The 122,500-nt window shown below is 41.5% G+C and overlaps 3 protein-coding genes and 2 long non-coding RNA genes across 20 annotated transcripts; 3 read left to right on the top strand and 2 right to left on the bottom strand.

The window, feature by feature from the left end:
- Positions 1-15,400: 15,400 nt before the first annotated feature.
- On the bottom strand, positions 15,401-36,353 carry ttc14 (tetratricopeptide repeat domain 14). Of its 3 annotated transcripts, XM_077607968.1 has the most exons (13): positions 36,157-36,353; positions 36,023-36,050; positions 31,065-31,192; positions 25,590-25,789; positions 25,321-25,405; positions 24,767-24,896; positions 24,503-24,658; positions 24,307-24,378; positions 24,106-24,225; positions 18,396-18,518; positions 17,903-18,020; positions 17,290-17,399; positions 15,401-17,183 (listed from the first exon to the last, which is right to left on the bottom strand). In XM_077607968.1, exons 4-13 carry the CDS (start codon positions 25,773-25,775, stop codon positions 16,316-16,318), a joined length of 1,968 nt encoding a protein of 655 aa, XP_077464094.1. In that variant the 5' UTR covers positions 25,776-25,789; positions 31,065-31,192; positions 36,023-36,050; positions 36,157-36,353; the 3' UTR covers positions 15,401-16,315. The 3 variants fall into 3 exon arrangements, with proteins under 3 accessions (XP_077464094.1, XP_077464095.1, XP_077464093.1); XM_077607969.1 differs by having other exon boundaries at positions 36,023-36,353; XM_077607967.1 differs by lacking the exons at positions 36,023-36,050; positions 36,157-36,353 and adding an exon at positions 31,705-32,190.
- Positions 32,779-49,357, top strand: LOC144079288 (uncharacterized). 10 transcript variants are annotated; one of them, XM_077607954.1, is made up of 6 exons: positions 35,435-35,481; positions 35,563-35,652; positions 39,245-39,501; positions 44,173-48,630; positions 48,778-48,863; positions 48,976-49,357. In XM_077607954.1, the coding sequence occupies exons 3-6, from the start codon at positions 39,366-39,368 to the stop codon at positions 49,045-49,047; spliced, it is 4,752 nt and encodes a 1,583-aa protein (XP_077464080.1). In that variant the 5' UTR covers positions 35,435-35,481; positions 35,563-35,652; positions 39,245-39,365; the 3' UTR covers positions 49,048-49,357. The 10 variants fall into 10 exon arrangements, with proteins under 10 accessions (XP_077464081.1, XP_077464089.1, XP_077464088.1 ...); XM_077607955.1 differs by lacking the exons at positions 35,435-35,481; positions 35,563-35,652 and adding an exon at positions 32,779-33,114; XM_077607962.1 differs by having other exon boundaries at positions 35,293-35,652; positions 39,245-39,419.
- Positions 49,358-53,848: 4,491 nt separating this feature from the next.
- Positions 53,849-90,513, bottom strand: hps3 (HPS3 biogenesis of lysosomal organelles complex 2 subunit 1). 3 transcript variants are annotated; one of them, XM_077607964.1, is made up of 33 exons: positions 90,396-90,513; positions 89,842-90,004; positions 89,453-89,524; positions 84,187-84,280; positions 83,120-83,193; positions 82,672-82,884; positions 82,446-82,503; positions 82,035-82,117; positions 78,859-78,982; positions 78,480-78,630; positions 78,311-78,393; positions 78,038-78,209; positions 76,934-77,015; positions 73,154-73,311; positions 72,928-73,029; positions 69,154-69,262; positions 68,820-69,064; positions 68,067-68,244; positions 66,508-66,741; positions 64,413-64,610; positions 63,411-63,605; positions 63,151-63,255; positions 62,819-63,025; positions 61,362-61,449; positions 59,165-61,178; positions 58,151-58,318; positions 57,730-57,783; positions 55,879-56,007; positions 55,386-55,560; positions 55,050-55,169; positions 54,853-54,881; positions 54,679-54,778; positions 53,849-54,255 (listed from the first exon to the last, which is right to left on the bottom strand). In XM_077607964.1, the coding sequence occupies exons 2-25, from the start codon at positions 89,890-89,892 to the stop codon at positions 61,051-61,053; spliced, it is 3,204 nt and encodes a 1,067-aa protein (XP_077464090.1). In that variant the 5' UTR covers positions 89,893-90,004; positions 90,396-90,513; the 3' UTR covers positions 53,849-54,255; positions 54,679-54,778; positions 54,853-54,881; positions 55,050-55,169; positions 55,386-55,560; positions 55,879-56,007; positions 57,730-57,783; positions 58,151-58,318; positions 59,165-61,050. The 3 variants fall into 3 exon arrangements, with proteins under 3 accessions (XP_077464090.1, XP_077464091.1, XP_077464092.1); XM_077607965.1 differs by having other exon boundaries at positions 90,306-90,501; XM_077607966.1 differs by lacking the exon at positions 72,928-73,029.
- On the top strand, positions 65,369-66,422 carry LOC144079293 (uncharacterized). The gene is made up of 3 exons (XR_013301495.1): positions 65,369-65,736; positions 65,879-66,050; positions 66,205-66,422. It is a non-coding gene; the product is annotated as an uncharacterized LOC144079293 (long non-coding RNA).
- Positions 89,743-91,844, top strand: LOC144079292 (uncharacterized). Of its 3 annotated transcripts, none has more exons than XR_013301494.1 (3): positions 89,743-90,023; positions 90,998-91,140; positions 91,260-91,844. It is a non-coding gene; the product is annotated as an uncharacterized LOC144079292 (long non-coding RNA). The 3 variants fall into 3 exon arrangements; XR_013301492.1 differs by having other exon boundaries at positions 90,998-91,193; XR_013301493.1 differs by having other exon boundaries at positions 90,998-91,198.
- The last annotated feature ends 30,656 nt before the right edge of the window (positions 91,845-122,500 follow it).

Below are 122,500 nucleotides of genomic sequence, written 5' to 3'. Positions count from 1 at the left end.
TTTTTGCCTTGAGATACGAGCATACCAGATGGTTGCCGATGCAGACGTTCAGTTGGCCGAGTATGCGAGACGCTGATGATGAGAACAGCATCGCTCTGTCTTTCTTAACTTATCACCCTTGTGTAAATATATCTACAAGCACCAAGCCGTATAGGTTGCATTTTTTTTTTTATCAGAGATAGCGTTACCGAGTCAATAATCTGCAATAAAGCCAGCGGAATCTCCATGGACTTGAATGAAAAGCAAGCATCTGAAAAAGACCAGCGAAACCAAAACTGAGGCATGGAGAATTAGGAAGTTCCGCCTCGAAAGCCGTGGTGGAGTACATTAATTTTTATTTACCATATTTTCTCGCATATACGCCGTATTTGTTGCTAAAAAAAATGATGACTGAATTGAGGAATATATGCCCCCAAATTAGACTTGACATGCACGAAACCTCAAGGTGACAGGACAAAACGCCATAACGCAAGTCAAATTTAAAAAAAACGTATCTTGCATAAAACGTGAAAAAACTCATTTACTTGTGCCTGCCATTGCTCGCTCAGGGCCTCGCCATCTTACCTCGGGATGACAAACTAGATCGCTACGGACACACCTCCTGGTTGCACTGCTCACGTGACTTCCTTTTTGAATTTGTCTACGTGCAACCTTTAGGAATGTTTAATCCAGTAATTGATTACTCCCTATTAAAACCATGAATATGGAGGTGAAAATTGTGAATATATATATATATATATATATATATATATATATATATATATATATATATATATATATATATATATATATATATATATATATATATATTTTTTTTTTTTTACAGGTACGGCTAATATGTGAGAAATACGGTAGTTCAGTCATATGGGAAAATCGATTTGAGATACGAGTAAATTGACATCCGAGCTCGGTCCTGGAACGCATTAAGCTCGTATCTCAAGGTATTACTGTAACAATGAATAAATGAGTAATAAATAAATAAGTAGTCAACATGAATAAATGGTCACATAAATAAGTGGGTACAAAAGTGACCAAAGTGGTTAGCAGCCCATGGAGTTTTAGTGCAAGTACAAAATAAGACATTGGTCTTGATTAGGTCCTCCTGGGTGCAGAACTCGAGTTGAGTATGGTGATGGCTCTTGGGAAGAAACTGTCCTTAAGTCTGTTTGTTTTGGCTGTTATGGTCCAATTGGTGTGAGAGTTACTGGACAGTAGTAATCCAAATTGGTTGTGCGACAGATTAAAAATGTCTGTGAAGACTGGTGCTAGTTGGTCAACACATGCCTTAAGTACTTTCCCTGGTATTCCATCCAGTCCTGTGGCCTTCCTGGGATTGACAGCACGGAGCACACGTCTCAGGTCCACTACCTCCATGGCGAGTGGGGTGAAGCTTTTTCCAGAAGTTGGTGTGGGATTTATTGGATGTTGAGGCGGTGTGACTGAAAGCACACAGCTATGAACTAAGTCTAGTCCACCATCTTACATCTCAGGACAGGAAAGTAGAGCACCATCAACAGTGTCTATAGTGAAGATGGGGCATTGCTGACCTCAACTTGGGATATCGTGAGTTGGCTGGCTGTTAACCTCATCAACTTCACTGGCAGGCCTTCCAATGCGGATGCAGAGTCCAAAGACTCTGTGGTGGGTTGCTTTTGTTTTGTGGATGTGGAGAAGGCGTTTGACCATGCACCTTGGGGTGTTCTGTGGGCAGTGCTCCTTGAGTATGGGGTACTGGAAGAGAAGTATGACTGATGTCAGAGTTGGGATCGCATCGTGTTTCCAGTGAGGTTTGAACTTGCTGTGTCACTAATTGTGTTCATAATTTTTACAGATCTGGGCGCAGCTGAGGCGTTGAAGGTGTCCAGTGATGTGGTTCTGTTGGTTTCATCAAGCCATGATCATTAACTCTCACTGAAGCAGTGCACAGTGGTTAAAATGAAAATCAGCCTGACAAATCTGAAACTATGGTTTCTTCCAGAAAAAGTTGGAGTGCCCTCTCCGTGTCATGGATTAAGCCCTTCCCTAAGTAAAGATGTTTAATTATCTTGATGTCTTGTTCACAAGTAAGGGAAGAACGGAGTTGGAGATGAACTGGCAGAAAAGTGCAGTGTCTGCATCAGTGTGTGGTGGTGAAGAAGGAGCTGAACAGAAATGCATTGACAATGGGGAGAGTGTCTGCCTTAAAAAGTTGGACAAATTTGTTAGGGCATGGCTAACATACGTGACCCATTCTGCACGATGGAGATGGTCTGGATTGGCGATTATAGCAGCCTCTTCCAGTTCTCGTCAATGTGACTTGCTACCATTAATGGTAATCCAGGAGTAGACTAATAACCTTCCCAAACACAGGCACCCATGCGTGTCTAAGTGTAGCATCTATTTTGGTGGTTGAGTTTTTTTTCCCCATACCTCTTATCCTTACAAGGGTCGTGTGGGGTGCTGGAGCCTATCAAGTCAACTATAGGCACAAGGTGCGAGACACCCTGAATTGTTTGCCAACAAATCCCAAGGCACATGGAGATGGACAACCCCTTATGCACACACTCATACCTAGGAGCAATTTAGAATGTTAACCGAGCCTACCATGCATGATTTTGGGATATGAGAGGAAACCGGAATACCAGCAGAAAACCCACACAGGCTCGGGGAGAACAAGCTCCACACAGGAATGTGGGAACCCACCGGGCATCGAACCCTTGATCTCCGAACTGTGAGGCAGATGTCTTAACCACCCTCGCACCGGGACACCCAGGGTTCAGTTGTTTGTTCTTATGATTTGACCATGTAAACATGCTCCGGGCTGTTAATTTTAGCAAGGTGCTTTAAAAACAGCGCCCCCTATGAGCAATACCATTTCATTTTATACTGAGGAAGCATTGCAGCAATTAAAGTACATTTCAAGAGTCACTAGTATTGATTTGCCTGATTTCAATGCAGGCAGCATATTATTAATTTCCACGCAGGGCTGTGTGATTGTGAGTGGGAATGGTTGTCTGTGTTTGGCCTACGACTTTCTGGTGAGCAGTTTAGTCCGCCTGGCACCCAAATTCATTTGGGATAGGCTCCAGCAACCATGTCAAAGATAAGCGTTGTTGAAAAAGGATGCATGAGAAGTCACTCAGTGAGAAATTCTTAACTCAATTTCTTAGGAGAGTTAAGTTTATCCTAAAATACTTTAAAAGTGAGAAACTTTTCAGTAATCTGGCAGTTTGGAGTGCAGAGAAAAGTGAGTGAGTAACTGAATGACAAGCCAAGGAGCGTACAACTTTAAATTCCTCATTATGGTCTAACACATAGACTGCATGTGTGATCCTATTCCATTACTTACCCTCCTGTATTGTCATGCTCGCAGAATTCAATGTAGTACTATTCATTGTAGAAAATGAAAAATGTCATTTCCCACTACTCTCTGTACCGCTGTGCTAACACTAATTTAAAATGTCTCATCTCCCTGTCCATGTTCAACAGTCTGATTGCCTTGCGCTGAAGAAAGAAGGCGGAAGTCCTCTTTATGAAAAGGTGTCCAGGTGGGAGCTGAGAAAGGGGGTGGCGAAGGATGAATCATGATGGCGAGAATGTGCAGCTTCATCAGAGTCGGTCAAGCAGGACAGCTGCAGTTACTGACCTTCCAAACTAGCAATGAGACACAGCTTCAAGGACAAAATGTTTTCTCTTTTTGTCCTCCAGCAATCACAATAGCTTGTCTCCTTTTGGCCTTCCGTCTTTTCTACCCTGACCACTTTTACACTCACAGCTTATTACTGCAGTGCAGGGTCAGGATTTTAACCTAGCTTGAAAATAAAGTCTTTGAGGAGTGCACTGACTGATAAAAATGCAGATTGGAATAAAGTACAGGGTAATTCTTAAATTAGCATGTCAGGGCAAATCTGAAGAGTAAAAATAAATGGCCTTGGATTATTGAAATACGCGTCAAATTCATTTTCCCCCCCCTTCATTAGGTGTCCATTGCCACGGAAAGGGCTGGAGGAATGCATCACACCACAAAATATTTTCTTGCATTTTTCTAGACCATTCAGTCGATAAACCTGCTATAAATGACTGCATTTTCAGTCATGGGTTCCACATTTAAACAGCAGAAGCAATTTGTAATGACAGAGGTCCAACCTAAAACAGGTGGATTATAAGAGTCTTTCTGAATTATTCTCCAAAACACAAGACCTTTTGACTTATCAGGTTAAATGACACTGGAATAGGCCACCAAATTAAACTGAAAAATGCAGGTTTTAATATGTTTGTTTTAATGTTATTTCTTAAAGTACAGTGGTACCTCGAGATACGAGCTTAATTCATTCCGGGACTGAGCTCATATGTCGATTTACTCGTAACACAAATGAACGTTTCCCATTGAAATGAACTAAAAACAAACTAATTCGTTCCAACCCTCTGAAAAAACATCAAAAACAGAATATTAGATTGGAAAAACATTTTTATTTGTTCTAATTTGCCATCTATTAACAAAGTAACAAATAACTAGTGGTTTAATAGTACTAAAATTAGACGGATTTCGCGGAGGGGATAGAGGGGGGGATTTTTGCACGGCAGCGCGCTCGTGGCATAACATAAACAAATTTAAATGAACTTGGATTACGATGCAGACACTCAAAAATAAATTTAATCTAACCTTACACTAAACTTAATTCTAATTTTGTTTTAAATTTTGATGCCTTTCTTCTCCCGGGTTGGCTCTATTTGCCCCACCTCCAACCTGACTTTCAGATGCAACCTATTGAGGGTTGTTAGGTTTTGTCTTTCCTTCAAAATATTCCGAAATGATGCACACAAATGTCCTCACAATAGGGTAACGCACGGCCACTTGCCAACGAGAAGTAGTATATATAACTCTCGTATTAGCGATCGCCTCGCCATTCACAATGACTAACGGGGAAAAAAAACACTGAAAAAATGCAACGCTCCGCCCAGTGCTCATAGAGACATTACACGAGGGAGTTGCGGGGAGAGAGACAGTGGCCATGATGTTCTTATAAGCAGCCTCTCGCATCCGCTGTCTGCTCGTATATCAAAATTTGTCTCGTATCTCAAGATAAATATTTGCTCAAAATTATGCTCGTATCTCTAAGTGCTCGTATGTCGGGGCACTCGTATGTCGAGGTACCACTATCTCAAAAATAAAAACGTTACTATTTTAGATGTAGCAATTGCATTATAGTTTTATGAGAGGCGAAACAATCTTTCAGAGTTTACGATTTCTCCTTTTAGGTTTACTAGAATATGGAATTTATCGGTACAATGATTGTGCTAAATTTCCACCTGAATATTATTGAAGCTCAGGCTGGATTCATTTTAACATGTGCAATGTTCACTGGCATTACATTCAGAGTATTAATTACACATCATTGATATGTTTAATTTTTGTTTAATTCATTGTGTCACACATTGGAGTCATGACCACATTCTCTTTTTCGTCAATATAATTAACGCAATATTATGAAAATGTAAATCCTTTTTTACATTTTGAATTCTGCATAAGAAAAGGACAAAATAGCTAAATTCATCACAATATTTGTCAGAAAAAGCCTTTTTATTTTATTTTTTGCCAAAATCATGTAGCCTTGTAACTGGTTTGCCGTCAAAAGGGCCTTGATGGAGTGAGACCTTCCCATGAAGACAACCATCCCTGTATCACTCTACCAATCAGCCCTGTTTTGTAGAGTGGCCAGATGGAAGCCACTCAAGAGTTCATTCATTTTCTGTAAAGTTTTTCCTCACAAGGGTCGCAAGGGTGGTTGACTGGCAGGGGGCACCCTGAACTGGTGGCGGACAATCATTCACGCTCACACTCATACCTAGGGGCAACTCAGTGTTCAAACAACCCATCCTGCCAGAGTACCCGGAGAGAACCCATGGAAGCCCAGAGAGAACCTGAAACTCCAATCAGCGAGGACCGACCTGGGATCGAACCCTCCACCCCAGAACTGTGAGGCTGGCGCGCTAACCACTCGTCCACCCGAGGTTATGAATCAGCCAAAATTGCATTTGCAGACAATTTGGAGTAAAAGACTGTACATACGCTGCACTTTAAAATATTCAACATTAATGAAACATTCATTTGTTTTCTGTGCTGCTTGTCCTTGCAAGGGTCACAGGGGGTGCTGGATCCCATCCCAACTGAGTTTAGCGAAAGGCAGACTACACCCCAGACTGGTCGCCTGTCAGGCAAAGGGAAAACAAAGAGATTGACAATCATCCACACTCATAATGACACCACTACCGAGCGGGAAATGATCCCATGCTTTCACCGATGTCAGGCGTGTGAACCACTACACCAGGGTTAGGGAACTTTTTTGACCGGGAGAGCCATAAACAATTCATTTCATTTCTGAACCGCTTCATTCTCGTTAGGGTGGCGGGGGGTGCTGGAGCCTATCCCAGCTGACTGCAGGTCAGAGGCGGCGGACACACTGAATCGGTGGCCAGCCGATTCAGGGCACAAGGAGACAAACAACCATTCACGCTTACACTCATATCGAGTACAAGGAACAATTCATGGACTTTTGTATGACCAAGTTAAAAGTCTCATCTCATTTTCTGAACCACTTTATCCTATTAATGACCAAGTTAAAAGTTTTATCCTGACTACGGTCGCGGGGGGTGCTGGAGCCTATTCCAGCTGAGGTGGTGGACACCCTGAATCGGTGGCCAATATTTGAATTTATATTAAATGATTTGTTCAAATATAATCAGAAGATATATCTATGTGTATATAATAAACTTTATTCACATTGTCATTTTGAACTTTCGTGTGTGTTACGCTCGAGGGCGTTTGACCCTGAAACATGCAAACCAAACAGTCTTTCTGTTTATGGAGAGTGTTCCAGGGGCGGGCGTAGGTACAAAGTGAGCAGCGTAGACGAGTCGTTTGACGTAGCGTAGAGGTCAATAGCCAAGAAGTCTGTAGAGAGGTCCAAAGCAAAGTTGCAAGCCGCAGGGTTGTAATCATGGTCGTTGTAATGTCTGTGGTCGTGGTAGTGCCCGTGGGTGTGGTCGTGGTAGTGTCTGTGGTAGTGTCCGTGGTCGTGGTAGTGTCCGTGGTTGCGTCCGTGGTCGTGGCAGTGTCTGTGTCCGTCCGTGGTCAAGGTAGTGTCCGTCCGTGGTCAAGGTAGTGTCCGTCCGTGGTCAAGGTAGTGTCCGTGGTCCTGGTAGTGATCGTGATTGCGGCCACGGCCGTGGTCGCGGCCGTCGTCGTTGTAGTGTCTGTGGTCATGGTAGTGTCCGTAATCGTGGTAGTGTCCGTAGTCATGGTAGTGTCCGTAGTCATGGTAGTGTCCGTAATCGTGGTCGTGTCCGTAATTGTGGTCGTGTCCGTAATTGTGGTCGTGTCCGTAATCGTGGTCGTGTCCATAATCGTGGTCATGTCCGTAATCGTGGTCATGTCCGTAATCGTGGTAGTGTCCGTGGTCGTGTTCGTAATCGTGGTAATGTCCGTGGTCGTGGTAGCGCTAGTGTCCATGGACGTGGTAGTGTCCGTGGTCGTGGTAGTGTCCGTGGTCGTGGTAGTGTTAGTGTCCGTGGTCTTTGTCGTGGTAGTGTCCGTGGTTGTGGTCATGGTAGTGACCTTGGTCGTTGGTAAGTAAACAGTATAAGACGATCCAGCGGTGTGGTCAAGATCTGGGTGGCTTAAATAGTTCCTTGACGACAGGTAAGGCACAACTGGCACCGCTTGTCCCATCCGGCACTGGACCTGTGATTGGCTGGCAGGCGCAACGACGCACCTGTCTTGCTCTGGGCCTGACAGTGTGTAGTTTCGAGAGAGAAAAATGTATTTTGGGGGGTGAGCTTGTAAATTACCATAAAATGCAGGAAAAGAATGCACTCTGTTGATGCACTGCACACAAAGAGTAAAAATGAAAATAGAAAAATGAAGTTTTATCAAAGAAAGACAAAACTAAACCACACTCAACGGCTGCACATTTTGATCACATGCAATTATGACCGGCCGCCTCGTGATGTACGGGTTCAATTGCCTCACTTCGGTGAGGGCAGGCGCGGGCTCAATTCCTGCTGGTGGTTTTATGATTGGGAGACTGGCGACCAGTCTAGAGGGGGTAGTCTGCTTTTCGCCCAAAGACAGTTGGGTTAGGCTCCAGCAACCCCCGCAACCCTTTTGAGGATAGGCAGTATGGAAGATGAATGAATGAATGATGGCCCTACAAAAAAAAATCTACCAAAAACAATACCTCCATGGAGTTCTCGTAGTGTTGCACTGCCCTCCAGTGGACAACAAAAGAGATACATCTTAAATGAGGAATGATACTTTGTCTCCCTGGCTCTATTATTTGTCAACATAAAAATGACTGCTTAACTATTGTGTATCCAACATCAGTATATATTGATTTTTTTGATTGATTATTAATGTATTTATTATTTATTGATTATTTATTTGCTTGTTGTTGTTATTTTGGATTGGATTGGATAACTTTATTCATCCCGTATTCGGGAAATTTCGTTGTTACAGTAGTAAGAGCGTGAGGATGCAGGAATAGGAAAGGCATTTTAGAGATAAATAGGTAGGTAATAAGTAGGTCAAGAAATAAATACATGAATAAATATATAAATAAATAGGCATGTTGCTTAGCACATATATACATACATACACATAAATGTACATGCATGCATACGGTAGGTCTTAACAATTTTTTTTTAAAGAGCCTGACAGCTGATGGGAGGAAGGATCTGCGGAAGCGCTCCTTCCTGCAATGAGGGTACCGGAGTCTATTGCTAAAGGAGCTTCGGAGGGACTCCACAGACTCATGCAGGGGGTGGGAGGTGCTGTCCATGATGGACATCATCCTGGTCACCATTCTCCGCTCTCCCACTTCCTCCACAGAGTCCAAAGGACAGCCCAGAACAGAGCTGGCCCTCCTGACCAGCTTATTCAGCCTGTTCCTGTCCCTCTCCGTGCTCCCGCATCCCCAACAAAGCACTGCATAAAACACTGTAGATGCCACCAGTGTCGTAGAAAGTCCTCAGCTGTGTCCTGCACACTCCAAAGGACCGTAGACTCCTCAGTAGGTAGAGGCAGCTCTGGCCCCTTTTGTACAGGGCATCAATGTTTGTGGACCAATCTAGTTTGTTGTGGAGATGAACACCCAGGTACTTAAAATTATCCACGATTTCAATGTCTGTACCCTGGATGTTCACCTGAGTGGACTGTTGAGGATTCCTCCGAAAATCCATGACCATTTCCTTTGTCTTACTGGTGTTGATGTAGAGGTGGTTTTGCCTACACCAGTCAACAAAGGCTGTGATGACTCCCCTGTACTCCAGGTCGTTCCCGTCCGTCACTCGTCCAACAATAGCGGTGTCGTCGGAAAACTTCTGGAGGTGGCAGGTGTCTGTATTATGTTTGAAGTCCGATGTGTAGAGGGAGAAGAGGAGTGGAGAGAGCACTGTGCCTTGTGGGGCCCCCGTGCTGCAAGCTACCACATCATATTTGTGCACTTCATGGCGAAGCTTCAAATCTCATACTTGTACAATGACAATAAAAGCATTCATTTCAATTCAAAAATATTTTGGAACGGATTTGAATCAGTCACAGGGTCAAACATTTAAATCGAAAAAAAACACCAAATGTTTCAAGCAAGGCTGCTTTTCCTCACAAGTTTATCAATGCCATTGTAGAGGTTGATTCCTCCATCTCAACATTCAATGTTTAGGTCATCTGTGATGCTAATCTGAATGTACATCTTACAGAGCTCTGTTGAAAAGGTAAATAGCATTTCTTGATTGCTTCTAAGTTTGACATCAAGTGAAATGAACGAGATATTTCAGCCTTGACATCAAAAGTTGAATCTGAACGATATCAGATCAGCTTTTATTTCTTGACCGTATAGTAGTTGAATTTTACACACAATTCAGAGGGAAACATTTACTGTTTAGTAGCAAAACTATTAAAACAGATATGTTCGAAGCAAGTGGAAATGGAGCCCATCCCAGCTGACTTAGGCCATAGGCGGGGGACACTCTCAATCGGTGGGCAGCCAATCATAGGGCACAAAGAGACGGACAACCAGTCACACTCGCACTCATGCCTAGAGGCAATTTAGAGTGTCCAATCAGCATACCCTGCATATTTTTGGAATGTGGGAGGAAACCAGAGTACCCAGAGAAAACCCACACAGGAGAGCATTCAAACACCATACAGGTGGACGACCTGGATTCGAACCCAGGACCCCAGAGCGGTGAAACCAACACTCCGTCCGGGGCGGAAGCCTACTTCATTCATATTTAAGAAAAAATAAACAAATACATAAAAACAACCCCAGAAAACTAATTATTTAGAAAAACTTAAAATAAAAAATAAAAATAAAAACAACAACCCGAAAATAAGTCAATTTTAAAAACGGTGAGGGTTTTATTAAAAGAATCATAGAACATAGCAGATTGTTAAACTTTTATAAATTCTGTTTAGCAAGCAAAATGCATTGAAGTATACTCATTGCGTCTTAATATCACTACAGGGGCTTAAATTAAACTCACACACAATAACACAGAGGAACACAAGGTTTTGTTTTGTTTTGGGTGGGACAGTTATTTTTTCTGCATCTACAATTTTTCAACAATCATTTTATTATACTTTTAAGACACCAGATTGGTGAAAAAGTTTGCGCACAGGCTTTGACTCGCTCATTAATTTGATGGAAATCAAATTCATGGGGCTGAATAAATCATCTGTCCACCTTCTGCAGGTATAGATCCTCTTTTGGGAGGTTTTTCACATGGAGTAGGAGTGTGTTACACATAAATAGATTTTCATGTATGTTAAAGAATCTAGATTGCCAAAGCGCCCATTTTTGTAGTTTTATTTATTTATTTTTTCAAACACTCGTTTAACATCCTAAAACATGACAAAAGGAACAATTCATGGACTTTTGTAATGACCACGTTAAAAGTTTTATCCTGACTAGGGTCGGGGGGTGCTGGAGTCTATCCCAGCTGACTTCGGGCCAGGGCTCCATTCTTCCCTCACTTGTGAACAAAGCCCCGATATACAGTAATGCCTTGAGATACGAGCTTAATGCATTCCGGGACCGAGTTCGTATGTCGATTTACTCATATCTCAAATTAACTTTTCCCATAGAAATGAACTAAATACAAATGACTAATTCGTTCCTACCCTCTGAAAAAACACAAAAAAACAGGATAATACAACAGAAAAACATATTTTTATTGGTTCTAATTCACCACCTACACACAAAGTATCAAATACTTATCTAGTGGTTATGATCTTCAATACTAAAATGTGAGATTACTCAGTACAGACGGCACAGACTTTAAATTTAACTTATATGAACTTAGATTACTATACACACACTTAAAAATAAGTTTTAATCTTACGTTACACTAAATGTAAACCTTCTTGTGCAATAACCGAGGCAAAGATATTAATGTATTCCACCGCGGCTTTCGAGGCAGAACTTCCTGCTTCTCCATGCCTGAGAACTGAGTGTTCATTTCATCCAGTTAGTTTTTTTAAATGATCGAACCAGCCACGACTTGCTTTAAAGCAGTGGTTCCCAAACTATCTTACCTGACGCCCCCCTTCTTGCTTCCAGTAGACCCGCACGAACATCCCCCCCCCCCTCCCACTTCCTCTTTTGCTCATGTTAACTTATTTTATTTTATTGCATTTATTTCTTAGCATTGTTCAGGAAAACAGATCTCTGTTAATAGAAAACGGGTTGGACCGTTGGAGTGACTGCTATAATCATATTTTGCATGTATTTAATGGCAGATATTTGTTCTTTGATTTTATTATTCTTATAATCTATTTAAACATTTTTTTTAGCAGATGACTTCACGCCCCCCTTGAATTCTCTTTACGCCTCCCTAGGGGGGCGCGCCCCCCAGTTTGGGAACCACTGCTTTAAAGGGTTTTGCTGGTGTGTTTTTAAGATACTTGCCACTGGCTTTTTCACAGATTATCAACTCGGTCATGCTAACTCCAGTAAAAAAAAATGCAACCACTACACCCTACACGTAGATATCGTTACGTGAGGGAGATATGGCGAGAAAGACAGTTATCATAAGAATTCGGTCACCAGGCTGTCTCGTATGCTTGTATCTCAAATTTGTCTCATATCTGAAGGCAAATATTTGGTCGGAATTTTCCTCGTATCTCAAATTTCTGATACGTTGGGGAACTCGCATGTCGAGGTATTACTGTACTTAAAGTTCTCCATTTAGGGGAAGGATGTCTTTACCAAACCAGTGAGGGTACACCAGCTTTTACCAACTGAAGACAATGGACTCAGGTTTGGAAGTACCGATTCTCATCCTAACCATTACAAACTCGGTTGCAAACCCTTCCAGTGACAGTTGAAAATCGAGGTCTGATGAAGCCACTCTGGTCATACAGGGAATGGAACCCATGTATCACCTTTTTTTGTTCTCAACTTTCAAAAATGTGTTCAGGTCAGGACATTGTCAGGTTTAGAGATCAACTAATTTTCGGCACCAATATTTGAAAATTTGACGTATATCAATCCAGTAATCCCTCGAATATCGCGGTTAATGTAGACCAGACATGGCCGCGATAAACGAAAAACCCTGAAGTATGATCACCCCTATTATAACCACCTTTTTTTCTTCATTGCCGAGTCCTAGTAGCAAGCGGAAGACAGGGGAGTGGCTTCTGCTTACGAGTTTCAGCGTGTATTTTAATTTTTATGAACTAAAAAAAACATTTTTAATAACAAATGTTTTTTGCTTTTCTTCCCCAGAAAAAAAATCTGCGATGTAGTGAAGCTGTGATATTCGAGGGCCTTTTTTTCTTTTTAAATCCGACAGGCTATTATGAAGAAATTAATTTCAACCTGGGTTATGTCGGCTCAGATGCTCTCCTCTCTCCTTCCTGCTGTATTATGCTCTATTCACAGCTATTCACAGCCTCACCTAACATAAACGACTTGTCACAGCACTTCGTTAAGTCGCGCCTTTGATGTTTTTACAGAGACACCTGCCGAAACTGGGCTTCAATTTGCCGCACTGTTATTATTGAGATGCATCTCAGTGCCAAGTCTTAATAATGTTATTATCACATTATTACATTTATAACATTTTTTTTTTACTCTTTTATAATTTATTTATTACACTGCAAATAGAAGTGATCTGCCCCTCTAACTACTAATATAATCAATATCGGTCCAAAAAGACCGATATCAGTAAATCTCTCGTCAGGGTAACCTACATTAAAATTCATACACTATAGTTCAAAATAATTTTAGGTAAGAACAGGCTATCCCAAAACACTTCTGCAAAGTTGTGAGAGTGAACAAAATGTAAACATGGTCAAAAGACCATCCAAGGGCAAAATCATGCAAATGTATGAGAAGTTTGGTGATAGCCCGTGTTCCAACAGTGATACATGAAAGGTCATATACATTGCAATTATTATTATTATTATTTTTGGGGGTGTAGGGGTGCCTGTTACAGAGAACCTTGACCTCAATCTGGAAGAACACCTTTGATATGAATTACAGATTACAGTCGGGCCTTCTCACCCAATGTTAGTATATAGCCTCAAAATGTTTTTAATACACACACACACCCTTAAAGCTAGAAAGAAAGCCTTCCCAGAATTGCAAAAGATGCTGTAGCAAACAAAAAACGGACCAATGTCAAACTAAAATAGGGAATTTCATACATTCACATTACAATCAATAACGTGACACCTTTTTCAGGAGTCCGGGACTTGTAAAACAATCCCATTAAATTCCCACTGCACCAGGATTATTAAAATGTGTCCAGCAGAGATGTAGTTTGGTTGAACTAGCCTCAAGTTAGAGGAATGAGAGGTGGCACCTCTTCATTTCTCACCTGATTTTGAAACCATAATCTTGTGGGATGTTTATGTCTGCTGACGCGGAAGGTGCTGCCACACTTTAAAGTGCATTTTTGAACATCAAAGTCTCGCTTCCATGCTCTTTTAGGATCAATATCCTGCTTAAAATTGATTATTTAACTCATTCTAAGCCTGAAAGAAATTTAAATCTTCAAAATCACGTGGAGTTTTTGAACCTGTACAAGTTACTAGAAATATCCTCAAAGGAGTTCCGCCATGGCACAGGTTTTCAACAAGGTTGCACCATCATGGTGGAAAATACTGAATACTAAGTTCAAAACTTTAGCTGGCTCCCAACTAAAACTGAATTGACTCATTTCATAACATATCTACTCACAAGATTTCAAGGAAATACTAAAAACAAACAAACCAAAAAACACTTGCTAACAAAACCTGTTTTCTTCTGCAAAATATTTTTTTACAGATTATTGTGGGTATAGGAAAAGTCAAGTTTGAAGATATTTTCACATTCAGTGTGAAGACTATGACAAATTTTAATCATATATTTTATTACAGCTGAATCATTACAATAAAACACAAGGCTTTTATTTTTATATATTACTACTGTATGATTAAACACTTGTTTTCAGGTTGATGACCACGCGAACAGAATGTTCCCTTATATTAATGCTTGCAAAATGAATAAAGGCTTTCAGTGTGAGATATTCTTTTGGAGGTTGATTACAGACGGCTTCACCCAAGGCCAATTTATACGAAGTTGAGTGGAAAATCACAGAGAGGATGGCACCCTTCAAGACAGTCGTGGCCCAGTCAACATCATACCTTTAATCAGCTAATGCATTATTCATATTTGTGTTATTAAAACTGGGCACTCGGGTTTTGGTGTTGTCTCTCCATGGGCACAGAGACACACAGCTGTCTTATGTTAGGGGCCCCGAGACCCAGAGCTCTGTATAGGGCAATATATCAGGAATAAATGATTTGTGGATTAACCCATTGAATCCTGATTTGTCTCCTCCGAGGCTGAATATGCTCCATTGTTAGACGGATGAGTCATAGTTTTAGCCGTAGGAGTCAGATGCTAAAACTCACCATCTAACAAGTGCCATACAAAAGTGCAAAAACATTTGCCCTACACAAAAATTTGAACATCAACTCAATTTATCAGTCAATTTATTTCAATAATGTTTCAGAAAGTGAAACTTGTAAATTAGTTTACCACACACACACTCATATTTTAAGCCCATATTTCCAGTTGCATACAAGGCAGCAAAGCTTAAAGGGATAATTGAAAAGACAAAATGCAGTATTTCACTCCAAGAATATTGCGATCAACTACACAATTTTATAAACACGTGTTGGCCTTCTGAAAAGAGTATTAAAATGAGGAAAAGGGATGCTTTGGAAATCTCACCCATTGCAGCCCTATGTAGAATGAATCTTGATAAATTATGTGGATGTTTTAGGTTAACAGTGGAGACAAACTTAAACTAATATTCCAACCTATTTCTAACATTGAACTCTATCCTGAAGAGAGAAAAAACAACACTGTATTCCCACATTTTTCATTGAAGACTTTATTTAAATTCTGACGCAGCGGTCTCATGAGGGAAAACAAGCAAGCTGCACAGACAACATAACCACTAAATGAATGACAGAACTGTGGACGATTGCTGACCTGTATCATCTCAACGCACAATGCGGTGACGCTCATCCATCCCTTTTCTGTAACGCTTATCCTCACTAGGGTCATGTGTGAACTGGAGCCTATCCTAGACAACTTTGGGCGAGAGATGGGATAACACTCTGGTTGCCAACCAATCGCAGGGTGTGTGTGTAGACATAACCAACCATTCACATTTAAAGAAAAAAAACAGAATGACAACCACATGCAATTAACTTTCTTACACACAGTTTTTTTAAAACATAAATGCAAAAACCCAAGCTCACTACATTGTTTATGCCACCATGGGGAATTTGCGGAACTTGAAGACACTTCATGCTGAAAGGATTTGTATGTATACAGATTTTAGTTTCTGTGACAGACACATCTTTCCATATTCTTGGCCTGGGATATGTTCGGTTTCTTGTAAATCACTGGTGTTTGCCGGAAATATTCTTTGTCTAAATTCAGCCAGGTTCCAATCTTTTCTACAAATCTTACAATTAAACACTCCCCAATGGATTTTATTTTTTACAAATTATTGACGAATTTGAAGTATTGCCAATTGTAATTGATTTGGACATGAAAAAGATTTAAGGATTTTTCGGTTTTCCTCCAGTAATTTTAAAAGAGGCGTGTGATTTTAATTTTTTTTATTTTATTTTAAACAAGAAACAGTATATTCAATAATGTCTATGCATTACACATGAAACATTAACTGAAAAGAGCACAGTATTTTCTTTGCGTTTCAGTTTACTCAGACAATCCTACTTCTTTAAATTGAGTTTACATTTTGAAACGGAAGCTGGCTACTTTTTGGGTGCTATCCCTTTCTCTTTCTGAAATTTGGCAATCTGGTTAAAGATGTTCAACAGGTCTGCAGGAAGGTCTTTTTTAGACATTCCCTCGGGCACCGAGATCTCTTCGCATTGCTCATCTTGGACTTCAGCTGCATTTGAATTGTTCCACGCTGGTCCCTCTTCTTCCGCACTAAATTCCTTCTCCTTGTGTGTTTCGTCTTCATCACCTCTAAAGGAATTACCTCTGGGAACATCTTTTCTGGAAAACGCTGACTCCGACGACGAGCAGGATACTTTGCGATTCCTCTCATCCAAGCTACTTCTTTTAGGAAAACTATTTCCTTTATCCCCATTCCCTCTTTCTTTGCACCATTGACTACTTTTAGATCTATTGCTTTCATCTGAACTTACGCTACAACTCTTCCTCCTTTTTCCTTCCTTATCCTTTGTTTCTCTTCCTCTGTGTGATGAAAACTCACACTCTTCATCTTCTGAGCTTTCTGACAAAGAATACACGCAGATTCTTGGGCCATTGCCTTCTTGACTCTTCTTGCTTGTCTCACCCTGCTCCTCATCTAATGCTCCAAAATTCTCCCATGCTTGCTGGTTGAGGAAAGTGGCCGAGGTATTGTGAGGAGCTGGATACCACTCCAGCTCCTCGTCCTCCTCCCTTTTTTTCACTCGCTTACCCTCATCGCTCCTCTTACTGCCCTCCCTTGAGAGCCTACGATGGTGTTTGCCTTCTCGCCCTGACTTCCTCTTTCGCTTTTTCTTTTTTTTGGATCTCCTGCGAGAGGATGAGGACGAAGAGCTGGAGGATTTAGTGGAGGAAGAGGATGACGAGGAGGTGGTTGATCTCTTTCGTTTTCGTTTCATCCTGGCCAGAAGAAATAGGCTGAGGACTATTCAATTTATGAAAATGCTTATATTTCATCAGTCCAAGCATAGTAAACAAGCTTTCTTCTTACAGTTACAGAACTCACCTCTTATCTTCTTTTAAGATCTTACGCAATTTCTCAGCACTGCTTTGACTGCTCTTGGCTTTCTCTTCTACTTCTTTGGCAATCGCGTCTTCCCGCAGGCGAATCGAATTCTTTATGCCCGCCAGGCGATAAAATTCAAGCAACAATAACAGCAATCCACACAGAAATGTAAAAACACGGTGACCCCCGTCAATTCGTTATGGATGAATCGTGTACAGTGCAACGCAAACAATGTGATTTTTTAAATGTTTTTACCATGGAACAGTGGCGCAATCCAAAATGTGAGAGAGGACAGATAGTTAGACGGATGTATGAGCAGATACATAAGATTCACACATGTTACCATTTGTTGATTGATCATGGACAAGGGATGAAGCAGTTTGCAGAGGTGTCAATCATTTTCCAGAGTTTAATCCCCCCACGTGACAAAGGCCGTGGCAGTCAGGAGGTCAAGTCCCAGAGTCGCAATCATATGAACACACACGAAACATCTCATCAGTATTACAAACCACAAGGACAAAACAAACATTCTAATGCAAGACTAAGATTTGTTGTTCTATTGCAGGAACAGGCACACATACCATAAAGTCTCTGAGTGTTGAGGCCCACCCACCTGTATGGTCTCTGTGATTTTTTTCAAAGCCTCCTGGGCCTCGGGGTAGGCATCATCCAGAGAAAGAGCTCTTCTGTACACTCCTTCTGCTGTGACAAGTTTCTCTTGTTCTTCAAGTCTACAGATGAAAAACAATGAGTGGCACATGTTTAACATGATGGTATTTCCTTTGTGGGACCTTCAAACTAAGTTTTGTAGCTAGATAGTTTTTTTTTTTTTTTTTTAAATAGTTTAAAACAAATATGCCCATTGGAATGACTAATGGGCTTATTTGACACAACAAATAATAATGAGATGCATTTCTAACTGAACAAAAGTGATACCATCCATTGGGGTAAAGTCTAAACTGCATAAATTGGAACCATATTTGAAGCCCTTGCTTGTCGAAAACAGCAATTTTGCGATTTTGGCACATAAAGAGTTAACAGTCTGCAAATTTTATTTTTTTCCATTTTTTTAATCTTTGACCTAGTACCACAAATGCACAACTTACTGTTTTCCTCTCTCAACTAGTGTTTGGCAAAGGTACTTCTTGGCATTGCGGTGATCTGGACAGGTTTCCAAGGCCAATTCAAAGTTGGATATTGCCTTCATGATGACTCCTTTATTAGCATACCTAAGAATAAAAACCGATCAGTTAAAAACCAAACAAACATCCTGTTTTTCAAAATAGACAATGAAGAATATGACATATTTTACTCCATTTTATTGTAGCTGTTTCATTTTGATATAGTACCACTGTAGGATTAAAACCATTGTTCTCAACTCAATTACAATGAACAAAAGGTCTTTGTCTGAGTTTCTACTTCAAGGTGTGGTCCAGGTGTCAAGTGGTCCAGATGAAACCGTCAAAGGACACAAAGGATTCCCCGCGGAGAAGGCGACCCAGGCCAGACGTGGATTCACGGGCAAGCAGATTCCAGGAGAGGACACCCCTCCAGAACGTCGTGGGACAGTCCACATATCATTAAAATCAGCGAATGAATATTCATCTTTGTTATACTATAATTGGGCAAACGCGGGTTTGGACTTTAGTCTCTTTAATCCTCCACTGAAGCACGGCGACGCTCAGCTGGTTTTATATTTGGGAAAGGGACCCGGAGCTCTTTAAGGATCAATATCAGGAATAAATCATCTGTGGAGTAACTCGCAAACCCTGGTCTCTTCCTTCGATGCTGAACACGCACAGTTGTTAGACGGGATCAGACTGAGTTAAGGAATTAGGGATAGGTGCTAAAACTGTACGTCTAACAACATTTATCAGGATGCTGTAAAGTTTATATCAGTGATTATTTATGACATTTTTTGGCCCATGTTAAAATGTGTTTTAAAATCTACAATTGGCTCGAAACCAGCATGTATAATTTCAAAACTAACCATAAATACGTTAATATTCTTAGAGATTTAGTGACGCTAGAACATGCCGTCGTTTAAAATAGAAAACATATTACATCTAATATGTATTTAAAAGAATGAACCGCAAAATAACTGAAACATCAGTTAATACCATAATGCAAAATAGTCTTAGTCAGGGGTCGTCAACCATAGGTTCGGGAACCGCAGGCAACTCTCTTGCGCTGCCCTTGTGACTCCCCGGAGCTTTTTCAAAAATGTTTGAAAATGGGGGGGATAAATATATATATTTTTGTTTTAATAGGGTTTCTGTAGGACAAACATTCTTAACATTTTCTAATGCTGTAAGAATGTGTAGAATGAATATTAAAGCCCAACATTTCTTTTTGTGTCATAACCTGCGGCACCCGTTAATATCAGCAGGGCGGGATGCTGTGCAGGTGCCTGTTGTAAACAAACCGGCGGCCGTGTGATGGGCTATGGATGCCAAGGGAACTGAGAAAATCTGAGGATTCAACATTTCTTGGACTGAATCATTTAAATTCATTGCCAATGGGGAAGGATTGCCTGAATGTTCACTTTGTAGTAAGTTGTGGAGTCATGCGGAAAGACATTTCTAGGTAAGGCATGCTACATTTGCAGCAGAGTACCTCTTTCGGAAAGAGAGAAAAAGTGTGATTACAATAATTCTGGAGAAATTAGAGGAGCACAAAAGTAGATTTTAGAAGTGGAATGTATCTCCAAACTCTACCACTATCGTTCACAGATGAAGAAAAGTCACATTATGCACGTTCCATTTTGTTGTTGTTTTTATCGAATTCTCAAAATTCAAATGATATCAAAAATTGAATTTCTTTACTGCTTTTCTTGAATTTCATCAATGCAATAAACTTGAGGCGGCATCGAAGAACAGATTCGTTATTCTCTGCAGAATGCACTGCAGGGAAAATCAACATTTAATCAAGAATGGTTATGATGTATTTGTCATTTTGATAGTAGGCTAATATAGATACACGCGGCATGTGTTGCCTTCATTATAAGAGTTACATAAGGCCATGGTCATTGTCGACGTCAGTGCGGGATCCTGCGTGCAGTTTGCCCAAATCTATATAACTAAAGATCTTTCTCTATATATAAATACACAGTATCACATGTTGTAAAATGTATATCATTGTGTATTCAATACGGATACAACACACTGTTCTTATACAGACAACAATATACCCTATTCTGGCACACTGTACCCTTATGGTACAGATTAATTGAGAATATTATGTTGTCATTCAATTTTCGTACCACTTATCCTCACAAGTGTTGTAGGAGTGCCTGAGCCTAGCCTAGACAACAGTGAGTAGTAGGTGGGGGACACCGTGAATCGATTGCCAGCCAATCACAGGGCACAAAGAGAGGAACACGCTCATACCTAGGGTCAATTTAGAGCAGGGGTCTCAAACTTGCGGCCCGCGGGCCAACTGCGGCCCGCGGGACGATAATTTGCGGCCCCCGTCTTAATATGAAAGTTCGATTTTTTTATTTTTTATTTTTTATTTTTTTATTTTTTTTTTTTTTTAATTATTTTTTTTTTATTTTATTTTTTACCCCTTTCCCCATGATGGCGCCGTTTAAGTGGCAGCCAGTGGCAGTAGCTCTGTCCACTCATGTTTTTCTTGTTTTACAGCATGTTTTACATGAAAAATTAGAGGGAACATTGACATGCACCTGCTTGTGGCAGGTGTGATACTGGTGTGCCGATAGCGAGCAATGATGATGTCGTGACCGGATGATTCGCCTAAAGACGTTTCGCCGACGGACGTTTGACAGACGGACAGGTCGTACTAGTATTTGTTAGTTTAATGATTAAATACAAATACTAGTATTTGTATTTAATCATTAAACGCTGTTTTCAGCTGGATTTGACCGAATTTGAGAGCGTTTTGAGCCGTTTGGCGAATGGACGTCTATAGACGTTTTTTTGCCTCCATCGCGATATCATCCAGTATTTGTATTTAATCATTAAATGCTGTTTTAGGATGGATTTGACCCGATTGCTGTCATTTTACGGCTCGGTTCTGCTACATCTGCCTGCCCAAGAGTGCTTATTCCCGGACTGCCATTGATGGTAGACGAACATTGATTTTTACTATAATTTGGACAACACCGGCGGCGGGCCGGATTAAAAATCCTAACGGGCCGTATATGGCCCGCGGGCCGAGGTTGAAAAACTTGTACACACACGATCCGGCGGGGCGAGCGTTCGAATCCCGTTTCGGCGAAACCTCCGTTCGGCCGAATGAACGTTCGGTGGAACGTCCATTCGGCGACCTGCCAGTCTGTCAAACGTCCGTCGGCGAAACGTCTTTAGGCGAATCATCCGAGTACCGATGATGTCGCTCACACTGGTACTCAGTGCGCTCAGGGAGGTTGTCTTTCTGCTCAGACCAACAAAAAATTAGAGGGAACTTTGGTTCGGAGCTGAATGAACCAATCACGGTGAGGTATACGGCTCTGGAGGGCGGGACATCGGCCGGGCTGTCCAGTGCCTCGCTCACTCACTCATTCATTCCTCCAATCAGCTGGGCGGAGGAGAAGCAGTGAGGCCGATCACTCCGCTCGGCGCGCACACTCCTCCGCTGCTCTCAGCATAGAACTGAATGAGGCGCTATGATCCGTGATCCAGCCTGTGTCAGTGTCTGTAGCCATCTCCGCGATTGAAACGGAGAGCGAAAGTGCACATGCGCCACAAACCCGCGCGACTGAATGTGAAAGATCAACCCAAGACTCATTCCAAGTGGAAAAACATATTACAGAGCCCCAGAGATGTCTCTTTCAAAGCCTGCCATGAAGAGAAAGGTCGGTGATGAGCACAGACAGTTTCAAGAAAAGTGGGGAGTGCAATATTTCTTTGTTGAACACAGGGGCACCCCGACGTGTCTCATTTACACTGAAAAAGTTGCGGTGCACAAGGAATACAATTTGAAACGTAATTGTACTATGAGACATGCTGAGGAGTACGAAAAATACCAGGGAGATGAGAGAGCCAACCAGGTTGCCAGTCTTAAAACACGTCTTCTGAGGCAACAGGATCTCTTCAAGAAGGCTACCAAAGACAGTAATGCAGCAGTCAAAGCTAGCTACGCCGTTTGTGAGTTGATTGATCCTGTGCTAAGTGATCCCAAATGGCTCATGGACTTGGCTTTTCTTGTTGATATCACACATGAGCTTAATGTACTGAACAAGAAGCTACAAGGCCAGGGGCAACTTGTCAGTGCTGCCTATGACAACGTGAGAGCATTCTGCACTAAACTTGTGTTATGGAAAGCCCAGCTCTCTCAGACAAACCTTTGCCATTTCCCAGCATGCAAGGCTCTCGTGGATGCAGGCACACCATTCAGTGGTGAGAAGTATGTTGAGGCCATTTCGAAGCTACAGGAGGAATTTGATCACAGATTTGCAGACATCAAGACACACAAAGCCACATTTCAAATTTTTGCGGACCCCTTCTCCTTTTGATGTACAAAATGCCCCTCCTGAGCTTCAAATGGAGCTCATTGACCTGCAGTGCAACTCTGCACTCAAAGCCAAGTTCAGGGAGGTGAGTGGAGAAGCAGACAAGCTTGGGCAATTTTTGAGAGAGTTGACCCCCAGCTTCCCTGAACTTTCCCGAAGGTTCAAGCGGACCATGTGCCTTTTTGGGAGCACATACTTGTGTGAGAAGCTCTTCTCCACCTTGAACTTCAATAAGTCCAAGTACAGGTCCAGACTTACTGATGAGCATCTTCAAGCTCTACTGAGGGTCTCCACTGCTTCCTCCCTCAAGCCAAATGTGACTATGTGAGAAGAAGCGCTGCCAGGTCTCTAGCAGCAAGGAGTAGGCAAAAGAAGCCGTGTTCAGAATATTTCATGTTCAATGTTCCATTCAAGTTCAGAAAGTTAAAGGTTAAAGAGCTGTTAATACAGACATTTGAAACGGAATAAAAATAATTCATTTTTTCTACTTAGCCAGCCAGTGTATATCTACTGTATGCTCATTAGTATTATTTGGTTTTATATTACTGATTGATTTATTTTTTATTCATCTTTAAGTTAATTTATTTAATTCATTATTTTTTGTTAAAAAATAAAGATATTTGATAACGTTGGAAAGTTTTATCAGTGCTTTTCTTGTGGAAATCCTGATGCGGCCCAGTCTCACCCAGACTCGGCCTCTAGCGGCCCCCAGGTAAATTGAGTTCGAGACCCCTGATTTAGAGTGTACAACCAGACTACCACGGCCTGGCGGCTGAGTGGCTAGCGCGTCGGCCTCACAGTGGGGGGACCTGGGTTCAAATCCAGGTCGGTACACCCATGTGGAGTTTGCATGTACTCCTCGGGCCTGCGTGTTTTTTCTCCAGGTACTCTGGTTTCCTCCCACATTCCAAAGACATGCATAGTAGGCTGGTTGGACACTCTAAATTGCCCCTAGGTATGAGTGTCAGCGTGAATGGCTGTTTTTTCTCCTTGTGCCCTGCGATTGGCTGGCCACCAATTCAGGGTGTCTGCCGCCTCTGGCCCGAAGTTGGCTGGGATAGGCTCCAGCACCCCCCGCAACCCTAGTGAGGATGTGGGAAACCCATGCATTCACTAGGAGACCAGGCAAACTCCATGCAGGAATGTTGGAACCCACCAGGTATTGAACCCTGGATCTAGGAACTGTGAGGCGGACTTGCTAACCACTTGACCAACTTTGCAGTAAAAAAATATTAGGTTAAAAAAAATATATGCAAAAAGAAATTTTCAATGAGAATCTTTCACAATATTGCTTATGTAAGCTTGGTAAAAATGTTAAAGACTTTGATTTCAGAATAACTCACAGGGCTCCCCGTGCTACCAAGGCTTCCACGTTATTTGTGTCAATGTCCAAGGCTTTGTTGTACTCATTCATGGCTTCCACATGGCGACCCTGCTTAAAGTGGGCCACACCTGCCTTGACACTGGACAAAATAAACATTGATAAATATATAATATGTCTTACAAGAGACACATACAAAGGAGGAAAAAAACACAATTTGTACCACTTTAAAGCCCATGATGTCGACTGCTGCTTCCGGATGATGGAGGCAAAATCCTCTTTAACAAAAAGTTTGCTGTGAGGAGAGTGAAATATGAAACAATTGATTTGGACATCATAGTAATATAAAAAGATAGTCTCACAACATATTAAAAATCAATAAAACAGCACCAGCACCCACAGGTGAGGAAGTCATTTACCTTTGTAGCCCTCTCATCATTGATGGAGGATGGATGTCACTGACACCAATGTTCTCTAGCAGGTAGTCCACCACAGAGGGGTTGTGGTAGCCATGGCAACTCCTCAATATATGCCCATATGTCTTACTGGAATCACTAGCTGCACCAACACTCCGACTGAGACAAGGTTGCCTTGGTTAATCTCAAAATTTAAGCATTATCCACTTTGTTGTATAATATTCACATGAGTTTAAGTTTTAGTTATTCTTAATATCTTGGCCTTACTCGTATTGTGCGGGTAGCTCTTCCCTTGTCATTACTCCCAATTGGATACTCTGTGATCCGGGAGTTATGGATGCTTGAAGAAGAGATACAGTTATTTTTTCCTGATAGCGGTCAATGTCTTTCACTCCACCTAGAGAAAAAAAATTAAACATCATTGAATGTATTTCATTGTTTGTTTGTTGAATAGTCTGATGCAATGCTATACTGAAAGTTATCCTGATGGTAAAATGAAACTGGTCTTGCATCTGAATAGGATTCATTCTCATACAATAAGTCTCAAATTTCCACCAAATAGACATGCACTGTGTGACTTGCTAACTTTTAATTAACCGAGTCATTTAAAAAAATAAAAGGATGGGAAAAAAGAGTTATTGAAAGAAGACCACAATAGATTTGGCACCATTGTTGCCAAATTGAAGGAAGTTATCGCTGGAAACGCTAATGTGCATTGTGAACAAATATTTAAGCATTTGGTTGGTTGATAAAGAAAACCTTAAGGGGCTATCAATCCTATCAGATGTTATTGTTAAAACCAATATAATAAAAGCAGTCACCTCTTATTAAGTCCCCAATTTGGTAGTAGGACAAAGGATCATCATGGCTGCCTGATGAAGGAATTTCTTTTATGTGACACAGAGCCTGCAATTAAAAAGACAAAAAAAAAGATTTGTTTAACTAAAATTCAAAGGCTTCAACATGACTGGTTTACTTTCAGGTGAATGTTGTGTCAACCCTACAGTCATTGGCACAGATTTATTCTTGTGTATAACAACTTAAGCAGAAGGCTGACATGGGCCTCTGTACATCGAGACTGTTGGCTTACCGATAACTCCAGGTCTTCTATGTCTCTGTTCAACCCTCCTGCCATGCAAATAAGCGTAAGAAAGAAGCCATATTCTCGAATATTGTTGATCCTTCCCACCACAATGTCTCCTCTTTCTATATCCCTATAAAACATGGCTCTTCTCTCCTCATAAGGCACCTCCATGAATAACTCCAGGGGGGGCATGACAGCGTAAGCCTCTGCAAAGATTAAAAAATGTAATGGAGTTACCTTGCTGTTGGAGGTTGCAAGTAATTATTTATATTCCGCATCAATTGATTGACAAACAATCAAATCTATGAGAGGTATAATTCCAGTTGCACGTATTTGTGCCCAAATTCTTTTCAGAGTTGTATGGCAGATAGTACAGTGGTACCTCGTCTACGACCGCTCGTCATACAAAATGCTCGTCTTACGGGGGAAATTTCGATCGGATAATTCGCCCGTGATGCGGTCAAAATTTCGTGATGCGACCAAGCCAGGTGGCCATGGCATTTTTTTTTGCATATCTTTCGTGTGTAACAATATTTACGAGCACCGGATGAGTTATTCAGACCATGAAACGCACAACGCGCATGCACGGGGAAAAGAGGGCTTTCTGGGTAATGAAGTATACATGTGCACACAACGGCGACAGGCAATGGCACTCAGAATAAAACTTTACCCACAATCAATACGTGGGTAAGCTCAACTGCTGCATTTCCTGTTATTTTTATCTAATACGAGGAGTATTATATTACTTCTCGTTGGCTGCTCATAAGAACATCAGGGGCACTGGCTCGCAACAGCATCCCCGGTAGCAACTCTATCATAGGCGCCGTTCGAGGGGATGCGAACACAGATGCTACAAGCTAAAAGGATCCGCTAGCCAGCGCCCCCGAAGCTCCCATGAGCAGCGGATCGATCGCTGATAAAAGACTCCTGCTCGTTGGCTGCTCATAAGAACATCAGGGGCACTGGCTCGCAACAGCATCCCCGGTAGCAACTCTATCATAGGCGCCGTTCGAGGGGATGCGAAACAGATGCTACAAGCTAAAAGGAGCCGCTAGCCAGCGCCCCCGAAGCTCCCATGGCAAGTGGTCGTGCGTTATCCGATTGTGAGGACATTTGTGTGCATCATTTTCGGAATATTTTGAAGGGAATAGTACGACAGCGAACGTGAGGGTGGAGTGTTTGTTCCGTTTACGAGTGCGTTGTGTGGAGAGAAAAAAAACGAAGCCCCCCCGCCCCTTTTGTGCCCCTCTCCCCTTGGCGAAATCCGCCCAATTTTAGTTAGATTAAACACTTTATTTCTATTAAACCATTAGTTATGTGTTACTTTGTTAATAGATGGGGAATTAGAAGAAATAAAACATTTTTCCAATCCAATATCCTGTTTTTGGTGTTTTTTCAGAGGGCTGGAACGAATTAATTTTTTTTCCATTCATTTCAATGGGAAACGTCCGCTCGAGTTACGAGAACCTCGTCATACGATCTCAGTCTCGGAACGGATTACGCTCGTATGTCGAGGTACCACTGTACTTTTTTTCAGTTGACAGGAAGCCCTCGGAAATCTTTTTTTTGTCTGTCTACTAACATATAATAGGAAAAAGTTACTGTAGCACTTTTTCACAATATTTATTTTGAGTCAAAAATGATTGAGATACTTTGGCAGCAATTGTTGCAACAGGTGACTTACATTTGTTGTTGCTACTTTTCATACCAGTCAACCTGACGAATGCGCTTACAAAATAGTAGAAAGATAATCTTACAGCATTTCAGATCGTGAGGTAAACAAAAAGAATACCGCATTTTCACACCTATCTCGCACTTAAGTCTAAAATTTTCTCAAAAATGGTTGATGCGCCGAAACGGTCGGTGCGTTTTGTCTGTGCACTAAATTCAATTTTTGTACCCAGCGAACGTTCACCCTAAAAATAGCCTCCCCGCGCATTCCAAGCATTACGGTAAATCCATTCAAACCATCCCAGGAGAGTGGCAAGGCATTTGACTTCCATGTGCTTGCAGCGCTTTTAACCCTCAAAAACACTCTAAATACTTAAAGAAACAGCATATCAGAGCTATACGGAGGAAATGCCTGGCGTGAATGAAAACACAATGCGGGTGTGAATGATTGGAAAATTGACTGAAGCCATGGATCGAACACAATTTAACAGCTTTGCTAAAGGATTGCTAATGGATTGCTAGCGGATTGCTAGCGGATTGCTAGCGGATGGCCAACATTGTAGTTCGGGCAGGCAGCGTCGAACGAGTTACGTGACGATTTGGAATGAATTGTTGATGCCTATACAACAGCGAGGAGAAAAAAAGGCTTGGGAGTGATACATGTCGCGAGTTACAATGGATTGTGGATGACTGGGCTCAAGTGTTGGCCAGCACTGTTCGAGCTTTCGCCAAAGCTGGAATCAAGTTCCCGGAATAAACGCCGAACTCTTTATATCAGTGTATCTTTGACCTCAATAAAGCATTATCAAACTTGGTTTTGCTTGTGCCGTCTATAAAAAAACACACTAATGCCTAGCGTAACATACGCTAGCATCTAGCCTAACATACGCTAGCGGATAGCGTAACATATGCTAGCAGCTAGCCTAACATACGCTAGCGGATATCGCAACATACGCTAGCAGCTAGCATAACAAAGGTACGCTAGCGGCTAGCATAAACATAGGTACGCTAGCGGCTAGCTTAACATAGGTACACTAGCGGGTAGCTTAACATAGGTACCCCAGTGCGTTCAACACCATTCAGCCGGTCCTACTGAGAGGGAAACTGGAAGAGGCTGGAGTAAGGAACCACCTAGCCGCATGGATCATCCACTTCCTCACTGACAGACCACAATATGTGAGACTCCAGGACTGTACGTCTGATGTGGTAGCTTGCAGCACGGGGGCCCCACAAGGCACAGTGCTCTCCCCACTCCTTTTCTCCCTCTACACATCGGACTTAAAACATAATACGGACACCTGCCACCTCCAGAAGTTCTCTGACGACACAGCTATTGTTGGACGAGTGACGGACGGGAACGACCTGGTGTACAGGGGAGTCATCACAGCCTTTGTTGACTGGTGTAGGCAAAACCACCTCTACATCAACACCAGTAAGACAAAGGAAATGGTCATCGATTTTCGGAGGAATCCTCAACAGACCACTCAGGTGAACATCCAGGGTACAGACATTGAAATCGTGGAGAATTTTAAGTACCTGGGTGTTCACCTCAACAACAAACTAGACTGGTCCACAAACATAGATGCCCTGTACAAAAGGGGCCAGAGCCGCCTCTACCTACTGAGGAGTCTACGGTCCTTTGGAGTGTACAGGACACTGCTGAGGACTTTCTACGACACTGTGGTGGCATCTACAGTGTTTTATGCAGTGCTTTGTTGGGGATGCGGGAGCACGGAGAGGGACAGGAACAGGCTGAATAAGCTGATCAGGAGGGCCAGCTCTGTTCTGGGCTGTCCTCTGGACTCTGTGGAGGAAGTGGGAGCGGAGAATGCTGACCAGGATGATGTCCATCATGGACAGCACCTCCCACCCCCTGCATGAGTATGTGGAGTCCCTCCGAAGCTCCTTTAGCAATAGACTGCGGCACCCTCATTGCAGGAAGGAGTGCTTCCGCAGATCCTTCCTCCCATCAGCTGTCAGGCTCTTTAACAAAAAAATGGCTGAGTGTTAAGACCTACCGTATGCATGCATGTACATTTATGTGTATGTATGTATATATGTGCTAAGCAACATGCTTATTTATTTATATATTTATTCATTAACTTACTTATTACCTATCTATTTATGTCTACAATGCCTTTCCTATTCCTGCATCCTCACCCTCTTGCTACTGTGACAACGAAATTTCCCGAATACGGGATGAATAAAGTTATCCAATAAGTATCCAATAGTGGCTAGCATAACATACGCTAGGCTAGTGTCATGCTAGCGCCTTATCGGACGAGGCATCCAACGTATTGAGAAAAAACAGAAAATATACCCGGAAATTAGACTGCGCCCTATATCACGGTGCGCTTTATAGGTGTGAAAATACGGTACTTAAAAGTTTGAATAAGGAGGTGAGTAATTTATTTATTCACAGAAGTTTGAGGTTTCAAATTTGAAACAAACAAGATGTGATAGTTATCGTGATAATGATCAATATCGACTGATTTTTTTATCGTGATAACAATTTTTGTCATATCGACCAGCATTACTAAAAACATGTATAAACGCTACTTGCGTCTGGCCAGTCAGAACACGTTTAACTACAGATAAAGGGTAAGATGGCGGCGCCCTGAGCGAGCAATGGCAGGCACAAGTCAGTGAGTTTTTTCACGTTTTATGCAAGATGTTTTTTTTCTTCTTGAATTTCAATCATAGACAGCTTCTCATCTCATTTCTTCAACGGCTTTATCCTCACTAGGGTCGTGGGGGGTACTGGAGCCTATCCCAGCCAACTTCGGGCCAGAGGCGGCAGACACCCTGAATTGGTGGCCAGCCAATCGCAGGGGACAAGGAGACAAACAGCCATTCACGCTGACACTCATACCTAGGGGCAATTTAGAGTGTCCAATCAGCCAACCATGCTTGTCTTTGGAATGTGGGAGGAAACCCAAGTACCCGGAGAAAACCCACGCAGGCCCGGGAGAACATGCAAACTCCACACAGCAGGACCGACCTGGATTTGAACACAGGTCCCCCACTGTGAGGCCGACGAGCTAACCATTCAGCCGCCGGGCCGTCCTCAGTCATAGACATCAAAATATTTTTTTAGCATTTTATCTGTTTATCTTTTCTCTATTTTGAAATAAGTGACCGTATCGGCGGGATTGTCTTGCTTAACGGCGTTTCGTCTTTGTCACCTTCCAGTTTCTTGCATGTCAAGTCTAATTTGTGCCTATATAAGCCGTACCCTTGATTCAGTCATCATTTTTTTAGTTAAAAATACAACTTATATGCGAGAAAACATGGTAATTCAGTTCTGAAAGGAAAAAAATATTTAAAATGAATAAATAAATGAAGTGTTGGTACTGTATCAGCATCGGCCGATACCACATAGGTAGGTGTTGAAATCGGGAGCTGAAAGATTGTGTCGGTACCAGACTACAGTGGTACCTCGACATATGAGTGGCCCGACATACGAGCAATTCGAGATACGAGTAAAATTTTGGGCAAATATTTATCTTGAGATACGAGACAAATTTTTATATACGAGCAGACAGCGGACGTGAGATGCTGCTCAAAAGAACATTAAGGGCACTGTCTCTCTCCCCACAACTCCCTCATGTAATGTTTCTGGTTGAAACTCCCTCTTTGCAATGTCTCTGCGAGCACTGGGTGGAGCGTTGCATTTTTTTCAGTTTTTTTCCCCCGTTAGTCAGTGCGAATATACGAGCTCAGTCCCGGAACGAATTAAACTCGTATCTCGAGGTACCACTGTAGTTATAACAATGCTGCAAATCAAAGTGCAATAAAAACATGGAAAACCTGCAGGCTCCTCTCCTCCATATTCCTCTTCTTTAGGAATTGCAGTCTTCCATGATGGACTGAAAAGAATGTCAGCCTTCCTCGCTATGAACTGCTCAACGAGAGGGTTTCTCTGCTCTTCATCATATCTGTGAAGGTAGACCAACAACTTAAATCCATATACCATAGTCTATCAGATGCAGAGGAAGGGCACATAAACTATCATGGCAAGGTTTTCTAACTGATTTTGAATATGTTTAACAAGTTTCAATGGAAAATAAGAAGTAGGCAGGGAACTACAAACTGTTTTGATGTCTCTACTATTGGGTTCAACGTACAATTTGTTATCAACAAATAATGTTCATGGGTTTTGGATGTTCGTGGGAAAGTTGGACGTTTTTTTATATAAATATATGTATATATTTAATTTAAATAGATTTCATTAGTTTAACACCACCCGATTTGTGTATATTAACTGGAATCAGTAAGAATGCTTCATAGGCCAATAGTGAGACATTCATTCCAGAATTTGATGATTTTAAGCCACCAGCAAACATCCTAACACATGCAGACCAAATATCCATATAAAAAAGGAGTGCCAGTTCATAATGGCCACCAATGCTTTAAACTTAGCTACAGTAGCTAATAGCTTTGGACTTACCCCTCAAATGCAGCCTTGCACAGATCAGTCACCACGGCCTGAAAATCGGGATTTTCAGTCTGCTCACATTTCAATTTGTTGAACAATGACTTTCCGTGATAAGTCAGACATTGCCTCAACAAGTCTCTATCCATTTTAGGCTCTAGAATTACATTGTATTGTAGGTGAAAAGAGTAACGATGGCAAGAATTCGTGCAAAATAATAGAATAGTATGGGTCTAGCGATCTAGTAGATTTCAAATTTTCATATTTTCAAACTAGCATGATTAGCAGTACAAAGTCTCGCGCTTATAAGAACGCGTTGTGCATGTGTTTGCTATCTTCGTTTTGAAAACACACGCAGTACACCGTACGCAGTAGAGGATAAGCGTCATTCGATCTAATAAGACTTTAACTTGCCGAGAAATAAACACTTTTTTCCTATACCGAAGAAACACGCTGCTAATGTGTTCACTGCTTGCCGGAACCACACAAACTGATAGGTCACCGAGCATGCGCATTGCGCACATCATAACAGACGCGTCAAATAAATCAACCCTCAAAATATATTTTTCTTTTTTTATCTCTTTCTCTTTCTCTCTTTTTCTTTCTTTTTCTCTCTATTTTCTCTCTCTCGCTCCCTCTCCTTAATGTTTACATAAATTATTTATTAATACATTTTTTATTTACTTCGACTCTAAAACAATTATGTTTCGGATATAATATAATTATGAATAATGACAATAATTGAATTTAATGCTTTTATTGTCATTATACAAAAATATGTGATAGTTATCGTGATAATTACATAATATAAAATATAAATAATAAAATATATAAGAAAGAAATAATAGATAATAAATACATAAATAATAAAATATAAATATTAGTACACGTAATAATAATAATTATAAAAGCTTAATCCAACAGTCGGTTTCTATTGTAACTCCTCCCTGTTACAATGAGTTTTAATCTGTGCTTTTTTAATGTATCTTTTTGTATATTTGTTGTCTCTCGAACTGCGCATTGAAATTCATAAATTCATTCATTTTCCTTTACGCTTATCCTCACGAGGTTCGCCGGGGGTGCTGGAGATCATGATCTTAGCCCGGGTCTACTTTACTGAATTTTGCTGAGCCACGGACCGTTTCTTTGTAAAATACACCAAAAAAAGTGCAAAAAACTCACAGTTTTAATCCCAATTCGCAGTTGGCGAGAATACTACAGTACTAACTACCAAGTGGAGTAACGAACAAACATCCTCTTCAGTTTGGTTTGCTGTGGTGGTCGGGTTTTTAGTAATCTTTCTTTTTTTGTGAATACGTATTGTGGAGGAAATAGGAAGAACACAAATACTTGGCATGTAAGCCCCTATTTTTTTCCGTGAGTGAACCTAATGAACTGGACACATACAAGGAAGTGGAGCACCCAGTAAGTAGTCTATTCTGTTACTCTGTTCTTTTAATTTGAATATTTTTCTCAAGAACACTTTGACGTAAGGCAGCTGAGTTTTTTCTTTTTCTTTTTAGCTAAACTACAGCAAAATGTACCTGTGTTACATGGTTAGCATGAGGACCAGCTGCCCTAGTAAATTGTATGGGAACCAAAACAATTGCTTTAGCTGGCATTGTTGTCCCGACCGGTGTCGTTGAAAGCGCAGTAAAAAAAATCCTGATTTTAAATGATTAGATGTTTCTCGCCAGGTTATATATATATATATATATATATATATATATATATATATATATATATATATATATATATATACACACATATATACACCATATTTTCACGACTATATGGCGCACCACATTTAAAGGCGCAGTGTCAGTAACGATTGCTATTTTTGTATTTGACACACACAGGACGCACCGCTTTTAAATGTGCGGCCAGGCATGGCAAAACACACCAGCTTAAACATACGGACACACGCTAAAAACACGTTTTTAAAAAGGCAACAGAAGCAAAACTGAGTTCGGTTGTACTTTATTTAGCCATTTTACAATGTACTCACGTCATCATCACCCACAAATCCATCAAAGTCCTCATTTTCTGTGTCCGAATTGAACAATTGTCCAAATGAGTAATCAAAAACGCTGAGTTTTATACGTTCGTCCAGGCGGCCACAATCCATTCGCAAATAGTAGCTAGCGTAACTATCCCTGTGCTGCCTGCCACCCTTCGTAAAGCTGTGTTGATGCCGATGTCCATGCCATAATCCATTCGCAAATAGTAGCTAGCGTAACTAGCCCGGCGCTGCCTGCCACCCTTCGTAAAGCTGTGTTGATGCCGATGTCCAGCGGTTTTCAAGCATCTGTTGTCAGTGCCTTTAACAACAGTGCAAGCGGACACGTTCGTCCAGTCGGCCACAATCCATTCGCAAATAGTGGCGTAACTAGCCTGGCACTTTAGTTAAGCCTCCGGGAGAGACGACAAGCTCAGAGTTCATTTTCGTGACTTGGTTTTTCACCGCTGCTTCGGGGGGCCTTAGAATCCAAACCGAAATTGTTTTGCAATAAACACATGCCCACACTATATACGGGTACCTTGTAGGGGCGTGCCTTTATACATATATACATACATATACCAGTGGCGGTCGGTGCATTTTCTCGTAGCGACTTCAACGTATCAATCCAACCCTCAAAAACTATTTTAAGGCTATAAAACCTCTACTGCAGCTAGAGCTGTGACACATAAAAAATAATCAAGAAATCAATGCACAAAAATGGGGTAAAATCCACTTCCTAGCAGCATTTCATGATTAAATACAAATACTGGAGCTTTTCACACATTAAAACCAGGCCAGGGGGGCGATTTTCCCGGGAAAAGGTAGCGATAAACGTCAATGGCGTACGGGCAAACATTGCACGAAAATGGGGTAAAATCCAGCCGAAAACAGCATTTATTGATTAAATACAAATACTGGAGCTTTTTAGACATCAGAACCGGGCCCGGAGTATCATTTCCCCGGTAAAAAGACAGCGATGAACGTCGATACGTCAATACGTGAAATGACAAAAAATGCACTAAAATTAGGTAAAATCCACTTCCTAGCAGCATTTATTGACTGAATACAAATACTGGAGCTTTTGAGACATTACAACCAGGCCAGGGGGGTGATTTTTCCCGGGAAAAGACAGCGATGGACGTCAATGGCGAAATGGCAAAAATTAAACTGGGATAAAATCCACATCCTAGCAGCATTTAGTGATTAAATACAAACACTGGAGCTTAAATACAAACACTGGAGCTTTTCAGATATGAGAACCGGGCCCACAATTGAAATATTATTTAGGAATATAGCCATATTTTACTCACCAAAAATCCTTTTTAACTGTACACAATATCCATCCTCCTTTCTTTCTTCCTTCTTTCCTATCGCCATCGAAGCTAATGATGAAAGTCGAGCCTGTCCTGTCATATTTCTGGCATAGTCCGTTTTGAAAATGGCTTTAAATCAAAACAACAATGTACTATTTGCTTGTGGAGCTAAGTTAGCACACTGAAAGTGGCACGCACACACTATTTTCCCGGCTGTAACAGGCTTGCTAGCTTGACCGCCCTTCCTTAATGATGTCCATTTTTTTCTGGAAAAGTCCGTCGGGAAAATAGCTTTGTGAGAGAAATCTGCAACAGAATCCATTTGTTTTTGCCACAGTCGGCCATTGTGGGTGGAGTTTGCGATCTCTGGCTGCTTTGGCCTGCCTACTAGCCAATCATAGTTGCTGAAAGCAATGACATGTCCCAGCCAGCAAAATGCCAACGCCCGTGATGACGTATTCCAAAAGAGTTCCAAAAGTAACTGCTTCATCCACATAACCAACCACACTGTTGTTGTGCTTTTATTATTTATCAGTATTTTGTTTGTTTTAAATCTAGTTTTAAGTCTGTACAGTCAAGTGAGATCACACAAGTTGTCTTTTCTTGGTTAATATCTTTGAAACATGAGGAGCAGAAACCAAAGGAAAGGTAACACTGATTGGGAGCACTTCACACTTAAAAGGAAAAGAAAAAGCGAATACTATTTGTTTTTGAGTCGTACAGTGTTTATAAGTTTTTTGGGGGGTTTGTAAGGGGAATCATAATCATTTATAAGGGCAGTTATCGGCAGAGGTTGACAGGTATGATATAGGCTCATTTAAGATTCTTTTGTGGGCCATGTTCATATTTTCAGTCGGTCGGCAGTTTCCGATATCATCAGACCGACTGTCACCAACCATGCCTATTCTAAGTACCTTAACCCTTTAAGTGTCAAAATCACAAAATTGAGACAAACAACATTGCTGGGTCTAACATGCCAGAGCTCCAAACATGGTGTATCATGTAGTTTACTACTTACCTTGAAAAGATGGGCTGACATCTGCAACCTGCACAAATGGGTTGAGTTAATAGCTGATTAGAAATTTCCTTGAGAAATTGGCCAGGTGTGCCTAAAAAAGTGTCCGGTGAGTGTATATAAAGAGCAAAACCCACCAATTAGTGTAGTTGTTCTCGTATCTTCAATATATTAAAGTCAAGAAATAGGATCATTTCAAAGAATCTGAAATAAACACTTGGGAAGGCAAAACCTGCTTGACAACTCTAATTTGAGTTCAATGTATTCTCCTATTACTCGCAACCTGATATCATCTGCCTAATAGCCTTTGGAACAAGGGTGGACATTTAGTCCACAAAGGGCCGCAGTAGGTGGAAGTTTTTAGTCCAACCGAACAATACCACACCTATTCACCAATCCAGTGTCTTACAAGTATAATAGCTTGATTGTAGTCAGGTGCTGCTTGTTTCAGCAGAAACCTCATTGGTTAAACGATCTGTGCTGGATCGGTTGACCATTATGGTCCTTTGTGGAATAATTGCCCACCCTTTCTTGAGAAAAGGTCCAATGTGTAGAATTTCAAAGTAGTAGAGGATTATAAAAAAATCATTATTTATCTTAATCTAAAGTGTGTGCTCTGATGTAATTGCAAAAAAAGCAAAGATGGCAAATGCACTTGTGTAGCACCTTTCTACCATCTCGCAACTCAAAGAGCTTTGGCACTATATCGTCATTCACCTACTGATGACACACTGTCCGGATTAATCTGGCCTTCAGTATCTTGCTCAAGGATCCTTAGATGAAGCCACCTAAGCAGGGAATCAAACGCGCAACCTCTGGTTTGTGGAATGATTACTTTACCACTGACTCCACCTACATGCCCTCATCTGTTCTTTCTATTGCAATTGTCATGCCATAATAAGAACCATTCTCATATCTGTACCAATTTATCAATTGTTAAAGTAATAGCAAACACTTACCGTATTTACTCACATATAAGCCCCATTTTTCAGACAAAAAATGATGACTGAATATAGGGTACGGCTTATATGCACATAAAAATACGACATGCACGAAATTACCGTATTTTCACGCCTATTTGGCGCATCGTTTTTTACGCCGCAGTGTCAGTAACAAGTGCTATTTCTGTATTTTAGACACACAAAGCACGCACCATTTCATTAGACGCATATATATTATATATGGATTAACATCGATACGCAATAGCGCTGGCTACCGGAAGCAGCTTATTTCCGGGTTCCAGTGCACAGTGACTACTGGGAAATATAGTTCTTGGGCGCTACACTCAAACGCTAAAAACACGCTTTAAAAAGGCAACGGAAGCAAAACTGAGTTCGGCAGTGCTTTATTTGGACATTTTACAATTTACTCAAGTCATCATCACCTTCAAATCCCTCAAACTCCTCATCTTCTGTGTCAGAATTAAACAATTGCTGTGAGATGAGCGCGCATGGAGTCGCAAATCAAAACAGACGGCGAGCCATCTCACAGCAACGGTTAAAAACCAGATCATGAAAATGAACTCAGAGCTTGCCGTCATTCCCGGAGGCTTGACCAAAGAATTACAGCCGCTGGACATAGGCATCAACCGGGCTTTCAAATCAAAGTTATGAGCGGCGTGGGAGCAGTGGATGATCGCTGGCGAACACAGCTTCACGAGAAGTGGCAGGCAGCGCCGGGCTTCTTACGCTACGATTTGTCAATGGATCGTTGCCGCCTGGGCGAACGTGTCTGCTTGCACGGTTGTTCGAGCTTTTGCCAAAGCCGGCATAATTTCTAAGGAGCCACATGGAAATTACGGTGACTCTGAGAACGGAGAGGGGGGGCGGCTATTTGGAAGGCTCGTTCGGGCAATTGTTTAATTCTGACACAGAAGATGAGGAGTTTGAGGGATTTGAAGGTGATGATGACTTGAGTAAATTGTAAAATGTCCAAATAAAGCACTGCCGAACACATTATTGCTTCCGTTGCCTTTTTAAAGCGTGTTTTTAGCGTGTGGGTGTAGCGCCCAAGAACTATATTTCCCAGGAGTCACTGCGCACCGGAACCCGGAAATAAGCTGCTTCCGGTAGCCAGTGCTATCGCCAGCCGCTCGGCGCCGCTTGGCGGCGCTCGGCGCTCACAAAGGGCGCTCTGCATTATAAGGCGCCCTGTCTATTTTGGAGAAAAATTTTGACTTTTATGCGCGCCTTATAGGCATGAAAATACGGTACAAGGTGACAAAGACGAAACGCCATAACACAAGACAATGCGGCCGATACGGTCATTTATTTCAAAATAGACAAAAGATAAACAGATAAAACGTTAAATAAAATTAATTTTGATCTTGCATAAAACGTGAAAAAACTCACGTGCCTGTCACTGCTTTTAAGGGTGCATCTTATGTGCGAGCGTGGCTTATATGCGAGTAAATATGGTATCTTAAATGACCTACAAGTAAATTATGGTTTTATGAATGTAAATATGGAGATATATTGCTTAATCAAGGCCAAAGCCAATGTAATCTGAATACCGTAATACCTTGCATGAGTGCCCCGACATACGAGGAATTTGAGATACGAGTAAAATTCGGAGCAAATATTGACCTTGAGATACAAGACCAACTTTGAGATACGAGTAAAATTCAGAGCAAATATTGACCTTGAGATACGAGACCAATTTTGAGATACGAGCATTCGAGACCTCCAGGTGGTTGCATCTCCCTTGTGCAAAGATCTCTACGAGCACTGGGTGGAGCGTTGTATTTTTTCTGTGGTTTTTTTGCGTTAGTCAGTGCAGAATTAAGGGAAACACAATGGGTCCAAAGCAAGTCGGATTAATGAAGGGTAGTGCGAAGAAAAGGCGTATAATGACAATCGATATTAAGCACGAAATAATTGAAAAAATGAGTAGTGTACGTGTGACTGAGCTGGCTCGCCAATACATATGGAGAAGCCCGAAGTTCGCCTTGAAAGCCGCGGTGGAAAACATTAACTTCTTTGTCGTGGTTATTGCACAAGGTTTAAATTTAGTGTGTGTATAGGCATCTAAGTTAATTTAAGTTCAATTTAAAGTTTATGTTACATTACGAGCGCATCCGTGAAGTCTCGCGAGGAATATTGTCCCATTTTATTATTAAACATCATAACCACTAGTTATTTGTTACTCTGTTAGTAGATGGTGTATTACAAACATTACAAATATGTTTTTCCATTGTAATATACTGTTTGTTGTGTTTTTTTTCAGAGGGTGGTCTTGCCTCGGAGTAATGTAATTTATGGACTGCCTGTCAGGATGTGTTAAAACAGGAGGGTATAAGCTTATAAATTTTGGGTTGCCATTTGTGGGTGGAGCATGAACAAAGAAAATGTCAAATACAGACTCAAGTTCCAGAGAGATTGATAATCGTCAGTGGGGCCAGGTAGACAGATACCTCGATGCCATAATGAAAAGAATCTTTTACTGGATATATTTGCATGGATATTTGTTTGCAACATTTCTAGGTAACTTGGTTTAACATTATGGGGTTTTATTTATGTATCAGAAATGCACAATGCTAAGTGATATAAATGTAATGTTTGTTGTTCTATTGGTTCATTATTCTTCATGTGTGGTTTTATGATAAGGGGTCATGTAGTCTACTATTTGTTGTTATTTAGTTTTTTTTCCATGTTGCGGTTTTGAATCTGACTACTATTTTAGCATATAACCATTTACACACATTTACATTTGGAAACAGTTATTTAAAGGTGTGGCAGTAAATGTTTAGATCTTCATTCAATTTGTAAGGTATAATGTACAAAGGTTCTCTTCACAGTGGACGTAGAGACCTGGTGCAAGGTGAGAAAGAAAAAGCCTCTTAGCCCATTTCGAGGCCCATTACCGTCAAGGTGATCAGAAAAACAGACAGGATAGTATTAGGGGTGTCTTTTGGTTGCAAACCGGAAAAGTAGAAGGGTGGTTGAAACGTAAAATACAGAGAACCATACAAAGAAAAAGGCTAGCAAAAATGGATGTGGCAAAACATATATTCCACCTCAGAAGCAGATAAAGATTTCGATAGGTTGCCCAGACAAAAGGAATGAGATTGCAAGGATGGACTGCAAATTAACATGCTGAAAGAATAATAAGAAGAAGAGAGCGGAAGAGAGTGGGAGAGTGGACGAGCAGGAGATAGCGGGAGAGAGTGGGAGAGCGGGAGAGCGCGGACGAGCGGAAGAGAGCGGGAGAGAGCAGGAGAGCGGGCGGGTGGGAGAGAGCGGGAGAGAGCAGGAGAGCGGGCTAGCGGGAGAGAGCGGACAATCGGTGTTACGATCGGGGATGGAGGACCCCAAAGCAGGCAAGGGCAGCAAGTCTGGTTCTCAAATCTTTATTAGAATCGTCCAGGAGACGGGCAAAGGCACAAAAGGGAGTAGCGTAGGCGAGTAGTTAGTCGTGGAAGGGAGGTCGGTAACCGTGAAGTATGTCGTGGAGTCCAGAGTGGAGGGTACAATGAGTGAGAGCGAAGTCGTTGTCCGTGGTCGTGGGGTTGAGCGTGTCGGAATCCTGGGAGCAAAAACAAGAGGTCGTAGATTAGTAGAGGCAGGCAAGGAGACAATTCAAGAGGGTACTTAACAGTGAACTGATTAAGACGATCTAGCAGCGTGGTCATGGTCCTGTTGGCTTTAAATATTCCCCACTGGCTGATGAATCACACCTGGAAGCGTTTGAGTAATTAGGGGCTGGGCCTGTGATTTGGTGGCAGGCACAACCAGCCACCAATCTGGTCCGGGGCCTGACAGTACCCCCTCCCCTACGCGGGCCAGTTGGCCCGCGACGAAGGGCCCCCGGGTGGTCCCAGTGGAAGTCCCGGATGAGGTCCGGGCAGAGGATGTGGCAGGCAGGAACCCAGCTGCGCTCCTCAGGACCGCACCCCTCCCAGTCTACCAGATAGTGCAGGCCGCAGCCCCGGCAGCGAACGTCCAGAAGCCGTTCCACAGGAAATGTCATTGGTGTAAGCATGCTGAAGCGCAGTCCAAGCCTTTTCCCAGATACGGCCACATCTGGTCAGGTGTGCCTGGACGGAGGGCACGGCAATATCTACCTCCAGGGAAGGGAACAAGGGGGGTTGATAGCCAAGGGAACACTCGAAAGGGGACAGGTTGGAGGAGGAGTTAGGGTGGGAGTTGTGGGCATACTCAATCCAGGGCAGCTGGTCGCTGCAGGTGGTTGGGTCGGCATGGGTGGTGCAGCGAATCCACCTGTTTGCGCTGGGAGAAGACAGCGCCGACCCCCACCTCCGAGGTGTCAACCTCCACTTGGAACTGCAATTCAGAGTCTGAGTGGGCGAGGACAGGAGCAGAGGTCAAACGGGACTTCAGATCAATGAACGCCGCTTCCGCTGCGTCTGACCAACGGAATGGGATTTTCGTGGATGTGAGTGCTGTGAGGGGGCGGCGATGCGGCTATAGTTCCTGATAAAACGCCTATAGAAATTTGCAAACCCCAAAAAGCGTTGCAGCTCCTTTCTCCCTTTGGGCCTGGGCCACTGAGTTACGGCTGCCACCTTTGTGGCATCCATCTGCACCTCCCTGTCGACCACCACATACCACAGAAAGGTGGTCTGAGGGACATGGAATTCACATTTCTCAGCCTTGACGTATAGGCGGTTTTCCAGGAGGCGTTGCAACACCTTGCGCACGTGCTGCTCGTGCTCCTCAAGGCTATGTGAAAAAAACAAGATATCGTCCAGATAGACGAATACAAACTGATTGATCATATCTCGGAGCACGTCATTAATCAGTGACTGGAACATTTCCGGGGCATTGCAGAGGCCGAAAGGCATCACTACGTATTCGAAATGGCCCAGGGGGTGGAGAAGGCCGTCATCCATTCGTCCCCCTCCCGAATCCGGACAAGATGGTAAGCATTGTGGAGGTCTAACTTGGAAAAAATGCAGGAACCGTGTAGCGGGGTAAAAGCCACGTCGATGAGTGGTAAAGGGTACCGGTTCTTGACCGTTATCTTGTTCAGGCCTCGGTAGTCGACGCAAGGGCGCAGCGAACCGTCCTTCTTGTCGACAAAGAAAAAAACAGCCCCGACAGGGGAGGAGGATGGGCGAATTTGTCCCGCTGCTAGCGCCTCGGAAATGTATTTCTCCAGTGCCTCCCGCTCAGGCCTGGAGATGTTGAAGATCCGGCCCCTAGGAAGGGGAGCGCCTGGCAATAGGTTCATTGCGCGGTCATACGGGCGATGCGGGGGAAGTGCCATAGCCTGGTCCTTGCTAAAAACCTGTGAAAGGTCCCGATAGCACTCTGGAACTGCTGCTAGGTCAGGGGGGTCTTGCCTTACCTTGTGGGTACGTGGGCTGACTGGAGACATTTGGTGTGGCAGGCCGGGCTCCACGTTACCACCTTGGGTCCGCCCCAGTCGATCACTGGATTGTGCCATCTCAGCCAAGGAAGGCCTAGAACAATAGTAGCCTCCGGGCAGTCCAAAACATAAAGGCACGCAATCTCCTGGTGGTCCCCGGATAGGCGGAGTAGAACTGGGTCCGTCCGTAGCTCCACTCTGCCTAAGGTACGTTCGTCAAGTGCCGTTATTTTCAGGGCTCTATCTATAGCTCGAGTCCCGATGCCAAGCCTAGAGACCACGGAGTGATCGATAAAGCTTTCGTCAGCTCCGCAGTCGACCATAGCTGTGGTCACGTGAGTCTTTCCCCCCCAGGAAAGAGATGCTGGCAGCAAGAAACGACGGGAGGATTCCCCAGTGGCCAGGCTCACCATAACCTCCCTTACTATTGGTGAGCCCTTGCTTTTACCGGGCGGAGAGGGCATGTTCTCGAGAGATGTCCATCTTTTCCGCAATAATACCATAAAGAAAACTGGCGGCGACGTGAGCGTTCCTCTTCTGACAGCCCAGCGCAACCAATTTGCATAGGCTCTGATGTCATCAAGGGAGGAGGAGCCGCAGGCGCCGAGGGGGGAGCCGGAAGCAGATGCTGAAGTCCACCCACGTGCGAGCCACCTCGCCGCTGCCTTCGGCGTTCCTGGAGTCGGCCATCAATCCTGATGGCCAATTTCACAAGCGCGTCAAGGGACTCGGGCTCGTCACGGCACGCCAGTTCGTCATTCATCGCTTCATTTAGCCCCCCCAGAAATGCATCCTGGAGGGCGCTGTCATTGAAGTCGCTTTTGGCGGCTAGAATGCGGAACTTCACTGAATATTCGGCGACGCTGAGGACGCCTTGTCTTAGAGACCTCAAGCGCCCAGCTGCCTCCCGGCCGCGCACCGGATGGTCGAAGACCTTTCGCATTTCCGCGGTGAATTTGGCATAGGAGGAGCATTGGTTGGATCCCCGCTCCCATTCTGCGCTCGCCCATGCCAGGGCCTCATCTCGAAGACAGCTGATGAGGTAAGCGATCTTGGCTCGGTCCGTGCTGTAAGACATTGTTGTTCAAATACCAGACGGCACTGAACTAGGAACTGTAGACATGCGCCGAGGTTCCCACTGTAAGGGGCAGGCGGCAGGACCATAGGTTCGCTGAGCGGCGGTACCCGGGTTACCTCTGGCGAGACTGGGGTTGGCTGTGCACTCTGTGAGTGAGGCAAAGGCGTGAGTTGTGCCTGTATGGAGTTGAGGATTTGAGTTATCTTCGATACCTCAGTCCTGAGGAAGTGGATCGCCTGGCTGTGCTGGTCCATCAGCGTCGCCGTTTGATCGGTGGGGGCTTGGTTTGAGCCTGCGGGGTCCATGTTGGCTGGATCGTGCTGTTATGATCGGGGATAGAGGACCCCAAAGCAGGCAAGGGCAGCAGGTCTGGATATCGAATCTTTTATTAGAGTCGTCCAAGAGAAGGGTAAGGCACAGAAGGGAATAGCGTAGGCGAGTAGTTAGTCGTGGAAGGAAGGTCGGTAACCGTGAAGTCCGTTGTGGAGTCCAGAGTGGAGGGTACAAAGGGTGAGAGCAAAGTCATTGTCCGTGGTGCGTGATCGTGGGGCTGAGCGTGGTCGGAATCCTGGGAGCAAAAACGAGGTCGTAGATCAATAAAGGCAGGCAAGGAGAAATATTTTCTGTTGAATATATAGTATAATTCCAGTACACAGTAAATTACATAATCCTACTAAATATAAGAGTATTTTTGTTTGTCATGGACAATGTACTAACTCACTCTCAAATTACTACATATATATAGATTCAACTCAAATAACAATGACTCCAGCAATCAGTACTGAAGCAGCAACTAAGGATGATAAATCACTGACCCCTGAGAATCAGAAGAATACAACAGGAACTAGCAATGTGCTCAACATCTCAACTGCTCATCGCTACAGAAGAACTCTAGAAAAAGCTTGGATGACCACATCCCAGAACCCTACCATTTCCACAGAATTTACAGAAATGATTTCAACCACTACATTATCCAAAGCAACCAAGCCTACAACAAAGAGAAGCACCCTTACAAATACATCACCACAAAGTGAGATATCCCAAACAAACATGAGAAAATCACAGACAACCAATGGCGTACAGTTAAATCAAAATAAAAGTATCTCAATAAGAAGCACATCAATCAAGACATGTTCAACCACAACAAAGAACAATACTATAAACACTGCAATGGCTACAACAAAAGAAAGCACAAGCAGAATAATAAACACAACACAAGAAGTTTCAAGCACAATTAATGCAAAACATCACACAATAATTCCTGCAACCACTAGAACTCTGATCACCAGACTTGTAACAACACATCGAACCAAGTCTACCACAAATGTAGACAGAACTATATCCACTTTGTCAACAACTAATACCACCATTCCACCAGAAAACAGAACCATTTCGCCAACTAGAATTATGCCAAGCATGGCAATAGTAACGAACTCAACCATTACCACCGAAACCCAGAACAGACATACAACCATATCCCACCTACATAAACCACTGGCAAGCACACATTTGACATCTGCATCTCAAAACCAATTGAACAGGACTATATCTTTCAGCACAACAAAACCGATAAATTGGACTATCATAATTCAAAACTCAACCATAACATCAGTTTCTGCCAAGCCAGTAAGATCTACAACTACTGAACCCCATACTCTAATAGTCACTAGCATGTCTTTGGCTGTGCCAAATATCACAGAATCAACAAACATGCCTGTGACTCCAGACATAACCAGGTCAACATCTGCAACAACTACCACATTTATGATTCCCACCACACCAAAAAACACAACTATATACCCACCTGCCACATTACCAACATCATATACAATCATGACTACCCCATCTTCAAAAACAGATACACGTACATCAGAAACACCTGAAACAATAACAACCATACCCGTGAATGTTGAAAGTCAAAGCAAAATAAAAACAACTTTACCTGAATCTAGTAAAACTCAAAGCAACACACTTGCAATTGTGGGCACAACTATGAGTAAACCAGCCCAAAACATCACACCCAGAACTCCAGGGTTAGCAATAACATCCATGACAAGTGTAACCCAGAGCACAACACCTGTAGTACCAACTACGACAGAATCTTCAACAATGACAAACAAACCCATGACTACAATAACTGAAAACACAGTCATGTCCACATCTTCAACAAGTAACACATATAGGACCATCAGCACGACACCACAAAACAATAGTATACTCACCTATGGTACAACAGCAATAACACCTGTAAATACTGGAACCCAATACATTACAGCAATAATCAAAAGTGGGACCACAAATACCACCATATTGCAAACACTTGGAACAGTAAAAACAATTTCTAGTACACTACAAAACGCAACAACATTTAGAGCTAACACCACCCAAAGCACCAAAGCATCTTTTGCAAACACAATTAGTACCACAAGTCAAAATGAATATACAAACATACCACAAACACGCCAAACAATGGCAAGCATACTTGGAAATAACACAACGCAAAACCCAATGGCAACCAGTACCATAGTTAGAACAGAACCTACAAAAAATGTTACACCAACCCAAAACACAACTGTATACACATATCCTGCAACAGTAGTAATGTCCATTACTACTGTGTCAAAAGACAAAGCAACTGAAGCGATATCTATGACTAGTACAGTGCCATATACAACGGAATCTCTAACCACGCAAAACACAATGGCAACCAGTACCATAGTTAGAACAGCACCTACAAAAATTATTACACCAACCCAAAACACAACGGTATACACACATCCTGCAACAGCAGTAACGTCCATTACTACTGTGTCAAAAGACACAGCAACTGAAGCGATATCTATGACTAGTACAGTGCCATATACAACGGAATCTCTAACCACCCAAAACAAATCCAAAAATGCAGAAACTCTCGACACAATTGCAACAACTAACACATTCCTGAATACAATCACCTCTACACAGCACAACCCAACTGTCTCCACAACCCAAAAATTAAGCACAACAGCGACTGTAACACAAAATCATATGAACAGAACTCTTTTTACAACTAAAACAACACAAAACACACCACTTGCAATGACAAACATAATCATGACTTCAACAAACCAAAATACAACTATATCCACGCAACCTGAAAAAAGACTTAGTACTACTTACGCAGCCCAGAACATGAGCTTATCTACAGCAACAGTAGAAACGTCCATTAATAATGTGACACTAAACAAGGCAACTAAAGCAATATCTACGGCTACTACGCTGCCAAATACAACCGAATCTTCAACCACAATAAACAGATCCATGACTACAGTAAATTCAGAAACAACTGCAACAACAAACACATGGTTGAATACCATCACCGCTACACAGCAAAGCCCAAGTGTCTTCACAACTAAAAATATGTTAAGCACCATAGGTACAAGAAACCACAGAATAACTACAATCATATCCGAAAAACCCAAAACAATAGCAAACATACCGGTGACTACTGCAACACGAAACCCAATAAACGGAACTCTATTCACAACTAGAACAACACAATACATCCCACTTGCAATGACAAATAGAATCACGACTACAATAAGCCAAAATACGACCATAGCCAAACAACCTGAAACAATGACTACTTCTTATGCAGTCCAGAACATGATCTTATCTAAAGCAACGTCCATGACTACAGCCTCACAAAACACAGAAACTAAAGCAATATCAACGGCTACTACAAGGCAAAATACAACAGAATCTTCAACCACAATAAACAGATCCATAACTACAGTAACCGCAGACACAACTGCAACAAATAACACATTTCTGAATACCATCACCTTTACACAGCAAAACCCGACTTTCTCCACAACTCAAAAACTCTTAAGCACCATAGCTACAAGAAACCACAGAATAAGTACAACCATATCCCAAACACCCGAAAAAACAATACCTATAACTACTGCAACACAAACCTCAATGAAAAGAACTATATTCACAACAAGAACAACACAAAACACCACCCCTGCAAGCACAAACATAATCACGACTATAAAAAACCAAAATACAACTAAATCCACACAACCTGAAACAATGACTACCAATGCTGCCCAGAACATGACTTTATCTACAGCAACAGTAGTAATGTCAATGGCTACTCTGTCACAGAGCACAGAAACTGAAGGAATATCTACACCTACTAAAGGGCCAAATTCAACAGAACATCTAACCACAATAAACAGATCCATAACTACAGTAACCGCAGACACAGAAAATTCTGACACAACTGCAACAACTAACACATTTCTGAATACCATTAGGTCTACACAGCAAAACCGAACTGTCTCCACAACTCAAACTTTATTACTAAGCACAATAGCCAAAACAAATCACACAATAGGTACAAACATATCTCAAACACAAAAAACAATAACAAGCACACCTGTGACTACTGCAACACAAAACTCAATAAACAGAACTAAATCAACACAAAACACTCCTCTTGCAATGACACACACAATCATGACTACAACAAACCAAGATACAACCATATCTATGCCACCTAAAACAATGACTACTTATGCAGCCCAGACCATGAGCTTTTCTCCAGCAACTTTAGTAAGGTCCATGACTACTGTGTCACAAAACGCAGAAACTAAAGCAAAATCTATGGCAACAACAATGCAAAATACAATAGAATCTTCAACCACAATAAAAAGAGCAATGACTACAATAACTCCAGACCAAACTGCAACAACTAACACATTTCTGAATATCATCACCTCAACACAGCAAAACCCAACTTTCTCCACAAGGCCAAAATTATTAAGCACCACAGCTACAAGAAACCACAGAATAAGTACAAGCATATCCCAAACACCCGACAAAATAATACCTGTGACTGCTGCAACACAAAATTCGATGAACAGAACCATATTCACAACAAGAACAACACAGAACCCCACACCTTCAACATCAAACATAATCACGACTACAGCAAAGCAAAGCATGGCCAAGTCTACACATCCTGCAACAACGAATAATTATGCAGCCCAGAACACGACCTTCTCTACAGCAACTTCATTGTCAGATACAACCAAGTCTCCAACCACCACAAATGAACCCTTAATTATGGTGGCCACTTCTAATTCCATGGTATCTACAACCAACTCACCGTCAACCATAACAACTTCATTGATAAACACCAAGACTCCCAAAGGTACTGTACGCGAGTCCTCTATTTGGTGGTAGTTTAATTGGTAGATTTGGTAAACCATAGCCGGGGGAAAAACTACTCATTTAGAATGGTTATCATTGAAATTCCAAATTATTTTAAATTTGGTTTTTCAATCCTTAATTCCTGCAGGTGCCCCATCACTGGCCCACATCAGGATGAAGATAAATGTGCTAAATGAAATTAGGAATGAAGACATTATTGAACTGGTAGAAGCAGTAAGTGACCTTAATCCACTGCCATTTACAGTAGTTATGATATATATAGTTAATTGAAGTACAATGGTAAAGTGTCATTACTTGTGCTTTGGATTTTCTCCTTTTAATTCAGTTCTTCACACAACATCTGATGGAGACATCTTACCGCATCAACGTAACCAAAGTTCAATGGACTGGCCTTTAAAGGTCTCTGTAGTACTGCTTACAAGCTAGCATATGACAATGGTGTACCAGTGGTTGCTCCTTAGTTAGACCAAACAACAGGAAGGTCGAATCCTCTTGGACTGCTGGAATGTGGAGAAGAACCTTCGGCTCTACATGACCTTCATTTGTTTTGAGAGCTAAGACGTCTATTGAAACTAAGGTCATTGACTATTTGACGTCTCACTCCTGTTTCCCACCCCTCCCTTGAGAGCTGAGACGTCCATTGTAACTAGGGTCTTTGAAGCTAATAAACAAGAAAAAGATGCGTGAGACGCCAGAACAAACCTGGACAGAGACGTGTAAGGTTTTATTCTCTCTTGCAAGAAAACCCAGAAGATTGTCTTGACTCTTTATTTGTGTAGGAAAGCTGATTAGCACCACATGTTGAATCAAGAAAACACTTATATAGCATGTGCAATGCCACGATCTAAAGGAATTCACAAAGAAATGTGAAAAAAAGTGATGGACATCTATCAGTCTGGAAAAGGTTACAAAGCTATTTCCACGGCTTTGGGGGTCTACCGAACCATTGTCAGAGCCATTATCCACAAATGGCAAGAACTGGGAACAGTGGCAATCCTTCACTGGAGTGGTCAGATAGCTAAAATTACAATGTGATGGTCTAGGGTTGCTTCACTGCCTCAGGACCAGGATGACTTGCTGTAATTGATGGAAGTATGAATTCTGCTGTCTACCAGCAAATTTAGAAGGAGAACGTCCGGCCCTCAGTTCGTGCGCTAAAAACTCCAGCGCTCTTGGAGCATGCAGCATGATAATGATCCAAAGCACACCAGCAGGTCCACCTCAAAATGGCTGGGAAAAAAAACAATAAATAAAAAAAAAAGTTAAGGTTTTGGTGTGGCCAAGTCAAAGTCTGGATTTAAATCCTATTGAAATGCAGTGGTGTGATCTGAAATAGTCTGTGTATACTAGAAAACACTATATTGCAGGATTGAATAATTCTGCACAGAAGAATGGGCCAAAATTCCTCTAAAGCAGGGGTCTCGAACTCAATTTACCTGGGGGCCGCTAGAGGCCGAGTCTGGGTGAGACTGGGCCGCATCAGGATTTCCACAAGAAAAGCACTGATAAAACTTTCCAACGTTATCAAATATCTTTATTTTTTAACAAAAAATAATGAATTAAATAAATTAACTTAAAGATGAATAAAAAATAAATCAATCAGTAATATAAAACCAAATAATACTAATGAGCATACAGTAGATATACACTGGCTGGCTAAGTAGAGAAAATGAATTATTTTTATTCCGTTTCAAATGTCTGTATTAACAGCTCTTTAACCTTTAACTTTCTGAACTTGAATGGAACATTGAACATGAAATATTCTGAACACGGCTTCTCTTGCCTACTCCTTGCTGCTAGAGACCTGGCAGCGCTTCTTCTCACATAGTCACATTTGGCTTGAGGGAGGAAGCAGTGGAGACCCTCAGTAGAGCTTGAAGATGCTCATCAGTAAGTCTGGACCTGTACTTGGACTTATTGAAGTTCAAGGTGGAGAAGAGCTTCTCACACAAGTATGTGCTCCCAAAAAGGCACATGGTCCGCTTGAACCTTCGGGAAAGTTCAGGGAAGCTGGGGGTCAACTCTCTCAAAAATTGCCCAAGCTTGTCTGCTTCTCCACTCACCTCCCTGAACTTGGCTTTGAGTGCAGAGTTGCACTGCAGGTCAATGAGCTCCATTTGAAGCTCAGGAGGGGCATCTTGCACATCAAAGGAGAAGGGGTCCGCAAAAATTTGAAATGTGGCTTTGTGTGTCTTGAAGTCTGCAAATCTGTGATCAAATTCCTCCTGTAGCTTCGAAATGGCCTCAACATACTTCTCACCACTGAATGGTGTGCCTGCATCCACGAGAGCCTTGCATGCTGGGAAATGGCAAAGGTTTGTCTGAGAGAGCTGGGCTTTCCATAACACAAGTTTAGTGCAGAATGCTCTCACGTTGTCATAGGCAGCACTGACAAGTTGCCCCTGGCCTTGTAGCTTCTTGTTCAGTACATTAAGCTCATGTGTGATATCAACAAGAAAAGCCAAGTCCATGAGCCATTTGGGATCACTTAGCACAGGATCAATCAACTCACAAACGGCGTAGCTAGCTTTGACTGCTGCATTACTGTCTTTGGTAGCCTTCTTGAAGAGATCCTGTTGCCTCAGAAGACGTGTTTTAAGACTGGCAACCTGGTTGGCTCTCTCATCTCCCTGGTATTTTTCGTACTCCTCAGCATGTCTCATAGTACAATTACGTTTCAAATTGTATTCCTTGTGCACCGCAACTTTTTCAGTGTAAATGAGACACGTCGGGGTGCCCCTGTGTTCAACAAAGAAATATTGCACTCCCCACTTTTCTTGAAACTGTCTGTGCTCATCACCGACCTTTCTCTTCACGGCAGGCTTTGAAAGAGACATCTCTGGGGCTCCGTAATATGTTTTTCCACTTGGAATGAGTCTCGGGTTGATCTTTCACATTCAGTCGCGCGGGTTTGTGGCGCATGTGCACTTTCGCTCTCCGTTTCAATCGCGGAGATGGCTACAGACACTGACACAGGCTGGATCACGGATCATAGCGCCTCATTCAGTTCTATGCTGAGAGCAGCGGAGGAGTGTGCGCGCCGAGCGGAGTGATCGGCCTCACGGCTTCTCCTCCGCCCAGCTGATTGGAGGAATGAATGAGTGAGTGAGCGAGGCACTGGACAGCCCGGCCGATGTCCCGCCCTCCAGAGCCGTATACCTCACCGTGATTGGTTCATTCAGCTCCGAACCAAAGTTCCCTCTAATTTTTTGTTGGTCTGAGCAGAAAGACAACCTCCCTGAGCGCACTGAGTACCAGTGTGAGCGACATCATCGGTACTCGGATGATTCGCCTAAAGACGTTTCGCCGACGGACGTTTGACAGACGGGCAGGTCGCCGAATGGACGTTCCACCGAACGTTCATTCGGCCGAACGGAGGTTTCACCGAAACGGGATTCGAACGCTCGCCCCGCCGGATCGTGTGTGTACAAGTTTTTCAACCTCGGCCCGCGGGCCATATACGGCCCGTTAGGATTTTTAATCCGGCCCGCCGCCGGTGTTGTCCAAATTATAGTAAAAATCAATGTTCGTCTACCATCAATGGCAGTCCGGGAATAAGCACTCTTGGGCAGGCAGATGTAGCAGAACCGAGCCGTAAAATGACAGCAATCGGGTCAAATCCATCCTAAAACAGCATTTAATGATTAAATACAAATACTGGATGATATCGCGATGGAGGCAAAAAAACGTCTATAGACGTCCATTCGCCAAACGGCTCAAAATGCTCTCAAATTTGGTCAAATCCAGCTGAAAACAGCGTTTAATGATTAAATACAAATACTAGTATTTGTATTTAATCATTAAACTAACAAATACTAGTACGACCTGTCCGTCTGTCAAACGTCCGTCGGCGAAACGTCTTTAGGCGAATCATCCGGTCACGACATCATCATTGCTCGCTATCGGCACACCAGTATCACACCTGCCACAAGCAGGTGCATGTCAATGTTCCCTCTAATTTTTCATGTAAAACATGCTGTAAAACAAGAAAAACATGAGTGGACAGAGCTACTGCCACTGGCTGCCACTTAAACGGCGCCATCATGGGGAAAGGGGTATATAAAAAAAAATAAAATAAAATAAAAAAAAATAAAAAATAAAAATCGATCTTTCATATTAAGACGGGGGCCGCAAATTATCGTCCCGCGGGCCGCAGTTGGCCCGCGGGCCGCAAGTTTGAGACCCCTGCTCTAAAGCATGGTGAAAGACTCATCACAAATTATCGGAAACACTTAGTTTCAATTTTTGCTGCCAAAAGGTGGCACAACGCATGATTAGGTTCAGGGGGTCAATTACTTTTTCACAAAGGGCCAGAGAAGTTGGTAATTTTTTCTGCCTTGGTGAATAAAATTATCATTTAGAAACTGCATTTTCTATTTCCTTGGCTTATCTCTGTGTCATACTAAAATTGCGTGTGCGGTCGATTGGTCGCCGGTCTTTTGGTCGCCCAAAAGACCGGCGACCAAAAGACCGGCGACAAAACAAGGTAAAACATCACGGTCTACGCATCAATCAAAGCCAACAATGGCCCTGAGCAGTTTCACTGAGCCGACGTGTGAGTGTATAAGAGTTTGTATGTACATGAGTTGTCCCCTTAGGAAGGTACGTCAGTCAGGGTCTTAACAAGTTCTCCAACAAAAAACAATAAAAGTCCGGGAAATTTGGAGCTTTTCTTTAGCCTAATAATTAATAGGGCATTAAGTATGACTAAATAGTAATTTGCAGTGTGTATTTAGGGAATTAGGGCAACAATTTAAATGGTAATTATCAATAACCTTCCGGGCGACCAAAAGACTGGCAACCAATCGACCGTGTACCCTAAAATTGGTTTGATGATCTGAAACCTGTGTTAAAAATGCCAAAAAGTACAAATAAAACACAGAAATCAGGAAGGGGCAATTACTTTTTCAACTTGCGAGGAATTTCGGGTTGCGTCACCAAGAACCTGACTCAATAACCCCTCCTTATGATATAAATAAAAATAACTGGATACAAAGAGCCAAAAATCATAATACCGAATCATGAAGACATGCCAACTGCCCATCTGGATGTATGTTATGTCATCTGGATCAGATCAGTGTTTTCTTGTGGTGCCAACTTCAGGCGGCCAATTGTGGCTAATGTGAGCTACATGGCTACTGAAGAGGTAGAGGATTTGTTCATTTTTTGTTATTTAATCACTTAATGGGGTTATTGGGTTAATTAACAATCACCGAGTTTATTTCTAAAGGGTTCAATGTTACAGATTTCTCAAAATGCATTTAACAGTTCAACATTCTACTACCAAGAAATTAAAAAAACTGTTCAGTCACATTATTTCATTTAAAAATTTATGTCCAATTTTACCCATTTACATTGCATTTATTCTTCAGGTGCCTTATTTATGGCTCATAAACATATTAAAACATTTTGTGGGAGATTTTGCAGAACCTTGACAGCATCCATCTATATAAATTACAATTCAAACATTCAAATAAACACAAACAATTAGAAAAACTCCATCCCTCACAAATGGAAAATCTTGTCAAGATAGTGTTAGAAATTGGTCCAGGATTTATGATGTTTCAGGTCCATAAGTAACATCCATGCATCCAGGAGCAGGAGCCTAAAAGTAACATAAATTCATTCAGATCAAAGAAAATCAAAACTTCTTGACCAATGCGGTGGACACACTTCCCCAAAAAAACCCACCTACCCGTGAAGTTTGTGTCAAAAACTGGAAGTGCATGAGAAAAGAGGCAAAGAAAGAAAGAGAGGGAGAGAAATCTGCTTCGTTAGCAACGAGAAAGGTGACCTAAGCGAGAAAGTTTCCATCGGGACAAAGGTCGACAGCAAGAAGGTTAAAAATAGAATTGTGAAGGTTAAAAATTGAATTGTAAACATTGTGTTGGGGTTCAATTTTCAGATGACCTTGTTGGGTTAGATTTCATGATTTTGCTTCAAGTATTATTCACAGTATTTTAGTGAGCTAAGTACCAGAAACATTTTCAGAATGTGAATGTCACTTTTTTTGACAAATAGAACTCACATTGGCTGTAATCTTGTATCTGTGGGGTTGGTTCCCTCTGTCATGTATATTATCGCCATCTTGGCAGCTCTCTATGGTATCTTCCTGACATAAAATTTTCCTTTAAGGGGTAAAGAAGAATGCCCAAGTAATCATTTGTTTATCTTTACAATCATTTTTGTTCTCTAAACTTACCTCTCCACCACACCCATCTCACCTAGTGTCTGGAAAGAGGGTAATTCAGATTTGTGTTAAACAGGAATTAGGAAAAAAGTATTACATATCATAAAACTGTTTACATATTGTAGTGTGATGATTTTGGCATTGGAACTAAACAAAAATTTGAATATGATTTAAGAAAAAAAAAAAATATTAAAACTATAAAAGTTTACCTGCAGGTGGTCATGGTGGCTGAGAATATACAAGGTACCCTGTCCCGAGATCCTGAGGACCTGCTCCCCAGTCCAACCTTCTGTGGGCATGACTGGGACAAACAGAACGCACTGCATGCACTGCAAGACATTCAGTTTTAAACTTAGGCCGACATTTTACACACTATTTGCTACATAGAGAAGAATTACAGTATTCCATGAAGTACCAGAGGTCATAACACCTCTACAAACACTATCAAGTCAAATGTTAAATTTTCTATTTATTTATTTATCAACAAAATGTTAAGACCCACAAAACAAATGCACAAGATGTAGAATATGGATAACAACACAGACCTGTAAATATGTGAAGGAAAACTTTTGTCCCTCCTGTTTTTTATCTAGCTTTTGGAAAAGCACCACCAAGCGGCTCTCCATCTGTTTGGCTGACCATTCCCTATCAATGGTGATTCTGGCAGTCATTCCCATAGCTGAAAGAGTTGCTTGCTCTTTGCCTCGTGGCGCAGTGTTTCTATGAAAACATCAAGTCACATAGATCATCCATCCATTTTCTGTGTGGTTGTCATCCCAACATTTACATCCCATATTTGAGACAGTCAATAGTGTGTACAGTTTTTTTTTCTGTTGTTTAACATTTAAAATGACCCAACTTAGAATATTCTGTTCCTATACTATACATACATGTATTTTAGATATGTATGTGACACAATTAAGGGGATTAAATGACTTCCAGTTGCAGGACAAGAAAGGATGGAGCTTAATTGTGAACATGAAATGTTTTTTTGGATATCAGCAGAGAAACAACAGCTTTCACTGTACGTCTTCTCACCTCCTGATTTCTTCATTGTAGTAGCCTCTCGGTAAACAAAGCACATCTTTGACCACCAGCCCTGTCTGCTGAGGAGTCAGTCGCTTCCATTTCATTCGGGTTTCCTTGTGAGGTGGCTACGTGAAATGTCTTAAAGTGGATCAAAATTGATATAGGGAACAACAATTTAAATAACCATCATCATGTTATTTATCTACTTAAGAGGCTATTACATACATATTTGAATTACTGTATTTTCTCACATATAAGGCGCATTTGTAACTAAAAAAAAAGACCGAATCAAGGGTACAGCTTAAATGCGCACAAGACCGACAGTGTTGTTATACTCTTTCACCAGTAGATGTCAGAACATTAACGTTTACTATTTGCTGGTTATTTTCTGTTTTGCAGTAAGAAAACAACCATTACTGGATGAATTACTACCTTCCTTATGATATTGACCCTAATAATGTGCTTTTGATTCATCCAGTAACTCAGAAATACCATGTGCAATGATTTTTATTACAATTTTCCCTACAACATTTGTACTCCCTACCATGAATGTGGAAGTGAAATTTTTGAATCTGGGGTGGCTTATATATGAGAAATTGAAAAATTTAATGATTTTATGGCAATTTTTAGGGTGCAGCTTATACGCACCGGGGGGTGGGGGGTCTTATGAGAAAATACGGTATCATTTCATCCAACAAGAGAAAATTCAATGTTGAAAATTAAAAGAATAATCCCATCTATGAAAAAAAAATATCATACAATTTCATTTTGGTTCCATGATGCAATTATAATCAATACAATGGCTGTTTTGAACAATATCTAGAAGTTCCTTATTTGTGTTTATGTTTAAAAGAACAAAGACCTAGTGACCAGTCACATAATCACGTGAAAATTAGTTTTTGAAAGATTGGAAATATGCAAATCATGTTTTTTTTTTTTTTTTTAAATAGAATCATGGGGAGAATAATGTTAATACACAATCACAGACCACGTAGGCAGTACCATTTTGGTGTAATGTCAGTTACACCCATGCTTCTAAGATGAATGAGCTAACTCAGATACGTTGTAGTTCAAGTCTTTCTGAAGCTATGCATTGGAAAGTCGACAGGCCGCAGGCAAACAGTTTTATGCCCAACCACAATGAACATTGGATTTAGCGTCTTCATTTGGGAGAATTAGCATGGCAATCAGTCCAAAGTGACCAGGAAATTAAAGTATTTATCATACATACATAGTACTTATATTATACACTGTTACATATCAGTGACAAATATTCTATTGTTTGTGAACAGTTCACCATCCAACATTAACAGTCACTGTTAGCGCAAGCCACGTAAACACTGATAGACGAGATAAAATTGAAACAAGCACACACTCCTTAAAGTTACAATGGTCCATATTGTGTGCTTTTTTTCCCCTCAGGTTTAAAATCACAATTTTTTAGCGATAGCATATTCATAACTGCTTCTGTGGTCCAAATTCTAAGTTATATGACATTTGCTTTCATCCTTTATAGGTTTAATTTTTATTACCTGTTTTATTTGATTTCAATTCTTGTAATTCTCTTCTTCATTTTTGTTTTTTCAAATTCTTATGCAATACTTTTTTTCCACTTGGATGACTTGATTAAAAACTTGTCTTTCTCTTTCAAGCCACATAAGAGCCAAATCATGTGAAACAGACAACAGTTTGAAAAACAATTTGCATTGATTGATTGATTAAATCACATGTTTAAGTAGCGTGACAAGGCAAAGGTATTCAAGAATCATCATGTGCAGTAGCTACGTTAATTTTGTACTAGTATTCAACTACCATTAAAAATGTTTAAAAAGAACAAAAGAAAAATGTTAAGTGTGTTACCGGGGTGGTGCGCTCCACAAGACAAGCCCCGGATTTCCAAGTGAGAGGAAACATCTGAGACAGTCAAAGCAAATCAAGGCAAGTTAATTAACTGTTCACACTTGGAAACCAATCATCTATAGCAATACTACCATTGGTACAATCTAATGACAAGCAATACTCAACTTTATGAGAAGCAATTGAATTTTTAGTCAAAAGGGAATTCCATTTAACATTTATAATTGAGATTGCATTTACTGCGGCACATGGTATTGAAAATGATTTTGCTTTTTTTTTTTTTATTATTTGACTGTGGGAACAATAATATGATACCCCAATGCAACTAAAATGCAAGTACAAATGCTTTTTAAATTATTATTTTTGCTACAGGTCTCATGTCTGCATTACATTTTGCAGATGGTTTTACCAAATAGGTTTTTACCTCCATTTCTATGTCAATGTCTTCCACGAAGTCAGGAAGAGGTGGGCGGTATTCACAGTTTGTATTAATCCTGGCAGGGATCATTGAGTGGGGTTTGGCCTTCCGCAATGTGTCTTTGATCTCCCATGTTGGTTCTTCTTCGCAAATAACGAGAGGATGCTCCAAGTCCTTCAGGGTTAAAATAAATAAATAAATAAATAAATATATAAATAGATATAGATATAGATATATATAGATATAGATATAGATATAGATATAGATATAGATATAGATATAGATATAGATATAGATATAGATATAGATATAGATATATATAGATATATAGATATAGATATAGATATAGATATAGATATAGATATAGATATAGATATAGATATAGATATAGATATAGATATAGATATAGATATAGATATAGATATAGATATAGATATAGATATAGATATAGATATAGATATAGATATAGATATAGATATAGATATAGATATATATATATATATATAGATAGATAGATAGATATATATATATATATAGATATATATATAGATATATATATCTAGATATATATATAGATAGATAGATATAGATATAGATATATATATATATATATATATATATATATATATATATATATACACACACATCAGAACATTAGCATTTGTTGTAAGAGCATTGATCCCAGCAGTTTTACTACACCGTTCTCCGCTACACTCTGATATTAGTCGCATCTCTCAGCGCAAAAGGTGTGGTGTATGGATATCAAAAATTAAGAGCAGTAAAAAAAAATATCACAATGTCTTCATCAAAAATTGAAAATTATCATCTGACAGTGTAAAATAAACATTCTATTCATATACGCTTATAAAAAAGTCATCTAATCCACAAATGACCAGGCCTTCAGTAGTCAAAATGAGAAATGACTAGTTTTAGGTGCAAATAAACAAATTATTTTAACATCCTGCTGAGAAGATTCCCGAACATGGTGTCTTTTTGACGGCATTAAAGCTCACCATATACCTGATAACTGTAATTTACTTCCTTCAGCTCTATTGGTAAGAGCATCCCACAGCATTCTTCAGAAGAAAACAATTCCATCTCAATGTTTTCCTTTGCCGCCAACACAGTCATCTTCCTTTCATTTGGCCTCATTGTATTTGCAATAATTGCAATTTACTAGCGAAGAGAGATACTTATCCTTTCTCATTTACTTGTCAGGAAAATGTCTTTTATGTCTACATAATGCATGGTAGATGATCAGCATCTGTTTTTCTCTATTTTTCTGTGGCGTGACGTTTTCATTCCAAAACTATGGCCAGCTCATTACTTCAGCTGGGATCTTTCAAAGGCTCCAGTCGTGATTGGTTCACATTTGTACTCATGGACTGCATTGATTGGCTAAGACAACATATGCAGTATTCCTTGGACGGGGGGTATTAGGAAACTGATTGGATAATAATGAAATTGGATTAGAAAACAATTTCAGATGTTGAGTAATGACATCTGACCAGTGTTACTCAAACATACTGTGGTTTTACATGGTTAATTGTTTAGACTCTAACCAGCTAGGTGATAAGTTTGTCACTCATCTGTCTGACACATCAATTTCACGACAAAATTTGTAACATGGGATTATATCCCAGCTAACTACGGGCACTAGGCTTCTTCACCGGGCTGCATAGTGATTACTAATTAACACAGAAAAGATAGTCGAAATCTACAACTGACAGTGTGAAGGAGTAAAAGACATATATTGATGATTAGAGTTTATATAAAATCATTAGTTCCAAAGCTATCTTATTGTGTGGCTGCACAATAACAGATAAACCGATTTCAAATGCAATCATAAAAACAAAACAATACTATTAGAAAATAGAGGTTGATCATTCGACATGTCTGCTTAACAAGACAATATTGTCTCAATACTTTTACACAGATTCCGAAAATAAGATAGTGCTTAGCCCTGCAATAGTTGGCTATTGTAACATGCTAAACATGAAATCAATGTATCACGATGCTCCATAATCCATACAAAAAATGTTTGGTCAAAGAAGTAGAATGAGAATTCATCCACATCACGATTAAAAACCTACAATGTGTTGTAACAATACAGCAAATTGACTTATAGTAGTTCTTAGGTATTGCTGAACTATCACTAAAATTTGTAAACTACAGTAGGAACCTTGCTACATTGTACCATCTCCCGAGATACTGTACCATGAGATTGAACACAACACCCCCAGGCTTGTTTAAGACAAAAACGTGCAAAAGGTGCCCACTAATTACAACCAACTATGCTCAGTACAATGAAAAATTGCATTCATAATGATTAGTTTTTGTTTCAATTCTATGCTAGTATATATAAACAGCAATTCCTAATCATTAGAGAGAGTATATACTACTCCTTGCAATGAGTGAAATACACAATATAGAAATAACCCAATTGTTTTTCTCCATGCATATCTCACACTATACAAAAGTCACGCGCAAAGATATATGTAATAGCACTACAGCCTTTGGTTTACGGAGGTGTAAAAGGCAGGAGGCAAACATTAAAATACTTGTGATCTGAAATAGATTTTTTAGTTATTAGTCAAATTAGCGGTGTCCTTTATTAATTCTTGCTGTCTACAAGGATATAACACTTTAAATTAAAAAGGCAAAAGAAAAATAGAGTATCAAAACTATAACAAAAAATATTTGCAATATTGCAGGACCACAAACTTGGAACCCATGCTGGATAGTGTGTTTTTACCTGAAATCCAAGACTTTCCTCAGATTATAGTCTAATAACGAAATCTTCAGGCATTCAACTAATAATGGGCAATATTTTCCCTATTAGTAGCATAGTACATATAGGAGTATATTAAGATATTTGCATCATCTGAAACACTGTGCTTGTGTGTTTAAGCTAGTAAGTGTTTCTGGCTACAAGTCAACAAATGAGGTAAGAAGTAAGAAGCTGTGGCATCGTCAGGTATCAACTCCAGGAATTTTGTAGGACTTGTCTCCATGGCAACAACGATGAGCGTCTCTGTTGGTACAATAGTATACATTAATCTTAAAACACAAACATTTTTAAATCCATTTGGATATTTTGTATTAAGTGGACCCCCACCCTCCAAAAAGAAGAATCAATTAACATTCATTGCAGGTGATAAATGGAAATAAAGACAATGACTGTATTTACTGACAGAATTTGTGGTACAGTTTTTACCTTTGAGTGCAGCCAACAGAATGCTATTGTCTGGGGCAGATCTTGTGCGATTGCAGAGTTCTGGGAGCAGCTTCTGCCACCACAAATCCTATCGAGTTTAAACAAAAGAGGAAATGATAAACTAGCTATACACATAACAGAAATACTGAAAATACATTATTTACATCCTATGGATTCAGTACACTGTAGCTGGATACACATATGCATGTTCAACCGGCTACTAAACTATTTGTAAAATGTAGACAACGCTTAGTTATTTTCCTGAATTAGTGTAGTAAACTTTAGCCTGTGCATCTATGGTTTACCAACCCCCCCTCCACCCAACCAAAAATATTAGTTTTAAATGAAATTCAGAGTAACTCCCTGAGCAAACTTTGACAGTGAGCGCGCCACTGCTATCCACCAATAGTCTGGCAAAAAGTATGTTTCTTATGTCAAAAGCTCCCAGGTATCGCTTTGCGCCCCCAAAGGGGGAAGGCACTATTTGAGAAGCACTGCTTTAGGGTGCGTTGACTTGACTAACAGAGCTTGAAAGTTTTCCTTGATATCTTTATTCTAGTAAGTTAAGCATTTTTTTGCGTTTTTTTACAAGATGAGGACAGCCTGGCAAGTCATCACCCAAGTTGATTTTTCTTTTTTTTTTGTTGACACTAACTTTGAAAGTTGGTTGCCATGCAGCATGTGCCAGTAGCTATCAATTCTCAGAGCAAGAATTTTAATTACTTGTATCAGCGTTTCACCTCGGTCACGATAATTGTATTGTTTAAGGTTAGTTGTGTATTTATATAAAACAATAACTTCAGCATTTTAAACCCAAGCGGTACATATTTGCCAGACAATGGATTGAATGAATTGGGCAACCCTGATAATTTTCAATATTTTCCTTTATAAATCATTGGTTGTATGACCCATTTCAGTAAAATATATCAAATAGCAGACAAACACTAATATTTCAGAAGGGGAAAAAAGAGGTCTTTAGGTGTTGTGGAAAGTAATCAATTAATTGTTTAACTAAGTGGTGGTATATTTTGGCATGGGATATCCTTAACCATAATACTTACTTACCCTCATTGGAAGTTATAGAAAGTGTTAAAAGGCAGTTTTTCCCAAAAGGAAGATTTAAATATTTACATTTAAAAAAATGAACATTTTCCGTAACTCCTATACTTTTTACCCATCTCAAATATTACTGTGATTGTCTGTTATATATGATATATTTAACTGAAAGAGTTGATCCATGCAGCCAAAATTTTATAAATGAAAATCTTGATCAGAGGTAGCCAAGGGGTGTTTTTTGTATCACTGTAGCTTAGGAGGGAAAGCTACTTTTGTGCGTTCCGTACATTTCATAATCCTAAATATTGTGATCATTTAAGAACTTTCAAACCTACAAGAATGAAAACCCACACACTTTCATGACCGGTAAAACAAAGCGGCAATCATTTTCATGTACAGACCATATACTGATCTTGCAAGTGATGATTAGCATAGGCGATTATAGCCTGGGGGCATCGGTCCAGCAGCTCTTCAATGCTCCAACCGTACTGCCCCTTTCTGGTAGCAAAGAGAAGGTGCAGGCTGAAGCCCCATAAAGTTTTGTCTGACAAACTTTCCAACAAAGGCATGACTGAAGCCAATGACAGGGATGTTCCACAAAGGAGAGACTGTTGAAAATACACATCATCAGTGGTAAAAAAGGAGAGACTAAATAGAGGGTGAGTGTGCAGCAAGCACAATACAGATACAGCTTGCAATTTCAATTATGTACGTACATGGTTCTAATTCTTACCTGCATTTTGTGTAAAGCCTCCTGATGTTGGAGGCTGTTATTCTGAGGTGGACAGAGAACAGTCAGCCACGGATATAAAGCACCGTAATGGGAGCAGGAATTGATCTGAAAATAATAGACCAGAAATCAAATTTTCATGAGGCAATTTAAACATAAAACCATTTATTCTTTAACATTGAATATGGGTTTATTTTTTACTGACATAAAAAGTTGCTTGATATAATGCATATTTTATAAAAAATCTCATTTAGCCATTTTACCAGATCATCAGCACTTTTTAGTGACTTGTGTACTAGAGGTGCAGACCCAGGTTTGTCTGTGCTGGTGCGCATTATTCGATCAATATAAATAGAAGACAATCGGAACAGAAGCTCTTGAATGACCGGTTCCTGCGACGAGGCCATTAGCATTGCTTCCCAGAAATCTACTTGTAAGCTGTTTTCACAATCCAGCACCTGCAGTAGTACATGCACATACAACACATCAGAATTTCAGCAGTTGGTTTAAAGCACGTGTCAAAGTGGCGGCCCGGGGGCCAAATCTGGCCCGCCGCATCATTTTGTGTGGCCCGGGAAAGTAAATCATGAGTGCCGACTTTCTGTTTTAGGATCAAATTAAAATGAAGAGTATAGATGTATATTAAATTTCCTGATTTTCCCCCTTTTAAATCAATACTCATTGTAATTCTTTAATAATTTTTTTTCTGTGTTTTTTGTTCAAAAATCATTGGGTAAAATCTAAAAATATATAAAAAAGCTAAAATAAACATTGTTTTAGATCTATTAAAAAAACAGAATATTCAGGGCTTTTAATCCAGTTCTTTTAATCAATTTATTAAAAAAAATATCTAAATATTATATCTAAAATGTTCCGGCCCACATGAGATCTGGCCACCATGAATGTGGCCCGCCAACCAAACTGGGTTTGACACCCCTGGTTTAAAGACTACAAATGAATGATAATTGATTGACAATATACTATATATCTATATGGGGCATCTTTTGATTTTTTGTCAGATCACAAAGTTCCCTAGCATGGATTTTTTACACACACTTGGTCAACTCTCCAAGTGTGGATGTAGTTCTGCACTGTCCAGTACATTAACTGTGTCAATCTATTATAATCACCAGTTGCCAATTATACTGGTGGCCTGTCCATTGCGGGGAACATATTGAGACAAACACACACACATACACACGCACGCACCCACCAAGGTAGCACAGATGACATTAAACTTTAGAATGACATGAAGAAACACATACCTGAAACATGTGGTCTACTTGCTCAAGCTGAAATTTGTTATTCTCATGGAGACCAACCATGGCAGCCACAAGAAGGCCAGGCTGGGACTTGGCCATTTGTTGGGTTAATGCTGTGGCAGAGATGTTTGTTTGTTGGCCTCCACCACCACTATGCAGCAACACCCTTGGCTCCTCAATGAAACCATAAACCAATACCATCTAGAAACACAAAGTTGCAGATGTCATTTGCAAATTTCAGAAGTCAAGGATTTTTACTGACTGCAATACTATTACAGTGATCTGTAAAAATATTCATACCCTTAAATATTTCTACATTTTGTCAGATTATGAGGAGAACAGAAAGCACTTTTGTAATTGGAAGTTTATGTGAAAGACCAATGCAAATTACTTTTTGTGAAGTAGAGAGAAAATTATATAAATTATATATTTTTTTTATTTACAATTACAAAACTGTTGGGGAAAAAGTATTTGGTCCTCTGAGTCAATTCTTTGTGGAAACAAATTTTGATCCAAATACAGTTGCAAGTCTTTTAGCATTTGTCTCTCTACTGGCCCTGCAGATCTGTTAGATACTGAATGTTTTACCCCATTTTCTTTCTAAAACAGCTCAAGCTCAGTCAAATTAGATGGGGAGTGTTTGAGAAGAATTTGCAAATCTTGCCACGGAGACCTAAATAGATTCTAACAAAATATGTTTTGCATTGAACTATTCCAATGTAGCTGTGAATTGCTAAACCTCAGACCCTAACAGTTTTTTTCCACAATTGATCTGCGTTTGGCCATGTACATATTCTCATAAACTCTGATAATATTACCTGCTGAAGAGGGCCCAAGAGCATGATTCTGCCAAACCATGTATGGCAGTGAGGATGTTGTGTCCAGAGTGATGTGGTGAGTTAGTTTACTGCCACATATAGGATTTTACATTGAGGCCAAAAAGTTACATTTTGGTCTCATCTGACCGGAGTATCTTCCATTTTTGTTGTGTCCCTGATATGGCTTCTGGTAAACTCCAAACAACCCTTCTTTTGGTTTTCTTTTATTAATGGCTTCCTTCTTGCCTCTATTCCATAAAATTTCTTGTGCATGCATCACTGCAAAAATTGTACATTGGCCTTTTAATTGCTCACATTTTTTATACTGAAGTAAATTGGATCTAAGATATTTTAATGCCTAATCTTGAATTCAATTCACTTTACTTTTCAAGGATCCATCTATTATCATTAAGTTAAAAAAAATGCTGTTGTCATGCCCAGGGCTCGGCAGGTGGATGTGCTTGTCATCCAATCACAGGTCCAGCACCAGACAGTTCAAGCAACACCAGGTGTGACTCCTCATCATCATCTTCAACCTACTTAAGTCAGCTAGAGCTTGAGCACATCACTGGATTGTGTCTATACATTCACTGTTAGTACCTTCTCACGTTTTCCCTGTTGTCTGATCGCCGAATTCATGCTTTGCCCTAGGACCACATTTCTCCCCCATGGATTCGGTACATTTGAGATTATCCCATGGACTTCAGGACTCTTGACCCCCACGTCACGTTGACCAACCTACCTACACTTCTCCCCTCGTACCCTCTCACTGAATCTTAGTACCTCGCAAGAAAGAGAAATCACCACGATCAGTTGTTCGTGTGTAAGATATGCTGAATTACTCTTTGCAATTGCTGGTTAGTATTGCATCAGTTTGGTGCGAGTTATAAAAACAGTTAAGTTATGATAAGACATCAGCTTTGCCGTTGTTTGGGAGTATCAGCCCACACCCTGTTTCTGTTATCTTCTCTTTACAGCACCATGTTTTTACATATAAATAGAGGCACAAACTCTTCGTTCGGAGAGAGTTGCAGGACAACAGACCGTAAGCAGTACGCGCTGTTTGAGCTCTCCCCACACTGCAGTTTGGTAATAAACTAAATCTCTTTGAAATTGGTCTTACTCTTTCTTAACCTGCCTCCTGAAGTTGTTTTACAGAGATCCAGATCTATCAATGTACCTGCTTTGGGGCCCTTTGCCCAGGAACACAACAGCTGTGAGTGCTATCTTCAACCTTAATATTTGTAGGAACTTACAAAAAATACTCCCTAACTGCTAACCTCAGCATGTCTTTCCATCAGGTGTGTGTACTGTGGCAGATCATCCAAGCGCAGCAACATGGTTGCCATGGTGATTGTCATTGCAACAGACACACCGACGCTGTCCTCCAGATGTTGCAAGATTTGGAGTGTCCGCGAAGGATTGACATTTGTCATAGTTGGACTTGCACACGCATTGATAAGTTGGGAGGGTTCTGATTGGCTAAAAATATCTATGACCTCATCTGCTGCTTCCTGTGGAGAGAAAAGTGTTTTGAGCGTTACTGATGGAGTAAAAAGAAATTTGTTGTACTAACAAATTACTTTAAAAGATAAAGATAGTTGTAAAACAAGTATTTTACAACCATGCATGAATTACCTTCAAAAACAATTTGCAAAGGTTAAAATTCACATCTTCACTTGACACATTAGCTATGTCAGCTGTTTATCTATCTACCGCTAACTGTTTATCTTTTATATTAAAAGGCTCTTCATCTCGTTATGAATGTCAATGCTTAGTTTGGAAATTAGGGTTAGTCTTTGTAAGGCTTGATATCCTTAACAGCATCCTTCTGCTTCAGGATGGTGCATTTTGTTGAAAAACTCCTCTCGTATTGCCGAGCCAGCTCCATCACGCGTACACCACTCATGGTTTTCAATTATTTCGTGCTTAATATCGATTGTTATCATACGCCTTTTCTTCGCACTACCCTTCTTTGCACCTGCTTGCTTTGGATCCATTGTTTTTCCCTTAATTCTGCACTGACTAACTCCCCCCCAAAAAACACGGGAAAAAATGCAACACTCCACCTAGTCCTCGTAAATATCTTTACACGAAGGAATTGCGACGAGAAAGACAGTGCGCTAAAATCAAAAGCAGCCTCTTGCGTCTCGGCCACCTGGCTGTCTCGTATGCTCGTATCTCAAAATTTGCCTCGTATCTCAACGCAAATATTTGCTCGGAATTTTACTCTAATCTCAAATTGCTTGTATGTTGGGGCACTCTATGTCAAGGTATTACTATAATATAGATGTTTGACGATTTCAACTGTTTAAATGCCTGCTCAGCATCGAGGTGCCAGTCTCTTTGTTCTCTTATGAGAGCAAAGCGCCACATTGACCACATTCAACGAAGCCAACGCAAGTTTCTACAGCATATTTTCCAAAACTAACTGTTACCGGTAATGGTGCGTGTTTCTCGTTTCAGTTCTCCTGTCTTTATTTTATCCTTAACTTCTTGCGGCGTTCACGTAACGTGCGAAGAGCAGGCTCTGGCTCTGTGGTTCCGCCTCCAATTGCAATTACATTACAGCGCCTTCTCTGTTTTATCCAAAATTCCAAATTATTTATTTCATAACAAGTACACATCATTTTAGTATACATTTTTAATAACCTTTTTAAAAAAAAAAGTCATTGAGACCACACATCGTTTTAGTATAGTACTTTTTTTTTTCAGCGAGAGAAGCCCGGCCGACCCGAACCAGATGTAATAATTGACAACTTAGGCCCGACCCAACCCAAAATTCAGGTTCGGGCTCAAAATCTTACCGCTAGGATCAAGTGTAAACTGTTGCCATTACCTGACTGAGTTGCTGATCAGTCTCTTCTAAAAGGTAATGCTTCAGGTAAAACAAAAAGCCAGGGCCGTAGGAGGATGAAGTTCTTGAAAGGGGGCGATTCCTGGCCATGATATCAGTGACTGACAGGCCAGACATTCTGTAGTAAGGCAAAGCCTGATGACAGTGTCTTTGGTTCCCCCTATTAACACCAAGAAGAGAGTAATTAGAATGATTTTTATTGGATAATAAACTGTTTAGAATAAGAAGTACTGAACCTTACATGTTCATTTATTTTTTGGAAGGTGCATTTTTTTAATTTAACTGATGAGGCTAGTGAGTATTTTACTCTAACAAATGAAATTAATTTAAAAAAAAAAAGTTTTAAAAAAATACACTTTCTTGCTTATGTCAGCTACCATTATTAGGTCTTATAAATCTTACTAAAGTATGCATTCAGGAGAATGTGAGCAATTCCTACCAATCTTACTTAATAGCAAATACAAAAAAGAATTGTTAAATATTCAGCAACGACAGGTGGTACATCAGTCAGATGACTAAGATTCACTTATCAAGCCTGATAAGTTTGTATTCAATGGTATAGTGGACTCCAATATATAAGGAGTCAATCAAACGGCCTAAACGTTCATACAATGGTAAGATGCCCCCAAGTTAAAAACCTACACACATTTTATTCAGGAAGATTAACATACTATTAGATGTATTGACTATGAAGGAATTTTTATTTTCTCCTGATTTTTCACAAAATTGTATTACTTGCTGAAACAGTCTCCCAGTTGAGCACAATTTTCCCGGAATGCTTCCTCCATTTTTAGTCTGTCAGTCTTAATGACGAGCTGTCCCTCAGGATGACTCTCTATGGGCCTCCTGTTGCTTTGGCAGTGCTGCACTTGTGAAGAATGTAGCAAGGCCGCACGGAGGAGGAGATGAGCCTCACTGAGAAGGTGCCAAAGACTCTGGAAGTGCTGATTGTTTTGTGCATATTGTTGGCTATATTCAACCTTACACATGGGCACATTCACAATGAAAACATTTGAGTTAAAACATTTAAAACAGACAGAACCAAATGGAGTAACTGTGTCTGCATTACCATCTCTTGGTAAAGCATGAGTGGAGGAACAGTATCAACCACATAGAGGTTCCATCCATGTCCCACAGTGCTCGTCACTTTCGGAGAAGACATTGTCCACTTCCTGCTTCTGAGGTCAAAAGCCACACAGACAGGAAATCAGATATATACTCAAAAAGAATTTACGAGCCCTTGGTGTCTGTTTTTTTAATCAATAAAGTATGAAAAAAAGTCCCCGATACAGAACCTAGTAGTACTCAAGTCATTAACATAAGCATTAACTTTACAAATAAGCTGTATATTTGGAAACTCTAGATCGTAGGTGTCAAACCGATTCCACAAATGGTCAAGTGGATGCAGGTTTTCCTACCAACCACTGAAGAAGACACCTTGGCATAAATCTATTATCTATCAACTGTAATTACTTGATTGCAGGCAGGTGCTGGTTGCAGTTGGAAGAAAAACCTGCACCTACTTGGCCCTTTGTGGAATCAGTTTGACACCTGTGCTCAAGATGAATGACGTTGAGCCTCCTAGCCCAAGCATTTACCTGAAATTGATGGGCTATCTCTGGAGAGATCTTAAAATTATTGTGCATCAAAGGTTGCCATTCACCTTTTTGGAGCTCCAGTGCTGCTGTGAAGATGAATGGCCAAAATGATCGAGATATTTGCCATAATTTGTGGGATCATTGCATTTAGGCTATTATACAGCAATTGCCAAAGCTGTAGATACAGAGGCTACAGAAATTTAGTATGTACAAGGTGATCTCTTTTTTTTTTTAGTGTTCATAAGTTTGCTAAGCAATATATATATATATATATATATATATATATATATATATATATATATATATATATAGCAAACTCATGTATAAATTAGTGAGTTTTGTTTGAAGAATTTGTATTGTTTTGGCTGTTACCTAACAAATGTTGTTAGAACACATGTCAGATTCACTTTATTTATCATCCAAGACAGAGGAGATTGAATTTCTAACTTTATCCTTCATACCATGATGTTTGAGAGTATTTTCTGCAAAAACATAATCATTATCATTATGCTGGCTTCTGTAGCTGAACAGCCCAAACATTAAACAGAAAACCATAATATGTTAGAAAAAAAGCACTCTTAAGTAGCCGATCTTTGCATAATTAAGTAGTTAGCGTGTCAGCCTCACAGCTCTGGGGTCCTGGGTTCAAATCCATGTCGGTCGACCTGTGTGGAGTTTGCATGTTCTCCCCGGGCCTGCGTGGGTTTTCTCCGGGTACTCAGGTTTCCTCCCACATTTCAAAGACATGCATTGTAGGCTAATGCCATTAGAATGAAGCTATACTCAATAAAGTATTTGAAGGTTAAATTATTTTTAGGGTTATGACCCAGACAAAAAAGACCACTTACAGAAGCCCTGAACTACAGCATGTGAGGGTAGACAGTGACATATCCATTAATTCATTCTGAACTGTTTATTCTCATAAGGGTTGCAAGGGGGTTCTGGAGCCTATCCCAGCTAACTACAGGCAGCAGGCGCTGGCCAGTTAATCACGGGGTACAAGGAGACAAAGGACAACCATTCACGCACACACTCATACATAGGGGCAATTTAGAGTTTGGAATGTGTTTGCATGTTCAGCCCGGGCCTGCGTGGGTTTCCTCCGGGGACTCCGGTTTCCTCCCACATTCCAAAAACATGCATGGTAGGCTGTTAGGAAACTTTAAATTGCCCATAGGTGAGTGTGAGAGTGAATGGTTGTCCGTCTCCTCGTGCCCTGCGATTGGCTTGCCACAGGTGTTCCCCACCTCTGGCCCGATGTCAGTTGGGGTAGGTTCCAGCACCCTCCGTGACCCTAGTGAGGATAAAGCGGTTCAGAAAATGAATGAATGAATGTCACAGGTTCGCGTGTGCACGTGTATGTGCACGAAATTGAAATTCACGTCCACTAATGTCGTGTGTTTAGCCAGAGTTGAACTGGGACATTGCCTACTGGTTTATGTATTCTTCATTTACCCTTCAATAATGGCACCTTAGTATAAGTACTATAGAATTAGAGTATAGGATACTGAGGGGTCAGAGTCCAAAGAACAAATAACATGCTGAACTGTCAAGTTAGTCACTATAGCAATCAACTCTGCCATTGCCTCAGACTGCAGGATTATTTGGGATGGGTCTAAAGCAGGGGTAGGCAAATCGGTCCTCGGGGGCCGCTGTGAGGGCAGGTTTTTGTTCTGATTGATCCAACGAAGACAGTTTAACCAATGAGGTTTCTGCTGAAACAAGAAGCAGCTTACTGCACTGATTGCACTTCTAAGATACCAGATTGGTGGAAAAGTTTCCTCTTATAGGTTGGAACGAAAACCCGCACTCACTGCAGTTTGGATTAGCTGACATCAGTAAATCCCTAGATTTCTGGCATGCCACTCTCACTACATAAGGACTAAATACCGTAAGTGGCTAATAAGCGCAATTTTGACTTTTCAGATTTTCATTTCAAAGCAAATTATTTCAAATCAATTAACCAAGTGCATCACGCAATTTGCAAGCAAAATATCTTTAAAAGACCAAAGTATAGTTACTATTAGCAAGGTGTGCATTTCCCCCAACACATACTTGCGAAGCCTCACCGGCATGTGCTGAAAAATGTGGCCAGGGGATGCTTCTCCCTAGGGCAGGGGTGGCCAAGTCCGGTCCTCGAGAGCCGTTATCCGGTCTGTTTTCCATATCTCCCTCCACCAACACACCTGAATCAAATCATCGGGATTGGTATCAAGCTTCTGGACAGCTTGCTGATGAGTTGATTATTTGATTCAGGTGTGTTGGTGGAGGGAGATATGGAAAACAGACTGGATTGTGGCTCTCGAGGACTGGAGTTGGCCACCCCTGCCCTACGGCCACACTCACGAAGCCTCGGTGGTATGGTAACTAAGTTGTGTAGGCATAGGCAAACGTCTACCCTCACAGGGGAAAAAAAACCTTTACATTTTAGTTAAAATTATTAGTTTAGAATCTAAGGGACATAATTTTTTGTTAGTTAAATTGGTTAAGGTTGAATTGATTTAGGAAAGATAAAAATAATGCTGCCACTGTTAGACAAAGCTGTAAAGTCAAACTTTTTACATTGGTGAATTAAATGTTGAAAATGTTTGGATGAACATTAAGGATATAATACTGACAGAATTGGAGACAGGAATAATAATGAATCCAATCCATTACTTCTGCAAAAAGGATTCTAAACCCTCCAAACTGTGCTTTAAAGACTGAATTTATCAAGCACAAACAGCAGTTACTGAGCCAAAGAAATTTAACTTTGTACTAGAACAAATAAATAACAAATACTTGTGAGTGGTCGAGGACACTGGATTTCGTCACTATCTCGAGTCTTACTTAGATGCAAATATTTTACAGATTCTATAAAGAGCTACAGTTACTCTTACCGAGAAGCCTCATGCAAGTTTAATTGGTTGCATGTAGATTTTTTTTCTCCAAAGCAATTACACTGTAAAGGCAGAAACAGACTGGGCATTTGCTTTGGTCAAGTGTCCCAGCTTCACTGTGTTGCAATTACAGACTATCACTGATTCTTAGTCATACTTCAAATATATCAATAATAAAACCTTCTATTTTGTCACTTTTTGAGAGATGCAATCTAATGAAACTGGTACTTTTGTAACTGATCCCAAATCTGTCAGTCCATAATCTCTTAAAGTAGTGATTTTTCATTCTATCCCTTTGAAGGACATGACAATGCAGCTCAGACTTCTAGTGACAGCAAGTGGCAGCTAGGGCTGGTGTAATCTTACACAAAGGTACGTGAAAGAAGGCTCTCCAGAGCTGGTGTGGTGGTGGGATCAATTCCCACCGCCAGGAAAATACCAGTCAGCATGGTGTTTTCTTTCAATATGCTAAAATGTACAACACACACATTAAATAGTTTGACGCACATATACTAAACCTGTCCATTGTTCTGTGCAAAAAGAATTGACCGTGTGGGCTGCAAGTATTGTGTTTTGCTTCAGAATGACATACAGGCCTCGGCGTTTGGCATTGCGTTCAGTCTCCTCTGGTGTCTCAGTGTCAGCAGTAGAGAACAGGATGATGTGACAGCCGCACACGCACAATGAGCGAAGGCCAATAAAAAGTTGCATCCTGAGAGCACACACCTCAAGGCTCCAGGGTGGACAAGCCTGAAAGCAGGCGCAAATAAATTTTCAATTATTCCTTGAGGGCGGTTTTAAAACAAAATACAACATACCGGAAATTTTGCTAACTCACTTGTGCTTTTTTACTTGAAAATTGTGTTTCCAAAAGTTATAATTAACTCAGATTTAGTAAATATCACACACAACAATTACTGTAGTAAAAGCATTATTCACACAAAAAGAAGTGCAATTGAATCATGAGTTTGTATGATTCTATTTCCAAATTTAACGGAACGAAAAACTAATTCACATTGACAGTCACAGTTTTAGAGAATTAGGTCCTCAATTAAGCTCAGTTAGTATCCATCTATCATGAAGATCTGATCCGTTCACACTGTGTTTTTTGTGATTTCTCTTTTTTTGTGATTGTACCAACCCCTGCAATGCCTACAAGCGTGTTGCTTCTTAGGATGTTACTAAGTCTAAACAGCAACGGAGAATAGACAATCATCTGGAAGGTGCAAGTTCTAAATATGGCAAAGGAAGAGTAAACTTACGCTACTATCTTGCTCAATTGCATAGAAAATGAGTTTACCATTCACTCCATCACTAAGGACATGATGTTTTCCATCAATTTCAGTAACACAGCAAAGACGTTTTTACGTCTCAAACCTCTGTCTGTGTGCAACCTACGTTGGAAGTATAAATAGCCGACTGCCGAAAGAAGAACACAGCCTTACGAATATTATCACAACAAAGTGCAGGACCATCTTTATATTATTTCATATTAAATGTTATTTCTTAAGACCTTCTCAGTTTTATTTTTATAAGCTACAGGCAACACTACAGATTTGCTGTGGCGACCACTGAGAGGATAAGCTAAAAGTGCACCCACTTCCAATTTTGAAATGAGCAACACAGGCCTAGTTCAATAATAACAGGTGGAATGATATCATATTGTGTGAATAATTTTATACATAAGTCATACTGGAGTAAAAGTCGCACCCCAAGCCAAAAAATAAGAAAAACTCCAACTTAAAGCCCGGAAAATACGGTATGTCCCTGTTCATGATTGGGCTAGTAGCCAGAGTACCCAGAGCCAAACTATGCCAAGTATGCATTCATGAAAAGTAAGGAAGAGCCAAGACCAAAGAGGAAATAAAGTAAGTTTTCACCATCTTAAACAGTTTTGTTATGCATAAGTGTGATGAGTGTGCCCTAGTGTGTTGTGTGTAATTTTTTAAATGTCTTTTCATGCAATTGTGTTGCTAGTTAAATAGCTCTGTATATGGTAGGTTTTGACATTAGTGACATTGTAACGTCATTCCTTCTTTTAGAGAGAAATACAGTATTTCATAATCATCCATCAAGATCCCATAACGCATGATTTTTTTTAAAATGCAAACTGCAACCATAGACAAAGGATACAGAATTGGGCGTGTCAGATGCATCTACCATCATCATAATATCAAAATGTTGGGCTATTCTAAACATGATATATGTAGACTTAGCTAGGAATTCCCAAAAAATTGTTTCCGGATGCAAGTAATGAATAGTATTTGTTAAAGAAAAGCAGTTTTCTGCTTTTCAATTGTTTGTTACTGAAAAAAAAAACTTTGATAAAGTTTAAAGAATTAACCAATACTATACAGAAGTATGCGTTTGACAAATTGGATCATTATTGCAATATGCTGACAGAATCCCATTCACGTCTTTTTAACTATGGAGGATAGTTCAAACATTATAAGTGACAGAGGTTACGCCTTTTCCAATCTTGAATTTGTCTCCAGTGACTTTGCTTACGTTACATCACTGGAACACATAGCAGTTGGTATGTGCTGACTGAACCAATGTAAACGAGCAGCTTTGATCACTAGTCATTATTTTATCTACAGTGGTAGCTCATTTCATCTCATCTAATTTTCTGAACCGCTTTATCCTCATGAGGGTCGCGGGAGGTGCTGGAGCCAATCTCTGCTGTCTCCGGGCCAGAGGCAGGGGACACCCTAAATCGGTGGCCAGCCGATCGCAGGGCACAAGGAGACGCACAACCATGCACAGTCACACCCATACCTAGGGGCAATTTAGAGTGTCCAATTAGCGTACCATGCATGTTTTTGGAATGTGGGAGGAAATCTGTAGTACCCGGGGGAAACCCACGAAGGCCCGGGGAGAACATGCAAACTCCACACAGATGGACATGACCTGGATTCGAACCCAGGGCTGTGAGGCTGACGCACTAACCACTCGCTCCACCGGGCCTCCCCAGTGGAACCTCTATTTACTAAATTAATTGGTTCCAGAAATTGTCTCAGGGACTTGGATTTTTCATTAGTGGAAGCATATTTAACATTGAATAACAATAATTCTTTCCACAATGTTTAATACTGAAAAAAAATTACAAAGGTATACCAATATTGTGTGAAATATGTAGGCAAATGTATACATGTATGTATGCAAAGAAAAAAGATAGGACATTTATTCAAAATGAAGAAATGCAAAGACATATACCAATGAGGTATGCAAGTAGCAGCTGAGCAAACATGCAGGTAAACACACTAAAACTTAAAATTATGTTAAGCACATTCAGAAAAACGTTGGAATATAGGGAATGGGAAAGCAACTCTAGCATGACAATTAAATGACAATTCCAAACGCCTCAACAGAAAAATACTGTGATCCTTCACCACTTCACGGCTTCAACATTTGCGGTGAAGTACATCGCGGATTTTAGATTAAGTATTAAAAAAAACATAAAAATATCAAATTTCATGCTGAAATCACAACTGAAAGACAAGAGATGAAAAATGGGGGAAGTCAGGGCACCGCTTCTTCTTCAACGCAAAATTGGGTGGCACTCATTGCCAAAGAAGAACAACTTTACCGCACAAGAACGATGCGCCGAAGAAATTGGACACTCTAAATTACCCATAGGTGTGGGTGTGAGTGTGCAGGGTTGTCCGTCTCTTTGTGCCCTGCGATCGGCTGGCCACCGATCCAGGGTGTCCCCTGCCTCTGGCCTGGAATCAGCTGGGATAGGCTCCAGCACCCCCCGCGACCCTAATGAGGATAAAGCGGTTCAGAACATGAGATGAGATGAGACTTGGAATGCGCGAGGAAGCTATTTTTAGGGTGAACGTCCGCTGTGTTGATCGCAATAAGTACCGTGTCGGCATGAAATAAAACCAGTCACTCAAGCGGCCACGGTCATACAAAAATTTGAATTTAGTGCACAAACAAGGCCCATCGACTAATTGGGCACATCGACCATTATAGAGAAAAATTTAGACTTTTAAGTGCGCCCTATTGGTGTGAAAATACGGCATTTTCACTGTGAGTAAAGTATTTACAATTTTTTAAATATACATTATATTTATATATTAATACTTCAGTCTTTTCATATGCTTATATAACTGTAATATTTAATAAATACACTTCTTGATAATTGTACTTGTGTACTAGTATTTTTGTATAGGCCTGAAAACATGTAGTAATATAGTAATAATAAAGGTGATCCAACTTTGGGATTTTTCGATTATCATCTCCTGTCTACATTATGCACGAAAAACAAGGGATTAGTGTACCTACAGAAAATCTGTGAAAAATGGATTATTGGCTGTAAGTTCCTTTTGATGTTGCAGAGGAGTTTTTTTCTCATTACTCTTACCCTCATTGTGGTATCGATGTAGGGGTCCTCAAACCTGGCTGCAACTGCTGCACAACGCACTGTGAAGCACTGCAGAGCATTCCTAGTACACAATCAAAGAAATATGAGTAAAAATATTGAAATATACCAGTGACATGGTTAAATTTCTTTACCTCCATCACCATGCAGTGTATTTATTGATGTGCTGTTTGCTGTTGGCGCTTTTTGCACAGCAACACGCTCGTTTATTAACAAACAAATTTAAATGAACTTGGATTACGATGCAGACACACTCAAAAATAAGTTTAATATAACCTTACACTAAACTTAATTCTAATTTTGTAGTATTTAAGTTTGATACCGGGCCGGGTTGGCTGTATTTGCCCCGCCTCCACCCTGACTTTCTCTAAACGATGTGCTGTTTGCTTTTGTATTCCCTTCAAAATGTTCCGAAAATGATGCACACAAATGTCCTCACAATAGCATAACGCACGGCCACTTGGCAACGAGAAGTAATATATACTCGTACTCGCGATCGCTATGCCATTCATGCTGAGTGACGAAAAAAAACCACTGAAAAAAATGCAACGCTCCGCCCAGTGCTCGTAGATATCTGTTATACACGAAAGATATGCGGCAAAAAAGACAGTTCGCTACAATGATAAACAGCCTCTCATGTCTTGGCCACCTGGCTTTCTCGTATCTCGAAATTTTTCTCGTATCTAGAGATAATTATTTGTTCGAAATTTTACTCGTATCTCGAAATGCTCGTATGTCGGGGTGCTCGTATGTCGAGGTACCACTGTACAAGTAAATCGTCATACGAGCACAGTCCGGGAACACATTAAGCTCATATATCAAGGTATGACTGTCCATCAATTCTCACAAAAAGCCTGGTTACCTGTACTTGCAGTTTGTACTTCATTATATAGTATTTTTATACTCCATTTTTCTATGGACTAGTATCAAATGCAACTGTGACTTCAATGCAGTGTCAGAGTATTCTAATGCCCATAATCATTAGAGTTACGTAGTGGAACTCCATAGTAAACTGAGGAGACACTGTACTTGTAATATTAAGCAGGCTAATATTAGGGAAATAAAAACTTTGTAAGTAAGACTTACTGGGTAATGACATGTAGCAGGTGATCGGTCAGCACTGCTTCCATGACCTTCTCTGGATACTGGTAAATCGAGATAAGTTCAACCCCGCCTTTTAGGCTATACAGGTAGCCAGTTGTGGGAAGAGAAAAGAAGCAGAACACACAAGCTGGCTCTTCGACCGGAGACTGACAGCCTGCATGCACATGATAAATATTCTCAAATGTTTTCTGGGAATTTAAACATCTTTTATCAGTCAAAGAACTACGTAACTGATTCTTGACCCATTTAACTCACCTGTAAATAATGGTTGGAGTTTGAGGGAGTGAAGGCGCGTCTCCTCCACACTGAAACCCTGTAGGTAATCTGGAGTAAAACGCCTAAGGTAGGACATATAACCAGAGGAAAAACAGTTTAATAAGAAATAAAAGCTCTTCTGAACAACGCAAGACACTTGCAAACAAACCTGAACAAAACATAGGAGAACGTGTTTTGCCCTTTGTCCTCAAGCCCCGTTTTTTCGATGGTGACAGGTATGTCACAGTCTTTAGCTCGCTCACCAAGCAATTCCTGGTCTCTTGGAAGAATTAGGAAGTCAGCCTGATCTTCAGTAACATCTGTGCACAAACATTTGTTTAAAGGAGGAAAAAAGCACTCTTAAAGTCACAAGACAGTTTGTTTGTTTATTAAGTTTTGTCTTGCCAAACTTCTTGCAACTTAGACTTTCTCAATGTCTTCATTTATCAGACTAAATATTGAACAGCAAAAGCAGCAACACATTTTAAAACTATTCTAGCTTTGTGTTCTGTAACAATGAACCCCCAGAAAGCTTTGTATTTAATCACCATCTATTGGTTTCTCCAATGACTCTTCCAGTTCCAGTTTATTCGGCTTGTAATCAGCTTCCAGTTTAAGGACCAGAACCTCCAGGTCAGCTTGGATAGCTACATATCCTGCACAAAGTACCACCTTGAGGGGTGCAAGAAATATTTAAATAAATAAAGTTGTAGCTTACATAGACCTACAGTACTTAATAGCTTTCAACTCAATACCCGACTACCTATCCGAAAGTCTGGAAGTCGAGAGGCAGCTCGCCCCATAACCCCCCATTCTAGCATGTGATGTTATATGTCTTGGTACGAGCAGAACGCAATTGCATTACAAGTGTTTATAATTGTCTTTTGTTCCTTTCCTTTCCAAAAACCTAACTGATTGCTGAAGCACCAAAGCAATATTATTAATTAAGAAATTTGGAAGAGCATTGCTTGTTTTGACTTAGAGGTAAGATCTTGAGCCCAAACCCGACCCGAAATTCGCGTTGGGTCAGGCCAAAAATGTCAATCATTACTTTGGGTTCGGGTCGGACCGGGCTTCTCTCTCTCTGAAAGAAAAAATCCATACTATAAAGATATGTGGTCTCTGTCGCTGCCTTTTTTTTTTTTTTTTTTTTTTAATAAATAAATTTTTATAAAAATGTATACTAAAACAATGTGTGGATACTAAACTAAGGAATACTTGTTATAAAATAAATAATTTGGAATTTTGGATAAAACGCGCTTTAATGTAATTGCAATTGGAGGCGTAGCCGCAGAGCCAGAGCATACTCTGCGCACGTCAAGTGAATGCCGCAAGAAGTTAAGGATAAACTAAAGACAGGAAAACTGACCCCAGAGCTGTGAGGCTGGCGCGCTAACCACTGATCCGCCGGGCCGCCTTCCTCACAAATAAAATATGAAACTTTGGGTTTGCTTTGGGCTCAGGCCTGCAAATTCCTGTGTGGCTCCAGTTTCTTAACTAGGTATACAATGCCTTGTGTCTGTCTTGCTACTGCCAGCAAGAAATTTCCCGAATATGGGATGAAATAAAGTTCTAATCTAATCTAAATCATGTTAATTGCTCGGGCCAGGCCGGGCCGAAAATTAATACCCGGGGGCCCAGTCAGGTCGGGCCGGATTCTGTCGGCCTGGTCTTACCTCTACTTTACTTGTGATATAGCCTTTCTGAAGGCCTGCCTATGAGACAAACACTCGACCACAATCAAAAAATGCATGCATTTATGACTTCTAAGGCAGACACAAAAGAGATGAAAAACTATTGACATTCCATAGTGACCAAACTGATCAGTTATCAGAAATGCTAAAAATAAGCAAAGGCAAGTTTACAGAAAATTTGTTTAGAGATTAAAATTACTCAAAGCATTACTAGTACTGACCTTCTTGGTGCTACTTTTTCCTAAATCCTACGCGTAAACATTAATTTTTGTGAAAACATTTTTTCTAGGCATACTAATTATACATCATGGCCATCAAGGTGTGCCACAAAATTAAAACCCTCAATCCCCCAAATCTCTCGCATGTACGTAGGTACATGTGTTTTATGTAATTTAGGCAGTAGTGTGTCGCCAGGGCCTTCAAGGCCTTCTCTGCTGGCCTAAGAAATATCTGAATCACAGACTGATGTTAATTATATTTTGTCCATGAATACTTATTAAATAATTCCAAATTGTCTGTTAGCTTCCTTTCATTGCTTTTCCCCCTGGTTGCACTGCTTCCAGATGTGTGATTTCATATTGAAGCATTTAACCAATCACATTTCAGCCATTATTTGTTGCCATGGTCAGAAATCTGCCTCAAAGCCTTCACTATCAGTTCTGCAGGCTCTGCTGCATTAAAAACAAAAGTCGATAAGACTGTTGCTTTAACCAATCAGAATTCGATTTGGTGACATCAAGGCCTTCTCGCAGGCGTACGGATATGTCGTTGCTTTCACCAACTATGATTGGCTAGTGATAGATTGGACCAGCCAGAGCTACCAAATTGTATCTGGAGCGATCTGCACAAGCAAATACTATATTGTTGTGTTGATTTAATAGCGGGTTTGTCAACCCGCAATGGCTGAAGGAGGAGAAGAAATGGATTTGTTTGCAGATTTACTGTCAAAGCCATTTTCAAGACAGATTTTTCAAAAGCTGGACATCATTAAGAAAGGTCGGACAACTCCAAAGCAAGCAAACCTGTCACAACCGGGAACGAACATTTTCATCACTAAATCGATCAAAAACTTATGCCAGAAATACGACAGGACAGGCTCGATTTTCGGCATTAGCTTTGATGGCGATAGAAAAGGAGGAAAGAAAGGAGGATGGCTATTGTGTACAGTTAAAAGGGATTTTTGTTGAGTAAAATATGGCTGTATTCCTAAATACTATTTCAATTGTATGAGGTTATTATTGATTGGATAACTTTATTCATCCCGTATTCGGGAAATTTCATTGTGATAGTAGCAAGAGGGTGAGAATGCAGATACAGGAAAGGCATAGTTACACAGTTTTACAAGTTAGACAGTACAGTCGCAAAGGCCGCAGAACAACAAAGCAAAAGCACAAAATACAAAGCAAAGCAAATGGGATCATTAAGAATCACCAAATCAAATCATTAAGAAAGAAAAGCAGCAAAAACACAAAACGAGCAAGAGTGGACGGAGCTACCGCCACCGGCTGCCATCTTGGTTGCGGTAGCAAAAACGGATACAGACTCAAGAAAAAGACGTTGTAAAGATGATTTTTTATGTGTTGCAGCTGTAGCTGCAGTAGAGGTTTTATAGCCATAAAATAGTTTTTGAGGGTTGGATTGATTCCGACAGCTGAGGGCGTCACTAGGAAATTCACGGACCACCACTGAATTTAGGCTATTGCAGGCAGCAGTGTCACGTGCAGCAGCAGACAACATTGGATTCATTGTTGTCAGTTCAAGCACTTCATGAGGTCCGCTGAACCAGCAGCAGAAATATGACTTTTTCCATCTCCCAAATATATTACTGTTCCTAAGTAGTTCTAAATGTATCATGTAGTTAAAGTTTGATACAACTAAACTATAAATGATAAATGCACTGTAGTGGATTAAACATTTAATTCAAGCTTTTGCATACCATTCGTGGTACTCAATCCACAATTTGAGAACCACTAATCTGAGATAATAAAAACAGTTTAATAAGGATAAACATAAGCCAAATGTTACAATACCTGTTCAGGTTTAGTTGATGGAAGATGAAGGATGACAGAGCGTTCAAAGTCAAGAAAAGAACCGATTTGATTTGAGGTCGGATCTGGAGGGTAAAACATGAGACCTAAGAATTAAAAAAAAACTTGACTTATCAGATATAGACAAGTCAATTAATCCATTTTATATGACTTAAGGCTACTCTGTAGTTTTGAGAGAAAAATAAAGTACAAAAAAAATAAAACTTGATGTCACCTATATTAAATTAATTGTCCATGAATGTGATTATCACTAATCTTGGAAGCCTTAATCTTAATAGTGGAATAAAAAGTTAACCCAAAAAAAACATAAAGGATAAAGCCATCAACACATCCTTCATGAAAGCTAACCATTTGTTGTGAACCCCAAACTATTGTTGCATACTTGAGTGTTACCTTGATTCTGACTGGAACTCTGCTGAGTGTTTAAAGGTGGTTGTATGTTTTGTTGAGTCTGAAAATAACAATTTAAACTTTGATTTAAAAAAATAATATACACTCAATCACTTTGTCTAGGAAAGCAGGGTTAGGGCATTTAGGAAAATGTATTTACAAAAAGTCAAAACAACATTATGTTAAATAACTTTGAGCCAAACAAAGAGTACTAGAACAGCATTTTTACCACGTTTGGATGGTTCTGTCTTCTCAAGGTAAACAAAACCAAGGTTTTCTCACAGCCAACCAAGAGGTCACCTGTAACTGGACAACACGCAACAGCAACAGGAAGTTCTGAGAGGGGAATCTCAATTATCTCCATCTGTACTTCACCCCGTTGAGACGCTCCTCGAAGTAGGTGGCCCAACAAGCGTACACCAACACGAGACTTTTCTTCAGCCTGGTGATGTGATGCATGCATTGAAATGGATAGTATATAAGTATAATGTGCTATACAAAAATATGACTGGAAAAGCTATTTCATAAGTTTAGCCAAATATTTTTTAAGCCAAACAGACAATTTCATTAAATCTCTTCACATCACATTGTAAAGTGTGAAAAAGCTTTCGAGGTGTTTTTGTTATAACCAGATAATTTACACAAACTGAAGAAAAAGTCAATGTTTTATATATCACCTGGTAACGCCAGTTGGTGTAGGCTCTCAGATAGGTGCTGCTGTTCTTTTCTTCAATTGTGACCAGATAGTCCCCTAAATGGAGCCGAGGTTATCTCTCTTGCTCATACATTTAAACCATTAACCTAATTACAGTCGTACCTCGAGATACGAGCTTAATTCGTTCCGGGACTGAGCTCATATGTCGATTTTCTCGTAACTCAAACGAACGTTTCCCATTGAAATGAACTAAAAACAAATTAATTTGTTCCAAACCTTTGAAAAAACACCAAAAACAGGATATTGGATTGGAAGAAATGTTTTATTTGTTCTAATTCGCCATCTATTAACAAAGTAACACATAACTAGTGGTTTAATATTACTAAAATGTGTTTAATAGTACTAAAATTATACGGATTTCGAAGGGGGGAGAGAGAGAGACGGACGGAGAGAGGGTGGTGTGCTTTTTGCACGGCAACGCTATCGTAACGTAACATAAACAAATTTAAATGAACTTGGATTACGATGCAGACACTCAAAAATAAGTTTAATCGAACCCAACACTAAACTTAATTCTAATTTTGTTTGACATTTTGATACCTCTCTTCTCCCGGGTTGGCCCTTTTTGCCCCGCCTCCACACTAACTTTCAGTCAATATCGAGGGTTGTTGGAGTTTGTATTGCCTTCAAAATATTCCCAAAATGATGCACACAAATGTCCTCACAATAGGATAACGCACGACCACTTGCCAACGACAAGTAGTCTCGTATTAGCGATCGCTCCGCCAACGGGAGCTAACGGGCTAACGGGGAAAAAAAACACAGAAAAAATGCAAAGCTCCGCCCAGTGCTCGCAGAGACCTTACAAAGAGGGAGTTGCGACCAGAGACATTACACGATGGAGTTGCGGGGATAGAGACAGTGTCCATGATGTTCTTATGAGCAGCATCGCACGTCCACTGTCTGCTCGTAGATCAAAAGATAAATATTTGCCCGAAATTTTACTCGTATCTCAAATTGCTCGTATGTCGAGGTACCACTGTAATGATCTTATTATCGGAAGACGGTGAAGAAAAAGATACTACATACCAATGTTGCTGTGTAGGATGCTCCTCACAGTGCCCATGGTCGCAAAGCGGCAGATAAGTGGGCAGCCTTCCTGATCCAGACTGTATGCTTCCACCTGAATTTCACACAAAATAACCCATCACTCGGCACTACACTAGAAGGCTCTAGGATGCTCTTGGAAGGTGTGCCTATATAAAAATAAAGTACATATACAATGCAACATGTTGTTGTACACTAAAAGAACATATTTTTATCAATTGATTCTCTTCTTTTTTTGATTTTTTGCTTGTTTTCTGAAATATTGAGGCTTGTTCCAATTTTTCTGTGGTGCAAGCTTATAAATGTCATAATCTAACAATATAATGTATTAATTAATTGTTATGTATTTGTCATCATTATTATTTTATTTAATTACATACAAGTGACGCAGACAGATGCAAATTTATTTTCATTCATTCGTTTATTCTCAGTGTTTGGGGGGGTGCTGGAGCCTATCCCAATCAAAAACGGGCACCAGGCATGCGACAGCCAATTGCAGGGCCATGAAGACAGACAACCATTAATGTTCACACTCATATCTAGGGGCAATTTAGAGTGCCACCTTACCACAAATGCTTTAAGGATGTGGGAATAAACTGGAGTATCCAGAGAAAACCCCAGGAAAGCAATCAAACCTCAAACAGGAAGGTCCAAACCTGGGATTGAACTTTGATCTCAGAACCGTAAGGCCGATGCGCTAACCATTCTATCAGCAGGTCGCACACACACAAATAACCGAAATAATATCCTTTTATGCAATTATGCTACAGAAGAAAGTTGCCACCCCTTTCATCTATATGATTTTTAATTGCTTATACCATAAATGTCAGCAGAGCCAAAAGAGCGGTTGATCATGTTAGGTGGCTGCTTAAAATTTAACATGCGGTAGATTTTTTTTTTTTACTTGAGTTGTCAAGAAAGTGGAAAATGGGTGACTCATTTGCATGTCTACCTCACAATTGATAGAAGAGGGGTTCAGACCCAAGCCCCATCCTTTCTATCTCGAGTTTGCATTCTCCCTGTGGCTGCAAGGATTTTCTTTTGGTATTAGGGTATCATCACATATCCCGAAAACATACACACTAGGTTGATTAAGCACTCTAAAGCAACGTACAATTAAGAAAAAGATCAATTCAGATTTGGGGGATAATCCTGATTATTTGTGCATTTTGCAAATACAGTGGTACCTCGAGATACGATCTTAATTCGTTCCAGGACTGAGCTCGTATGTCGATATTTTCGTAACTTGAAAGAACAAACATTTCCCACTGAAATGAACTAAAAACAAAATAATTCGCCATCTATTAACAAAGTAACACATAACTAGTGGTTTAATATTACTAAAATGTGTTTAATAGTACTAAAATTATACGGATTTCGAAGGGGGAGAGAGAGACGGACAGAGAGGGGGGGGCGTAGGGGGGGGGGGCGCTTTTAGCACAGCAACACGCTCGTTTCATAACATAAACAAATTTAAATGAACTTGGATTACGATGCAGACACACTCAAAAATAAATTTAATCTAACCTTACACTAAACTTAATTCAAAATTTGTATTAAAGTTTGATACGATTCTTCTCCCGGGTTGGCTCTTTTTGCCCCGCCTCCACCCTGACTTTCACTATTGATGGGCTGTTTGCTTTTGTATTCCCTTCAAAATATTCCAAAAATGATGCACACAAATGTCCTCACAATAGGATAACGCACGACCACTTGCCAACGAGAAGTAATATATACTCCTCGTATTAGCGATCGCGCCGCCATTCGTGCTGAGTGACGGGAAAAAAAACACTGAAAAAAATGCAACACTCCGCCCAGTGCTCATGGATATCTGTTATACACGAAAGAGATGCGGCAAAAAAGACAGTGCGCTAAAATCATAAACAGCCTCTCATGTCTTGGCCACCTGGCTTTCTCGTATCTCGAAATTTGTCTCGTATCTAGAGATAATTATTTGCTCGAAATTTGTCTCGTATCTAGAGATAATTATTTGCTCAAAATTTGTCTCATATCTAGAGATAATTATTTGCTCGAAATTTGTCTCGTATCTAGAGATAATTATTTGCTCGAAATTTGTCTCGTATCTAGAGATAATTATTTGCTCGGAATTTGTCTCGTATCTAAAAATAATTATTTGCTCGAAATTTGTCTCGTATCTAGAGATAATTATTTGCTCAAAATTTTACTCGTATCTCGAATTGCTCGTATATCGGGGTGCTCGTATGTCGAGGTACCACTGCACAGTGTAAAGGGAACACTCCATATCTGATACAGTGGTACCTCGACCTACAATCAGCTCTACCTACGAGATGCTCAAGATACGATGAAAATTTCGATCGAATAATTCGCCCTAGATACGATCAAAATTTCGAGATGCGACCAAGTCAGGTGGCCATGGAAATGTCTTGCCACATCTCTTTCGTGTATGAAATATATCTACGAGCACGGGGCGGAACTTTGCACCCCCCCCCCCCCCCCTCGTTTTTTTCCACATTGGTCAATGCATACTACATTTACATACAAAGTAAACAACAAGGGATCGGCAGAGTTTTGCAAAGAAAAGGCGACCGTTGACAATCCACATTAAGCACAAAATAATTGAAAAATATGAGAGTGGTGTACATGTCATCGAGCATGCTCGGCAATACAAGAAGAATACGTCAACCATATCAACCATCCTTAAGCAGAAAGACGCAATTAAGGAGAAGAGGCCTTCCAAAGGACTAACTATAATTTTCCACCGGCGCAGTGACATTCATGCCGAGATGGAGAGCCTTCTTTTATTGTGGATAAAAGATAGTTCCAATTCGAAAGCCGCGGTGGAATTTATCAAGACATTTGCCTCGATTATCTCCCAGGAAAGTTACAACGAAGTTGCAAGAGTTTTCGGATTATGTAGAAAAGAGGCACCCTGACAAGCTGGCAAATGGTCGAGCGTTATCGTATTGTGATGACATTTGTGCGCATCATTTTCGAAATATTTTGAAGGGAAGGCAAAAACAAACAACTCTTGATGCGTTCGTTTTGAAGACTCCAGCTGAACGTGGAGTCAACCCGTAGAACAAAGGTAAAAAAGATTAAAACAAAATTAGAATTCAGTTTTGTGTAAAGTTACATTAAACGTATGTTTGAGTGTGTCTGTATATATTAATCCAAGTTAATTTAAATTTGTTTGTTCGGTTAGGAGTGCGTTGCCATGGATTAAGTCCCCCGATACCCTCCCCCGCCTGCTTCTACGTATGTATGTCCGTCTGTTTATCCTCTGCGTCTAATTTTATAGTTCTATTAAACACATTTTAGTACTATTAAACCACTCGTAATTTGTTACTTTGTCAATATATGGCAAATTAGAACAAATAGAAATGTTTTCCAATCCAATATCCTGTTTTTGGTGTTTTTTCAGAGGGTTGGAAAAAATTAATTTGTTTTTAGTTCATTTGAATGGGAAACGATCGCTCGAGTTACGAGAAGTTCGACATATGAACTCAGTCCCGGAACGGATTAAGATCGTATGTCGAGGTACCACTGTATAGGCTTTAGGCATATGAGGGAGGAATATTTTTGTCTGTTATTTTAACTCAATAATATTAACATACCTGTCAATTTATAAGTTTTTCATGTATTTTTAACGTTTTTTGATAATTTCAAATTGTGTATGTCGTATAACAACTTTTGTATGGGATTTTTTTTTTTTATTTTTTTTAAAGTCAGATTTTTTTTTTAAACCGATCTCGTTTTACCCATTTGGGCTCTAATCCGGATCGTCTCCTTCACTGAAAACGTCATCATCGACAGCTAATATTGTCATGCTTCAAGCATTTTAAGTGCACCCTATGTGAGTAAATATGTTCCGTGTAGCATATGTACGTGTTATTATCACTTAATAAGGGGAATTGCAATCATTAATGAGGGGCGCAATTGGCTGAGGTTGACAGGTACCGTATTTTCTCGCATATTAGCCGTATATGTAACTAAAAAAATGACTGAATCAAGGGTACAGCTTACATGTGCACAAGACTTGCTGTACTATTTTTCACCAGTATATGTCGGCAAAGTAACATTTTCTGTTTTTTGGTTATTTTCTGTTTTGCAGTAAGAAAACAACCATGACTGGATGAATTAATTCCTTATGATACTGACCCTAATAATGTGCTTTAGATTCATACAGTATCTCACAAATATCACGTGCGATGATTTTTCTTAAGATTTTCCCTTCAAAGTACAGACGCTCCCCTACTTACGAACATTCGAGTTACGAACAACGGTACATACGAACATGTCTGCGCATAGTTTTTTTCCCCCTTTTTTTTCCCAAGATGGTGCCGTCACGTGGAAGCCAGTGACAGTAGCTCTGTATATTCTTTTGTTTTCGTGTTTTACAGCCCTTCTATCTTTTTTTAAATTACATTTTAATATTTCTTAATACATTCCTCTTTACTTTACTTTGTACTTTAATTTTTACTTTAATGTTTTTACTACTTTCTTTGTTCTGTGAGCCTGGCTTCTTTCGGCTACGTCTTGTAGTGCTTCTTTCCGCCGCTAATACCGACACCTGGCGCTGTGAGAGCTCAGCTCACCCAGCATCCACCTTCCTCTGCCCAGTTCGTTGCAGTACGTAAGTGTGTGAACGTATCTCCAGTGCGCAAAGAACATTTTTATCATTAAATATCTCGTGCATCCATTATTCAATATGGTTGGTGAAAAGCAAAAGGCTTCTAGTGAGGGTGGTAGGGCAAGGAAGAGGCAAGCCATTTCATTTGAAACGAAAGTGGCAATAATAAAGAAGCTTGATGCGGGTGAGAAAATGGTGAGCGTTGCACGGTTATACAACTTGAATCGTTCGACGATCGTTAGTTAAATGTTCTTTTTAGTACAAACCAATGCAGGTTACTTATACAAGCCTTAAACATACAAATCCACTTATATAAACCTTCAATATACTTATATAGGCCTTAAACATACATTATAATACAAAATATAGCACTGAATCAACTTACGAACAAATTCAACTTATGAACAATCGCTCGGAACCTAACTCGTTCGTAAGTAGGGGAGCGTCTGTAACAGATTTGTACTCCCTATTAAAACCATAAATAAGGAGGTGAACATTGTGAATCAGGGGGCAGATTATACGCGAGAAATTGTAAAATTCAACAATTTTAAGGCAATTTTAAGGGTGCGGCTTATACGCGGGGCGGCTGAAATGTGAGTAAATACTGTATGTATTAATGATGAATATATGTATAACCTTGCATCCTCCAAAGGTGACCACAAACAAGGCATCACCTCCACAGCAGACCAACCCAGGCTCCTGTTCCACCTGGGGCAGAGGGATAGTGGTCATTATAGAGCAGGGGTGGGCAAACCGGTCCTCGGGGGCCGCTGTGGGTACAGGTTTTTATTCCAACCGATCCAACACAGACAGTTTAACCAATGAGGTTTGTGCTGAAACAAGAAGCACCTGACAGCAATCCACTGATTGCACTTCTAAAATACCAGATTGGTGGAAAGGTTTTCTCTTATAGGTTGGAACGAAAACCCACACCCACTGCGGCCCATGGTAGGATAGTTTGCCCGCATCTGTTATAGAAGGTAGATGACTGGCATTTATTTAGATTGGCTGTCTTGACAATTTACCTGCACTATCTGCTGTGAGGCGTACGGATGGCAATTGTATACGTGCACCATTCTTCATCCACCGTTATGAGCCCTGACTCAATGAAGCAAGGAAGCGTGGTAAGGTTTATATAGATCTTTGATTTCTGTGGTCTACTTTCACATCAGCAGACGACGCAGCACCCTGTGAGAACATACACAAGGTACAATTTAATTCTTAAATTATTCAAAAGAATATCGGTCTGTATACCGGATGCGATAGTAATTCATTAAATTATTATTTCCGTCACATACCACACCGGCATTGTGTTATTATAAAATTGGGGGATACACACCATGTAAATATTTGTTTAAATGCCATTTTTCGTATATGTTTGCTAGTTAGTCCACCAAAAGCAGACAACGGGCAAGTGTGTGCTCCATTCGTCTAATCAATATCACATGCTCGAGTCTTGTGAGCTGAATCAGTGGTTGAAACACCTTACTTAAGCTCATTTTCGCCGTCTCTCCGTCCACACTCAACTTGCAGAGTGCCATATTTGTAAATAAATAAACAAAAAATGTATTTACGCTACCTGTTTACTTGTTTTTAAAAAGCGTGTTTATCCTGTCTTCATGATCTAAAGCTGCCTTGAGAACACTTTCACGCTGCAAAGCAGGAAGTTGTCAACCACAACATCGCTGGCCACGCCTCCTTGCGCTCATTGGCTGTTTTACCACGTATTTTATTTCCTAGTCACAAATATAACGGGAGCTTTTCTACAATTCATTTAAACCAACAACAACATTTTTGTTCATAGTCAATGAAACCTTCTGAACATAGCATTTAAGAATCAATGATGTAATTTTTATTTGTTTTAAATTACGTCCTTCAGGCGGCATCTTTAAAATCTGCTGTTGAGGTTCCTCATGGGATATTTTGAATTTCATCATGAATTCACCTTAATCATTAAAATGGCTCGATGTGTACTTCATTCTATTCTGAAAATAATTTGTTTGATTCTGACTTTGCTTTCATACCACTCTGCAAGAGCCTTCTTTAAATCTCACATTTGTGAGTGTGTTCTTATAAAACGTTAGTCTCTTCATTGATCTCTTGAAAATTATAACATTAAATTAGGCTATCATTAAGATACACCGTTTTTACTGTACATTTCGTATATCTTTTCCATGACAGAAGATTGCACCGGTCTGTATCCACGCTTGAGGGCACTTTCTCCAAGCACAAGTTGCAGTTGTCAGGCCCCAGACGAGATTGGTGGCTGGTTGCGCCCGCCACCCAACCACAGGTCCTGCCTCTAATGACTCAAGGGCTGCCAGGTGTGAGTCATTAGCCAGTGAGGAGTATTTAAGGCCACCAAGATCTTCTCACAGTGAGGTACCCGCTTGTATTTTCTCGCCTGCCTTCGTTGATATACGACCTCTTGTTTTGCTCCCAGGATTCCGACTACGCTCGGCCTCCACGACCACGGATACGACTAACGACACGCCGACGCCATCCCCTCTGGTGCCTGGCCTTTCACTTGGATCATTCTAATAAAGATTCGAGAACCAGACTCACAGCCCTCGCCTGCTTTGGGGTCTTCCACCCCCGATCATAACAGCAGTGAACAGTCAAACAGAAAACCTACTACTCGGTACGGACATTTGGTGCGTGTGCTTGGCTGAGGAGCCAACGGTGCGAAGCTACCATCCGTGGGATTATGACTGAACGCCTCTAAGTCAGAATCCCGCCTAGCCGCGACGATACCGAAGCGCCAAGGAACTCCGGTTGGGCCACGATATCCGGGCGGTGGGACCTCACCCCGGTCGGCAAGCAGAGCCACTCGAGAATGGGCAAAGGGGAAGCGTTTTCCATATCCGGCGCCCCCGTCCCATAACCCCAATGTCGCACCGCATGTTCGTGGAGAGCCTGGTGCTAAATGACTTGCAGACGACCTGATTCTGGGTCGGGGTTTCGTACGTAGCAGAGCAGCCCCTCGCTGCGATCTACTGAAAGTCTGCCTTCGATCCAACCTTTTGTCGGTTCAGGACCCCCCTGGGGGATGCCGGTACAGGACTCCCCCTGACCATCCTGGATGGGGGGGGGGAGCGCGCCGTCCTCGGACGGGGTTCTTCTTCCCCCGTGTAGCCAGGACTCCCAAGGCCTAGATTCCCACTTGGTGCAGAGATACCCACTATGTGGCCGAGGCCGAGATTCGCACTTGTCACCGGGGCAGAGATTCCCACTTGTCACCTGGGCAGGCAGGCAGGCAAAGATTCCCACTATGTTACTCAGGCAGAGATACCCACTATGTGACCAAAGCCGAGGCCGAGATTCGCACTTGTTACCGGGGCAGAGATTCCCAGTTGTGTCTTAAATACGGACCCGGCTTGGGGCGGCGGGTACCGAGGTAAACCCCAGGAAAACAGACCCGGCTTGGGGCGGCGGGTACCGAGGCCGAGGCGGCCTATTTCTCCCCAGAGCCGCTCGGTCTACCAGGGCTCCAAATTTTTTTTTTTGGGTCTACCAGAGCTCAGAAATTTTTTTGGGGTCTACCAGGGCTATGGAGGTCATGGCGGCGGGATATGATTAAAAGTTTATCCACAGTGGCCGGGCTTGGGTTTGGGTTTAGGTTGGTGTTTTGGGTTAGTGTTTGGGTTTGGGTTGGTGTTTTGGGTTGGTGTTTTGGGTTGGTGTTTTGGGTTGGTGTTTTGGGTTGGTGTTTTGGGTTGGTGTTTTGGGTTGGTGTTTTGGGTTGGTGTTTTGGGTTGGTGTTTTGGGTTGGTGTTTTGGGTTGGTGTTTTGGGTTGGTGTTTTGGGTTGGTGAACTTGGTTGTTGTTAGGGGTAGGGTAGGGTGTTCCCCGGCAGGAGCGTGGCCGGGAAAGGTGTCTGTTGATCGGGGACGATGATGAGGACGAGTCGGTCCCGGTGGAGGAGGAAAAAAAAAAACGTTTTTTGCCCAAGTGTTTAGCTCATCCTCTGAGCAAGGGCCGCCTTAACCTCATCCTCCTGCCCGATTGCAGGAGGATGAAGTTAAGGCGGACCCTGCCCGGAGGATGAGCTAAACACTTGGGCAAAAAACGCTGATTTTTTTTTTGTTATTTTATATATATATTATTTTTTTATGTCAAGCGTGTAGTATGAGCTTCCTCCCCCCGGCAAAGTGTCTCAAATTCGGGTAAGTGTGTTAGAACTGAGCCGTTTGGGTGCTGGGTGTTATGTTTACCCAGCAATAGTGTCTCATCTCAGCGTTTTTTGCCCAAGTGTGCAGCTCATCCTCCGAGCAGGTGTCGCCTTAACCTCATCCTCCTGCCCGATTGCAGGAGGATGGGTTTAAGGCTGCCGCTGTCCGGAGGATGAGCTGCACACTTGGGCAAAAAACGCTGATTTTTTTTTCAAATTTTTTTGGGGGGGGTTGTTTTATATATATTATTATGATTATTTTTGAAGTTGTTTAAATGAAACAGTCCAAAAAGTTTAAAATGAACCCATGAAGCCCGCAGAAAGTTTTTTTTAGACCGATGAAAACGTTTTAGTTGTATCTGGGAATAGTTTTCTTAAAGCCCCCTTAAAGTTTTGTAAAACATGGGTAAAATTGTTTTAAATAAACAGGCCAAAATGTTTAAAATCAACCCAGGGAAAGTGCTTGAAAAGCCCCCTTAAAGTTTTGTAAAACATGGGTAAAGTTGTTAAAAATAAACAGGCCAAAATGTTTAAAATCAACCCAGGGGAAATGTTTGAAAAGCCCGCAGAAAGTTTTGTAAAACATGGGTAAAGTTGTTAAAATTAAACAGGCCAAAATGTTTAAAATCAACCCAGGAAAATTGATTGAAAAGCCCCCTTAAAGTTTTGTAAAACATGGGTAAAGTTGTTAAAAATAAACAGGCCAAAATGTTAAAAATGAACCCAGTGAAAGTGCTTGAAAAGCCCCCTTAAAGTTTTGTAAAACATGGGTAAAGTTGTTAAAAATAAACAGGCAAAAATGTTAAAAATCAACCCAGGGAAAGTGTTTGAAAAGCCCTCAGAAAGTTTTGTAAAACATGGGTAAAATTGTTAAAAATAAACAGGCCAAAATGTTTAAAATCAACCCAGGGAAAGTGTTTGAAAAGCAGGGTAAAAGTTTTGCAAAATACTGATGAAAATGTTTTAATTGTACCCAGGAATAGCGTTCTTAAAGCCCCCTTAAAGTTTTAAAAGGATCGGTAAAGTTGTTTTATATAAACAGGCCAAAATGTTAAAAATCAACCCAGTGAAAGTGCTTGAAAAGCCCCCTTAAAGTTTTGAAAAAAAGATCGGTAAAGTAGTTTTAAATAAACAGGCCAAAATGTTAAAAATCAACCCAGGGAAAGTGCTTGAAAAGCCGGCAAGAAATGTCGAAAAAGACCGATGAAAAAGTTTAAATTGTACCCAAGAAAAAGGTGCCCTTTTCAGGACCGCACCTGACCCGAGTGCAGTATCGAAGTTTGTCCGCCAGACGGCGAAAAGGAGCAAGGTCATCAACCAGGCCGGGTAAACGGCGGGAGTAACTATGACTCTTGTTAAAAATAAACAGGCCAAAATGTTTAAAATCAACCCAGGGAAAGTGTTTGAAAAGCAGGGTAAAAGTTTTGCAAAATACTGATTGAAAATGTTTTAATTGTACCCAGGAATAGCGTTCTTAAAGCCCCCTTAAAGTTTTGTAAAACATGGGTAAAGTTGTTAAAATAAACAGGCCAAAATGTTTAAAATCAACCCAGGGAAAGTGTTTGAAAAGCCCGCAGAAAGTTTTGTGAAACATGGGTAAAGTTATTAAAAATAAACAGGCCAAAATGTTTAAAATCAACCCAGGGAAAGTGTTTGAAAAGCCCCCTTAAAGTTTTGTGAAACATGGGTAAAGTTGTTAAAAATAAACGGGCCAAAATGTTAAAAATGAACCCAGTGAAAGTGTTTGAAAAGCCCCCTTAAAGTTTTGAAAAAGATCGGTAAAGTTGTTTTAAATAAACAGGCCAAAATGTTAAAAATCAACCCAGTGAAAGTGTTTGAAAAGCCCTCTTAAAGTTTTGAAAAAGATCGGTAAAGTTGTTTTAAATAAACAGGCCAAAATGTTTAAAATCAACCCAGGGAAAGTGTTTGAAAAGCAGGGTAAAAGTTTTGCAAAATACTGATGAAAATGTTTTAATTGTACCCAGGAATAGCGTTCTTAAAGCCCCCTTAAAGTTTTGAAAATGATCGGTAAAGTTGTTTTATATAAACAGGCCAAAATGTTAAAAATCAACCCAGTGAACGTGCTTGAAAAGCCCCCTTAAAGTTTTGAAAAAAAGATCGGTAAAGTAATTTTAAGTAAATAGGCCAAAATGTTAAAAATCAACCCAGGGAAAGTGCTTGAAAAGCCGGCAAGAAATGTCGAAAAAGACCGATGAAAAAGTTTAAATTGTACCCAAGAAAAAGGTGCCCTTTTCAGGACCGCACCTGACCCGAGGGCAGTACCGAAGTTTGTCCGCCAGACGGCGAAAAGGAGCAAGGTCATCAACCAGGCCGGGTAAACGGCGGGAGTAACTATGACTCTTGTTAAAAATAAACAGGCCAAAATGTTTAAAATCAACCCAGGGAAAGTGTTTGAAAAGCAGGGTAAAAGTTTTGCAAAATACTGATGAAAATGTTTTAATTGTACCCAGGAATAGCGTTCTTAAAGCCCCCTTAAAGTTTTGTAAAACATGGGTAAAGTTGTTAAAATAAACAGGCCAAAATGTTTAAAATCAACCCAGGGAAAGTGTTTGAAAAGCCCGCAGAAAGTTTTGTGAAACATGGGTAAAGTTATTAAAAATAAACAGGCCAAAATGTTTAAAATCAACCCAGGGAAAGTGTTTGAAAAGCCCCCTTAAAGTTTTGTGAAACATGGGTAAAGTTGTTAAAAATAAACGGGCCAAAATGTTAAAAATGAACCCAGTGAAAGTGTTTGAAAAGCCCCCTTAAAGTTTTGAAAAAGATCGGTAAAGTTGTTTTAAATAAACAGGCCAAAATGTTAAAAATCAACCCAGTGAAAGTGTTTGAAAAGCCCCCTTAAAGTTTTGAAAAAGATCGGTAAAGTTGTTTTAAATAAACAGGCCAAAATGTTAAAAATCAACCCAGGGAAAGTGTTTGAAAAGCAGGGTAAAAGTTTTGCAAAATACTGATGAAAATGTTTTAATTGTACCCAGGAATAGCAATCTTAAAGCCCCCTTAAAGTTTTGAAAATGATCGGTAAAGTTGTTTTATATAAACAGGCCAAAATGTTAAAAATCAACCCAGTGAAAGTGCTTGAAAAGCCCCCTTAAAGTTTTGAAAAAAAGATCGGTAAAGTAGTTTTAAATAAACAGGCCAAAATGTTAAAAATCAACCCAGGGAAAGTGCTTGAAAAGCCGGCAAGAAATGTCGAAAAAGACCGATGAAAAAGTTTAAATTGTACCCAAGAAAAAGGTGCCCTTTTCAGGACCGCACCTGACCCGAGTGAAGTACCGAAGTTTGTCCGCCAGACGGCGAAAAGGAGCAAGGTCATCAACCAGGCCGGGTAAACGGCGGGAGTAACTATGACTCTTGTTAAAAATAAACAGGCCAAAATGTTTAAAATCAACCCAGGGAAAGTGTTTGAAAAGCTGGGTAAAAGTTTTGCAAAATACTGATGAAAATGTTTTAATTGTACCCAGGAATAGCGTTCTTAAAGCCCCCTTAAAGTTTTGTAAAACATGGGTAAAGTTGTTAAAATAAACAGGCCAAAATGTTTAAAATCAACCCAGGGAAAGTGTTTGAAAAGCCCGCAGAAAGTTTTGTGAAACATGGGTAAAGTTATTAAAAATAAACAGGCCAAAATGTTAAAAATCAACCCAGGGAAAGTGTTTGAAAAGCCCCCTTAAAGTTTTGTGAAACATGGTAAAGTTGTTAAAAATAAACGGGCCAAAATGTTAAAAATGAACCCAGTGAAAGTGTTTGAAAAGCCCCCTTAAAGTTTTGAAAAAGATCGGTGAAGTTGTTTTAAATAAACAGGCCAAAATGTTAAAAATCAACCCAGTGAAAGTGTTTGAAAAGCCCCCTTAAAGTTTTGAAAAAGATCGGTAAAGTTGTTTTAAATAAACAGGCCAAAATGTTAAAAATCAACCCAGTGAAAGTGCTTGAAAAGCCGGCAAGAAATGTCGAAAAAGACCGATGAAAAAGTTTAAATTGTACCCAAGAAAAAGGTGCCCTTTTCAGGACCGCACCTGACCCGAGTGCAGTACCGAAGTTTGTCCGCCAGACCGCGAAAAGGAGCAAGGTCATCAACCAGGCCGGGTAAACGGCAGGAGTAACTATGACTCTATGAAGAACAATAGAATGAAGTGGACTCATGGTTGTCAGGGGACTGTGAGGGTGTGGTCTCGGTCGGATTCGGTATGGAGGGTGATTCAGGCTTATGGGAAGAAGCATCAAACCACGGTCTGGAGGAATCTGAAGTCCGTGCAGATGAATCATGGGTTACGTCTCCCCTGCCTGCCTTTTCGTCGAGCCATTGCCAACAAAATAGAATGGAACATTCTGATGGCATGTGTGCCATAAGCACACGATGTGGCCGGAAGGCCCGGGAATGAATAAAAGGGGGCATGGTAGTTATGTTTAAAAACAAACAATTGGAGATTGTGACCCACCATCGGAGGGCCCAGCCAGCCTGGTATTGCACCTGTGTTTGGGCAGAAGGTTCCTTCGGCCTGTGGGTCCAAGAAAAACATTAGAGGTGCAGCACGCACCTACTAAACGGAACACGCGGGATAATATAGGTGACCACATAAAATAGAAATTGGACTTCGTGACCCACCTTAGGAGGGCCCCCGCCAGCCTGGTATTGTACTAGCGTTTGGGTGGACGGCTCCTTCGACCTGTGGGCACGAGAAAACGATAGGGGTGCGGTCCGTGCCCAATAATAAGAATAAAAATGAACAACATGCAGGGAGGTTTGATCCTGTTAGGGCCGTAATGATGCAGCGGTTCGGATGTCAAGTGTAACATGTGTGGAATATGTACGTAGCATTGATAATGGTGAGTGGAAATTTGGTGAGGCGGCAACACGTATTGGGACAAATAACAGTATGCAGGAGCGGGGGGCATCAGGGGACAATGCTATTGTCAACCTGGTATAGTCATTACCTAGGACAGCATTGCTATATGGGAGTAGGTGATCCTGACGCTATAATGGAAGTTATGAGGGCCATGTGATTGCGATGGGCGGCTAGATACAAGGGCTGAGGTATAACAATAAAGATAAGGTTTGGGTGAAAAGTGTATAATTAGTATATGGTGAAGTTACAATTAGATAGGGCTGAATAATTGAAGCGGACGAGTAAAACATGTATTAATGAGAGCAACAGCAGCATAATGTTTCATTAAGGAGTGAATTGTACCGATACTGAAGGGGGTATGCAGGGGAGGAGAGGATTAGGGGTATTGTGAATAGATAATGAGGCAGACTTGGTTAAGAGTTTTATAGCAAAGAATAAGAATTAAGGCAGCATATTTGATGTGTAAAATAACTGAAACAGTGTAATATAATAGTGTTGTCTTGACTGGCTGTGATAGGAGTTGAATAATAGCCAAAGTTGAAAGTACCATTAGTTAGGAAGGTATCGCAAGCAGGTAAGGTAAGAGGTGGCGGGGCGGCTGATGCCAATAAAAGGTGGTAACTTGATCGAGTGATTCAGCCCCAAGATGGACGGGAACTAGAATGAATAGGGACCACGTGGCGGAGGACAACAATGGCGGCGCGGGGCAAGGAGAGACGAGAGGAAGAACCAGCAAGAGACAAGAGGAAACGCAAAGGGGAAGATTACGGAAAAGACGAAGAAGGAAGGAGCGGACCCCGGTGCTCCCGCCACATGAGGCTTCGAGTGGTGAGGGAGAAACGCCAGGAGAAGGGCCCAGCACTAGTGTAGATAGAGGGGATGCTATGCAAGTAGCACACATGGATAGTGAGGGGAATAGTCTAGTTTTGGACTCGCCAAGTTTACAAGGGACTAGTGTGAGTACGAGCCAAGAGGGAAGCGTTGAAGGAGGGGTGAGTGAACAACCAACCACTCCACTAACAAGCACCAATGTCGGCCAAGTAAGGCAGAGTTACGAGGTAAGACTTCCGATACAATACCCCCGTTGTCCGGTGTGTAACAAGAAAGCAAGAGGGGTTGTTGCCTTGAGTAAGCACGTGGAGGGGTATCATGGTGGTAGTGTAGTGTTGTACTTGTGTAAGGAATGCGGTAAAAGTGATACTAACTGCCATGCCATTGCGTGTCACGTACCTAAATGTAAGGGGAAAACAGCTATCCAAGCTGTTCAAGGGGCGTTTAGTTGTGAGGTTTGTAATGTAAGGTTTGGAACTAAGGTGGGGGTATCGCAGCACATGAGGCATGCGCATGCTGCTGAGTGGAATAAGGAGAAGATAGGCAGGCAAGGGTCGCCCGACGTTGGTGGGCGCAATTCGAAGGTGTGGAGTGTAGGTGAATGTGAAAAACTTGCTAACCTAATGGTAGGGAAAGTTGAATGCCGTGGGACTTACAGGAAAGTTGCTGTTGAACTAGGGAATGTGAAAACTACTGAGCAAGTTAGGACAAAGTGGCGCAACATAAGGGGGAGGGTAGGTGTGAAAAACCCTACTTCTCGAGTGGGCAATCTCAGCGGGGGAGGAAGTGAGAGTACTGGGAGCGGTACTTACGCAGTGCCAACAACGCCTAATTTAGAAGAGTGCTACGCCAAGCACTGAAGAATGTAGGGAAAGGCTTGAGAGGCAAGGACAGAGAGAATATTGCTGACTTTGTGAAGAAAGCAGATGAAGATCCTGAAGGAATAATAGTTAACAGCTTAAATACAGTTCATTAGATCTCCCTACATTGCCTGTGGAATGCAAGGTCACGAGACAGGATGTGGGGGTTGATGTGTGGGGGGTTGCAAGATTTCACTGTGTGCAGGTACCAATAAGACGAAGGCAGTTGCTGGAATGGAAAAATACAACTGGGTGGAACCGCGAGGAGATTCTTCAAGAAAGAAAGACCAATGGCCAGGAGGCCTTTGTGTTGTGTCATTTGCATATTGTGGACTATAAACTAAGTTCCTGGGCGACTCGGAGGAAGAAGAACTACGACGACTGGGGGCAACATTCGTCTGCTTGGACGGACTGAGAGGGGCCTGAACCACAGACTTATGTCTTAGATTTGTGTGTTAGAAATAAATCCACCCGTGTGTGAAAATGTCGGCTTCCTAATATCTCTATATTGCAGAACGAGCGCGCAAATTGTTGGATGAGTGAAAGTCGGGTAAGGTCATAAATTGGAGTCAGATTATTAACTTAACTTTAATATAATTATAGATTTTAAATTCCAACAATTTCTGGTGACCCTCGACTGTGACGCGATTGAGATAGCAAGAGCCACAAGAATCTGGGATTCGGGTCTGGGACCCACGTTCACACCAGGTGACGACCTGATAAAGGAGCCACACGCGTCCGACCGTCCTTCCTCTTGGGCCCACAGTGACACAAGGTAAGCAGATTCCTTTTCAAATTCTGCGCATTGGAAATTCTAAATCATAAAGGGGAGGAGGACCGGAACGTCTTAAATGTATAAGGGTGGACAGTAGGGTGTAAAATCTGGGATTTGCCTACGTAGAGTAGTCCATGGTGGCTTCAAAGTGTAAGTGTGGACATTAGTAGGGTATAAAATCTGGGATTTACCTACTAAGAGTAGTTCCATTAGTAGGGTATAAAATCTGGGATTTACCTACTACAATAATGTGGAACTACTCGTGGCTCGATACGGTGTAAAATCTGGGATTTACGTATCAGTGTGGAAGCGGTGTGTGTGAAAACTAAAATTAAAACTAAAATTGTTCTGCATAAAAAGTGTTTGGGACACGCACGGGTGGATTTCCAGAATGGATTTCAAGATGGCGATGATAGGAGGTCTGATAGTGGTCTCGGATTCCTCTCAGGTTGTCTAAGTAGACGAATGGAATGCAGAATGGAGATCGGAGAGTTGGTGTGTGTGCGTGCGTTTTGAGAGGATGTGTGTGTATGTGCACGGTGAGTTGGTGTGTGCGTGCGTGCGTTTTGAGAGGATGTGTGTGTATGTGCGGATGCGTAATGTGGGGGTTGCCTTTGTCTGCCGCGATGGGTCGAGAGGCATGGTAACTCCCAATTTGAAGGATGTGGAAGATCTGGTGAAGGTTTGTGAAGGTGTAAGGAAGGTTTGAACATAGAAAGGGAATTGTGAAAGTGAATAGAAAGGATTTTTGTAAGTGAGCTGAAGGAGAATGGAATTAATAGAAAAGATTTTGGTAAGCAGGAGGAAAGTAAGAAAGTTAAGGAAAAGGAATGTTGAGAGAGGGCCTGGGAGAGAATGGTGTGTGTATGTGTGCGTGTGTGCGTTTTGAAAGGAAGAAAGGAGAAAGATGCTGAATGAGAATGGAATGGAATTAATTGCTGAGAATGTGAAGATATAGAAACACAGGTTTTCAAAGACAAGCTAAATTAAATGTGAGTTGGATAAATAATTTTGTACGTTGAAAGGAAATTTACATTGTACGGGTCAAAAGCATTTGTCCGTAGCATTGAGAAAAAAGAAAAAGAAAAAAAAATGAAAAAAGAACTGACGTCACAGCTAGGGCAGAATTTAAAAAACTAAAAGAAAAAGTGAAATGAGAGAATGAGGAGTTGGAGGCATGGCCTGGTGCAGGCGGGGGAGGTACCTTTCCCCTTTGCTCTCAGGGAGGAGGCGTGATATATGATCCTTCTTAGAGATGTGGCACTAACCCCCCCCCCCCCCCCCTCTGGTGAGGGTAGAAAGTTCATGGCGGGGGACGCTTTTGGCCTGGATCAGTGGACAGAGCTGCGCGCTTGACATGAGAGCAGCTATTGTCGAGGGTCTTCCAGAACCTATGTAAATTCTAAACAGGAGAAGAGAGAGCAATCCGTCCAGAGTTTCCAGGCTATGGTGCGGCACGAGCTGGTCGGTTAAGTGGTGGACACTGTGGTCATGGGCGTGGTTTTCTCTGGTGGCCGGGGAAGAAGGTACTCATGACAAGGCCAACAAGGCAAGGCAACTGTTTTATATGTGGCGGTATGAGACACGGGCACATGATTGTCCCAGCCAACAGCAGCAACCGCAACCACCGTTCCCACGGCAACCCAAGCACAGCAGTATGGCCCATTACAGCAACAGCGGCCTACGCGCGGAGGAGGACGAGGCACTGGCGGACCATGGCGGCCCACAGCAGCCGGCCCAGTCACCTGGACAATATTACCAGGGCGGAGAATTTGATGGGAAGAGACTTGTTGATGTCTAATGGAGCTACCATCATGTGTGAATGGCCGCACAGTGACTTTATTCCGTGTTCAAAACCAACATGAACATGTGAACAGTGGGGGACAATCTATAGGTCACGTCTTGAGCCTGAAACTTCGGCCACTGGGGGGACTTGTCCGTATATCACCGGTGGAAATCATTCATTGACTCGCCTCGGGCTGTACCATTAACCTATGGATGATTTTCATTGTACGTTGTTTTACTGTTTTCAGAAGGTTCTTGGAACACCCTGGCAGTTGAAAGAATGCTTTGGCTCTGTCTCCTGGTCATGGGGCTCGCCGGCTCGGTCCGGTGGTCACGACCAGCACCCCCTTCACAGATGCGAACACCCCTCACCCAAAGATAACAAAAGAAAACTGTTTTTTTTATCACCTAGAGCCAGGGGAGAAAGAGAGCCCCCACCAGCCCAAGGCCCCCTCCCTCTGCGCAAACAGGGAGAGATGGAGAGAGCGAGATAGTTGACAGTATGGGGATATATTAGTGACAAATTATGGGTCCTCTATTAGACACTGAAATTTATAATTAGGAAATGGCTAAGTGGAAGGTTAGTTTCTCAAAATTTTAATTGGGGTAAGAGTGAGCTACAAAAATGGTTCTTATATTAAAATAAACAAAATTCCAACAATCCCCACATTATTGAAACCTCTGCTAGTGATCTTGTTAAGGAGATAGGTAAGAGTGGGTGGCTGAGGGACAGCAAGCGCAAAACGGTGGTTAGAAGTAGTATCAGGAGGGGGTGTGCTAGAAGATTAGCAGAAAGGAAAAGAAAGTTTCATGAGGAGCAGTACCAGTTCAAGAATTACCCAGCAAGATTCGCCAGGAAACTTCTCAGTGGCAGCGAGGACCATGAATGCAAAATACCAGTGGCAAATGTTCAGGAAGCATTTCGGAAAAGGTGGGGGGCTGAAGTTGAGTTTAAGGGGCTGGGAGGATTTGAATGTGGGGATGCTGCAAACAACAGCGAATTCCATCCAATAATAATGCCAGCCGAGGTAAAGAGCAATCTCAGGAAAATGAAAAATGGTACGTCTCCGGGACCAGATGGTATCACGAAGAAGGATCTGTACAAGTGGGATGCTAGGGGCATTAAACTAGCGAGTTTGTACACAGCGTGGATGGTGTTAGGAATTATTCCGCAGGTATTCAAGCGCTGCTGGACCAAATTACTGCCCAAGTCCGACGACCCGAGCGAACTGGAGGAAGTAGCAGGATGGCGGCCGATCACAATTGGATCTATGGTATTAAGGTTGTTCGGACGTATCATTACAATGAGGTTAGTAAAAGCGTGTCCGGTAAGTCCACGACAGAGGGGGTTCTTGGCAGAGGCTAGCGGCTGTGTGGAAAACCTGGCCATATTCAAGAAATGCGTTGAGCGGGCCAGGCGTGAGAAGTCACCACTAGCAGTAGCGTTTATTGACTTTGAAAAGGCATTTGACACCATCGCCCACAAGCACATCCAAAGCTCATTGGCCACACGTCAAATTGATGAACAAATCATCAAAATAATTGGGAACTTGTACGATGGATGTTCAACGCAGATCAAATGTGGGGGGACATTAACCCAACCCATTGACATGAAGGTGGGGGTTAAGCAAGGTGATCCTTTGTCGCCTCTATTATTTAACCTGGGTGTAGAGCCGCTTATCCGGACATTAGAAAAGAGCCGACTTGGGCTTAGACGTGGTGACGCTCAGATAACAACGCTAGCCTTTGCCGATGACCTGGTAATACTTAGTGACAGCTGGGATAGGATGAGAGGGTGCATTAATATTCTGGAAAAGTTTTGTGATGCTACAGGAATGCGAGTCCAGCCGAAGAAGTGCCATGGGTTCTTCCTACACAAAGGTGTGGTGAACAACTGCGAGCCGTTGAAGAATATGACATATTTTATTCCTTCATTTTATTGTAGCTGTTGCATTTTTGATATAGTACCACAGTAGGATTGAAACTATTGTTCTCAACTCAATTACAATGAACAAAAGGTCTTTTGTCTGATTCTGCTTCAAGGTGTGGTCCAGGTGATAAGTGGTCCAGGTGACAAGTGGTCCCGGTGATAAGTGGCCCAGATGAAACCAGAGACAAAGGGATCCCCGCGGAGAGGGCGATGGTCCAGATGATACCAGAAACAAAGGAATTCCTGCGGAGGGAGCGACCAAGCCATACGTGGATTCGCGGACAAGCAGATCTCAGGGGAGGACACCCCTCCAGAATCGTCGTGGGACAGTCCGCATATCATTAGAATCAGCGAATGAATATTCATTTTTGTTTAACTATAACTGTGCAAACGCGGGTGTGGACCGTTGTCTTTTCATCCTTCACTGTGCATTACGACGCGCAGCTGGTTTACTATTATTTGGGAGGGGGCCCGGAGCTCTGTAAGGATCAATTTCTGGAATAAACCATCTGTGGAGTAACTCGCAAACCCTGGTTTCTTCCTTCGATGCTGAACGCGCACATTTGTTAGATGAAATCAGACTGAATTAAGGAATTAGGGATAGGTGTTAAAACTGTAAATCTAACACCGTGGAGGATAAAGGACAAGCCGATTCATCTGATAGATGCGGGTGAGACTGTGAAGTATCTGGGAGTGCAGGTAGGTCCGAGTTGCGGCATTGCGGAGCCTGACATCATCCCGGTGATGGAGGATTGGTTTAGGAAAATAGACAAGTCCCGACTCAAGCCGTCGCAGAAGGTAAGAGTACTTAATGGGTATGCTATGCCTAAAATAGTTTACAGGGCGGACCATGGAGAAGTGCCGATTACGACGCTGAAAGTGGCGGATAGGATGGTGAGGCAGAGGATAAAGAAGTGGCTGTGCCTACCAGCATCAACAGGGAATGGCATCATCTACTCGCGAATGAAGGATGGAGGGTTAGCGACCACGCGTCTAGCCAGAGCGATACCACTCAACCAGGTTAAAAGAACGTGTAAAATGGCAAAGTCCGACGAAAGGTGGGTAAAGGAAGCGGCATGCGAGACCATAAAGAGCGAGGGATGGAGAGGTAAGTGGAAGGGAGCGGGAGGTGTGAGGGAAGATATACCGGTGGTGGATGATGAGGGAAATGTAACCAAAATGGGAGGAGGGCCAATATCTCATCCAGATTGGTGAAAGGATGAGATGGTGAGGTGGGGCGCACTTAAAGTGCAAGGGGTAGGTATTGAAGTGTTTAGGAATGATGCGACGAGTAATGCATGGGTGGGGAGCCCCAACATTGTGGGATTTGAAGAAGGGTACTACTTAAAAGCGTTGGCCTTAAGAGCAGGGGTATTCAGAACCAAGGAGTTTCTGGCAAGGGGAAGAGACAAAGTGGATGCGATGTGCAGGAGGTGCAAGGTGGGGTTGGAAACATGCTCTCACATCCTGGGTGCATGTCCACTAGTCCAGAAGAGCAGGATCCGTAGGCATTACGAGGTATGTAAGATGTTGGTAGAAGAAGCATTGAAGTACGACTGGGATGTTAAGAGGGAATTCAGAGTCACTAGACCTGATGGGGCGTTGAGAATGATTGATCTGGTATGTGTTAAAGGTATGGAAGTAATGATTATTGATGCTACAGTGCGGTACGAGTTTGGTCCAGAGACGCTTGAGGATGCAGCGAAGGAAAAGGTAGAGTACTACACACCACTAGCGGAGCAAATCGCAAGAGAAGTCGGAGGAGTGCACGCTAAAGTAAGAGGGTTCCCGGTTGGGGCCAGAGGTAAGTGGTTCAAGGGTAACTACCAAGTGCTTAAAGAATTAGGGGTGCCTAAATGGAGGGTGAAGGACTTCGCCAAAGCAGTAAGTCGAAGGGTTGTAATGCTATCCCTTGATGTCATTAGAGACTTTATGAGAGGCTACGACGACAAAGGTCAGCTAAGGGCAATATGTTAAAATGTAGCAAATGAAGGTAAGATCTAAGCTCCACCTGGCCTAGATGTAACGATGGCGTTCAGCTAACTGCAAGGAAAACGTGAAACAGTGGACGCCTTGATGTAAATAGATGTACATATTGAGTGCAGTGTAAGTTATTCTAAGTAGTGTGTCCCCTAACTTGTATAAGTGTGCGGTGTGAACTATTTAAAGAGTGTGTGTTGCGGCAGTATAATCGTCGGTGGCTCAGGTAAGTTTTACCCAGTGTGGAGTGATTAGTACTCAATGTTGCGTTATCCGGCTGAATATAGCCGACGTTTTGTTATGTTAAACTATGATAGAGTTAAGTAAGTTGGTATGTATATATAGAGCCGACGATAGCCGATTATTACTCAATGTGTGTTTTCCGGTTAAATATAGCCGATGGTGTGTTATGCAAAACTATGATAGAGTTAAATAAGTTGGTATGTACATATAGAGCCGACGATAGTCTAATGTAGCAAACGGGGAAAATTTAAAATTAACAAAACAACATAAGGTAAGGTTAAACCAAAAGGGGCATGGCAACTGTCTGCCTGTTAGTGTTAAAGTTTAAAACGACTTGGATAACTTTGCGACTTAATACGATATAGTGTAGAAGTAACTCAAAAGGGGCATGGCAAATGTCTGCCTGTTAGAGTAATGATTCGATTCGGAAAATCGTAAAAGTAACAAAACGACATAAGGTAAATCTAAATCAAAAGGGGCATGGCAACTGTCTGCCTGTTAGTGTTAAAGCTTAAATTAACTTGGATAACTTTAAGACATAATGCGATATAGTGTAAAAGTAACTCAAAAGGGGCATGGCAAATGCCTGCCTGTTAGAGTAATGATTAGAATAGGAAATCGTTAAAGTAACAAAACGACATAAGGTAAATTTAAACCAAAAGGGGCATGGCAACTGTCTGCCTGTTAGCATAAAAGCTTAATTGACCTAGACAACGGTAAGACATAATGTGATATAGTGTAGAAGTAACTCAAAAGGGGCATGGCAAATGTCTGCCTGTTAGTTTAATGGTCCAAAGTTAATCCTTAATCAAAAGGTAATGAATAGAGTATAGCATAAAGATAAATAACTTGGGGGGTGATTTTGATAAATAGATGCTTATTAGTGTAATGGCCAAACGACGTTTAATGGAAAAGCGGCGACTAGTGGCAAATTAGAGCATAACGTTAAGTTTAAATAAACAAGTAGGGGCATGTAACAAAGTAGAGTAAAAGTAATTGGGGGGGTTGTGGCAATATGATGTCTAATAGGTTAAAGGCCCAGCGGCGCTTAATGGAAAAGCGGTGACGAGAGGCAAAATCGAACATAACTTCAGGTAAGTGGGTAAGTAAATAAAAAGGAGACGAAACAATGTAGAGTTAAAATAACGGGGGGTGGGCAAGTCTGATGCCCAATAGTGTAATGGCTAGTGGCGTTTAATGGAAAAGGGACGACTAGTGGCAAAATGAAACATAATGTAAGTAACAAAAACAGTAGGGGTTTTGTATTAACGTAGAGTAAAATAATTGGGGGGTCTGGCAATATGATGCCTAATAGTGTAATGGCCGAGCGACGTTTAATGGAAAAGCGGTGACTAATGGCAAAATTGAACATAATATAAGTAAACAAATAGGTAGGGATATGTAACAATGTAGAATTAAAATAATTGGTGGGATTGGCAATATGGTGCCTAATAGTGTAATGGCTGAGTGACGTTTAATGGTAATAGCGCTGACTAGTGGCAAAAATCAAACATAGCGTAAGTAAATGACATACTAGAGCAGGGGTCTCGAACTCAATTTACCTGGGGGCCGCTAGAGGCCGAGTCTGGGTGAGACTGGGCCGCATCAGGATTTCCACAAGAAAAGCACTGATAAAACATTCCAACGTTATCAAATACCTTTATTTTTTAACAAAAAATAATGAATTAAATAAATTAACTTAAAGATGAATAAAAAATAAATCAATCAGTAATATAAAACCAAATAATACTAATTAGCATACAGTAGATATACACTGGCTGGCTAAGTAGAGAAAATGAATTATTTTTATTCCATTTCAAATGTCTGTATTAACAGCTCTTTAACCTTTAACTTTCTGAACTTGAATGGAACATTGAACATGAAATATTCTGAACACGGCTTCTTTTGCCTACTCCTTGCTGCTAGAGACCTGGCAGCGCTTCTTCTCACATAGTCACATTTGGCTTGAGGGAGGAAGCAGTGGAGACCCTCAGTAGAGCTTGAAGATGCTCATCAGTAAGTCTGGACCTGTACTTGGACTTATTGAAGTTCAAGGTGGAGAAGAGCTTCTCACACAAGTATGTGCTCCCAAAAAGGCACATGGTCCGCTTGAACCTTCGGGAAAGTTCAGGGAAGCTGGGGGTCAACTCTCTCAAAAATTGCCCAAGCTTATCTGCTTCTCCACTCACCTCCCTGAACTTGGCTTTGAGTGCAGAGTTGCACTGCAGGTCAATGAGCTCCATTTGAAGCTCAGGAGGGGCATCTTGCACATCAAAGGAGAAGGGGTCCGCAAAAATTTGAAATGTGGCTTTGTGTGTCTTGAAGTCTGCAAATCTGTGATCAAATTCCTCCTGTAGCTTCGAAATGGCCTCAACATACTTCTCACCACTGAATGGTGTGCCTGCATCCACGAGAGCCTTGCATGCTGGGAAATGGCAAAGGTTTGTCTGAGAGAGCTGGGCTTTCCATAACACAAGTTTAGTGCAGAATGCTCTCACGTTGTCATAGGCAGCACTGACAAGTTGCCCCTGGCCTTGTAGCTTCTTGTTCAGTACATTAAGCTCATGTGTGATATCAACAAGAAAAGCCAAGTCCATGAGCCATTTGGGATCACTTAGCACAGGATCAATCAACTCACAAACGGCGTAGCTAGCTTTGACTGCTGCATTACTGTCTTTGGTAGCCTTCTTGAAGAGATCCTGTTGCCTCAGAAGACGTGTTTTAAGACTGGCAACCTGGTTGGCTCTCTCATCTCCCTGGTATTTTTCGTACTCCACAGCATGTCTCGTAGTACAATTACGTTTCAAATTGTATTCCTTGTGCACCGCAACTTTTTCAGTGTAAATGAGACACGTCGGGGTGCCCCTGTGTTCAACAAAGAAATATTGCACTCCCCACTTTTCTTGAAACTGTCTGTGCTCATCACCGACCTTTCTCTTCACGGCAGGCTTTGAAAGAGACATCTCTGGGGCTCTGTAATATGTTTTTCCACTTGGAATGAGTCTCGGGTTGATCTTTCACATTCAGTCGCGCGGGTTTGTGGCGCATGTGCACTTTCGCTCTCCGTTTCAATCGCGGAGATGGCTACAGACACTGACACAGGCTGGATCACGGATCATAGCGCCTCATTCAGTTCTATGCTGAGAGCAGCGGAGGAGTGTGCGCGCCGAGCGGAGTGATCGGCCTCACGGCTTCTCCTCCGCCCAGCTGATTGGAGGAATGAATGAGTGAGTGAGCGAGGCACTGGACAGCCCGGCCGATGTCCCGCCCTCCAGAGCCGTATGCCTCACCGTGATTGGTTCATTCAGCTCCGAACCAAAGTTCCCTCTAATTTTTTGTTGGTCTGAGCAGAAAGACAACCTCCCCGAGCGCACTGAGTACCAGTGTGAGCGACATCATCGGTACTCGGATGATTCGCCTAAAGACGTTTCGCCGACGGACGTTTGACAGACGGGCAGGTCGCCGAATGGACGTTCCACCGAACGTTCATTCGGCCGAACGGAGGTTCCGCCGAAACGGGATTCGAACGCTCGCCCCGCCGGATCGTGTGTGTACAAGTTTTTCAACCTCGGCCCGCGGGCCATATACGGCCCGTTAGGATTTTTAATCCGGCCCGCCGCCGGTGTTGTCCAAATTATAGTAAAAATCAATGTTCGTCTGCCATCAATGGCAGTCCGGGAATAAGCACTCTTGGGCAGGCAGATGTAGCAGAACCGAGCCGTAAAATGACAGCAATCGGGTCAAATCCATCCTAAAACAGCATTTAATGATTAAATACAAATACTGGATGATATCGCGATGGAGGCAAAAAAACGTCTATAGACGTCCATTCGCCAAACGGCTCAAAATGCTCTCAAATTCGGTCAAATCCAGCTGAAAACAGCGTTTAATGATTAAATACAAATACTAGTATTTGTATTTAATCATTAAACTAACAAATACTAGTACGACCTGTCCGTCTGTCAAACGTCCGTCGGCGAAACGTCTTTAGGCGAATCATCCGGTCACGACATCATCATTGCTCGCTATCGGCACACCAGTATCACACCTGCCACAAGCAGGTGCATGTCAATGTTCCCTCTAATTTTTCATGTAAAACATGCTGTAAAACAAGAAAAACATGAGTGGACAGAGCTACTGCCACTGGCTGGCCCTTAAACGGCGCCATCATGGGGAAAGGGGTAAAAAAAAAAAAAAAAAAAAAAAAAAAAAAAAAAAAAAAAAAAAAAAAAAAAAAAAATTGATCTTTCATATTAAGACGGGGGCCGCAAATTATCGTCCCGCGGGCCGCAGTTGGCCCGCGGGCCGCATGTTTGAGACCCCTGTACTAGAGTGTTTGATCTATTAGTGTGACATACTAGTGTTTGATTTATTAATGATTGAATGTTGAGAATGCACAACGAGTTTGGATTGAATGTGTGTATCGGTGTTCGATTGTTGATCCTTGGATCCACATGGCAAGTGTGGGGCATGTTAAAGAAGATCGGTATTCGATTATTGATGTCTTAGCAAATAGCTTGAGGCACGGGAGGTGTGTTGAATCATTACAGTAAAAGTTGGATTGAAGTAACAACAACATCTCACTGTTCTGATTATTTCCCCCTGTGTGTCAAGGTATGCTGTTTGTTGTAAAGGCTGTTTGAGTTTGGGGTTTGTAATATACACTGTTTAGCGTGTGAGAAAAGAGATAATGGTTATTAATGTTTATTTACTTTTGAATTACGGGCGTGAATGTGAGAGTCTCGGGTCACGCACATGGAATAGCATTTAGCACGCTACCTTCGGCCACCATTATCGTTGACAGTGTCTTTAACGGTCATAGAAAGGATTTTATATTATTGATATTGCATTGTTTGCCCTGTTGAATAATAGTAGGACTACTAGAAGTTGTAAAAGGAAAAGATATAACAAGTTATGACCGTGTGTTGAACGAGTGTGTGTGTGCATTGGGTTTTGGGTTCTAAAGTGTTGAATATATATATATTTATATATATAGGTGTAATTGTACATTATGTTTTGGGTTCTAACGTGTTGATAATGTATATATATGGGTGTAATTGTATGTTATGGGTTTTTGTGTTAATTGATTACAGTAAAAGTTGGATTGAAGTAACAACAACATCTCACTGTTCTGATTATTTCCCCCTGTGTGTCAAGATCAAATGCAGGGTGTAACATTTTGGAGGCACCGCTGGGATTGCTGTTCAGATGTCCAGTGTCCAAGATCTGCTCACTGAATTCTGAGCCAGCTAAATCCCCCCAAACACTACAAACCAGGCAGATGGCAGTGAGAGGAGGTGTTGCTGTTTAAGAAGAACTGGAAGTTGGCGGTTGAGTACTTGTCATCTGAGGCCTACGAGATCATCAGAGGGACAGTAAAGACGTGCCAGTTCAGAGTTCACTCCTGTACAGTCAACAGAGCTCCTAGATCGTCAACAAAATGGAACAGTTACTCGAAGAGGTGGTAGGAACATTGAACAACCTGACGGAAAATAACCTACTGGAAATATGTGATTTTCTTAACATATTAAGAAGTGTTAAACGGAAATCGCGTCTATCATTAGTGGCTCACATTGTAAAGTACCTAGAAAGAGAAGAACTAGAGGAACAAGCTTGTGCATGCGTACAACTGTACCCGTTGTGATGTGACAGGTTATTCACCATTTTACCTACTGTTCGGGAGATCGCCGAGGCTTCCAGTGGACATGCTCTTTGGACTGTACAACAAGTCCGATACAGATGGACAGCAGGACTATGTGGAGAAATGGAGACGAGGGATGGAGGAGGCGTACACCATTGCCACCGAGAGTGCACGGAAAGCTGCAGAACGAGGTAAAAAGCACTATGACACCAAAGTGAGGAGCTCTGTGCTACAACCAGGAGAACGCATCCTGATAAAAAACCTGACACCAAGAGGCGGACTTGGAAAACTCCGTGACTTCTGGGAAGATACAGTTCATACGGTGGTGAGGCGAATGGGATCTGATCTACCAATTTATGAAGTCAGGCCAGAAAAAGGTAAAGGGCGTTCCAGAGTTCTGCACAGAAATCTACTGATGTCCTGTGATCATTTACCTGTTGAGGCAACACTAGAAGAAGGAAAAATTGGCAAAAGTATGCAGAGAAAGAAACAGCAGCCCGTATCTCATCTTCAAGAGTCAGACGAAGACAGTGGTGACGAATATGACTTTCACTACGAGCCCCTCCAGGTGCTAAATGAGAGAGATGCCCAAGGGATGGAGTCTGAGCACAGGCCACTGTCAGCGAATCAGAGACTCGGAGTGAAGGGCCCTGCTTCCGGACCAGTACAACGAGAAGATGACTATCAGCGGGAAGACCTGCCTGGTGAGGGAACAAATCTGGCTGTTGAAGATCCTCGTGATGATCATTTATCAGAGACCTCTCCGCCAACCGGTGTGAATGAACCTGAGGCGTTGACTTATGAACGGCCAAGAAGGGAGAGACATCCACCACGACGAACGACCTATGATCAGCTTGGTGTCCCCTCCTGTTATAGTACTCAGTCACCACATCAGCTGCTACCTGCTTACCCTGCACCAGGAGTGGTTCCTTGGTTAGTACACCTGCAGCCATATTACATTCAACCACCCTTTATGTATGGACTCCAACAGGCTTGAGCCTACAAGGGTGACATGTATTATGCGAACATGGACTGTTACGGACTGTGATTACAGTTTCCATCCAGTGAACGTGGACCGTACGAGTTGTGGATTATATTTGAACTGTGGCCCTTGCCGCCTGGAGTTTTCATGAGTATCAGCTTACAGAAGAGGATGTGAAATGACAAGTTCGCTAGACTGTTCAGCATTACAACCAACAAGGGGAAGATATTTGGAATATACTGATGTCGGGACGACATTTGTTTTTGTGGGGGAGAGTGTGACATACTAGAGTGTTTGATCTATTAGTGTGACATACTAGTGTTTGATTTATTAATGATTGAATGTTGAGAATGCACAACGAGTTTGGATTGAATGTGTGTATCGGTGTTCGATTGTTGATCCTTGGATCCACATGGCAAGTGTGGGGCATGTTAAAGAAGATCGGTATTCGATTATTGATGTCTTAGCAAATAGCTTGAGGCACGGGAGGTGTGTTGAATCATTACAGTAAAAGTTGGATTGAAGTAACAACAACATCTCACTGTTCTGATTATTTCCCCCTGTGTGTCAAGGTATGCTGTTTGTTGTAAAGGCTGTTTGAGTTTGGGGTTTGTAATATACACTGTTTAGCGTGTGAGAAAAGAGATAATGGTTATTAATGTTTATTTACTTTTGAATTACGGGCGTGAATGTGAGTCTCGGGTCACGCACATGGAATAGCATTTAGCACGCTACCTTCGGCCACCATTATCGTTGACAGTGTCTATAACGGTCATAGAAAGGATTTTATATTATTGATATTGCATTGTTTGCCCTGTTGAATAATAGTAGGACTACTAGAAGTTGTAAAAGGAAAAGATATAACAAGTTATGACCGTGTGTTGAACGAGTGTGTGTGTGCATTGGGTTTTGGGTTCTAAAGTGTTGAATATATATATATATTTATATATATAGGTGTAATTGTACATTATGTTTTGGGTTCTAACGTGTTGATAATGTATATATATGGGTGTAATTGTATGTTATGGGGTTTTGTGTTAATTGATTACAGTAAAAGTTGGATTGAAGTAACAACAAATCTCACTGTTCTGATTATTTCCCCCTGTGTGTCAAGATCAAATGCAGGGTGTAACATAAACAAATAAGCAAGGGTATGTAACAACGTAGAGTTCAATAATGGGTGGGAGTGGCAATACGATGCCTAATAGTGTAATTGCTGAGCGACGCTTAATGGAAATAGCGGCGACTAGTGGCAAAATTGAACATAATATAAATAAACAAATAAGTAGGGATATGTAACAATGTAGAATTAAAATAATTGGTGGGATTGGCAATATGATGCCTAATAGTGTAATTGCTTAGCGACGCTTGATGGAAATAGCGGCGACTAGTGGCAAAAGTTAACATAACATAAGCAAACAAATAAGTAGGGGTATGCAATAACGTAGAGTTTAAAGAACTGGTGGGATTGGCAATATGATGCCTAACAGTGTAATAGCTGAGCGACGTTTTATGGAAATAGCGGCGACTAGTGGCAAAACTGAACATAACCTCAACTAAATAAACAAGTAGGGGCATGCGATAATGTAGAGTAAAATAGCAAAGGGGGGGGTGGTGATAAACGTGGGGACGCTTAACAGAAAAGTGACGACTAATGGTTAAAATAGAACTGAAATAGACTAAGCTAGTTAATAGGGGCATGTAATAGCGTAGAGTTAAACAATAAGGGGGGGTCTGGCAATATGGTGCCTGACAGTGTTTATGCGACGGCCAATAATATAATCAATGAGCGGCGCTTAATGGAAAAGCGGCGACTAGTGACTAATAGAAAAAGTACTCAATGAAACATTAAATAGGGGCATGTAGTATTTGGTCTAATTGAACATGAGCAGCATATTCACAGTATGCTGACAATAAAGTAGGATAGGTCAGTCGGATACAAATGGAGCATGCAATACGGGACTAATACCCAATGATAAGACAACCCTCGCTTGGTTCCTGAGTGGGGGCATGGTGTCTGGTTCTAGTGCCTTCGGAGATAAAATTGAGCTTAGGGCTCGCGATCTGTTGGTACTGGTTCATGTGGCCATGTCGCTGTTTCAGACAATGTGGTAGCCTTGAGCGGGTACAGGCTCCTGCTATATGGCGGCTCAGGTGCCTAACCTGGCGGGTACGGTGACTCTCCTCTAACCGCCCAAGAAACTTGTTGGATCTAATCGATTAACATTCAATAACTTCGAATTAGAGGAAGCACACAGAGTCGGCCATGATGAGTTTTTAACTAGCTTCAGCTGAAGGAGGAAGTCAGAGTAGCCAGCGCTAAAAGATGCACTCACCTCTTAGCGTAGCCAGTTTGAGATTCCTGCTCCCTCCAGCAGAGTCTGCCAGTTTTATTGAACAAAGGTCATGTGACATAGGTACAAACTATAGGCGGGAAAATGAAAACAAAGAAAAGGGGTGTGTCATGGTAGATGATGCGCCCCCAACTCATAGGTGTCACGGACGGAAATTTCCGCTAGCCCATGCAAAATTCTATTCTAGTGACTACACTAAATAAACCTATTGACTAGTAAAAAGCATAAGAATACATTTCATACTCCACATTTCCCCCCTGTAGTTACTTTGAAAGAATTTTCTTCAAACACATCAATTCATATCCCTCCTATTCAGGTTCTAGAATACAAATATCATCAACAGTTACTTATCAAGGGGCATGGAAAATAATAAAATCACTTGTCAAGGCAAAGGCGAAAAACTCGAGGTATTTGGCGTCATTCGAGAAAAATTCCTTTGCGTCCCTCTTAATGAGCGAACACAATTTTTAAGTCAAGACAAGTACAATTACCCGGACGACTCGACATCGTGGGACCCGTCACACTTCGAAAGAGTGCGAGAATCTCCAATATGGTCTGCCATGCGGTGATACTGTATGTCACTGTAAGCTACCAGCGTGTGCTGGATAGTATTTCGAATCATAGCTTTCATACATGGGATTACACACATAGAAAAAATACAGAACAGAAACATAATCGCAAGTAAGGGGGTTGCAATCTTAACCAGAATTGAGAACCATGACCCGGATAAAAACCACGACCATAATGATGCACCTACGGCTGAGTGATCCTGGGCCATGGTGATGGCTAAGGATTTCATTTCAGCTATGGCACGAGTAATATTACCTTCGTCACCGGTTTCATCTGGGATAAAAGTGCAACAGTGTTCTCCGACTATGGCACACACACCTCCATCCTTGGCTGTTATCAAATCCAAAACCATTCGATCCTGCAACTCCATTTCTCTAAGGGCTTTTAATTCATCTGCTATGCCCTGTAGGGCCTTGACGGTTTGGTTAATGAACAGTCCCATACGATAATTCAATGTCTCTACTCGGAGCATAAGTTTACCCACTCCAAGCTGGGGAAGTAGTGACAATATGATTTTTTGGGGGGTGGACCACAACTTATGGTCGTCAGGAACATCACTGCCCCAAAATGAGTCATGTGGTTTGAATTGCGCTGTTATTGATCTCTTATCTCTTACCTTTACTCCCCTTAAAAGGAATGCATCTTGGACCATCTGCACCATTGCACAACGACCTGTCCATGCTGTGGGCAAACTCAAATACACTGTATGCCCACACATCCAATACCCATCATCCGTGCCCATTACATCAGGGAGAGTGTAATAGTCCCTGCATGTGGCACCTGGGGGCGCTCCTGTGGCATTGAACTGGTCGTTGTTAGTGGTGTTTCGTGTGCACGGGGTAAGTACCTGACTACAGTACTTCATGGGGACTTCTCCCAACGGCATAGAGTGGCCCAAGAATGTCATGTTACTGGCAAAACACATGGCTTTAAAATCACGTGGGTATGGGACGTTGTTCAACATAGCCAAACCTGTCCAATCATAGTCTAGGAGCCTTGTAAAATTTCTACCGGCCAAATGTGGTACCATCAGATTAATTTGGGGAATTGCAGCTTTAATTGTAGATTCTAGGTACCATGATCTCAGGATGTCAGGATACCATGGAGGTGTGTCGGTGTCATAGTCGTAGGGATCAATCGGCTTAGGATACACTGGTGGGGTACCTGTGGATATAGGTATACGACTACACACATAACAACTTTCATTCACACCAGTCAGTTTCTTCTGAAACACCATAAAATTATACCACATATTTTCTTCATAGTAGTTCTTTGGATTGCTCTTTTCATACCACTTCAATCTTTTTTGTGATAGGAAAATGGGACCATCTTGATTTCGAACTCGAGTCTCTGTGGGCAGGGCATCCAGCCACGCCCAGGTTGCTGCGAACAGTACAGTCACGGTGATGAGGGTGGCAGCAACTTTCATTTTGGCGTCTGTGTGGGAATGCAAAGTCTACGAAATGTCAAGGTTAAGTGAAGGGTGCTCGTGGCAGGTGAGTAGACGTCAGATGAGTTTTTCACGGACAAGGGTTTTGATACCGTCCGACTTAGTCTACTCCGTCACCTATGTCTCGAACCACCTTGACCTGGGATTGGTGAATCCAAGTAGACCTCTCAGCAATCTTTACTGCCGTAGGGGTGGTTAGTTGAACCACGAATGGACCTTCCCAACGTGCAGACGACCAGGACTTCCTTTTTATGACTCGGATCAGGATCTGGTCACCAGGCTTCACCACCTCCTGCAAAGAAGACAAAGGAGATAATGGCAGCTTACAAGTATCTTGGACAAGTTTCTCTCTAAACATTTTTACCATCCACTCTGTGAGTGGATCCGCCTCGCCTTTTGTTTCCTGCCATGGTTCACCTTCCCATAGGGGAAGTTGGAATGGTCTTCCATGAACTATTTCAAACGGTGTTAATCCCGAGCTAGTTGGTACTATCCTCATATATGTTTTAACCAGTGATAGACATTCTGGCCATGGCTTTTTTGTTTCTTCCATGGTTTTCTTAAGTCTTAACTTTATCGTACCATTTGTTCTCTCCACCAGTCCTGCACTTTGCGGATGGTACGAGCAGTGGTTTTTTAAACTTATTCCTAGATGTTTTGCCATGTGTTGTACTATGGCGTTTACAAAATGAGCTCCATTGTCACTCCAGATGATTCTGGGGATCCCATGTTCTGGGATTATGTGTTTGCAGATGGCTTTAGCCACCGTTAGCGCGTCTGGTGATCTTGTGGGGACTATTTCAGTCCATTTAGAGAATGAGTCAATCAAGACTAAACAGTATTTATAATGGTTGCTTTTGGATAATTCAATAAAATCCATGTGTATAATCTCGAATGGGTACGTACCTTTTGGGCATTGGCCTCGTTTGGGTCTGAGGTTACCCTGCACATTATGTCTGCAACAAATTAAACAGTTTCTACAAAATTTTTTAAAGTAGGTATTTAGACCTTTTGGCACATAGAACACCTGCCGTACTACATTCATCATACCCCCTGTTGAGACATGAGCCTTCCCATGGCTCAATTTTGCCACCATTTGGAATAAATTCTTTGGTAAGCATGGTAGGCCTTTTGTTGTGTATAGGCCGTCTGCAGACTGTTTTGCGCCTTCATGTATCCATGCATCTTTTTCTTTTTGTGGTGCAATGTTTTGCATATCAATTAATACTGTTTTGGGGATTGACTCATTTTCTTGTTGTTGTTGTGTATACTGTGCAGTAAGTGTTTGTGCTGCTTCTTTTGCTGCTGTATCTGCTCTGGCATTTCCTCTACTAATTCTGTCAATGCCTCTAGTATGTGCCTTACATTTGCATACAGCTATGTGGCTGGGAAGTAGTACTGCGTTGAGTAATTGTTTTAGCAGTTCAGCATGTTCTACTGATTTGCCTGTGGATGTTTTCATCCCTCTCCTATTCCATTGTGCAGCAAATACATGTAGAGTGGAGTGTGCATATTGGCTATCTGTATAAATTGTGACCTTTTTACCTTTAAACAATGTGCATGCCTTTGTTAATGCTATAATTTCTGCAACTTGAGCTGAGAGATTAGATGGCAGTTTTCTTGCACATAGGACTTCGTTGTCTGTAACGACTGCAAATCCTACTTGATTTTTCCCTTGTTCTGATTTGGATGCTGATCCATCTACATATACATAAGTGCTGTCTGGAATAGGAGTGTCTTTGAGATCTGGTCTTGGTTTACAGCTTTCGCTGGTTCTTTCATCACATTGGTGTGGATCTCCATCTTCTTCAGTTGGTATCAACGTTGCTGGGTTTAAGGTGTTGCATCGCTTGATGGTGAGATGGGGTTGCGATAACAGTGTAGCTGTTATGGCCAAGTGTCTTGCTGGTGACAAGAATGACATTTTTGTTTGTGTTATCAGTAGATCCACTTCATGGGGGACTTGGAGTGTGAGTGGATGGAACAGTACAAGTTCAGCTGTCATCTGGACGGCTAATGCTGCTGCGCACACTGCTCGTACACACGGAGGTAGAGCAGCTGCAACTGGGTCCAGCCGTTTTGAGTAAAACGCTACTGGTCTCATCTTTGTTCCATATGGTTGTAGTAACACTGATGTCATGAACGTCTCTTTGCAAGTCACCGTTTGGGTGAATGGTTTCTCATAGTCAGGAAGCGCTAGCACTCCTGATTCCAAAATTTGTTGTTTCACTTCTAGGAATGTTTGGTTTCCTTCTTCAGTCCATGTTACTGGATCCCTCATTGTCATCTCAGTAGCATAGATCATGCTTAGCAGTGGCTGAGTTAGTTCTGCATAGTTTGGAATCCAACTCCTGCAGTAGTTAGTTAGGCCTAAGAAGGCCATCATTTGCTTTTTTGTCTTCGGTTTCGGACAGTGTTGAATGGCTTCTCGTCTTCCATCCGTCAGTTTCTTTCCTTCCTGTGAGACCCGATGTCCCAGGAAGGTGACTGACTCCTGGCAGTACTGCAGTTTTGTCAGCGACGCCTTGTTCCCAGTTCGCTCCAGATGTTTGAATAATCTGATTGATTCCTCTTTGTTTTCCTCTTCTGTGGGACTAGCTACCAGTATATCGTCTACATATACTAGGATCTGTGTGGTGTCTTTGTGTTCATGTTGACTTATGCATGCTGCGATCTCTTGTGAGAATATTGTAGGGCTGTCACAGAACCCCTGTGGCAGCCTTGTGTATGTGTATTTGGTCCCCTCAAACGTGAAACCAAACCAGCCTCGGGCTGTTTTGTGTAATGGAATAGAGAAAAATGCATTGCTTAGATCAATCACTGTGAAGAATTTCTGATGTGGTTTTAACTCGTTCAACAATGTATGTGGGTCTGGTACACAGGGTGCTCTTGATTGTACTGTTACATTGACCTGTCTTAAATCCTGGACCAATCTCCACTTACCCGTCTCTGCTTTCTTCACTGGAAAGATGGGAGTATTGCATTCACTTGATGGACTTTCAATTAGAATGCCCGCTTTGAGCATTTCTTTAATTACTGGTCTGATGCCATCTATAGCATCTGGTTTAAGCGGATATTGTTTGGCTCGTGGTCGATTTGATGTCTTGGGCTGAATTCTTACTTCTTTTGCTGTGGTCATTTTTCCCACGTCTGCTTTTGATTTGGCCCACAGTGAACTTGGGACTGTAGGGAAATCTTCAGCTTGTAGCAGTATGTAGTTTGGTCATGCAGTCAAATGCGTGTTCGGATTTGCTTGAGTCATCCACTTCAGCTTTTGTCTTGTGACTATTCCATATGGGGTAGTTGTCAGTAAGCTGACTGTGGGAGTCTGATGTGACCACGACTCCTCGCTTCTGGTCTCCAAGAATTGCACCATGCATCCTAGGTCCTTCCAGGGCCTGTGAGGTTTTCTCTTTATGGACACATGTGGTATTATCTCAAACTGTAGCAATTTTTCCGCTTGAGGTGGCAGGTTTACTGTGGCGGCCGCATCGCCATCTGCTGTAGAGTACAGGTACTCCAGTCGAACTGGTTGGGGTCCTAGTTGCTCGAACTGTTTAACAAATTCTGTTCTGGCTTTCCCAAACTTCATGGTGATGTGTAGTGGCCAGTGGGTTTGTGCTTGGCCATCTACATTTTCAACTTTGGATTTTAAATGTTGGACTACAGATGAGGGCCCTTGTGTTGCTAAATCTAGGGAGTAGAAAGTATGAGGCTCCTCTTGACCTTCAACTACATGAATTTCTGCTTCCTCCCACCTGTGTACTGGTTTCATGCCATCGTCTGTGGGGATAAGGCTAATTTCCAGTTTACGGAGTATATCTCTTCCCAGGAGGTTCACAGGACAGTTCTTACTCAGGACGAACTTTGCTTCGTGGCTTCGTCCATTTTCATCTGTTACTTTTGTTTTTCTAGACTTCTTCAATAGCTCCATGTGTCCTCCTGCTCCTATCACGGTAATCCATTCCTTTCCTGGTATCAATCCTTGTAATTTATCTCTGATAACTGATTTATCTGCTCCAGTGTCGCATAAAAATTTTACTGGTGTTTGAATTTTTCCTACCAGTAAGGTGTAATATGGTTTGCTGTCTTTGTCCCAGAGGGTGGACATGATTTCGGTTAGGTCTAACACTTCTGCTGGCGAGCAGGGGGTTTCTTCGTCCTCCCTGTCGCTTCTTTCAGTTTCCTCTTCCGTGTTAGACTTCCATTCCTCTTTCATCTGGCGTCATTCTTGATATTCGTGTTCAAGGTTGTATGGTGGAGGTCTCTTGTTCCCCTTGGGATGAACCTTACAGTCTCGAATAAAGTGTCCTCTTTTACCGCACCTGTAACACTTGTCATCATATGTTCTTTTTGGTTGGCCGGGTCTTCCTCGGCCTCTTCCTCTTCCTCTTCCACGTTCTCGTTGGAAGAATACTTCGGATAAATCTTGGTCCACTAATGAGGCCATGGCTTGGGTCAGAGCATTAATTCCTGAGTCTGTCTGTTTTTGCCGGTGTCTCTCCTCTGCATGAATCACCCACTCCATTAGTTGATTCATTGGCAAGGTTCGGTATGAGACACAGTACTTCTGTACAAACCCTTTGATTTGGGGCTGGAGCCCTTCCAGGAATGCTTGTCTCAGTTGGGCTTGGTACACCCCTTGCTCACTTTGGTCTTCTGCGATCCCACTCTGGGCTTTGAACACTTCTTCAAATCTAGCTCTAAATTTATGAACTCCTTCTCCTGGTTCCTGTCTTGTGGCCCTGATTTTGTCATAGCATGGTATTGGGCGCCATGTGTCTCGCACTCGGGTCAGAACTCTTTCTACCAGCTGCGTTAGGTCATCGGAGTCGTGTGGGTGAACTTTCCCTTGCTTATCTCTTTCGTCAAAGTTTCCTCTCACTCTGGAAAAGTTGTGTCCCAGACTTATGATGAACGCTCTTTTTGTCTCGGCTCCATTCAGGTGGAAAGTTTGTCTCAATTGTTCAAAATTATTGGACCATTCAGTCGGGTTCTTGATTGGGTTTCCCAGCCCTTTGCATGCTTCGGTGTAATCGGACTCGGTCCATGGACGGTGGACGAGAATGGTTCGATTGTGATCTCCGTTCACCTGAAAGTGTGGATTAGCCACTTCAACCATGGGATATATCTGACCTGGTGGTGCCCATAGTGGTGGGTTAGGGTGAGGTCCTTGGAACGCCACCAGAGAAGGGTAGAGTTGTCCCTCTTCCCTTCTTTCTTTTTGTGCTCTCGTCTGCATCTGTGGGGAGA

The sequence above is a fragment of the Stigmatopora argus genome, chromosome 8 (assembly GCF_051989625.1).
Source record: "Stigmatopora argus isolate UIUO_Sarg chromosome 8, RoL_Sarg_1.0, whole genome shotgun sequence".
Taxonomy (NCBI): Eukaryota; Metazoa; Chordata; class Actinopteri; order Syngnathiformes; family Syngnathidae; genus Stigmatopora; species Stigmatopora argus.
The sequence above is the reverse complement of the archived record's forward strand: the minus strand, read 5'-3'. Positions and strand labels throughout refer to the sequence as shown.

Excerpts from the sequence above, each read along its gene's own strand:
- LOC144079288 (XM_077607955.1), top strand. The coding sequence starts at position 39,366 with ATGTCAAATACAGACTCAAGTTCCAGAGAGATTGATAATCGTCAGTGG. Across the intron at positions 48,631-48,777 it reads AAACACCAAGACTCCCAAAG|GTGCCCCATCACTGGCCCAC; the intron begins GTACTGTACGCG and ends TAATTCCTGCAG. Across the intron at positions 48,864-48,975 it reads TTATTGAACTGGTAGAAGCA|TTCTTCACACAACATCTGAT; the intron begins GTAAGTGACCTT and ends CTTTTAATTCAG.
- ttc14 (XM_077607967.1), bottom strand. The coding sequence starts at position 31,838 with ATGGATAGAGACTTGTTGAGGCAATGTCTGACTTATCACGGAAAGTCA. Across the intron at positions 24,659-24,766 it reads GAGCTACCCGCACAATACGA|TCGGAGTGTTGGTGCAGCTA; the intron begins GTAAGGCCAAGA and ends ACCTTGTCTCAG. Across the intron at positions 24,379-24,502 it reads ATGATGAGAGGGCTACAAAG|CAAACTTTTTGTTAAAGAGG; the intron begins GTAAATGACTTC and ends CTCTCCTCACAG.
- hps3 (XM_077607964.1), bottom strand. The coding sequence starts at position 89,892 with ATGGTGCACGTATACAATTGCCATCCGTACGCCTCACAGCAGATAGTG. Across the intron at positions 63,606-64,412 it reads AAGTAGACCACATGTTTCAG|GTGCTGGATTGTGAAAACAG; the intron begins GTATGTGTTTCT and ends GTACTACTGCAG. Across the intron at positions 61,450-62,818 it reads ACTTGCAAGATCAGTATATG|GATTTGTGGTGGCAGAAGCT; the intron begins GTCTGTACATGA and ends TAAACTCGATAG.